This window comes from Electrona antarctica (genome assembly GCF_951216825.1).
Source record: "Electrona antarctica genome assembly, chromosome: 11".
Lineage (NCBI taxonomy): Eukaryota > Metazoa > Chordata > Actinopteri > Myctophiformes > Myctophidae > Electrona > Electrona antarctica.
In genome coordinates, this window is record NC_136792.1 from 559,527 (window position 1) to 703,705 (window position 144,179).

Sequence of the window (144,179 nt, forward strand, 5' to 3'; positions counted from 1 at the left end):
GGGTTGTTTCCATGGTCTTGCTGTGTTCCTGTCATGTTCTGGGTTGTTTCCATGGTCTTGCTGTGTTCATGTCATGTTCTGGGTTGTTTTCATGGTCTTGCTGTGTTCCTGTCATGTTCTGGGTTGTTTTCATGGTCTTGCTGTGTTCCTGTCATGTTCTGGGTTGTTTTCATGGTCTTGCTGTGTTCCTGTCATGTTCTGGGTTGTTTTCATGGTCTTGGTGTGTTCCTGTCATGTTCTGGGTTGTTTTCATGGTCTTGCTGTGTTCCTGTCATGTTCTGGGTTGTTTTCATGGTCTTGCTGTGTTCATGTCATGTTCTGGGTTGTTTCCATGGTCTTGCTGTGTTCCTGTCATGTTCTGGGTTGTTTTCATGGTCTTGCTGTGTTCCTGTCGTGTTCTGGGTTGTTTTCATGGTCTTGCTGTGTTCATGTCATGTTCTGGGTTGTTTTCATGGTCTTGCTGTGTTCATGTCATGTTCTGGGTTGTTTTCATGGTCTTGCTGTGTTCCTGTCATGTTCTGGGTTGTTTCCATGGTCTTGCTGGGTTCCTGTCATGTTCTGGGTTGTTTTCATGGTCTTGCAGTGTTCATCTCATGTCCTGGGTTGTTTCCATGGTCTTGCTGTGTTCCTGTCATGTTCTGGGTTGTTTCCATGGTCTTGCTGTGTTCCTGTCATGTTCTGGGTTGTTTCCATGGTCTTGCTGTGTTCCTGTCATGTTCTGGGTTGTTGTCATGGTCTTGCTGTGTTCATGTCATGTTCTGGGTTGTTTTCATGGTCTTGCTGTGTTCATGTCATGTTCTGGGTTGTTTTCATGGTCTTGCTGTGTTCCTGTCATGTTCTGGGTTGTTTTCATGGTCTTGCTGTGTTCCTGTCATGTTCTGGGTTGTATGCACGCTTCACCTCCCAATGTATGAATGAATGAACCATTGTAAAGCGCTTTGAGCACTTGGAAAAGCGCTATAAAAATGCAATTCATTATTATTGAGTGGTGTAAACCACTCCTACGACTGGCTTTGTTAGTTTACGTGTCTGTCTGTCTGTCTTTCTGTCTGTTCGTACCAAAAAATGAGCATGGTTGCTACGGTCACCCAGTTCACCCGGGTGTGATTTCATTACGTCAGACATTACGTCAGACCACAGCTGATCAGGCTATATAAGACCTTACACCACTCAGTTCACACGTGTGTGATTATTATTATAGTTGTGGCGTTTACCGTCCCCGATGTATGTCGTCTCTCTCCTGCCTCCTCTTCAACAGATGTCGCCCAAATCAAACCTGATTTAGCTGAGCTGACTTATAAAACTATTTGTTTTAATTTGTAAGCAGTAATTGTAAAGTGTGACTGAATGTCACTGGAAACTGAAAAAGTAGGAAAAGTTTGTTTCCAAAAATGTAATTTAGAGGTATGTTATTATTTGTACCAGTCCATGAGACTGCAGTGATATATATGGCTTATTCATTTCAGTAGTGGCCTATTGGCATCTTGGTCTACCTCTGACACAGAACTAGCCTGGCTAATAAGACAGACCGAATCAGCCGTTGGCAAAAAAAAATTACCGTAATACCACACGCCTGTCTGGCTTATTAGCCAGGCTAACACAGAACTCCATATATAGGTGGAACAGGGTTACAGACAGACAGACAGACAGACAGACAGACAGACAGACAGACAGACAGACAGACAGACAGACAGACAGACAGGCAGACAGGGGTAGAAAGGGTGGGGCATACATGTCCAACTTGTATCGTTTCCGAGTCTGTCTGTCTGTCTGTCTGTCTGTCTGTCTGTCTGTCTGTCTGTCTGTCTGTCTGTCTGTCTGTCTGTCTGTCTGTCTGTCTGTCAGCATCACATTTCTGCACACCGCCAGAACGACCGAATTCACAAATATGGAGCCGTGTTGAACTCCATATATGGGTGTAACAGGGTTACAGAAAGACAGACAGATCGTGTTGAAGTCCATATATGGGTGTAACAGGGTTACAGACAGACAGACCGTGTTGAACTCCATATTTGGATGTGAGAATTACGTCACCGTTACACAGTGTTGGGATAGTTCACTTTTTTTATGAACTAGTTCAGTTCAAAGTTCAAAATTTTAAAAAGGAACTAGTTCCGTTCATAGTTCATAATTCAACATTTTGAACTAAAGTTCATGGTTCCAAAAAGTGAACTATTAGTTCTTTTTTTAGTTCTTTTTTTTTTCTCCAATACATTGCTGCAAGCTATTTGTCAAAAATATTGCCACAGCCCATACAGAACCACAGACAGCAATTATTGTATCCGTTTTAACACTGAATGTCAGATTAATCTTCATATCCAATTTTTAGTCCTTATCCAAATAGGGTTTAAATTAGCATTGAGGGGACAGGCCTCAGAATACTGGTATTCAGTCCACACTAGTGGCAGCTGCAGCTTTCATTTCTAGAGTCTACAGTATATTTTCAAAAACATGAGGAAACACTTGTTGCTTGAATGAACTTTATTATGAAAACAAAAACAGGACTGTAGTCCCTAAGGTGCAAATGTTTTTCCATTTAAATTTCAATAAGAAATGAGACAATACTGCAATGTAGATATACCGGTACTCTGTTACAAGTAGAAGTCCTGTATTCAAAATGCACTTAAGTAAAAGTTCAAAAGTATCAGCATCAAAATGTACTTAAAGTACCAAAAGTAGCAGGCATACAAAAGCCCAGGCCCACACATACAAAGGAGACCATTCTAAACTGCAGTAACGTGCAGTTTAGGCCTACTCTTTACAACAAAGATATAGATCTGCTAACACAATCTGAGGTACGAACCATGCTGAGGTAGGAAACTACGCTTGTGCCTCAAAGTGCAATATTCAAAGTGCAAAACATTTAAACATCAGTCACACTATTATTTTTTCCCTGACTTGTTTGCCCTCCTAAAATAAAAAAAGAGTTCAAAAGTGTTCCGGTCAGTGGTACTTTCTGTCCAGTCTGAAAATGCCTTATCTGTATGAAGATCCTCCGTCACTGGTCGCAGTGGTCTCTCCCTGCCTGGTGGATCTGCTGTTTCTTGCTTCCTGTAAAAACAAGATATGCTCCGTTATTATTATGACCAATGCACACAAATATACTCATCTCTGTTATGGTTTCCGGCCTCAGCTGTCTGACTCAAACAACACATAGCTGCATAAGCATATTGATAACCATGACATGTCTACTACTGTATCAGAGGGACTGACTGTACGTACAATATGATATGAGATGCAAGAGTGTTCCAGCTCATTCTGTTCTTATCATGGTTTCCATAATCTAATAGGGATGTCATAGATCTACTGTATATTACTCTGTGTGTGTAATAAACTTCAGAATGCACATTGGTAACATATCAACTTTAAAATCATTACAATCTCCATTGGCAATACATTGCACTTCTATAGCTCAAAAAACAGGTCACAACAAAAATATACCTTTAAATCTTTTCGTTGCCCTTCAAGATGAGCTGCTTCTCAAAGTTGCTATCTCCCAGCCGGTTTCTCCTGGGCCTGAATGAGATGAAAGAAGAAGAAGAAAGAAGAAGAAGAAGAGAAGAAGTTTTAGAATGACAGTAATCTGTACTAAAGGAATTGTGTAGTGTGTATGGAGGCAATCACTGAAATAATTAGACATTTCTTTAATATATTGAAAATCACAATTACTATTTTGCTTCATACACATTAAAATAATATTACCAAGAAAGAACTATGATTGAGGCTGGATATTTACCAATGCATAGTAATTATGGAATATAATGACAGTTCATCTCTACCTGAATATTTGACCACCGATGCTGAAGAGCCTCTCGACCGGAGCGCTTGATGGCAGTGCAGTGTTGTGTTTTATGAACAGCCTTTTGAGTTTTGGAAACTGCATGTATTCATCAAATCCATCTTTGGTTGGGGCATCCAGTGTCCACTTCAGATTTCCGAGCTTGAGGCATTCTGTTAAATTTGAAGAATGAAGCTGCTGGATCTTTCTTGTTACTTTCATCACTGGTTTGACCCGAGTTTGCGTCAGAGTCAGAGATGGTTTGAAATTCTCTTTGCAGCATCAATCTGTACTGTACACGTTGTACACGTACACGTACAGTTACAAATTCTTTCAAATTATCATATTCTGGCTCTGAACGCGAGTCTAAGGAGCCGTCCTCCTCCGGCTCTTCTTCCATTGACTCCATGCTGCTGCTTGTTATTTGTTGTGATGACGCATTTGTTAGTGCGACTGTGCGAGTGCGACACGGGTGACAGGCAGTCGCTGTGCGGTTGCCAGGTTGGGTGGATTTTTAGCAGGGTTTTCGAATGGAAGGCTCTATGAAAATCTGGCACCCTCTTGAAGACTTGAACGGTGTTATGAACGTGACAAGCTGCGTTCACAAACACCCAGAATGAACGCGTTCACAACAACGTTCAAAATGCGGAAATGCAGTACGTTCCGTTCACGTTCGCCCATAAAACGAACGCGTTCGTGAACTTTCGTTCTTTGAACGCGTTCGGGTACATCACTGCCGTTACATCAGAGCATCAGCCCAATGTAGTATTTTTATAAAGACAGACCGGCAAGTCGTAGAGTGAGTGTGCTGGAGAATTCTGAACGTCATGGCTGTCGATCAACCTCATGGGATTTATCTAATCGACACCTATTACGGTCCTAGAGAAGGGGTTCCAGCCACAGGGCCGGCGGTTGATCAGTTCTACCATCAGCAAATTAAGAAATTCGTACATTACGATGTCAACGACACGGTGCAGCAACTGTTTGCCAAGCTCTTGCACCATTGCCCACCGGGAGATGGATCAGTTACTGTTGACGCCCAGAATGCTGTCAAAAGTAACCCTAGCCAGTTTTTCTACGGGACCCTAAGTGCACGAGATCAAGATATGACCAATAAAGCACGCACTAATAGTGTCTATTGTGACCTCGGATATCATCAGAATGCTGCGGCGGTGGGGCAGCCCCTCCCCCTCCCACTTTGTTCTACTCTGACTAAACCCAACGTTGAGGACAAGGAGTGGTGGTGTGTGGAACGCGTCTGGAGCCGAGCACCTGGAGATCCTTGACATGACGCCCATCACCTGGAGATCCTTGACATGACGCCCATCACCTGGAGATCCTTGACATGACGCCCATCACCTGGAGATCCTTGACATGACGCCCATCACCTGGAGATCCTTGACATGACGCCCATCACCTGGAGATCCTTGACATGGCGCCCATCACCTGGAGATCCTTGACATGACGCCCATCACCTGGAGATCCTTGACATGACGCCCATCACCTGGAGATCCTTGACATGACGCCCATCACCTGGAGATCCTTGACATGACGCCCATCACCTGGAGATCCTTGACATGGCGCCCATCACCTGGAGATCCTTGACATGACGCCCATCACCTGGAGATCCTTGGCATGACGCCCATCACCTGGAGATCCTTGACATGACGCCCATCACCTGGAGATCCTTGACATGACGCCCATCACCTGGAGATCCTTGACATGACGCCCATCACCTGGAGATCCTTGACATGACGCCCATCACCTGGAGATACTTGGCATGACGCCCATCACCTGGAGATCCTTGACATGACGCCCATTACCTGGAGATCCTTGACATGACGCCCATCACCTGGAGATCCTTGACATGACGCCCATCAACTGGAGATCCTTGACATGACGCCCATCACCTGGAGATCCTTGACATGACGCCCATCACCTGGAGATCCTTGACATGACGCCCATCACCTGGAGATCCTTGACATGACGCCCATCACCTGGAGATCCTTGACATGACGCCCATCACCTGGAGATCCTTGACATGACGCCCATCACCTGGAGATACTTGGCATGACGCCCATCACCTGGAGATCCTTGACATGACGCCCATTACCTGGAGATCCTTGACATGACGCCCATCACCTGGAGATCCTTGACATGACGCCCATCAACTGGAGATCCTTGACATGACATGACGCCCATCACCTGGAGATCCTTGACATGACGCCCATCACCTGGAGATCCTTGACATGACATGACGCCCATCACCTGGAGATCCTTGACATGACGCCCATCACCTGGAGATCATTGACATGACGCCCATCACCTGGAGATACTTGGCATGACGCCCATCACCTGGAGATCCTTGACATGACGCCCATTACCTGGAGATCCTTGACATGACGCCCATCACCTGGAGATCCTTGACATGACGCCCATCAACTGGAGATCCTTGACATGACATGACGCCCATCACCTGGAGATCCTTGACATGACGCCCATCACCTGGAGATCCTTGACATGACGCCCATCACCTGGAGATCCTTGACATGACGCCCATCACCTGGAGATCCTTGACATGACGCCCATCACCTGGAGATCCTTGACATGACGCCCATCACCTGGAGATCCTTGACATGACGCCCATCACCTGGAGATACTTGGCATGACGCCCATCACCTGGAGATCCTTGACATGACGCCCATCACCTGGAGATCCATGACATGACGCCCATCACCTGGAGATCCTTGACATGACGCCCATCACCTGGAGATCCTTGACATGACGCCCATCACCTGGAGATCCTTGACATGACGCCCATCACCTGGAGATCCTTGACATGACGCCCATCACCTGGAGATCCTTGACATGACGCCCATCACCTGGAGATCCTTGACATGACGCCCATCACCTGGAGATCCTTGACATGACGCCCATCACCTGGAGATCCTTGACATGACGCCCATCACCTGGAGATCCTTGACATGACGCCCATCACCTGGAGATCCTTGACATGACGCCCATCACCTGGAGATCCTTGACATGACACCCATCACCTGGAGATCCTTGACATGACGCCCATCACCTGGAGATCCTTGACATGACGCCCATCACCTGGAGATCCTTGACATGACGCCCATCACCTGGAGATACTTGGCATGACGCCCATCACCTGGAGATCCTTGACATGACGCCCATCACCTGGAGATCCATGACATGACGCCCATCACCTGGAGATCCTTGACATGACGCCCATCACCTGGAGATCCTTGACATGACGCCCATCACCTGGAGATCCTTGACATGACGCCCATCACCTGGAGATCCTTGACATGACGCCCATCACCTGGAGATCCTTGACATGACGCCCATCACCTGGAGATCCTTGACATGACGCCCATCACCTGGAGATCCTTGACATGACGCCCATCACCTGGAGATCCTTGACATGACGCCCATCACCTGGATATCCTTGACATGACGCCCATCACCTGGATATCCTTGACATGACGCCCATCACCTGGAGATCCTTGACATGACGCCCATCACCTGGAGATCCTTGACATGACGCCCATCACCTGGAGATCCTTGACATGACGCCCATCACCTGGAGATCCTTGACATGACGCCCATCACCTGGAGATCCTTGACATGACGCCCATCACCTGGATATCCTTGACATGACGCCCATCACCTGGAGATCCTTGACATGACATGACGCCCATCACCTGGAGATCCTTGACATGACGCCCATCACCTGGAGATCCTTGACATGACATGACGCCCATCACCTGGAGATCCTTGACATGACGCCCATCACCTGGAGATCCTTGACATGACGCCCATTACCTGGAGATCCTTGACATGACGCCCATTACCTGGAGATCCTTGACATGACGCCCATCACCTGGAGATCCTTGACATGACGCCCATCACCTGGAGATCCTTGACATGACGCCCATCACCTGGAGATCCTTGACATGGCGCCCATCACCTGGAGATCCTTGACATGACGCCCATCACCTGGAGATCCTTGACATGACGCCCATCACCTGGAGATCCTTGACATGACGCCCGTCTCTATGTGAAGATTGTCCCAGTCCCCTTTTTCAATAACCAGCATCACCTTTTCCCGCCACAAGCTGACCTGTGGTAACCAACCTGAGTGTGAAAATGGACCCCCACTTGACCCAGATGCCGGAAATACACAAATCCGTCGAGGCTTGAACACACTGCTGACACGCCCACCTGTCTGCCGACACGCCCACCTGTCTGCCGACACGCCCGCCTGTCTGCCTGTCACGCCCGCCTGTCTGCCGGTCACGCCCACCTGTATGCCGACACGCCCACATGTCTACCGACACGCCCACCTGTCTGCCGACACGCCCACCTGTCTGCCCAGAGCATCCAACCAACTTTGAAGCGCTCTGCCCTACTGGTAAAAGCTGGGACTGCAGGCGGGCCTGTGCGCAATGTTTGGTGTCAAAATCGAAAAAATCCGGAAGTGGAGCGTTCAAAACACCACTGAAGCAACGTCCATTGAAATGAAGAGAGGGGCTGTCGCTCCGGTCGTACATGGGCCTTTTGTTTTTTTGGGTGGTCAATAAGAACCTGGAATTGGCAGTGGGAGAAAAATTGGTTCGAAAAAAGTGTGGGATAAAAAAAAGAAGAATAAAAGAACAGAAAAAGAAAGGTGTACTAAAGGTCAGGCCTGAGCGGCTGCATGGCCTAGCGGTCCGGGCTAATATGGTTGGACGACCTTTGCTACGTTGTCATACCTACCTACATAAAGTGCTATCTAAGGGGGCTAGGCTAGGGCAAGTGCTACGGGCTTCATGTCTGATTTTTAGTGAAGGTACCTCCAGCTTCCCTGCATTGGCTGATCTGAGTGCGCGGGAGGGTTTGTATGGTACGATCATACTTGTGAGATATGGGGGAGCCATGCCTTTGGTTGCTTTGAATGCCAGCATCAGAGTTTTGTATTCTGTGCGGGCAGCGACCGGGAGCCAATAGAGGGAGCGGAGAAGGGGGGAGACGTGTGCGGAAGCTGCATCCGGCGACCACGACCGGAAGTGGTTCCTCGGAGGCCCCGCCCCCAGGTTTTGGAACCACACGGCGGTTCTGATAGAATAAACGTCTGGGGAGGCTGCGTGTCGTCGGTGGACTTCAACGAGGACCTCTACGCCTTCCGCGTCCACACCGGCCGCTGGCTCTGTCCCCGGGTCTCCGGGAGCGTCCCGCGGGGAAGGGACGAGCACTCGGCCTGCGCCGTCTCGGGGTCGAAGTTCATGTACGTCTGCGGCGGGTACGACGAGTCGTACGCGCACGTGTACGACTTCCACAAGCTAGACACGGCCGCCATGGTCTGGTCTCTGGTGTATGCCGGAGGCACCGCCGCGCCTCCGCCGCGGTCCTTGTGGCACTCGGCCACCCTCGTCGGGACCAGGATGTTCGTGTTGGAGGGCCAGACGATGGTCAGCGACGAGCAGCTGGTCAGAGTGTTCCACCTGGACACCGAGCGCTGGCTGAGCTGCAGCGAGTGGCCTTTTGACGACGACGAGTTTCACAGGGGATACTATTTCTCGTCCTTCTCCTACAACGGCGACGTGTACGTGTTCTGTCGCAAAGACAGGGATCGGGGCTTCGGTGAGCTGTTGAAACTGGACAAGCAGACCTTCTCATGGAAGAAGGTCCAGCTCCGAGGGGAAGACCCAGGCTGGAAGAAGGTCCATCTCCGAGGGGAAGAAGGTCCAGCTCCGAGGGGAAGACCCCGGCTGGAAGAAGGTCCAGCTCCGAGGGGAAGACGGTCCAGCTCCGAGGGGAAGAAGGTCCAGCTCCGAGGGGAAGAAGGTCCAGCTCCGAGGGGAAGACCCCGGCTGGTCGCGGCAGCCCTGCTGTTGCATTCTGGGAGATCGCGTCGTCCTCTTCGGGGGAAGCACCATGGCGAACGTTTCTGACGAGCTTTTCGTCCTAGACTTGAGTCCTAGTCTGAAGACGCTGTGCATTCAGTGCGGTCTGGAGCGCTCGGACTTACAGTACAGACTTACAGTACAGCACAGTACAGTACAGTATACTGTTCCTGCGCCTTGCCATGCTTGCTTTCATACGCAAATACACAAAACCAAACAGGGCCACTCAGCCAGCTTGGCAACTTTCCAAGCTAATGCATAAATTAAAACATCATGGGTTGCCATTGCCTTCTTCCCATTTGCGACGCATCGCATGGCGCTAGGATGAGCGGGCCGAAGGCCCGCGAAATTCTAGTAAATGACAACTGACAAGTGTAGATCGGAGATCCATCTGCATCGATGAGAAAAAGGGGGTAAAATAAGTGGTTAATCAACGAAAATAAAGTACTCGTATCGGTACTTGGTATCGGCGAGTACTAAAAATGAAGTACTTTTACTCTTACTCTGTCTGAAAAAAATGGTATCGGGACAACTCTATAAAAATCACACCCGTGTGAAGTGAGGGGCGCTCTTATAATCTTACAACATCAATTACAACATAGTTTGTTTAAGAAACGGGTGCTAATGTTTGTTTTAGTCCTCAACACAAACACAAAATGTCTCTTTATTGTCTATGGCGTTTTCTTAATCAAGCATCGTTGAAAAACAAACATTAAAGCTCTATATAGGAGGGGCTAGCGCCCCTCAAAAAATGTATGCAGTATTGCATAGATTGTAGTGTTTCTCAAAGTGAGGTTTAGGGACCCTCTGGGTTACTTGGCAGGGTTCCAAATGGACCGGTCTGTAACCGAGTGTACAAATGGAACCAAATGGACCCTTTGAACTAGACATGATTGCAAAATCACATCCTGATCCGCTCCCCGTTTATTTATTTTCACGGAAATGGCTTTAGGCTGGCTTGGCTTTTAACTCAGGAACACACAGTCCAAATGGAATATGGTTTTTCTCCTGTGAACACAGCACACAGCAGCGATATTGGTCCTTTGAGCTTAATTACACACGCATCCACGTGTAGACCAACAGCAGGTAGGCTAATGTCATGAATTACCTTTCAATGTTACAAGAAGGCGTGTTGAAGGCCCATTCCCGATGCAAATTTCTGAACGCATCCAGAGGCTCAACTTCTGCAGCTGCATTTGCCTGACATTTATAGACATTTTAAATGCCCAAACACCAAACGCCGCCGCCACCACTACCACTCCAGCCCAGCCCTGGCATGTTGAACCATGGCAGGGACAAGACCAATCCATCACCACCAGTGCCCTCTATTCCCCACCAGGCAAAGCACCAGAAGCTAACAGGAATCCATATTTCTCATTTCCATGCTGGCAGTGAAAGGGACCACCTGTTGCGGCGAGCAGTTGGAGGTACATTAAACATCTGCGACACGTTGCCTCCTTAATATGCGCCTGGCTTCTGTACAATCAAAAGTACATGCAGCCCAGAGAGCGGGGGACGCCAGGCACGGAGCCAGGACAGACAGCGAGAGAGCAGTGAGGTGCACTGCACACACAATGCATGCAGAATGTGTGTTCACGTGCCCATGAACACACACACACACACACACACACACACACACACACACACACACACACACACACACACACACACACACACACACACACACACACACACACACACACACAGACACACACAGAGAGAGACACGACATGATGAGCCCTCGATCGTCTTTAAACCTCTTTCTTGGACCACTCTGGAATCATATTGATCGTCATACATAGTACTAACCTTTTCATCTGATCGTCATACATAGTACTAACCTTTTCATCTGATCGTCATACATAGTACTAACCTTTTCATCTCAAATTGACCGGCCAAAATAAATCCACGAACGACTTTAGATGTGTTGCTCCGCTCGAAAGAAAGAAATAACTCACCATCAAAAACTATTGTAACAGAACAGTTAACAGTAGATCAATACAGCTTGGAGCTGGTGCTGCTTTTCAGAGTGACCCATTATACAGGATACGTGCAAGATCAGAATAAAGAGCAAGATCCCTTGTCAATAACATCAAGAGCATGACGGCACATCTAACGGTTTGTAAATGAAAACGAATCAAACTATAAATATTAGCTGTGCTGATCAGATGGAGTCTTGGCAGAGTATACTGTAGCAGCGTTGCCTCAGCACGTGCATACATTGGGAGGTGAAGCGTGGGAGGTGAAGCGGCGAACAGTCAACGCCAGCGTCCTCACTTCCCACATTCACACACCAATGGTGGCAAGCTTACACCGACCGACTCATTGGAGGCAACGTATGGTTCAGCGTCTTGCCCAAGGACACTGCGACATGTGGACAGGAGGAGCCGGGATTGGAACCGCTGACCCAGGGATCATTGGACGACCTGCTCTACCTCCTGAGCCGCCACAGCCGCCCGTACTATACATGACGAGAGAGAGAGAGAGGGAGGGAGGGAGGGGGAGAGAGAGAGAGAGAGGGAGGGAGCGGGAGAGAAAGAAAGAGTGAGAGAGGGATGGGGAGAGAAAGAAGGAGAGAGAGGGAGGAATGGAGAGAGACAGCGGGATAGATTTCTTACTTAATGTGACACTTGAGTCTGCATTTTTGCCACTCAGGTGGTCTGGCTCGTATAGAAAGTATATGCACATGCATGATTTTCCCATCAGGACACGCCCCCCTCATCTAGACTGAGTGGCAAAACATTGAGCAGCATGGAGTGTTGGAGTTTGGAAGCGCTCGTTGGAAATCACTCAACCGTCCTGCGTACCACCTGTTTCTAAATGTCACATACTGCAGGAGGCAGCAAAATGTTGTGTTATTGAAAACAAGCACTTCCAAACTCTGACACTTAGAAAAATAATCAAATGCAGGGCATTTCTTGACAGAAAGTAGCTCATAACGTTTCTATGGTGGATTTTTATGAAACAAAAACTTTGCAGATAGAAAGAGGATAATTCAGGCTTTTCGTACAGCTGCAATGTTGGTGAGTTTAACATTGTTTAATGCAATCAGACAGGACTTTTCTGTTTGGATGAATGGGCTGTCGAGGCCAGAAAGTAGGTTTTTGCCACTCAGTGGGCGTTCCCGCATAACTTCCAGGTACGATGATGTCACGCGCATACCCTCTCTATATGGAGGTTCTGCTGTGAGCAGACAGTCGTGCGCATGCTTGGTGCTTAGTGGTCACTGAGAGCGTTGTGCTGTTTTGACTTGATAATTCCCATTGTTCAGAAGGCATACCGGTAGTGATCCGAAACAAGATCAAACACATACCGGTAGTTAGTTTGGTCACACACATACCGGTATAGTTTGATCCGAAACAAGATCAAACACATACCGGTAGTTAGTTTGGTCACACACATACCGGTATAGTTTGATCCGAAACAAGATCAAACACATACCGGTAGTTAGTTTGGTCACACACATACCGGTATAGTTTGATCCGAAACAAGATCAAACACATACCGGTAGTTAGTTTGGTCACACACATACCGGTATAGTTTGATCCGAAACAAGATCAAACACATACCGGTAGTTAGTTTGGTCACACCAGTATAGTTTGATCCGAAACAAGCCAGGAGGATATATCTTCTCTGCACAAAGCACAAAACATGCTGTTTTCTGTCCACGCCCGTAACTTGTTTTGCATAAACTGTACGTTGGGTTGAAGTACAACAATGTGCAAACAGCAGCACGACGTGTGCTGTGACAGGAGAAGGGTCTCAAACAGCAGCACGACGTGTGCTGTGACAGGAGAAGGGTCTCAAACAGCAGCACGGTGTGTGCTGTGACAGGAGAAGGGTCTCAAACAGCAGCACGGTGTGTGCTGTGACAGGAGAAGGGTCTCAAACAGCAGCACGGTGTGTGCTGTGACAGGAGAAGGGTCTCAAACAGCAGCACGGTGTGTGCTGTGACAGGAGAAGGGTCTCAAACAGCAGCACGGTGTGTGCTGTGACAGGAGAAGGGTCTCAAACAGCAGCACGGTGTGTGCTGTGACAGGAGAAGGGTCTCAAACAGCAGCACGATGTGTGCTGTGACAGGAGAAGGGTCTCAAACAGCAGCACGGTGTGTGCTGTGGAATGGAATATCTCTGCTGTCGGAAAGAAACCACTTAAGATCCAAAATGTAAATTTTTCAGGAAATGAAAAATAAAAACAAAATCAGGAAACCTTATATTTTGAAAACAAAGCAATATTGCCTCATCAAAGTTGGTGGTGAGACTTTATATATTGTCAATTACTTCCATGAGAGGGAGAGAGGTGGTGGAGTTAGCTGCTTTAGCAGACAGTTTGAGGGTCCAATGGAGTTAACAATTTGAATGCTGGCCATTTTGAGCAGAGCTATTCCGCCTGTGCTAAAGGTGATGCATTGAACGAAGGACCTTGTCTGAGGCCCACAGTAAATGTTCTCTTATAGCGAGAATCACACAGCATACCTCAAAAGAAAGCGTAACTTGTCCACTCTAATTTCACCATCTTCCATTCTGGAGATATGCACCTTTATGTAACACCTGCTTTTGTAGTAGCCTACTCTTCTTGAACAGAAAGGCTAATTAGAAGCTGTTAGATGTCAGACGCTGTCTGACATAAAAACTGGGAAAGCCGTGCTCGCGCTGTGAGTTGCCTCCGATGTTTTTAGGCGGTTAGTATTACTGCCAAACACAACACATTTGCCATGTTCTATCTGACCGGCGTTGATCATCATGATCAGTGTTGTAACTAACGCCCTTACATCACGTTACGTTACCTAACGGCGCTACTTTTTGCAGTAACTTCTAACCTAACGCTTTACATTTCCCCATTGCATAACGGCCTTATAGTTATTGTGCGAGCGTTACCCGCGTTATAGCGTTATTATGTTATTATGTCAACTTATGTGATCCAAGTGAAAAGTCTCCCCATGCAGCGCCGAGTATCTGTCAAACAGGCTCTGTGCTGACTGCTGCTGGAGCGCACCTCTGTGCGCTGTCTTGTACTGTGTTGACAGTTTCGTTTGTGCTCTCATACTAGCCTGAGCCTCTGAGTCCACACCCTAACATGAACAAAGCATGTCGCAGAAGAGGTCATTGATTGGCTAACGTAGGGCCAGATTTCAGGGTAAGCCAATCAGAGACAGTCTGACAGAGTAGGGCGGGTCTTACTCGTGTATGGCTGTGGCAGAGCCATATGTAAACACACACACAAACCCTTCCTCTCTCACTCACACACGAAGTCAGAGAGAGGGCCACTGCACTGAGGGAGGAGGAAGGATTATAGGCTACTAACCTTGTAACCATAAAAAGCTTTGCTGTTTTCATCTTCAATTAACCAAAATAAAATCCACACGTGAGAGGGACAGAGTCACAGAGAGCAGTGGTAGAACTACGTTAGCCAATCTAGCTGCTCCCTGCTAACGTTGCAAACAAGTAACAACAGCTGTAACAAGTTGTCTATTGATTGCCTGTCGTGTGTGTGTGTGTGTGTGTGTGTGTGTGTGTGTGTGTGTGTGTGTGTGTGTGTGTGTGTGTGTGTGTGTGTGTGTGTGTGTGTGTGCGCGCGCCAGCCAACTGAAGGACAACCTTTTTCCCCCCATCTTGACCAGCCTAATATGATTATTGCATTTTGGCTATATATGCTTAATATATGTCTTAATTTCTAGTTCATATTAATTTAGTTGCCAATAATTTTACTGTTGGCCAGTGTTTTGAGACATATTGTCTTTTATTGCTATAAAATGAATGGTAAAAACTAATTCTACATGCATTAAAAAAGTGGCCAGTGATCTTGAAAGTGGCAAATTTCAGTGGTGGAGTAAAAACAACAAGGTCACATGGCTTTGGAGAGTTTGGGCAGCAGATCTACAAGCTCTCAACATGTCATGCTGCAATGCGCTGTGGGCTTGTAGATCACCAATTTTGATAAACTAGAACGGTGCCCATAGAGCCTCTACAGCCCATTGGGCACTGATCTACTTGGAACGATGCAAGTTGGAAATTAATGCCCCACCCAGATATTATGTCTGTCTCCCTTTTATGCCCATAAATGGAGTTCTTTGTAAGGCATGCCCAAATAGGGAGTATATGCAGCCAGCTTGTGGAGTTCTGTCTTCTGTGTCAGGCATGCCCAAATATGGAGTGCTGTGAGGTCAGAACAGGCCAGCTCCATATATGGATGCTGGGCATTTACGCGGTCAAGAGCCCGGGCAGAGGCCTTTTTGGGGCGGTTCTGGACAATTACACACACACACACACACACACACACACACACACACACACACACACACACACACACACACACACACACACACACACACACACACACACACACACACACACACACACACACACTTGGTGCATTCATAGATAGATAGATAGATAGATAGATAGATAGATAGATAGATAGATAGATAGATAGATAGATAGATAGATAGATAGATAGATAGATATTGAAAAAAGTATATATATGCTGCTACAGTACATGTTTGCACTTGCATAAAAAAAAGCTGCATTTGATGGAGGGGGGAAGTGTTACTGAAACGATGTTGGTGCTTCTTGCACTTCCTTTTTTTTAACTTAAATTCATATCGGCTCATAATATCGGCTATCGGCTTTTTGATTGTCCACTAATCGGTGATCGGATATATCGGCCAAAAACCATATCGGTCGATCACTACTCAAAATCTCTGTCTGAACATGTTTTATTGTTCCACTACATTTCATAATGTTAGGAGGGAGTTGTCTTTTCTCTTACTGTGCGACAGAACAAAAAACTTTTAAATCATTTTTTATATTATTATTTTTTAAAGTAAAGTAAAGTAACTTTAAAAGTTACTTTCATAAAGTAAAGTAAAGTAAAGTAACTATAACTATAACTATAACTCTTTACTTTTTAAAAGTAACTTGAACAACACTGATCATGATAAAGAAATAACCGCTCGCACAGGCGATACAATCCATGCGTTCTTTGTTTGAATATGAAGAAAAAAGGAGAGAAATCTGACGGAGAGACTGAAGTCACACTAGGATCAGATTACACACACAAGTTGACACAACCCCTCCATTGAAAGTCACATGAGGGGAGCCCTCCCCTCCCTGAAACAAAGAGAGCGACACGATTGGCTTGTTATGAAGCCATTTTTTTGCCCCGAGTTCCATGGGAGGCATACTATGGTCCGACGGAGCATTGGACAGCCTTTACTTGACAATACGGGGGCTCTATGAGGCTGGCTCTCCTGCTGTTTTCAGGAAGGGAGGGAGAGAGGCAGTTTTTTCTTTTTTTTTTGCGATCACGTGATCGGAGTGTTGTGCTATCATCCGATGCTAGTTGATAAAGTGCCCGGGTGTGTAGAAAGACGATTGAAAGTAATCAATAAAAATGTACTGTAAACGTAGAAATCCGCTTCCCGCACGTGACGTTTGAGATTTGAACCACGTAGAAATCCCTCTCCCGCATCCACTGTGTTAAGAGGTTTTGCCCAAAGCACTTTTTACTACTTTCCATTGGTTCAATATTTTCAAAACAGCACTGATTTATGCACAACAAAAATCAAAAACCTCAAAAATGGAGTTAGGAGGTTTCCTCCCGACAGCAACTAATTATACAACCACCATACACAACCAGGGAGTACAAATCATCAGTGGCGTGCACAGACATTTTGAGGGGCAGGGGTCAGGGGTTAGGTCACAGACATTTTGAGGGGCAGGTGCTCAAGTGTAAAAAGGGCACTTTGTGCTGCGCATGGAACCGCCTGCTCACTTACTTCCTGGACTGCATGTTGTCTCAGTAACAGCCCTCCCCCTATCCACAAGGAGGAGACAGTGCACCAAAGCAATTGTAGTCCAGGAAGTAAGTGAGCCCAGTGTCCATGACATCAAAGACAATGGGCTCACTGCTAACATCTAAAATATCTAAAACCACATATTACACACATAAAGACCCCCAGGAAAGTGTTCTAAATCTTCTAAACGTCATTAACATATAATTTTTCTTCAAAAAGGGTGAAGTTTCCCTTTAACAGTGTGTGAGATTTACAGATTTTGTGGCATAAATAATATATTAGCAGCATGTGCCACATACTGCAGTATTACCCGTATTGCTTCCAAGATCATGGGATTTCCCACACCCACACTTCCTGATATGAACAATAAGGCACGGTTAGCACTTTCAATATCAAATGACACTGATCTGTATTGCTTTATTAAACTCATGCCATCTGGACAAAGATACAGAACCTTTCCGTGGAAAAAGGGTCAGTTTTAGTAGATTGTGTCCCCTCAGACATCGCGTCATTAACAAACTGCCCCGCTGACTGCATACAGTGGGGACCTGGTGTTTCTGTATTGTCTTGGTGTTATGTGCTATGTTTTGTTTCGATGTGGGTGACCCGTGAAGACGAATATCCTTCAGGACAATAAAGATCATTATTTTGTATGAGTTGTTGGAGATTGTATTATAGGCCAAAAGATCTGGGCCATATCTGGAACAAAACGGTCCAAAAGGCACAACAGTGAAGACGGTGTCGGTTTCATATCACTTATGAGAACATCTTGGGTCAGTCCTCAAGGTTCACAGAAGAAAGAGAGAGAGAGAGAGAGAGAGAGAGAGAGAGAGAGGGAGAGAAATGAGCTCCATTTGACTAATGTCGCTCTCAGGCTTGTATCTCCATTATTTCAAGGTTTTCTCACTACAGTGTCACACACAAGTATAGAAAAAATCACACCCGTGTGAACTGAGTGGTGCAAGGTCTTATATAGCCTGATCAGCTGTGGTCTGACGTAATGTCAGTGACCATAGTAACCATGCTCATTCTTTTGGGCCCCACGTACAGGTACACACAAACACGGATACAGACAAAGCTGGTTGTTGGAGTGGTTTGCACCACTCAAAAATAGCAGATCTAAAAGCTCACATAGCATGCGTGTTTATAGCAAAAATAGCAAATACAAATATTCTATTTTTTTTTTTGCTATAAAAAATATTTTAGGTGAAAGTAAGAAAGTGTGTCTGTTTCCAATTTTTCTGAAAGAACGGACCCTTTAGGACAGTGCAGGTCTTCAACCCTTTAAAGAACGGACCCTTTAGGACAGTGCAGGTCTTCAACCCTTTAAAGAACGGACCCTTTAGGACAGTGCAGGTCTTCAACCCTTTAAAGAACGGACCCTTTAGGACAGTGCAGGTCTTCAACCCTTTAAAGAACGGACCCTTTAGGACAGTGCAGGTCTTCAACCCTTTAAAGAACGGACCCTTTAGGACAGTGCAGGTCTTCAACCCTTTAAAGAACGGACCCTTTAGGACAGTGCAGGTCTTCAACCCTTTAAAGAACGGACCCTTTAGGACAGTGCAGGTCTTCAACCCTTTAAAGAACGGACCCTTTAGGACAGTGCAGGTCTTCAACCCTTTAAAGAACGGACCCTTTAGGACAGTGCAGGTCTTCAACCCTTTTCCCTTTAGGACAGTGCAGGTCTTCAACCCTTTTCACGTCATGGCCCATTATTTATTCAGTATTTAAGCCACGGACCACCATCTGATGACATTTATTTAGCCTCTCAGGCCCAAAACTAAGGGATATTTTGTTATCGTTTTTCACAATATGAGAGACAACAGGTAAATATTGATCAAAATAACAATTATTGTGTAGACTTCTTGTAAATAAAGCATTGCAGATGTTATATAATAATTAATTAGTTTAATTTTACACTCTCAAGAGTTAACCCATTTAGGCCTGACGTCGAAATAAAAAAAACGTTCGCTCTGAAAGAATATATATTCAAAGATTTGTGCCGCATTTTCACGATTTTTCAAAAATAGCTGACCTAAAAGCTAGTAGATCTGCTATTTTTCAATAGCTAAAGTATAACATAATGCTTAGTTAAAACACCAAAAGGGGTTCCCGTCCAGAATGGGTTAAAGATGTATAAGGGTCCATTTGGTTACCAACTTTCCATCATTTAGCTGCATGGGGACCACCTGGAACCTCCTCAAGGAAAGGACCACTGGTGGTCCCCGGACCACCTGGAACCTCCTCAAGGACCACTGGTGGTCCCCGGACCACCTGGAACCTCCTCAAGGACCACTGGTGGTCCCCGGACCACGTACTGGTTGAAAACCACTGCTTAGGACATGCCAGGTTTCCGCCCGACAGTGACGATAATAAGCCCAAAATGCACAAAGGGAAGTCGGCGATTAAAGACGATTAAATGAACACCTGTTGATATGAGATATGAGTGCTGTTATTGACTGGTCCCCGTGGACAGTCCAAGGCCCTGTTCACATGAATATCATGTAAGATCGCCCTCCCTCTGTGTGTGTGTGTGTGTGTGTGTGTGTGTGTGTGTGTGTGTGTGTGTGTGTGTGTGTGTGTGTGTGTGTGTGTGTGTGTGTGTGCGCCTGCGTGCGTGCGTGCGTGCGTGCGTGCGTGCGTGCATGTTTGTGCTATATAACTCTCCATCTCCAGCCAACCTCGATCCAAACCCATCTGTGAGCAAAACCAAGGTAGGTACCGGTACCTTTACAGACTAGCTCTTGATTATGTACATTTGTTTATAGGTCTAGGTGATTTTTATTTTAATAATCTACATTTTATTTTGTTGTATTTCTGCTATTATAAGTCGTATTATAATGTAGTAATATTAGAGGTGGTATCACACACACACACACACACACACACACACACACACACACACACACACACACACACACACACACACACACACACACACACACACACACACACACATGACAATTTACAATTTAGGCATTTAGCAGACGCTCTTAATCCAGAGCGATTTACATTAAGCAAGAACAAAAAAGCACGGGAATACATCACATATATAAAAAAGCATTTATCAAGAAACATGCGTATACATATATACTATACTTTGCTATACATATGTACTATGAAGTGCTATGACTACATACAATGCAATTATAGTGCTGTCTACATGACATGCTATAAGTCTGTATCAAATGCTATCTAAGTACATGGCATAATGAACTGGTGTGTGTATTACAGAGTGACTATGGCTGCTGCTGCTGCTGCTGTTCTGGTTATCTGGACCGTGTGCTGTGTCCTCAGTGGAGCCGACTGTCACCCTGGAGGGCACGACATTCCTCCTCAAAGTAAACACACTGGAGGTACAGTAGGTCCAGCAGGTCAGCCCTCACAAAGCTCCGGGGGCCAGAATCGGGCTAAAAAGGGAATTCGGGTCCTGAAAGAATGTACCACCCAATTGGGTGACCAGTGTTGTTTTTGGCTGCAAATTTTGATTTTAGTTTTAGTCATAGTCTCTTGAATAGTTCACTTAGTTTTAGTCGCATTCTAGTCACCTGGAATGTTTTAGTGTTTAGTCTAGTATTAGTCGACTAAATGTCCTAAGATTTTAGTCGACTAAATCGACAGTTGATTTAGTCGACTAAAATGTATTTTGGCGGGCCTTGATGCCGTCGTAATGACTGTTTTTAGATGTAACTAATTGTAAAATGACTTATAGTGGATCTCTTGTCCACTAGTCCCTTCCTAACATTTGTTGACGAAATTGTCAGTAGCCTATATTTAGTCTTAGTTTTAGTCATCATAGCTTAGTTTTCATTTAGTTTCCATTTAGTTTTCGTCAGTGGAAAAAGGTAGTTGACGAACATTTTTCGTCTTAGTTTTAGTCGACGAAAACAACACTAATTGGGTCCCATATTTACCCAGCTATTCCAAATGTTTCCCAAGGTCAGCTTGGTCCCCGTGCATGCAGGCTTGGGGAAACAGCAAGGTCAGCTTGGTCCCCGTGCATGCAGGCTTGGGGAAACAGCAAGGTCAGCTTGGTCCCCGTGCATGCAGGCTTGGGGAAACAGCAACCGCATTGTCCCGGTGGCAGAAACTGCACGGGCAAAAGTGCCAAATGAGTTTAGACCAATTGCCCTCACGGCCTCTATTCATTCTGGGCGGGAACCCATTTTGGTGTTTTGTTTTAAGCATTATTTTTAAACTTTATCTATTGAAAAATAGCAGATCTACAAGCTCGTAGCGTGGCGCCGAGTGCCGCGATACGAGCTTGTAGGTCTGCTATTTTTGAAAAATCGTGAAAATGTGGCACAAATCTTTGAATATATATTCTTTCAAAGCGAAGGTTTTTAACTCAAAGCCTTGCTTCTGTGGGGTCCCTGGAACAACATATTTTCAGATGGGGGGGTCAGCGGTCAATATATTTTTGTGGGTCCTTGACATGAAAATGTTTGAGAACCATATAGGGGCTTATTGGCCCAAAGCCTATTAATAAAGTATTCAATCAATCAATAAATAGCATATACCCTTTTCCCAAGTGTTTTCACAACTGAATGACTACTGAATGAGATCAGTACACAAATTAAATGTAGATTTTATTATATTTTTTACTGGTGAAAACCGATTAAATAATCTGTACTATTTCGAGACTGTTTCGATACCGATATGACATTTTTATGGCCGATATGGCCAATTCCGATTATGCTACCGATTAATCGTGCATCCCTACAAAGGATGTATTTATTTCTGTGTTTTCTGTCCTATAAATAATGGCTCTGTAGCAACAGAGCCTCCGGTGTCCGATGAGCTGCTCCCGCCGGATGCTAACTTGATGGTGGTTTATCATGGGACGCTGCTCGGGCCCGTGGACCCCGTCATGTTCAACACGGTGATCTTTGACCCCTACCATGGATACAACAAGACCACAGGTACACAGTGGTGGAAGTACTCAATTGTATGTATGTATGTATGTATGTATGTATGTATGTATGTATGTATGTATGTATGTATGTATGTATGTATGTATGTATGCATGTATGCATGTATGCATGTATGTATGTATTTAAAAGGGGGGCATACAGGCTGCACATCATAACGACTGAACTAGCCACGCATACAGGCGGCACATCATAACGACTGAACTAGCCACGCATACAGGCGGCACATCATAACGACTGAACTAGCTACGCATACAGGCTGCACATCATAACGACTGAACTAGCTACGCATACAGGCTGCACATCATAACGACTGAACTAGCCACGCATACAGGCTGCACATCATAACGACTGAACTAGCTACGCATACAGGCTGCACATCATAACGACTGAACTAGCTACGCATACAGGCTGCACATCATAACGACTGAACTAGCTACGCATACAGGCGGCACATCATAACGTCTGAACTAGCTACGCATACAGGCGGCACATCATAACGACTGAACTAAAACTAAAGCCTTAAAAGAAAGCAAACGTGCTTTGAAAACTAATCAACACTAAACTGAATTTGAAAATGCAAAGTCAAAACCCCACAGAATAAGTGCATTCATTGGCAAACCCCACGCCGCAATTATTTCAAAGACAACGGTGATAAATATAGGCCTAGATATAAATGAGTTATTGTTATAGTTATAATGGTTTGATGCGAGCGGCACTTACTGAAATGAATGAATGAATGAATGAATGAATGAATGAATGAATACATTCTAAACTATAATGTCCTTGTTGTGATTCTATGACTGTGGTGCAGGCCTCTACACGGTTCCGTACAATGGCGAGTACAGCGTGATGGTGATGTGGCTACTGTGTTTTGGAAGCCCCAGCGCCGTGTTGGTCGTCATGGTGGACGGCAAGGCAGAGAGGAACTGTACCCTACCAGGCACCTGCACCTACGACTACCCGCTGGACAAGGGCCAGACGCTGTCGGTGGAGCTGCAGTCCGGCTGCGTCTCGGTGCTCACCTTGTCTGCCAACACTCTTTTCATAAAAATGTTAAATCGACCTCAGTCCATAATGGGTTAAGCAAACACACTGTGGTGAGACCAGAAGGAACCTTGGGGGCCTGATATGTGCACCTCCTTCTGGAACGCTGGTATAAACCAGGGGCTCCCAAACTTTTTTCATGTCAAGGACCCCCAAATTGACACGTATCAGCCCCGCGGACCTCCATTTGAAAACATATGCCAAGGACCCCCATAAGAGAAGATTTTTACGGCTCTAACAGTGATTCCGAAATGTCAAGGACCCCCAGTTTGACATGCATTAGTCTACGGACTCCCCATTTAATGGCATTTCTATCTCTGGGGGGACCCGCAACTTATATTGTAAAATCAATGTCAATTTAACTGTACAATGTTCCACTTATTTCAGACATGCTCTATTATGTGAAGAGTCTGCCTGAGCTATTAACTCATTTTGGATTAAAAAAAAAAGTTGTTCTCCTCTGGAATTACAGAAGATTACAATTTACAATTTACAATTTAGGCATTTAGCAGACGCTCTTAATCCAGAGCGACTTACATTAAGCAAGAACAAAAAGCATGGGAATACATCACATATGTAAAATGCATTTATCGCGAAACATGTGTAAGCTAAGAACGTGACTAGAACATATCTATATAATGACACTATACATATAAACTATAACTAGAACATATCTATATAATGACACTATACATATAAACTATACATATATGCTATACTATGCTGTACATATTTACTATGAAGTGCTATGACTACATACAATGCACTTATTGTGCTGTCTACATGACATGCTATAAGTCTGTTTCAAAGATGAGGGGCAACAGATAATGATCTTAACTTAGGCCTACAAATTACATGGAGTCTTTGTTGAAAACTTGAATGGATAGATGTAATAATGTTGATCAAACCTAAGTCTATTGTCCAGAGTTATTCCATATACCTATTTACCATATTTGTTTGTCACTTGTTTATTAGGCATCATAGTGTCATTGTTTTTTTTGTGTGACCAAGTTTTTATTAAGCATTTTTCATTTTCATTACAAATCCCCCATCGCCCCTCCCTCCCCAAGGTTCCACTTATCGTTGCAACAAGAAAGGACATTTCATCAGTTAGTTCCACATTTTACAATATATAGGCATATTGGCTGGTAGACTTAACAGGGGGGGGGGGGGGGGGGGGGGGGGGGGGGGGGGGCGCCGCGAAAAATCCTGCTTGGGGCGCCAGATTGCTCAGGACCGGCCCTGCATACATACATACATACATACATACATACATACATACATACATACATACATACATACATGTTTTTTTTGTTTGTCAAGACTCATGTCTATTAAAAAAAACCTAATAAAAAGTAATAAAAACATTAATATGTCATGTGACACAAACAATGAAGCTGTGCATTTCCAGACCAGTACAGAGGATGCAGTTTGGTCTTCTCACCAGTGGAGGGCAGCAGCAGCACAGAGCTGCTTAAACGCAATACTTTTGGTTGATGGCTATATGAACATGGCAGACAGGGCCGGTCCTGAGAAATCTGGCGCCCCAAGCAGGATTTTTCGTGGCGCCCCCCTCCCCCAAAACAAATATTTTTGGGGAGACACTGGGTTAGGCACTGGGGGACACACTGGGCACTGGGGAGTCACTAGGGAGGCCCTGGGCAGACATTGGGGAGGCACTGGGGAGGCACTGGGGGGACACTGGGCAGACAGAGTTGGGACAGAGTAAAAAAAAAATATATATATTTTGGCTCCCCCGCCCCCCCCCCCCCACCTCACACAGACTAGCCTTAACATGAAAGCCAGAGATTACTGTAAAAAAAGAGAAATTAAAACATGTCATCACTTTCATTGCCTGCTGATGTTTGCCAGTAAAGAAGGCACATTTTATATTCTTAATAGTGTGGTGTTGGCCAAAAAACTGATTTATTGCATGGTTGCGTGATCGATAAAACAATGCACAATAAAGCCAGTAGACTTAATTTCCCATTTTTAATAGCATATATGTGTGTGTATATATGGGGAAGCGGACAGATCCATGTTTGATCACATGACTATAGAGATAGTGTATACCGATTTGTGTGATGTATGGATAAAATGTGTAGGAGTAATCTACATAAATGGGTTTTGCAAAAGTAGGCCTCATGGTGGCGCTATAACAGGTCGTTGTGGAGAAATTGGGGCATAGATTCATCTTTGGCATCCAGGGAGTGTATGTGTACAGTTTGGCATCTGCTGGGCCAACGGTACCGGAGATTACGCTGGGGCTCCACCGGGCGCGTCAGCGTTGCGTCTCCGTCACCGTCAGGGAATGTTCCCTTTTTAATCAATGAAGGGTGGCTCCACTGCCTGCGATGCGATGCGTTGCGTTGCGGGACTGCTTTAAAATTGCCCGGTTTGTTTTTTGATGCACGCATGCACGCACGCGTCCAGTGGAGCCCCGGCGTTAGCTGTACACAGCGGACGGACACACGCACGGAGTGCAAAACATACTCTCTCCCCATGCCTTCGGCCTGGTGGAGACAATTAACACTCATCTTTTACTTTCTCTAATAACAACTTGGTTGAAAAAAAACGAAGTTGTCCTTTAAGTTAAATAAACTAAAAGCCAAGTTAACTTAACTAAAAATCCTTTGTACTATAACTAAGAATGTTAAGTTCATTACACTTCGGTCGGCAGGTTGATTTAAATTTTGTATAATTTATAAAGTTTTCAAATAATGATTCCAGTAACATCGTAAATAAAATGAGCAAATACACCACATTACTTTCTTTGTTTATTTCAACCATTGAACTTGGTTTAAAATGATCAACAACTTCCAGAATATGTTATCAATGGATGACGGTGCCAACCAGACCGATATAGCAATTTAAGGCCTATTCATAGTCTGGATTTCCGGTGGTGAGGTGACCACCACTCCGGTGGTGAGCTGATCACCGGAGCTGAAATAACGTTGAGCGGTGGTGAGTAAAAACAGAGAGAAGGGCTGGAGCCGTGGCGGTGGTTTGCTCTTCACCGCGGCTCGTGACGTCATGTTGTAGTTCGGTGGTCACCCCACCACCGAAAATCCAGACTATGTATGAGCCTTGAGGCTCTTGTGTTTAAGGTGGTTGGACTACAAGGCCATTGGAAGACCCATAGCCTACTACCTGACGGAGACCCTCACACCAGACCCATAGCCTACTACCTGACGGAGACCCTCACACCACAAGGCCATTGGAAGACCCATAGCCTACTACCTGAAGACCCATAGCCTACTACCTGACGGAGACCCATAGCCTACTACCTGACGGAGACCCATAGCCTACTACCTGACGGAGACCCATAGCCTACTACCTGACGGAGACCCATAGCCTACTACCTGACGGAGACCCATAGCCTACTACCTGACGGAGACCCATAGCCTACTACCTGACGGAGACCCTCACACCAGAGACACAGAAACTTCTTCCCGTGCATGCAATATAGAACAACTAGATGCACGAAACATCAACGTTGTCTGTGTCACCATGGATGGCATGCCTCCAACATCAGCATGTGCAACAAACTGGGGTGCGAACTGAAGGGGAACCCGCGTGAACCAGTAAAGACCTTCTTTCCACATCCTGTCAACAGTGCTGAGAGGGCTTTTGTGGTGATGGATGCTTGTCACATCATGCTCAAACTGTCACGTAACATGTTGCAGGCTTACAGTCCAATCATGAGCTCGACTGGTCAGGTGAACTGGAATTATATCCAGCGAGAAGTTGGACTGCATGCCACAAACAAAGTGACTGACAAGCATGTATTCTTCGATACCCAAAAGATGAAGGTGTCCCTGGCTGCACAAACGTTGAGTCAGTCAGTTGCAGTGGCTCTACGGACTCTAGGAGATCTTAGGTTATCAACAGTTTGCACACTGTGAAGCAACGGCGGAATTAATTGAGGTTAGTACTCAATGTTAGTACTGCATGCAAGCATGGTTCTGTAATATTGCATTTTTGGGAAGGATGCCACTCCCCTCATATTTACACGACCATCCTTCATTTTTAGATCATTGACAGGCCGTTCGATGTCATGACTAGCCGCAATCCCCGTGCCAAGGGATTCAAAGCTCCCCCGGGTGCTTTGAATTGGGCTGAGACCGCAGAGTTTTTAATGAGAGCCAGGCGATACATGATCTGTTTGCTTTTGAAGGATGGCAAACCCCTTCACCAATCAAAGAGGTTAAAAAACAAAGGTTTAGCTTCTGTTCACATGGTGACTATTAAATGGGCATGATATGATAAGAGGTTCGTCACATGGTCCTCTGTTCTCTTGTTCTTCATCAGGTTCAAATGGTGATGTCAGACCATTGTTACAGGCAAAGCAGCTTTGGTGGTCTCGTGGACAATTTGCTCTGGTTTACATCTCTGGGTTTGTGGTGAGAAAGATTCTGCGAAAGCTGTCCTGTGGTGTTTTATTGTTTATTGTTTATAAGGATCCCCTATAGCTTTTGCCTTGACAAAAGCTAGTCTTCCTGGGGTCCGACACAGACAAACATTTAACAAAGGCAATAGCCTACTTATGAATAGCCTACTGATTGAATACTTTTATTACCAGGGGGGCACAGAAAGTACAGTTCAATACAAGTGGCATTCAGTGCCCCCCCCCCTCTCGGACATGACGTAAAACACAGCTTCTTCTGTCCGCGGATGTCGGCTCAAGTGTGTCCATGCCCACGGAAACCAGAAGAAGCGGTTTGGTTTGGTTGGTTTTCAGGAAGAAAGGAAGAAAGGAGGAACTTGCACTGCAGACACACCTTATAACTCTAGACAAACTGCTTAACATCTGTTTTTTATAAACAATTAAACAAAAAAATCACACCTGTGTGAACTGAGTGGTGCAAATCCCTCTCTCTCTCTCTCTCTCTCTCTCTCTCTCTCTCTCTCCGTTTCTGGCACAACAGCGCCACTTTTGGTACTCATTGGTACTAGTCTCACACATAGTCACACACACACAAACACACAGTTGAACACGGACATTGGAGTGGTTGCACCACTCAAAAATAAAACTGATGATGCATATTTTGATAGCTTATGCCTCTCAACATATGTCATAACTGTACATTCATATTTGTAATAAGTCATGTTTTTCATTGGTTCAGTTAGGCCATGCAGTATAGTCTATTCTATTCTATTCTTCAAATAGTGTTGCATAGGGTGACAAGATGCTATCTGTGGAGTCACTAAATATGGCCTAGGGACACTTTTATAATAATGTAATATGTATTATGTATAATGTAATGTATTATGTATTATTGTGAAAGATATCCACCGAATATAAATTATTAATTTATTATTATTATTTTAATAATTATTATAAATGTGCATAACATTTCCTTAAAACTTTTTTTTTTTTTTAACATATTTCTTTGAGTGGTGCAAACCACTCCAACAACTGGCTTTGTTAGTACCCGTGTGTGTATGTCCACTCAAAAAAGGAGCATGGTTGCTATGGTTAGTGTGTGACGTCACTGTTGCACCACTCAGTTCACACGGGTGTGATTTTTAACATAATTATTAGTAGTACAAAGTAGTAGTAAGGTTGAAATCTCTTTTTTTGCAAGTAGAAATATACCCGGGTCTTACAGGGTTAAGGCTTACAGCTGTGAGTTCCTCCTGCTATATCACTCAAGAATGCTTTCGAAATATTCCACCTGTGGTAACTTGTTGACTGAGGCAATAAAGATGCAACTATGTATCCGCGTCTCTGCTCCTTCATGTTTTAGATTCATAATTTTTGTATCCAAAATGAGTTAATATCACAGGCAGACTCTTCACATACTAGAGCATGTCTGAAATAAGTGTCAGAGCTGAAACCGACATGTAAATATGAAATAAATGCTTAAACATGTAGCTATAGGTGTAATGTTAGAGACCACAGAAGCCATGTAAATATGAAATAAATGCTTAAACATGTAGCTAGGTGTAATGTTAGAGACCACAGAAGACATTTAAATATTAAATAAATGCTTAAACATGTAGCTAGGTGTAATGTTAGAGACCACAGAAGACATGTAAATATGAAATAAATGCTTAAACATGTTGCTAGGTGTAACTGTTCGGTTATTTGGCGATGTTGTGCTGGGGCTCCGACCAGCCCATGCAGTAGGCAGATAATAGTGACTAATACGCACATGGTGAACTAAATGTTCCAATAATAGCTTATATTTGATGAACTCAAACGTGCATTTTATAGGGTTTTATTAATTCATATTAATCATAAACACTTACAATCATACATTCACACGTTCTGTTCACACTTCCCCCAACACAAGATGAATTCAGTACCCTGGAGCTTGTCTGTCCTAATGGTCTGGTTCTATCCTGCTCTGTCGGTAGGAATTCTAGCTATCATTTGAACACTCTAAACCGTCCCAGAATCAGCCCCGTCTCGGTAACTATCAGATCTTGGTAAAGCTTAGCGTCCTTGATGACTTTCAGACTTAGTTCAATCACACATTAAGTGTTAAGTGTATCACTAATTATGTGGTTTTAAATCTACATTATCATTTAATTAATTGCCATTAATTGCCATTAATCAATCGGGAGACAAGAAACACAAATAACACTTGGTTACAATCTAAACATCATATCACATCAATTATGAATAATGCATAATTATATATAGCATTTAATACATACCGCTGGCGTCTGCCTGCTACATGTATCACGTTCGTTGGTATTGGTGAATCTAATCTAATATTGTGCTTGTCAGTATATTAAAGCAAGCTCTCTGCCTGATGTCACACCTCCATGCTAAACACTTTCAACCAATCAGAAGCCACTGACCATCCTTCCTGGTGGCCACAGCAGCCAGCTCCCATTACAGTCCCTGTAATGTGTGCCCAACTGCTACTTCTGCCTAGATTAAACTGTTTAGACTATTACAGGTATTTATCATTTAGGCTTTTTACCAACCCAACAAGGAAGTGGCCTGTCATCTATGACCTCCCAGGCTCTCCTTAACTCACAAATGAGCTGTAATTCTCTCTTCTTTGGAAATACACCTAGACCCCATAATCTATATATATTTTCTTCCCCAATTTCTGAGAATACATCTCGCACACCCATAAATAACACGACAGTAATGTTAGAGACCACAGAAGCCATGTAAATATGAAATAAATGCTTAAACATGTAACTAGGTGTAATGTTAGAGACCACAGAAGACATTTAAATATGAAATAAATGCTTAAACATGTAACTAGGTGTAATGTTAGAGTCCACAGAAGTGAACCTTTCAAGCCTGTTTTCTCAACTCGCTGTTTCTCTGCAAGACATTACTCTATAAGCCATATCTCCAAAACTGGTGGGTCAAACTGAACAACCAATATGTACATTTTAAGCTATGGTTCCCTGCTTTAATATGACATATAAAATAAAATAAACAAATCCAATGGAAGCCCCTCAGTTACATTTAGTTACATTTAACCTCCAGGTGGTTCCCAACTAAATGATGGAGAGTTGAAGAATGTAGAAGAATTGCTATTTTGATGGTTTGCCTGTTATACAGTATCTCCTATGGCGTACAACATCAAGAAGTCTACCCAATGAGAGAATGTAGAAGAATTGTTATTTTGATGGTTTGCCTGTTATACATTATATCCTATGGCGTACAACATCAAGAAGTCTACCCAATGAGAGAATGTAGAAGAATTGTTATTTTGATGGTTTGCCTGTTATACAGTATATCATATGGCGTACAACATCAAGAAGTCTACCCAATGAGAGAATGTAGAAGAATTGTTATTTTGATGGTTTGCCTGTTATACAGTATTTCCTATGGCGTACAACATCAAGAAGTCTACCCAATGAGAGAATGTAGAATAATTGTTATTTTGATGGTTTGCCTGTTATACAGTATCTCCTATGGCGTACAACATCAATACAGCATGGAATTGTGCAAAAATCGCATCCAAAGATAATATTATTTAGTTTTGGGTCTGAGGCTAAATGTCATCAAATGGTGGTCCGTGGCTCAAATGGGTCTGAGAGGCTAAATGTCATCAAATGGTGGTCCGTGGCTCAGATGGGTCTGAGAGGCTAAATGTCATCAAATGGTGGTCCGTGGCTCAGATGGGTCTGAGAGGCTAAATGTCATCAAATGGTGGTCCGTGGCTCAAATGGGTCTGAGAGGCTAAATGTCATCAAATGGTGGTCCGTGGCTCAGATGGGTCTGAGAGGCTAAATGTAATCAAATGGTGGTCCGTGGCTCAAATGGGTCTGAGAGGCTAAATGTCATCAGATGGTGGTCCGTGGCTCAAATGGGTCTGAGAGGCTAAATGTCATCAAACGGTGGTCCGTGGCTCAGATGGGTCTGAGAGGCTAAATGTCATCAAACGGTGGTTCCGTGGCTCAAATGGGTCTGAGAGGCTAAATGTAATCAAATGGTGGTCCGTGGCTCAGATGGGTCTGAGAGGCTAAATGTCATCAAATGGTGGTCCGTGGCTCAAATGGGTCTGAGAGACTCAATGTCTTCAAATGGTGGTCCGTGGCTCAGATGGGTCTGAGAGGCTAAATGTCATCAAATGGTGGTCCGTGGCTCAGATGGGTCTGAGAGGCTAAATGTCATCAAATGGTGGTCCGTGGCTCAAATGGGTCTGAGAGGCTAAATGTCATCAAATGGTGGTTCCGTGGCTCAAATGGGTCTGAGAGGCTAAATGTAATCAAATGGTGGTCCGCGGCTCAAATGGGTCTGAGAGGCTAAATGTCATCAAATGGTGGTCCGTTGCTCAAATGGGTCTGAGAGACTCAATGTCATCAAATGGTGGTCCGTGGCTCAAATGGGTCTGAGAGACTCAATGTCATCAAATGGTGGTCCGTGGCTCAAACGGGTCTGAGAGGCTAAATGTCATCAAATGGTGGTCCGTGGCTCAGATGGGTCTGAGAGGCTAAATGTCATCAAATGGTGGTCCGTGGCTCAAATGGGTCTGAGAGGCTAAATGTCATCAAATGGTGGTCCGTGGCTCAAATGGGTCTGAGAGGCTAAATGTCATCAAATGGTGGTTCCGTGGCTCAAATGCTAAATATGTAATGGACCTTGATATGAGAAAGGTTGAAAATCACTGACTTAACCCATTAAAACCAGGGTCTGCAGACATTTTAGATTTTAGCTGATAATCTTCTCGATCGGGTGGAAACCTCATTATGTTCAAAAGTGTGACTTTTCAGGATTCAAATTCATTCAATTCAAAGTTTGAAAAGTAGCAGATCTACAAGCTCACTCAGTAAAGGGTCAAAGAGATGTGCACGTGTAGAGCTGGCCTCGCTGTTGCAGTCCAGAAAAAATATAAAGATTATAGATTATATGTATATAGAAACCTTGTAGCTCCATATTTCAACTTTTTATTATATTTAGTTTAGTTTAGTATTTAGTTTATTTTATTTCGCACAATAAAAACAGTACGAAAAAGGAACATCAATAAAAGAGAAGTATGTGCAGGTGATAAAAGAAACCCATGGAGGGCTTATATGTGGTTCTCACCAAAGATAATATACAAATAGTAGCTCTGGTCCATAGCCTTCTACTGCTTCTACAATTCTGCCCTGCAGTGTAAGGCTATGGGACTTTCGGTTTTAAATCTCAAATCGAAATCAGACCAGTCTCTCCTCTTTAAATTAGCGTATTTTAAAAGAACGTTTTTGCTACTCACCAAAACAAAGGCGGGTTGTGTCATTAGAAAGCCTACTTTCCTTAGTGGACGCACTAAGGACGTATAAACGGTACTTTTTGGCCAGAAAGGGATTTTTTTTCACCGGAGGAAAAATATTCTCTATGAGGCAGTTCTCTGGGCAATATCGGTAGAGGGCGCATTGGAGTAACATCGGAACATCACTCCGGCTGCTGTCGTGCCGTCTCAACTTTCTCTCCTGCTCTCCAATTTTTGGTTAAGTCTCTGCAGTGTATTAAGGTATGAAAATATACGACATTAGCCTTGGCTACAAACCCTATGTACAATGCAACGGTTTCATGTTTTTACAACTTGATACATTGTTTTTTGTATTGTCCCTGTTAAATAAACGTATAAATAAAAATAAGGGAGGGTAATCAACTTCTCCTTTATCCCAGATAATAGATGTTTGTATCTCTGACTAGATGTAGTTTAATATGGTAGAAAACGGACTCTATTACTAAAAAGGTTATGGTAAATGGTGCATTTATATAGCACCTTTATCCAAGGCGCTTTACATAGATTGTGCATTACATTCACCCATTAACACACACATTGTGTGGGGGCGGCTGTGGCTCAGGGGGTAGAGCAGGTCGTCCAATGATCCGTGGGTCGGAGGTTCGAATCCCGGCTCCTCCTGTCCACACACGTCGAAGTGTCCTTGGGCAAGACACTGAACCCTACATCGCCTTCACTGAGTTGGTCGGTGTGAGCTCGCCATGAATGTGGGAAGTGAGGACGCTGGTGTCGACTGTTCGCCGCTTCACCTCCCAATGTATGAATGAATGAACCATTGTAAAGCGATTTGAGCACTTGGACAAGCGCTATAAAATGCAATTAATCAAAAAATGCAATTCATTCATGCACTGATTGCGGTGGAAGCCATGCAAGGTACCAACCAGCACATCAGGAGCAATTTGGGGTTCAGTGTCTTGCCCAAGGACACTTCGACATGTAGACAGGAGGAGCCGGGATTCGAACCGCCGACCCACGGATCATTGGACAACCTGCTCTACCTCCTGAGCCACAGCCGCCCCCAACAGTTATCAGCAATATCCAATACACTTATTGTAATAAAATACACAATGTGAATTAAAAAAAAATCTGCTTCTACGTCTTGGTGGCACCTCGACCCATGATGGACTTCTTAGTGTTTCTCTCAGGTTTCAAAAGGATTATATAACACTTTGGTCCAAACAGCGCCAGCAAAATGCCAAAACTAGATGCTAAAATAGCAAACACCTCCACTACATCTGCATATTTGCCAGGAGAGCTGATATATGCTGGTATGAAGGCTATCCACACAGCACAGAATATCAACATGCTGAAAGTGATTAACTTGGCTTCATTGAAGTTGTCTGGAAGATTCCTTGCCATGAATGCTAGGAGGAAACTGAGGAGTGCCAGTAAACCAATATAACCTAGTAACACCGCAAAACCAACTGTTGATCCCACATCACACTCATAGACTATCTTATCACTGTGGTATTGTGTGTTTTTATGAGGAGCTGGTGAGGCAGACGCAAGCCAGACTATGCAGATGATTCCCTGGATGGCAGTAAGAATCAGAACTGTTCCTCTCTGCTGTATAGCACCAAACCACTTCATGATGTCTGCACCACCAGGCTTGGAGGCCTTGAACACAGCCAGCACCACCATAGTCTTTACCAGGATGCAGGAGACACACAGCACAAAGCTGATCCCAAATACTGCATGCCTCAGCTGACAAGTCCAGAGTCTGGGACGGCCAATGAACAGGAGTGTGCACAAGAAACATAGTTTGAGTGAAAGCAATAGTTGGAAGCTGAGTTCTGAGTTGTTGGCGCGGACCATGGGCGTCTCTTTATGATAAACAAAGATCCCCAGGACAATAGCACAGACAAATGTTCCTAGCAGTGAGATGGTTGTTAATGAGATTCCCAGGGACTCATGGTAGGACAGGAACTCAATGCTCTTAGGTACACAGTGGTCACGCTGGGGACTGGACCAGAAGTCCTCTGGACAACTGGTGCAATCTGTAGAGTCTAACAAATAGGACAAGATTAAAGGGACACACGTATCTTCTTATAACCTTCTGTACATATACTGTAGCTACATTATGTAACCCTACCTGTCTCATTGCTGAACTCTCCCTCAGAACAAGCAATGCAGTCGTAGCAGCAGACAGGTTCTCCTTTCCTTCTGGCCACACGGGTTCCAGGAGAACAGCTCTCACTGCACACCGACCGAGGAGGCTGCAGAGGAAAGTACAAATGATCAGTTTAAATATAAATTTCATTCACATCATGAGCTCAATTAAAAATTTTAGAAAGCTGAAATTACTTTTGCGGATTGAAAGTCCCAGAAGATTCTGTCTTCATCGAGGGTGAATTCTTCATCTCCGGAGGCTGTCATCTTGACCACACCTACATTGTGAAACTTTGTGCTTCCATCAGGGAGCCACGCCCAGTTCAATATATCAAATATTGGTAAAGCATCCCCATTCTCATCAAAGTATACACGATCACCATCAGATGTGGTGAAGTTGACCTTTTCCAGGTAGTAGAGAAGCTAGAAATGGTGATGAGCAGAATCATGAAGAGCAAGAGACTTTAAAAACATACTTAAGGATCGTATTATGTGCCCAAGTCACGCTACACACTATTTGGGGATTTAAGCATTGTGCAAGGGGTGTTCCTGTTGCTGAGTTGCTATCTTCCACCACCTTTACATTATGCATTGCCTTTGAACAAAACCATATTCATAATGTCACCCACATTTGTTGAGAATTAGGAGTGAGGAAGACTTCTACATCTTGTGTGACTATTGCATAATGAAGAGAGGCATGACCGCATTGTTAGACAAGAAGACACAGCGGTAAACGTGTATTTTATTTAAAATACGACATTCAGAAGAACATGTGATTACCACCTGCCCCCTATACAGACCACCTTCAGAAGAACATGTGATTACCACCTGCCCCCTATACAGACCACCTTCAGAAGAACATGTGATTACCACCTAACCCCCTATACAGACCACCTTCAGAAGAACATGTGATTACCACCTGCCCCCTATACAGACAACCTTCAAAAGTCAGCCTCTTCAATGTAGGAGAGAGTGCGAGTGCATTTTCTGATAGCGGCATCTCCCGCGGAACACCAGCGGCAGTCGGTAGTGTTTCCCGGCGGCATCAGTCTGACACTCTACCCCAAACCCTTACCCTTAACCATAACCGCAAGCACCACGCAAGGCATGTCGGACCAAACGCACTGCCGCGGAAGCGAGCGGCAGTCGAGTGTCATAATCCCCCCAGTTTCCCTGGCAGCTGCCGCCGCCCCTTCTCCCGGCAGTTGTTACCGGCAGTTTACCGACAGTTGCTGCGAGAAGCGGCGGCCACGGATAAAGTCCTCCGCCCCGGCAGTGCCGTTGCCTGATTATGCACTCGCTGCTTCTGCAACGTAGGACCAGAGATGAGGACACAAAACTGAGCTGGCATCCGGTTTTGTCAACTGTTCTAGTTTTTCAATGGCATATTTACATTTCCCTTAATATTATTCTATGAGTTTTCCTTATTATTCTACATTTGAAAAAGATATACTGTGATCTCATCAAAGTCTTATTCAATACATCATTTTAACCTTAGAATCCATTTGATGATCAAATCTAGCAATTAAATGTCTTCCACTCTACACACTACACATACATTTTTTTCTACTAATATGTATTTTTTTTCTTTTTCATTTATACTGTGAATCTATGCATTATTGTTATATTACTAATGTTGCCAAATTATTCACGTTTGATTTTTATGATTTATTTGTATTTTTGTTGTTAAATAAGGTGAGATTAACCTTCTAAACCCCACAGGGTTTTCTAAGTCTCACACAACCCAATAATATGTGCAAATAAACAATAAATACAAATAATCCTACAGGTTAACTGAATTAATATCCCACCTGCCATGGCTTTATTGTCTGCAAAGTGGCACAGCTGTGCCCAGGGAAAGGCCCTCTTCCTGGCACACACTGCAACATGTCATGGATGGCGTGGGCCAGAGCATACACCGCCTTGTACACATTGTAGTCTGGCCTGAGTTCAGACACATTCAACAGATCAGTTTCTGCCAGGTCCTCTTGTCCAGTACACACCCTTCCACCAGCGTCCACCCACTCTGGTGGAAGGGGTGAAAATTTACACCGAAATGTGTGTTCCCAAAACTGCCTCACCTGAAAGAACACAATTAATTCACAAGAATACCTGTAAATACAATAATCAATGAATGTATTGATTATTCACTTCATTCACAGTTTGCAGATACTACAGTGGTACAATTATACAATGGTGCAAAAAGGATAACACAACATGTCCTAAGGGCTTGTGTCCATTGTGGTCCTTGATGGATAATTTTGAATTATTGTAGATCTGTTATTTTGTGGGATTTGGTTACATGTTCCCAATAACTTTGTATCTTCATGCCCTGTGTGCCACTGAGTTTACATCTCACTCTTCCCCAGCTGGCGGGTAGATAAAGAATTGTTTTGTTTCCCGATTGTCTGCCTCTCTGGTGAACAACATGTTTTTCGGCCTTGGTACAGTCCCGTAGCAGACAAATTGTCTCCTACTAACGTTTACTAGTTGTCAGTAACTTGGGCTGTGAACTACATTTACTTAAAGAACTACGATTCCCTTCGGTCACACTTCCGGGATTTTACCGGAAGTATAATTTGCCACGTATCCCAAGTGAACCTCCCGGCAATAGGTGTCGCCATTATTCACTTTTGGTTACCCTCTGAACTCCAAATGCATTACTTCCCCATGTCAAAAGGATGTTATGACTTATGTAGTATAAAATATGGTCACTGATGATGTGTCAGTGAGAGATCTTTTTAACGCTGTACGGACCTGCCATTTCTCTCCCGATGTAATTGGTAATATATATCAAATGGAAAATCCTTATAGCTCTGGCGTGTACTGGTTCTTCTGTGTCTGTGTCAAAATCCTTCTAAGGTATTCTGGTATACTCTGATACTTTTACTCTGCCTAATTCTCTCATTTTAGTATTGTATTTTTCCTCTAAAGTATTTATCCTTAAAAGGTATTAATATAGAATTACAGTTTAACATTCTAACATTATAGATAAAGTTAATATTCACTTGGTTTAAAAAGGTTTTACAGTCCTTCTGACTTGAGTACTTGTACTCTATTACATGCTTCCAATTCTCCTCAGTCTCCACACGGAGTCAAGACGATTTATTAGTTTATAATTCAAAGGTTATCTTAATAGTTTATGGCTCTTCATGCCGAAAGGGTCTCAGTGTGTCCACTTTAACCACTTAGTTCTTAAAGCAGCAATGTTGCTGCGTCATAAATCGGACACTATGGTATTGGCTATTAATGGTCATAATTAGTAAATAGGTAATTATGTAATCCCTTAAAAATACATAACAGTCCTGTGTATTTGTCGGGTTTATTCCGTGAGTGGGATCATTATAGTATTAAGTGCCGGCCCAGCTTATATTTGTAACTTCATGTTGTGTCATTTATGTATAGAATGTTGGTGCTATTATGAAGTTCACTGCCTATACAGTAAATACTCTGTGTTATATAAGAACAGAGATCCTCTTATCAACCAATTGCAGTATATCTCAGGGATGTAGATATTAATACAGCTAATTGGGGGGTAAATGTGTTACCAATGTGGTACTAATACTATATACCAGGAATGCGAGTTCATACTAGGACAGGACATGGTATGGCGATAGGAAGTGTCGGGTGACAGAGGAAAGGGCGAGCTATACCAGGGGGCACGATGTGTTCGTTCATTCCTACAGAAACAATGTAGCAAACGGGATGACGCGTTTAAGTAAGTCCTTTTAATGTGTTATATGTTCGTTAAATGCTCTAAATTCAGTCATAAATGATGCATCTATGCAGTCGCTATATCTGTGAATTAATAGTATGTATCTTGTGTTTCCCTTGTGTTCGCAGTTATTACCTAAACGCCACGGTCTCAGATTCCTTTGTTGTAATGATCATCATGCTATTGTATTAGATCTAACACGGGCCAGACAAGGCAAATAAGGCTTTATACTGTACACAAGTGTAGTAGAAGTATGTTTGTACGTGTGTGAGTGTGTTATGAGATAATAGTAATAAAATGGCCAAAATCAAGTGATTGTTTACGGGCATTATTGCAACGTCGAGGCTATGTGTGTTTGAGTAATATAAATGTTACCTTGGTGTGTGTTAAATCACAGTTACCAGACCTGTTTGTTATAACCCCTTTGCGGAGGGTCTGAATCAGTAATTAAGCAAAGCTATGAAACAGCAAAGTTTAGTTATATCCGTACAGTAATAATTAAATGCTCTGTAATTCACCAGAGTAATAATTAAATGTGGTGTAATTCACCATAGTAATAATTAACCGTGTGTAATCACCGGTGAGTAATAATTCATTGCGGTGTAACCCACCGACGTATTACTGAAGCAACGGTACTTAATTCACCGTAGCTATTCAAAGTAATACGAGCATTGTGTGATCCGCAATGCTAATGAAAGCCATTGGCCCGTGTTAGCTTAGCTGTTAGCTTAGCTACTACGTGATCAATGGTGGTTGTCTGCTGTTAGCGTGACGCTAGCTGTGAAGCAAGACAACGAGAGACGGCCATCCAGCGTTTGCGGAGCACCGCTGACCCGTCATCGATCGCCGTGTCCAAGGACCAGCGACCGAAACCCGTAGGCTGCCGGAGTAGCTGATATCTGCGGGAATCATCCGTGCCGTATTGAGGTGACAAGGATGCTAGTAGCGTGATCCTGCTGCTAAGGAGGTTGTGCCCTGGGTGCTAGGAAGCATCCGGTTTTGCCGACCTAAATAAAGAGTTTCAGTGCCCACATGAGTGCTTGTGCATTGGGGGGAATATCGCTGGAATTGTGTGTTGCAGAAAGGAACTGTGCATTGACTTTGGGGGGTATACCAGACCAAGCTAAATTGTAAACAAGCAAGGAGCTAGCCACCTTCCCATTGACATTGCATTGTGCCTAGCAACCAACTAGCATTAGGCTAACGGTGGCTAACTGGCTGACTGACGCTAATGCTAAGCTAAAGGAGGGCTGACTGACGCTAATGCTAAGCTAAGGGAGGTTAACTCCAGTTGGATGTTGTTGGGGCTAGCCTAGCCAATGCTAACGCTAATAGCATAGGGGTTGGAGCTACCGCATTGTGTATGTTTCACAGCACGACTGGCCGCCAGAGAGGAACGCCGACCGGCCATCTAAAAAGAGAGACAAGGTTGGTGGGGGGGGGCGAGCGAGTAGCCTCGTGTAACCATGGCAGCCTTAGATGCGTTAAAGAAAGCGCGCTCGGCGAGCCAAGGCGCGTTAACAAGGTTAACGACCAGAGCCAAAAGTACGGCTGCCCATAAGTCCGAAAGTGAACTTAAGGCTTTACTGAAAGACATGGATATAGGTTTTGATGAGCTTCTAACCTGTAGCACGGATTATAAAAGTGCAATGGAAGAGGCTGGTGAAAACGCTATGGACATAGCTACCGTTAGTACGAGACTCAATGCCGCAAAGATATCCTATCTTTTGGCTCGGACAGAATTGCAGGAAAACTTATGGAAGCGGTTCATAGATGAGTCTGTGCAGCGCGCCCTCAAGTGGGCGGCAGAGGCAGCAGGCAGAGCGCGTCCTGACCGTTACGAAGAACAGGATATTAACCTAAGTCTTATTTACGGGCTGGAGAGTGTAATTGAGCGATCATTAACAGACATGCAGACGTTACTAAACTCTTGGGAAGGTTGCATTTCTGACGAGAATTTGGCCAAGGTATTAGCTGAGATATATGCTTTGAAAGCACTTAAGAGTGCCAATCTCCAGGATTTAAAGCACAAAGGCGAAATAGTAATAGAAATGAAAGAGGAAATTAAACAAGAAAGTGTACCTCTCGCCGTTGACAATGGAGGAAAGAAGTCAGCCGGTAGCAAACTGGCTGCTCAGCCTATGAAATTACCCCAATTCAGTGGGGAACGCATGTCATACTTCAGATGGAAGAAACAGTGGCATAGGATTTATGCACTCTTTGACAATCCTGGATGGGGTGATGACATGCGTTACCAGCTACTGATTGATTCCATTGATAAAAGGATAAATGATGAATTAAGGCTTGATTATTGCCAGACTTCAGATGAGGTCTACCAGAAATTAGAACTCCACTACGGAAACGTAGGACAGATTGTCAAGGAGATTATAATGAAGTTGGAAAGTGTGCCCGCTGTAAGCAGTGGCCAGCCAAAGGAGACATTAAATCTTGTTAGATTAATAGAGCAATCGGTGCTGGATCTAGCGGATCTTAATGCTGGCGACGTCATTCAAAATCAGCTCGTCATTCACAATTTAGAGGCTAAATTGCCGCCAGAAATGCAAGAACGGTGGCTTGTGATGCGTTGTAATCCAAATAATAATATTGATAGCCAAAACAGGTTCCCGCATTTCATTGCCTTCTTACGCGAGCATACAAAAGTGCTCGTTGAACAAGAACAATTAAATGCAAAAGGCATAGGGACCAAACAAAGTGATCCGAGCCCACGTAGCCGTAATAATGACCGACAGAATGATAAGCCGGGGAACGGGGCGCGCGAGAAGCGTGCGTCGACAAGGGCTACGTTTAGCGGCGAGGAGGCGCGGGGTTCGTGCGTAATCTGCGGAGAGAGCGATCACTCAGGGGCATTGTTCCGTTGTAAAATATTCATGAAAGCTAACGTTGAAGGCCGACGTGCGTATGCGAAGAAACATAAAGCATGCTTTAAGTGTTTATATCTACATGACGGCCAATGCAGAGTGCGCAATGACAATTTCCTGTGTAGGTTAAGTGAGTGCAAAAGGGACGGCTCGTCGCCTCCTCATAATTTCAAGTTGTGCCCCAAGGCGCGTCCACGTAATGGGGATAGTAGCACTAGTAATAATAATAGTGACAGCGCGAGAGGGGGGGCTAGTAGCGTGGGGAGGGACTCACGTGGGCCTACACATGAAATTGAACTTAAGCTTGCTGAGGCCGAGTTGACGCCAAAGCAACTAGCTATAGTACGCAAAGCTTACACGAACAATACAGCCACGACAGGCTGCACTGAGGGCGGAGAGATGCCTGCTCTGATGATGACGTTGGAAGTAACCACGAAAAGTGGTGATTGGGTGGGGGCTTTGATTGACCTCGCCTCTGATACGAATTATATCACCCACAAAGCTGCAGACAGGCTCGGGCTGAAAGGAAGACCTGTCACTCTGAGCGTGCAGGGCGTTGGGGGGATGAAAAAGACATTCAAGACGAAAAAATACTCCATTAAGTTGAAGACAATGGGGGAGAAGGGCTCTTCTCCACTGGACCATGACATGACTTGTTATGGTCTGGATGAGATTGCAAAGATCAATTGTCCAGTTAATCCTAGGCGCATTGCAGATCTTTTTCCGGGCACCGATCCGGAGGAGTTGAGACGTCCACTGGAAGTGGAAATACTTATCAGTGCGCGTGAGGGTCGTTTAGCCCCACAGCGGTTGGCTAGATGTGGAGATTTGGTACTTTGGTCGGGGATTTTGGGTAAGACGGTTAGCGGATGTCATCCGTCTCTATTCGACGCGAGTGAAATGGTCACAGGACAGTGGGCGTCAACCCATTTTGCTCTTTCAATGAGAGGTGGAGCCGTTGAAATTAAGGCTGCCACTTGCCATACTGACACCAGCGCGGCACTGTCTTGGTGGCGTTGGGACAGTATTGGAGCGGCATGTGATCCCCTGTGTGGGGGTTGTCGTTGTGGAAAATGCGCCCCTGGTGGAAAAGAGATGTCTCTCGCTGACGAGAGAGAAATGGAGATTGTCAAGAGGGGCCTGACTTTTAAGACAAGCGACTCTCACAGCGATGAGTCGCATTGGGACGCGAGCTATCCTTGGAAAGAGGACCCGTCTACTTTACCAAATAATAGGGCGGCGGTTGAGGCCACGTTCTTAAAGTCTGAGAAACGTCTCAGGCGAGATCCCGTGTGGTACCAGGCCTATGCTAGCCAGGTGCATGAGATGCTCAAAAGAGGTGCTGCTGTCAAGCTGTCTAAAGCTGCCATGGACATGTGGGGCGGGGCTGTTTGGTGGATCAACCATCTTATGGCACCAAACCCACATTCAGTTTCCACGCCAGTTAGGATAGTCTGGGACAGTAGTCAAGAATTCCGGGGCGTGAGTTTGAACAGTATCCTGCTAAAGGGGCCCGATGTTTTGAACCCGATCCGAGCAGTGTTGCTGCGTTTCAGAGAAGGGGAATACGCCGCCATCGGCGACGTAAGCAAAATGTACCACTCCGTTTGGCTAGAAGAGCGGGAGGTACATTTGCACCGGTTCCTATGGAGGGACTCAGTTGACAGCAAGATTGAAGACTATGCAGTTGTACGGGTCAATATGGGAGACCGTCCAGCGGGTAGCATAGCTCAAATAGCGATGCGCGAGACAGCGTATCTACCTCAGTTCACCCACATGGTTGACGAGAGGGACGTAATCGTGGAGAACGCTTACGTAGATGACATTTTTCTATCTCACAACTGCCCCCAGAGGCTGGAGGAGGTACTGGCGGGGGTTAAAACCATTCTGGCTACCGGGGGGTTTCACCTAAAGCCCTGGGTACGGTCAGGCCAAAGTGGGAGGGAAGGAGATGGAGAAATGAAACCAGAGACTATGTTGTTTCCGAATCAGATGAGAGAGGAGGACAATAAGGCTCTGGGGGTTGGTTACCATGTGAAGGAGGACAGCCTCTTCATCATGGTTGCCATAAACTTTTCCGCCAGAAAAAAAAAAGTGCGGAGCGAGGAAAACCTTGCTCTGGAGGAGGTGGCGGAGAAGACGCCAGATCCTCTGACTCGGCGTATGTTGCTGAGTCAAGTAGCGGGGCTGTATGATCCCATTGGCCTTGTGACGCCTCTGAAACAGAAGGGCGTTATTCTAGTCAGGAGGGCGTTCCAAGAGGCGGGGTCATTGACCAAAGACACTTGGGATCAACCGTTGTCTAGCGATCTCCGCGTGAGAGCGGTTGAACTTTTTGAGGAATACGCAAAGCTGAGTGCGATCACGTTCCCCAGGTGTATCACTCCGCCCGGATGGGTGGGGAAACCCTGGGGCATCACCTTCTCCGACGGGAGCTCAGAGTCCTACGGAGCGGTGCTCTACCTGCGGTGGGAAACTGCTAGCGGGGTGGAGACTCGTCTGGTGGAGTCAAAAGCCAAGTTGGCTCCTCTAGACCAAAAGGGTGATGCAGTGAAAGCTGAAATCTGCGGTGCTGTCTTTGCCGCACGACTGAAAGGGTACGTGCTGAAGCATAGCAGGCTGACAATCGAGAAGTGGTATCACTTTGTCGACAGCCAGACAGTGCTGGGTGCCATTCAAAGGGACAGTTATGGGTTCCAAACGTTCTTCGCCAATAGGGTTGGGGAAATCCAGAAGGCGGGGCCTGTGACTGACTGGTGGTGGGTTCCCGGGGTGGAAAATGTAGCTGATCTAGTCACGAGGGGGGGTTCTCCTGAGCAATTAGACAGTGATTCCCTGTGGCAAAAGGGACCAGAGTTCCTAGCCAGACCAGTCGACCAATGGCCTATGAAGTCTGCTGCTGAGGTGGCTTCTTCATCGCGGGAAGTCGTGAGTACATTGCAGAGAAAAGTGTTCAAAATGAAAGCATTCTCTGCTGCTGTTACTAGATCCCAAACTAAGAACCAGGGGTCCGCGCCACTGCCAGACAGTGGCGGGTCCTCGCCAGTCAGTGGCAGATCTTCACCAGACAATGGGGGGTCTCCAGCGGTCAGCAGGGGTCCTTCACCAGTCAGTGATGGGGGTTCTGTGGCAGCATCTAATGACGAAACTGAACAGCTGTGGGGTTCAGGCCTTGTGAACCAAATGGACTTGGCTAGATGCAGCACACTGTCAAAACTCTGCGGGGCAGTTGGCTACGTCCGCAGAGTGTTGCACGGCCACGGAGGCTTATTCAAGTCCGGCAGTCGTGTACAGTGGGGGGCGGTGCTCTCTGTCGGAGAGCGGGACACAGCATTTAAGGAGCTGTGCCTTGCCGCCCAAGAGGGAATTTCTTTCCCGACAACGACACTAAACCGTCTTGTAGTTAGTAAGAACGACAAGACAGGTCTCCTGCTATGCCGAGGCCGGGTTCAGACCGTTGACCAAGAAAGCCAGGGCGTGCCCATCATTCCTTACGAGGCACGACTCAGCACACTACTGTGTGAGGAGGCCCATCGTGCAAACCACGAGGGCGTGGCTGGGACACTCCTGCGAGTCAGGAAGAAAGCCTGGGTGGTTCAGGGGCCAAGGGTCGCACGTAAGGTGATCGACTCTTGCCTGTTTTGTCGCAAACGGGGGGCTAAGCTATCCAGTCAAGTGATGGCTAATCTTCCTACAGTGCGCACAAGTCCAGCAGCTCCGTTCGAGTACACAACGCTGGATTTGTTCGGTCCTTACACTGTCAGGGGCACTGTGAAGCGACGCATTAAGAGAAAAGTCTGGGGCGTGGTCTTCAGTTGCATGGCCTCACGGGCTGTCCATGCAGACCTAGTTGAGGACTTGTCTACAGAAGGCTTTCTGCAGACCTACCAGCGATTCACTGCTCTGAGAGGCCATCCAAAAAAGTTGTGGTCTGATCAGGGTACGAACTTTGTTGGCGCGAGGCCAGCACTGGAGGATCTATACAAGTTCCTAGGGGACATTGACAAGGAGCAGATCCAGCAAAGAGCAGCAGTTGCAGGGACCGACTGGGCATGGGAGTTTAGCCCAGCGGACTCACCGCATCGGAACGGGGCGGCCGAAGCTGCCGTCCATGTTCTGAAAAGGGCGTTGAGCAGCGTCGGCGACACCGATGATCTGTCGGCGTTGGAGTTCCAGACTCTACTCTACCTTGCTGCTAACCTGGCCAACGAAAGACCCATCGGAGCCAGAACTCAGGTCGACGAGGATTCCGTGGACATCATCACTCCCAACTCTCTGCTGTTGGGGCGGGCAGGGCCCAGGGGAGACATCCTGGGCTTTGACTTCCCTAGCTACCCGTACAGTCGTCTTCGGGCGGTCCAGCGCGAGGTGGACAAGTTCTGGAAGCGGTGGAGCCAGCTGGCGGGCCCTCATCTCTTCATCCGAGAGAAATGGCACGTTCCAGCACGGAACGTGGCCGTCGGCGACCTGGTGTGGGTCGCGGACCAGAATGCTCTACGAGGTCGATTCCGGATGGGTCGTGTCGTGGAGGTGAATCCAGGTAACCAGGGTGTCGTCAGGGACGTAAAGGTGCGGACATGTCCAAGTCTGCCCATCAGTTGGTCGCAGGTGGTGAAAGACGTGGTGGCATGGCCATCCGTCATCCTCCATCGTGATGTGCGGCGGCTGGTTGTCCTAATCCCGGTTGAAGATCAGTGAATTAGACTAGAAAGTCCTCTTGAGAAATACCCTAACGAACTCTTCCATATGCATGCTGCGCGAGTAAGACTAGTCAGTGGGTGTTTACTTGAGGCAGCTGGGTGATGAGGCATACTTGTCACTCAGTAAGGAGCAAAGCGGTGGTGCCTACCTCCTACAGTCAGATTGAGATCAAAATTAATTCAGTGCATGAAAGTAAACTAGGTTTATTATTTCATAAGTTCAACTGGTGAGTGCCATCCGGAGGCGTTCATCGATTAGAAGCATGATTGATATACTTATTTTTTATTTTTGTTTGAATATTTTTGTTTGCAAATGATTGTGGGGAATCTATTTAGCCTACTGGGTTTATTTCAAACCGTAGCCTAAAAGTGGGAGGTGTCGGGTTTATTCCGTGAGTGGGATCATTATAGTATTAAGTGCCGGCCCAGCTTATATTTGTAACTTCATGTTGTGTCATTTATGTATAGAATGTTGGTGCTATTATGAAGTTCACTGCCTATACAGTAAATACTCTGTGTTATATAAGAACAGAGATCCTCTTATCAACCAATTGCAGTATATCTCAGGGATGTAGATATTAATACAGCTAATTGGGGGGTAAATGTGTTACCAATGTGGTACTAATACTATATACCAGGAATGCGAGTTCATACTAGGACAGGACATGGTATGGCGATAGGAAGTGTCGGGTGACAGAGGAAAGGGCGAGCTATACCAGGGGGCACGATGTGTTCGTTCATTCCTACAGAAACAATGTAGCAAACGGGATGACGCGTTTAAGTAAGTCCTTTTAATGTGTTATATGTTCGTTAAATGCTCTAAATTCAGTCATAAATGATGCATCTATGCAGTCGCTATATCTGTGAATTAATAGTATGTATCTTGTGTTTCCCTTGTGTTCGCAGTTATTACCTAAACGCCACGGTCTCAGATTCCTTTGTTGTAATGATCATCATGCTATTGTATTAGATCTAACACGGGCCAGACAAGGCAAATAAGGCTTTATACTGTACACAAGTGTAGTAGAAGTATGTTTGTACGTGTGTGAGTGTGTTATGAGATAATAGTAATAAAATGGCCAAAATCAAGTGATTGTTTACGGGCATTATTGCAACGTCGAGGCTATGTGTGTTTGAGTAATATAAATGTTACCTTGGTGTGTGTTAAATCACAGTTACCAGACCTGTTTGTTATAACCCCTTTGCGGAGGGTCTGAATCAGTAATTAAGCAAAGCTATGAAACAGCAAAGTTTAGTTATATCCGTACAGTATTCAATTCATTGAGACATTTAAAGACATACAATTAAATAAATATACAATCAAATTAAACAAAAATACTTACTATGTTATCCTCCTGGTCATTGTCAGGACGTATTTTTAACAAAAAGTCCTTGAGACCTGGTAGCTCTCCACGACGGATGGCAAAACCCAGGGTGCCTCTCAGGTACGGCAGGTAAGACTGGAGATAACCGTCTTCCCACCAACCTGCAGTGGCAGGTAAGATCCATTGCAGACCTGTCACATTCTGCTTAACCACCTGTTCATCGTTTCGAAATAAATGAAAGGCATGTCTTTCTTTCAATACATTCTCATTTTAGATTCTTCTAATTACGAATCCCTAAATTAACATCCTCCACAGATGTATCGTAACACAAACCTCATCCAAGACATTAAACATGTAGCTCGCATACGTGAATGCAATGACCACAAGAGCTGTGGACGTCTTCATCACAGAGACAATCCTCTGGAGTTTATCCAGGTCATTGTGGAAGGGCAGAGCCTCTGAATAAGCCACACAACCCAGACCAGACTGGTCCAGACCAGACTGGAACAATCGGGCGGCGTCACGGCCAGCATCATCATCACTGAACAGCAGTCCTACCCACGTCCACTTGAACCACCTCATAGTCTGGAGCATAGCTCGCACCTGAGTGGATGAAAAATGGACGGAAATGTACTTAGGTTAGATCATACAGTACATGGGCAAACGGCGGCCCAGGGGCCACATGCGGCCCCCGTGTTCACTTATGTGGCCTGCAGGTTAATATTGGAATACTGTTATATTATTGTTATATTTCAGCTGTTACAATTCCAAACACGCAAACATGACCCACTTTAATTATATCTATAATGGTCAATATTAGTAGCATAATTACAATTTCAATTGTCTTTTTATGTCCAATGTATTTGAATTTAAGTATGTTTAATTTAAGTTAACATAAGTATAAATAAATGCATTTGAAATTAAATAAAAATGTTAGGCCTACTTTTCAGGATTCCAATTAATCTATTAACGAACGTGTCGTTGAGCTAGAATGGAGATAAGATATTTCTACCCAACAGTATATGCAATGTGGCCCTCTGGGGTGAGTGTGTAAATATAGTGGCCCTCTGGAGTGAGTGTGGAAATATAGTGGCCCTCTGGAGTGAGTGTGGAAATATAGTGGCCCTCTGGAGTGAGTGTGGAAATACAGTGGCCCTCTGTAGTAAGTGTGGAAATATAGTGGCCCTCTGTAGTAAGTGTGGAAATATAGTGGCCCTCTGGAGTGAGTGTAGAAATATAGTGGCCCTCTCCTACATCAAAGTTGCCCACCCCATGGGTTCGAGTATTCCAGTTTGTGAAACATGAACTATTAGATACCAACACATCTATTGTTATAGAAGTTCACCTGGAAGACAAAACTTGGCATTGTTCTGAAGAAGGATGGGAACTGAGTCCGGTCGCTCAGACAGGAACAACCAGCATAGTAACTTATCTGGAAAAACAGAATAAAAACAAATACAAAATATCTATTCTGTAACGTACTAGATCATAGGTATTCAACAGTGCGTCTGGTACCCTCAGGGCAGTGCTACTCAACCCGGGGCCCCTGCTTAATGTATCTGCGGCCAACAATGAAAATATAATATTAGTTATTTGCACAAGTTTTGAACAAGATTTTGGTTATTGTATTGTAAAAGGTTGTATGGCCTGATGTCAACTTAGTATTAACCACTTACTTTATCACCTGTGATAATCTCTTCACATTTTCAACCAGCCAAAATTCTCACACGTCTCCCCCCTTCTCCGCTCACTATTGGCTCCCGGTCGCTGCCCGCACAGAGTATAACCAAAGGTATGGCACCCCCATATACCCCCAATAGCTGCTTTTAACCCTCCACTGTGTGGATTCAGAATGACCAGGTCATAAGCGTACATAAGGTGATTAATGATAGGTACCTATAAGACAGCCTGTATTGCACTTATTTAATTCACAATAGATCATCCATGTATATGCATAATGTGCTTAGATATGCCACAAGCAGCTTCTGAAACCGTTTGGTTTATCCTGTCAAAAGCTCAATAAGTTTCAATGTAGCATAGGAAGATAGTGGAAATAGCTACTGTAGCTGGCAATCATTTCCTTAATTGTAAAAATGCACAACACTGTGCCGGGTTTCTTTTTAAACTGGTTATCTGCAGTAAAGACAAACATTTCCAGATAAACATGATTCTTTCCAATACTGTGGAGAGGATGCTGGCCAGATTCGGATGTGCTGTTTGAGAACTTTACATGACCTGCCATTGGCAATTCAGTAGAATGCAGTGCATTTTCAGAAACAGAACAGTTCAGTAGAATGCAGTGCATTGTCAGAAACAGAACAGTTCAGTAAGGGGGCATTGTCAATGACAGGCTCTAAGGGCTCCATTTTTGTCTCATCTTTCTAAAGCCACTATTTGGGGATTTAGGAGTGGGGAAAGGGTGTTCCCCCACTAAAGTTGGTATTTTGGTTACCTGTCTAAATACCTTAAACACCTCCGTTACCCGTTATATTATGCATAGGTGTGGTTTGGGCGTTATATAATAATTAATCCAAATTTAACCAATCACCAGTCCACGTGCCATTGCCTTTACGAGATCCCTTATGCGTTGCCCGTTAGTGCTATATTGCTTCATAGCCTAAGCCCGTTGCTGCGTTGAGGCACCTTAACATTGAACGACATTATTTTGTATTTATGATGATAAATGATAAATGATAGATGATAAATATATGATAGCCTAGATACATCTTAACATTGAATCACCCAAAGAAAAGGCTGATTTCCCCCAACCCACCCAACTGGTTGGGGCGATTGGATCCAACTATCACCATTCGTATGGAATGGATGCTTGCTGATTGGAGCCCATACTATGGCTTGATTTCTTGGGGATCGGGTGGTTGAGGTCTCACTTGTGCTGCATGTGCTGCTATGGGGTGATGAACTGAATGAGCAAATGGAATCGTGCACGCCGCACCGTCCGCACGCCTGGCACAAATAACTTCTTTGACTATACAATTATAGAAACACAATGGTCACAAGGAAGTGGCAGGCACTCACTTCTGCTGATTATAGGAAAATTACAAAGAGATGCATAGGAGAATAAGGAGAGATGACGCAGCCTGCCCTGCACTACGCGGACATCTCCATTGAGGCGCGCCGCTCTTTACCAAACTAATTTGGCATACGGTTTACGGGTGCTTTTAAAATCGCTTTCCCAAATGTGTTTGACCAAAATAGCAATTTAGGAAAAAGCTGGAAAGCGTGCCAGCACGCCCATGACCACACCTCTAAGCGCAAATACCGGTGTCGGCAAAAAAGATAGCGGGTGATGCTGGACGAAAATACCATTTAAGGGACAGAGAAAGCTCCTATATTAGTAATTTTCGGGCAGCGGCTGAATTGCGGGCCGCGCTGCGGGTAAAGTCGGAGACGAAATTGGAGCCCTATTTGTACAGAGATGATTGACTCTGTACCAACAGACCTGTAAAACACAGGCCAAGGGCAGTTTCTTACCACTTTCACTTAAAACAAAGGGGAAACAAAGACAGAAGAAAGAAAAATAGCAGCCTACAAGCTCAGAACATGTCACACTGTGACCTTGTTGATCGGCTGTGTTTGATACTTTTGTCTAACACGCATAATGAAGAAATAGGGCATTAAAAAAGCAGTACAAGTTGAAATATGGAGACAAGGTTTCTTCTCGACAGCAACGATTATGTTCTATGTCTTTCAAACGGCAAAAACACCAAGCAAAGCAAAGCAAAATTAAATAAAATAGGCTATGGTGAAAGGGGATAGGAAACTTACCATGGGCACTCTGTATACACCTAATATTCTAGAGATGGCAATAGAACTTTTTGAGGTACTAGGACCCACAATTCCAAGTACTGGAGGAGACCCAACACAGCTCTGATCCAGTGTAAACTGCTCCTCTCTCCCACTGATCAGTGACAGCGCTGCAGAGACTGCAACCCCGGCCGTTAAACAGGTGTCATAGCAACGGTATCCCAGAGTCACATTGGGGAGCAGGCTGGGGTCTCTGTTGATCTCACTGATGGCAAAAGCCATGATCTGTGGCAATCTGAACGCCTTGACTATAAAACTAACACACACAATTACACTGTAGCCTTGAATATCATTGCTGTCGGGCAGAAACCTTGTATCTCCATATTTAAACGTTCTGTTTTTGTTTAATAAATTACTTACTTAATAAAACACATTTTTTGAAGAAAATATTTAAGTGAAAGTGCTACCCTAGATCCATCCAAACACAGAGAAGGTTTCCACCCGACAGCCTATATCTTTGTAGAAATATACACATCAACTAATCATGTTTCTATACATCAAAACAAGGTTGGTGTTGTCTTACTGGCTATTCGTGATACTCACCGACTGCAGGAGGGCTTCTGTTCCTTGGACTGTGTGAACGTCAGCTCAGGGAACACAGAGCCCAGGTGGAATGGAAACAAACCACCCAGAAGCACATCTCCAGCCTTGTACATTCTGCCAGGATTAAACGGTGCCTGTAACTCACAAGAAGAGGACGAGGATGAAGTCAAAGGAGAGAAGGAAGAGAACATCATCAAGTATGAAAACAGTGGTATGTCTAAAGAAGCCCTCATGACTGTCCTCCTCTGTCTAACAACCCCCCCACCTTCTCCATCCATTGTCCAGTTGTTAGGTTTTATACACAGTGCAGTGCCGTCCCCTGTGCCAGATGACGACATTACGTAATCTTTCACAACACCGATCTGGGCCTTTAGGCACACACAGAGGCAGGGCTTAACAAGTACTGTACGGTATTTGTATTTCACTTGAGCATTCTACTCCACTACATATCCAATCCCAATAATGTACTTGTACTCTTCTACATTTATTTGGAAACTTTAGTTACTTTGTAGATTTTGATTATTATTACAAAACATACATTAACCACTTCAGCCTTATATACATTTCGTCCATTTGAAAATAGCCGATTGCGACACATTGTGAGCTTGTAGATCAGCTATTTTCAAAAGATTATTTTTCATTTCATATTCTATATAATGAGTAGGCTACTTTAACTTTTGGTACATTATGTATATTTTGATGCCAATCAGATTCCGGTCAGTGGCAGGTTGGTGGTCAGTGGCAGGTTGTTGGTCAGTGTCAGGTTGGTGGTCAGTGGCAGGTTGCCGGTCAGTGGCAGGTTGGTGGTCAGTGGCAGGTTGGTGGTCAGTGGCAGATTGGTGGTCAGTGGCAGGTTGGTGGTCAGTGGCAGGTTGGTGGTCAGTGGCAGGTTGGTGGTCAGTGGCAGGTTGGTGGTCAGTGGCAGATTGGTGGTCAGTGGCAGGTTGGTGGTCAGTGGCAGGTTGCCGGTCAGTGGCAGGTTGGTGGTCAGTGGCAGATTGGTGGTCAGTGGCAGGTTGGTGGTCAGTGGCAGGTTGGTGGTCAGTGGCAGGTTGGTGGTCAGTGGCAGGTTGCCGGTCAGTGGCAGGTTGGTGGTCAGTGGCAGATTGGTGGTCAGTGGCAGGTTGGTGGTCAGTGGCAGGTTGGTGGTCAGTGGCAGGTTGGTGGTCAGTGGCAGGTTGCCGGTCAGTGGCAGATTGGTGGTCAGTGGCAGGTTGCCGGTCAGTGGCAGGTTGGTGGTCAGTGGCAGGTTGCCGGTCAGTGGCAGGTTGCCGGTCAGTGGCAGGTTGGCGGTCAGTGGCAGGTTGCCGGTCAGTGGCAGGTTGCCGGTCAGTGGCAGGTTGCCGGTCAGTGGCAGGTTGGTGGTCAGTGGCAGGTTGCCGGTCAGTGGCAGGTTGCCGGTCAGTGGCAGGTTGGTGGTCAGTGGCAGGTTGGTGGTCAGTGGCAGGTTGCCGGTCAGTGGCAGGTTGGTGGTCAGTGGCAGGTTGGTGGTCAGTGGCAGGTTGCCGGTCAGTGGCAGGTTGCCGGTCAGTGGCAGGTTGCCGGTCAGTGGCAGGTTGGTGGTCAGTGGCAGGTTGCCGGTCAGTGGCACCTGGAAAATTTGGGCACCATAAAAACTGTTCAGCTCTGAAGTTGTTAATCAGAGCAGTGGTCAGTCCTCCCCACTTCTCAGGTGGCCACTCCTGATTACCACTGAAGTGTCAGGGAAAACAAGAGTAAAGCCCAAGGCATCTTCAACTCACCAGCATGCACACACACACGCACCCACGCACGCACGCACACACACACACACACACACACACACACAATGATGTTATTTAATTAACCCAGGCCTTAGAGGCAATTTAAATAACACAAGGTTGAAACATTGCAATAACACCAATTAAATATCACATGGTTCAATGCCTTGGCAAGTTAGCTGATCTTATCGTTTATTGTTTATTTGACAAGACTGTCAATAGCGTAAGTTTAATGCCTTTAATCCTGATGTCCAGTTTCCCTGTCTACAATGATGTGATATGAAGAGTGTTTGTGTGGGTGTTTGTGTGGGTAGAGTGTGTGTTTGTGCAGTCACTAGGCTAGGTTTTGTGACCTGCAGTGTGTGCGTGCGTGCGTGCGTGCGCGCGTGCGTGCGTGCGCGCGTGCGTGCGTGCGTGCGTCCATACATTACATAAATTACACAGATGCATTAAAATACTATATAAAATGCATTCACATAAACACAGCAACAGTGATCATCAACAGTGGGGAAAAGGTGAACTATTTAAACATTTTCTTATTTAAAATGTCCACAGCAGTATTAGCACAAACAAAGTTTTGTAACCCTTCTTTTTAGCTAATTTTGCCCTAAGCCTCCTGCCCGATGGCAACAAGTCAAATTCAGAGCGAAGAGGGTGGGTAGAATCATTGTAAATCTGAATTAATTTTTTGGTTATGGAGCGGTTGTATATGTCCTGAAGTTGCAATGGTTTGTCTCAAATGATCTTACTTGCCTGGTTGACTACCTGGGTGAGCTTGTTTTTATCTCTAACTGAGATATTCCCAAACCAGGACACGATGTTAAAAGTGAGTGTCGTGTTATTTATGGGTGTGCGAGATTTGTACTCATAATGGGAAATTATATATTGGGTCAGATTGATTGGAGATATATGCAGCTCTCTAGAGTGGGAGAGCTTCAGGTCCCCACATTCCATTCTACATACAGACCGGTGGATTCGGGCGTTTTACGGCCTCTTCCTGTTGTGAGACAGGCCATTATGACTCCTTCTCAGAGGAGAGACTCACTAGGCTGGGCACATGTCAATGTGGAATAAGTAACTTTAATCTTTAATTCCTCTTCAATTGTTTAAATGTGTTCTAATAACCTATTATATATTGGGTTGGTAAAAAGCCTAAATGATAGATCTGTAATAGTCTAAACCGTTTTAATCTAGGCAGAAATAGCAGTTGGGCACACATTACAGGGACTGTAATGGGAGCTGACTGCTCTGCTACCAGAAAGGAAGTTCAGTGGCTTCTGATTGGTTGAAAGTGTTTAGCATGGAGGTGTGATTTCAGTCAGAGGGCTTGCATTAAGTATTCTGTATGCCTGGTATTAGACTAGATTCACCAATACCAACGAACGTGATACATGTAGCAGGCAGACGCCAGCGGTATGTATTAAATGCTATATATAATTGTGCATTATTCATAATTGATGTGATATGATGTTTAGATTGTAACCAAGTGTTCTTGTGTTTCTTGTGTCCCGATCATTTATTAATGAAGTTTAATTCATGATAATGTAGATTTAAAACCACTTAATGTGTGATTGAACTAAGTCTGAAAGTCATCAAGGAAGCTAAGCTTTACCAAGATCCGATAGTTCCGAGACGGAGCTGATCCTGGTACAGTTTAGAGTGTGAAATGATAGCTAAACTCTGCCGAGCAAAGTAGGAGACAGCAGCAAAGTGCAAAGCCATGCAGTGTTGTATTACTTACATATTGTAACGGGGGAGAGTGAACAGAACGTGTGTATGATTGATGTATGTGTTTGATTAATATGAATTAATAAAACCCTATAAAATGCACGTTTGAGTTCATCAAATATAAGCTATTATTGGAACATTTAGTTCACCCTGTGCGTATTAGTCTCTATAATCTGCCTACTGCAGGGCTGGTCGGAGCCCCGGCACAACTTCGCCAAATAACCGAACAGTGAGAACACTCTCAGTGAGTGATCTATAGACCATGGTCAGCGTGTGTTTACTAGCATTAAAACGTGTCCGTTTCCTGAGAAGATAAAGCCGATGCCTTGCATTTTTGTAGATGTTATCTGCATTGGTCTGAAAGGTGAGTTTATTGTCTATGGTCGTTCCCAGATATTTAAAGTCACTGACCTGCTCCACTTCCTCCCCACTCATAGTAACAGGCCTAAAGATGGACCCTGAACCCTCTGCTCCTGCCCCCCCTCCCAAACACAGCTCCTTGGTCTTAGTGACATTAAGGTCAAACCAGGTGGCAATACGGTCAAAGTGCTGGGAGTAGGAGGGACTGGAAACGTCCTGCAGGCAGGCAACCAAGGCCATGTCATCAGCGTACTTTATGAGAGAGAACTCTTTGTTGTTGTATTTCAACTCATTTGTGTATAGGGAAAATAACAGAGGGGATAAAACGCACCCCTGTGGAACGCCAGTGTTTAGGACAAGGCAGTCAGAACAGAGTGTTATTAATACAGACTCGTTGGGGTCTCTCTCTCAGAAAGTCCCTAATCCACAGAATTACATTACTACTGACGTTCAGGTCACACAGGCGTTTTAGGAGAAGACAGGGTTGGACCATATTCAAAGCAGAGGAGAAGTCCATAAAAAGGACACGGACATACTGTATGTTTTAGGCTTGTCTAAGTGACTATATGTATTTTATCCAATAAAGTCAGAGTGGCAACCACTCAAAAAGAAGATAGCCACTAGGTGGCACCACCGCACTTCATTCGGTTGCCTTTGACTCGCAATGTTTTCTCATGCTGCCAATAAAGCCCTGAATAGATTTGTATTGAGAACAGAACGGACAGAACAGGACAGGACAGGACAGGACAGAACAGGACAGGACAGGACAGAACAGGACAGGACAGGACAGGACAGGACAGGACAGGACAGGACAGGACAGGACAGGACAGGACAGGACGCTGAAATGGCAACTTCACATTGTAAATTGTTAATAGGCCTATACAGTACCAGTAAGACACCTGAGGGAGTACAGGTGTGTTAATAGGCCTATACAGTACCAGTAAGACACCTGAGGGAGTACAGGTGTGTTAATAGGCCTATACAGTACCAGTAAGACACCTGAGGGAGTACAGGTGTGTTAATAGGCCTATACAGTACCAGTAAGACACCTGAGGGAGTACACGTGTGTTAATAGGCCTATACAGTACCAGTAAGACACCTGAGGGAGTACAGGTGTGTTAATAGGCCTATACAGTACCAGTAAGACACCTGAGGGAGTACAGGTGTGTTAATAGGCCTATACAGTACCAGTAAGACACCTGAGGGCGTACAGGTGTGTACAGGGTACAGGGTTTGATGAGGTCAGATCAACATTATGGAATGTCAGAACAGGTCAGCTCCATATATGGAGATCTAATGGTGGCAGCGGGGGCAGTGTCTTGAGTGTACAGGGTTTGATGAGGGAGGGCCCAGTTAGGGCCGGGACTTAATTTCCGGGCCTGTTGAGAACTCTAGTTTTCGCTGGCTGCCGGCTGCACTAATTACTTTGGGGCAGGCCCTTCTAGAGTTTAAATGGACAGGTATCAGTCAAAAGGGAGACATCGAAGAGGAAGGACGGATGGGCAAGGATCAACATATTGAATGTTCTTGACATATATCCATATATTAATATTGATGACATCAGGGATCTCCATATATGGGCTTATTTGCGACAGCAGGTCAAATTTACTATATGATCCTGATTTACTATCATACCTGATGATGTCATAGTGATGTCACGAGACCTGGGCAGAATATAATGGGATTTCCCCATGTATGGGGATTTTGCGTACACTGACAGACAAAAAACGCACAATTCCATAGTTCACTTCGAACCATTGACATCATCGTTAGGCTGATTTTTTTTTAAACAATATTTTAGATTTGTATTATCGTGAGAACGATGGCTTCCATTTTCACATTGCAACTTTTCAGGACTAGAAAGCCTGCATTTTCTATTAGCTTGGATTCCCCATCGATGAAGTCACTGGTGGACGGGTTTCTGAACTGCCCACAGCCCTCTTATGAACACAGACATAGTAGAAAAACATGGTGCCATTTTATCATGATTATCAACAAGGATTACAGCTTGTATAAAATAGCCTACACTATCTGGGTACACATCTGTGAGAACTGTAGCACTTTGAGATTTTGACGAATATAAAGTGCGTTATAAATACAAACCATTATTATTATTATTATTAATGGCTAAGTTATAGAATATAGACTAAAAATGAAAGAGGCCGCACAGGCACATCTCGTAGTCACGATGCCATAAAAATGTATTTTTCCAACGTTTCGGCAACAAGTTGCCTTCTTCAGGGTATTCCCTAAGTAAGTTATAGAATATAAACACAATAAAAAGCAAGACAAGTACCTGTTCTATAGACTATGATTTATTAACTCATTATAGCTAAACGGCATCAGCATGTGAGTCATGTCAATTTCATTACAAAGCACGAATTACAAATTACAAAGCGGCTTATCCCAAATGTGGTGAGAACAGTAGGCCTATCGTCACCGAACTGAATATTACTGTTATATACATTTTGTTCAATGTTCAATCTTCACATGTATTAATTAAATAATCGCCTAATCGCAATTATTTAAGATAATCACAATATTTTTTGCATAATCATCAATTGTTTCCATGTTGAAAAATATCCAATATCTCTTGTATGTTTTGAAATATGTTTTTGACAATATTAATCAAAGCAGCTTTAACCCTTTGAAACCAGAGGCCTTCACAAAGTAATGCTGTTTGACACAAAGGCTATATTTGCCAATTTAAAACCGATACATAATTTGCCTCTTACTGTACATACTTAGTATTTTGACCCACAGATAATGGAGAGGTGCACATGGTTTATTGTCAATATGGCTCTAACATCAACAAACAGTCTCTAAGGGAGGGTAATCAACTTCTCCTTTATCCCAGATAATAGATGTTTGTATCTCTGACTAGATGTAGTTTAATATGGTAGAAAACGGACTCTATTACTAACAAGGTTATCAGCTATTTATTTCACATTACAAAATATATATATTCTTTTCCAGTTAATTATTTTAAACTCAATATTAGTAGTAGTAGTAGTAGTAGTAGTAGTAGTAGTAATTGAATCTTCTACTTAATCTACTATCAACTTCTACCATCAGAAATCCGATATATCCATATTGTTCAGATTTATAGCTATCCACGATTTAACTTGCTAAGTTGATAGCATCATGGTCCATAGCTACACCTACTGAAAGGCCACAACTGCACAAAGAGTATGTCTTTACTCAAACTGTCTAAATAATATAACTCAAGTGTCTTTTATACTTTTATTGTCGTTTAACAAACATACATTTAAACACATGAACTATTTATCTAGGATTGGTTTAAGGGTTAGTTTTAACCCAGTTTAGGTTAGACGTTTAGTTAGTTTTAACTAGTTAGTTAGTTAGGTTCGTTTAGGTTAGTTAGTTAGGTAAATAACCTGCATGAATGAGAGAGAAATACATACATTCGTCGATTACAGGCAGGTTTACACAACACATGGATAACACATTATTCATTGATTATTAATAGTTTGCATTATGTATCAATAATTACTATTGGTCTTATGTGAGCTGTGTTGTTCATCGTACGGTTGGCACGAGGTGTGGACTCTTCTGGATGTTACTAGAATCTGAGCTACTAGAGTCCTCGCAGGGTTTATAAAAACTCTGTTTAGTGGATCCCGCCTTGTGGGCCGGTCTTAAACCAGCTTGGCATCAATTGGCTGCTGAGCTCCTTCCTGTGGTTGGTTTATAGCCAACCTTACTATTGGTTTGAAACCAGGAAGTATTACCTGACATGTGCTTGCCATGAGGTCTGGCATATGGGAGAAGCAGTTTGCTGGTGGCCTCTCTCTTCCCTTGGGAGGGAGCCTTTTCACACCTCAACCCCTACCCCCATTGTTATCTTAGGGACTTCACAGGCGGGGGCCCTTTTTAGGTATGTCTGTGCTAGCAGTAGTCAACACTGGTATAGTACCTATTATTTATTAAACATTAACACATCCCAATATCCTGGATATTTCCACACCCCCCGCAAGAACCTATTCATAAACTTATTGAAGAGGTTCTTCAAACAATCATTTCGTTTATAAAGGGTTTGGTTTTCGACACATTGATTATCTGCCGAAGGGGGGGGGGTTTGATAAACACAAAATTATGATTAGCTTAACATGCCTTTGAACTGACTGGTTAAGGAATTATAATATTGTTCTTTGTTTTATCTTTTCAGAATTAGTTTCTCATTTTAAGGTTCCTGTTTGTTTCCTTACTTGTAATTCTGTTATAATTTGATTCCACTTTGTTCGAACAAATACATTGACTTGTGATATCTTCGTGGATCACTATTTTAATTTGTTACTTTCATCTAACATCCCATACTGTTAAATAAAGTCAACCTGTTAAGATTATTACTTTTTAGAAGCAGGTTGGTTCCTGCCATTTATTACCCCTCATAAACTTGCTTGGTCCTGAGCAGATTGGAGATAAGATTTCACAAGGGTTCTGGTTTACTTTACTGTCTTTTTCGTAAAAGCCCTTGGATTTTGTGTGTTTAGTAACTAATGTGTAATTTAGCATGGCACTTCGATTATTTTGGTCACCTTAAAGGTTTTTTAGGCAATGATTTCAAACTGGCCTGCAAACTTAACAAAGTCATCACATTTCAAACATTGATACATTTGCCCCTGTCATTGACATGGGCTGTTGTTCGTGTGCGTGGCAACTAGGTTGTGTTACAATTCACACCTTCCCATCCTGGCTTTTTCCTTGCTGGAAAGGAAGAGTTAACATTATTTTATACCACACATTAATTTACCATTTTACCCTAGTTATGAGTTACTTTATACTTTCTGGTTTGTACTCGTTAACCGGGGAATGTTTATGTATTCTGTAATGTTAACTTGTAATACAATTCACAATCACACAATACACTTTTTGTTAAAAACACACATGAAGTTGTCACTGTCCTTCTCTGCCTTGGTGACAGCCTGGAGGTCCCCCTCCCTGTGTGGGGGGGGGAAGCATGTGTGTGTGTGTGTGTGTGTGTGTGTGTGTGTGTGCGCGTGTGCGCGTGCGCTCGCGCTCCCCCGATTGTGCCAACATTCCTCCTGACGGTCATCCTTTTGGGCCCGCCGGTGTTGGGGGGGGTAGGCATGTGTGTGCATCCGTCATTCATTCATGACGTAATTGGCATTGACTGCATTTTTTCATTTTAACTTTCCCTCTGCCATCGGTGCCATCGGCAGGTTTTATTGTGACCTTACCGATGGCTGCAGGGCTTGTGATGGAGAGCGCTGCTTTGCAAAGCTTTCCCCAGCTTCCACGTGGTTTGGCTGTGGGCGGTCCCCCCAGCTCACCACCTTTACCCTCGTCGGACGGGAGGGGATACGTTGTGGTGGTCGCTGTTGTGGGGTGGACTACTGCAGTGGTTGCTGGCGTGGGTAGACATAGCAGGGCCAGCCTGGCAGATTCCGCCCTGGTGAAACTCAAGGGCTTATGCCTTGACAGGGTGGATTCTGTGGGGTCTGGTGTCAGGCCGCTGCTTGCACTGGTGGAGGACGGTTTCGTCTCACCTAGGTCTGCCGCTCTGATGTCATCTCGCCCTTCTGAGGCGAGGGATTGCTGTGGCGTGCGCCACTGTTCTGTGGCGGTCGACTTCCTGTTGTCTCCCGCGACGGACGCCGTGACAGCGTGCGCTGTGCTGGCCCCGGCAGCTCGCTGGGTGGTTTCTTCCTTTGGACTCACCCTGGCCTCCGGTGCTGTGTTGGGAGTCTGGTCGATGTGCACCGACGTAGTGGCGGTCGGCGTCCCATTTCCCACGTCGGACACTGGGCCTTGTGCCGTGTCCAGCTCCTTGGTGTCGTGCGTTGGACAGCAGGTCGCCTGCGGTTCTGGCGTCGCATTGGGGGGAGCCTGGTTGTCCTCCGCTGACGTAGTGGCAAGCCCCCCTGGGGCTCGCGAAGTGACGTCTGCTGTTGGGGTGAGAGGGCGGACCGGTTCCTGCCGCCCCCCTGCCGTTTCTTCCCCCATCGAGGTGACGTCATCTGTTGGGGTGAGAGGGCGGTCAGGCGTCTGTCGCCTCCCGTCCGTTTCTTCTCCAATCGAGGTGACGTCTGCTGGGTCTTCAACTTCCCCCGCCGGCTCGGCGGTGACCTGTGTTAGTAGTTGTATTGACCCAACCTGGGCTATTTCTGGTACGGCTTGCAGGTTAAGCCTGTCTCTCGCTAGAACGAGCTTTTTATAGCCAGAGAGCATTTGAATTGACCTTTTCGGACTTATTAAGGATTTGGTGTCCTGTAATATTAAATTCAAAACATTGAGAGCTTCCTCTAACTCTATTAATGCCATCGGTTCTCTTGTCTCTGAACTAATCAATTTGTTTATTGTGTCAGACAAGTTTGACCATTCTGGTTCCACTTGTGACCACACTGAATCCAGTAACAATTTTCTAATGTTATGGTATTTAGTCGTGCAGTCATGGAGTTCACTATCTACTTGCAAAGCATTTTGTGATAAATTAGCTTCTTTCAATTCTTCGAAATAATCGGTATAGCTATCCGCTAATTTCCCGTAAGCTATTTTGAGTCTACCAAATGTGTCCGCTTTTGCGGTTTTAGGAGTTTTTTGTGACATCAGGCTTATCTCACACTCAGTAGCTAATTTTTCGAATATTGAGAGTGCTTCCTCGCTTTTAACTTTTAACTCGTTGATTAATAAATTAGTCATCTTTGCCGCACCTATCAATTTTATTTGAATCTTTGGGATTTCAGCAAGTGCCATTATTATCACGGTTTTATAGTTGTTATAGCATTGACACAGGGGATTTAGCCAGTTTAGCGTTTACAGTATTCTTTGTTTCTGTTACGGTTCTGGTCTAATTTAAGCTAGGTATTATAGTTAAAAGTGGTTTCACATTTCATTGCTAATAAAACCTGCCTCCCTTATTTACTCAATTTTAGCCTGGTGGTTAGTGCTGTCCTAGCTCCATTTATTCACAAGCCTATTGCATGTGCCTCTTGTGGGGTCACAATTAGCATTTGGGCTTGTCTTTATGACTTCCCCCCACCCCTGCTGATAAGCAGAAGTTAGAGTGGTCACTATCTTGCTCTGCCTGTTTACTCTGCCCCTCCCCCGCTCATGTGGCTAGGTAGAAGTGTTTCAGGTTTCAGTAAGTTAGCTGGGGCAAGGTGGCCATTTTTAAGATGCCATTATGCCCTGTCTGCCTGTTTACTCTGCCCTTCCCCCGCTCATGGCTAGGTTTAGAAGTGTTTCAGAGTAGAATCTTTGGCAGACAATAGGCTAATGGTTTTTAGCACATTAGCTTTACACTGGCGGCCATTTCCACCTGGTTGAAAGCCAGGAGGAAAATGGGAACTATGAAATCCAGCTTCTAGCTTCCACAATCACCCCTGGATCAAATGACATTCAGCTTGCTTGGAATCAGAGGCTGGAATAGACATTGACTTTGGAGTAGTTATTAAAACCCAGAACTTGGATCACATTGTCGCCTGTTATTAGGTTAGCAACCTTTTAGCTTTACAGTAACGCTTTATATCCTACAGTCTGCTGGCTTCTTCCTAGAGCTCTGTGCTAAAACTGGATTTGTAGCTATGTACTGTTTTACGCTGGAGTTACTTTGTTTGTACATGTAGTACAAGGCCTGTGGTTACATCAGGCTTTTTACCATCTATGCTTGAGACTTTTGAGTCTGAAGCTGTGGCGTCTATTAACCGTGCTTTGAACTATTTAGTTACAAGGCTATTTTAGTTACAAGGCTACTGGTTTAATTGTTAGTAAAGTTACCGCGATTAAGTTGATAATTGCACACTAACCTTGCTCATTTGGAGCGTTTGTTTTAGTAAAGTTTACCGCGATTATGATAATAATCGCACCCCATGGTTTTTTACTCCGTTTGGAGTAAAAAGGAACCGTAATATAGTTTTATATTACACCGTATGGTTTTTTACTACGTTTGGAGTAAAAAGGAACCGTAATATAGTTTTATATTACACCGTATGGTTATTTACTACGTTTGGAGTAAAAAGGAACCGTAATATAGTTTTATATTACACCGTATGGTTTTTTACTACGTTTGGAGTAAAAAGGAACCGCAACTAAGTTGATAATTGCACCGTAATGGTTATTTACTACGTTTGGAGTAAAAAGGAACCGTAATATAGTTTTATATTACACCGTATGGTTATTTACTGTTCAGATTTATAGCTATCCACGATTTAACTTGCTAAGTTGATAGCATCATGGTCCATAGCTACACCTACTGAAAGGCCACAACTGCACAAAGAGTATGTCTTTACTCAAACTGTCTAAATAATATAACTCAAGTGTCTTTTATACTTTTATTGTCGTTTAACAAACATACATTTAAACACATGAACTATTTATCTAGGATTGGTTTAAGGGTTAGTTTTAACCCAGTTTAGGTTAGACGTTTAGTTAGTTTTAACTAGTTAGTTAGTTAGGTTCGTTTAGGTTAGTTAGTTAGGTAAATAACCTGCATGAATGAGAGAGAAATACATACATTCGTCGATTACAGGCAGGTTTACACAACACATGGATAACACATTATTCATTGATTATTCATAGTTTGCATTATGTATCAATAATTACCATTGGTCTTATGTGAGCTGTGTTGTTCATCGTACGGTTGGCACGAGGTGTGGACTCTTCTGGATGTTACTAGAATCTGAGCTACTAGAGTCCTCGCAGGGTTTATAAAAACTCTGTTTAGTGGATCCCGCCTTGTGGGCCGGTCTTAAACCAGCTTGGCATCAATTGGCTGCTGAGCTCCTTCCTGTGGTTGGTTTATAGCCAACCTTACTATTGGTTTGAAACCAGGAAGTATTACCTGACATGTGCTTGCCATGAGGTCTGGCATATGGGAGAAGCAGTTTGCTGGTGGCCTCTCTCTTCCCTTGGGAGGGAGCCTTTTCACACCTCAACCCCTACCCCCATTGTTATCTTAGGGACTTCACAGGCGGGGGCCCTTTTTAGGTATGTCTGTGCTAGCAGTAGTCAACACTGGTATAGTACCTATTATTTATTAAACATTAACACATCCCAATATCCTGGATATTTCCACACATATACATGTAAAATACACACAAATAATCTGTTTTGACATTTAATTTGTGATTCTACGTCTTGGTGGCACCTCGACCCATGATGGACTTCTTTGTGTTTTTCTCAGGTTTCAAAAGGATTATATAACACTTTGGTCCAAACAGCGCGAGCAAAATGCCCAAACTAGATGCTAAAATAGCAAACACCTCCACTACATCTGCATATTTGCCAGGAGAGCTGATATATGCTGGTATGAAGGCTATCCACACGGCACAGAATATCAACATGCTGAAAGTAATTAACTTGGCTTCATTGAAATTGTCTGGAAGATTCCTTACCATGAATGCTAGGAGGAAACTGAGGAGTGCTAGTAAGCCAATATAACCTAGTAACACCGCAAAACCAACTGTTGATCCAACATTGCACTCATAGACTATCTTTTCAGAATAGTATTGTGTGTTTTTATGAGGGGTTGGTGAGGCAGACACAAGCCAGACTATGCAGATTATTGCCTGGATTGAAGTAAGAATCAGAACTGTTCCTCTCTGCTGTATAGCACCAAACCACTTCATGATGTCTGCACCACCAGGCTTGGAGGCCTTGAACACAGCCAGCACCACCATAGTCTTTACCAGGATGCAGGAGACACACAGCACAAAGCTGATCCCAAATACTGCATGCCTCAGCTGACAAGTCCAGAGTCTGGGACGGCCAATGAACAGGAGTGTGCACAAGAAACATAGTTTGAGTGAAAGCAATAGTTGGAAGCTGAGTTCTGAGTTGTTGGCGCGGACCATGGGCGTCTCTTTATGATAAACAAAGATCCCCAGGACAATAGCACAGACAAATGTTCCTAGCAGTGAGATGGTTGTTAAGGAGATTCCCAGGTCCTCATGGTAGGACAGGAACTCAATGCTCTTAAGGACACAGTGGTCACGCTGGGGACTGGACCAGAAGTCCTCTGGACACACGGTGCAATCTGTAGAGTCTAACAAATAGGACAAGATTAAAGGGACACACGTATCTTCTTATAACCTTCTGTACATATACTGTAGCTACATTATGTAACCCTACCTGTCTCATTGCTGAACTCTCCCTCAGAACAAGCAATGCAGTCGTAGCAGCAGACAGGTTCTCCTTTCCTTCTGGCCACACGGGTTCCAGGAGAACAGCTCTCACTGCACACCGACCGAGGAGGCTGCAGAGGAAAGTACAAATGATCAGTTTAAATATAAATTTCATTCACATCATGAGCTCAATTAAAAAATTTAGAAAGCTGAAATTACTTTTGCGGATTGAAAGTCCCAGAAGATTCTGTCTTCATCGAGGGTGAATTCTTCATCTCCGGAGGCTGTCATCTTGACCACACCTACATTGTGAAACTTTGTGCTTCCATCAGGGAGCCACGCCCAGTTCAATATATCAAATATTGGTAAAGCATCCCCATTCTCATCAAAGTATACACGATCACCATCAGATGTGGTGAAGTTGACCTTTTCCAGGTAGTAGAGAAGCTAGAAATGGTGATGAGCAGAATCATGAAGAGCAAGAGACTTTAAAAACATACTTAAGGATCGTATTATGTGCCCAAGTCACGCTACACACTATTTGGGGATTTAAGCATTGTGCAAGGGGTGTTCCTGTTGCTGAGTTGCTATCTTCCACCACCAGCCTCATTACTAAATAATGTGCTCTACCCCTTACATTATGCATTGCCTTTGAACAAAACCATATTCATAATGTCACCCACATTTGTTGAGAATTAGGAGTGAGGAAGACTTCTGCATCTTGTGTGACTATTGCATAATGAAGAGAGGCATGACCGCATTGTTAGACAAGAAGACACAGCGGTAAACGTGCATTTTATTTAAAATACGACATTCAGAAGAACATGTAATTACCACCTAACCCCCTATACAGACCACCTTCAGAAGAACATGTGATTACCACCTGCCCCCTATACAGACCACCTTCAGAAGAACATGTGATTACCACCTGCCCCCTATACAGACCACCTTCAGAAGAACATGTGATTACCACCTGCCCCCTATAAAGACCACCTTCAAAAGTCAGCCTCTTCAATGTAGGAGAGAGTGCAAGTGCATTTTTCGGCAGCGGCATCTGCCGCGGAACACCAGCGGCAGTCGGTAGTGTTTCCCGGCGGCATCAGTCTGACACTCTACCCCAAACCCTTACCCTTAACCATAACCGCAAGCACCACGCAACGCATGTCGGACCAAACGCACTGCCGCAGAAGTGAATGGCAGTCGAGTGTCATAATCCCCCAGCACATGCTGCTCATCCACCCCCCCACGGCAGCGCCGCGGCTGTTACCGGCAGTTGCGGCGGCTGGACCGCGGCTGCCGAACGGACCGACAGAGCAGCGGAACGGAGCTGTCATAATCCATCCACCTACTCCGGCAGCTGCCGGTCTAACTTTATAAACCCCACATGGTTTTCTAAGTCTCACCTGCACAACCTAATAATGTGTTGTTCTTTCAAATGTGTTGTTTTTAAATGTGCAAATAAACAATAAATAAGAATAATCCTACAGGTTAACTGAATTAATATCCCACCTGCCATGGCTGTATTGTCTGCAAAGTGGCACAGCTGTGCCCAGGGAAAGGCCCTCTTCCTGGCACACACTGCAACATGTCATGGAGGGCGAGGGCCAGAGAATACACAGCCTTGTACACATTGTACTCTGGCCTGAGGTCAGACACATCCAACAGGGTAGTTTCTGCCAGGTCCTCTTGTCCAGTACACACCCTTCCACCAGCGTCCACCCACTCTGGTGGAAGGGGTGAAAATTTACACTGAAATGTGTGTTCCCAAAACTGCCTCACCTGAAAGAACACAATTCATTCATAAGAATACCTGTAAATACAATGAATCAATGAATGCATTGATTATTCACTTCATTCACAGTTTGCAGATACTACAGTGGTACAATTATACAATGGTGCAAAAAGGATAACACAACATGTCCTAAGGGCTTGTGTCCATTGTGGTCCTGTGTATTCAATTAATTGAGACATTTAAAGACATACCATTACATAAATATACAATCAAATTGAACAAAAATACTTACTATGTTATCCTCATGGTCATTGTCAGGACGTATTTTTAAGAGGAAGTCCTTGAAACCTGGTATCTCTCCACGACGGATGGCAAAACCCAGGGTGCCTCTCAGGTACGGCAGGTAGTGAGGAGCCTGGAGATAACTGTCTCGCCACCAACCTGCAGTGGCAGGTAAGATCCATTGCAGACCTGTCACATTCTGCTGAACCACCTGTTCATCGTTTCGAAAGAAATGAAAGGCATGTCTTTCTTTCAATACATTCTCATTTTAGATTCTTCTAATTACGAATCCCTGAATTAACATCCTCCACAGATGTATCATAACACAAACCTCATCCAAGACATTATACATATAGGTTCCGTATCCAAACATAATGACCACACGAGCTGTGGACGTCTTCATCACAGAGACAATCCTCTGGAGTTTATGCAGGTCATTGTGGAAGGGCAGAGCCTCTGAATAAGCCACACAACCCAGACCAGACTGGTCCAGGCCAGAGTGAAATAATCGGGCTGCGTCACGGCCACCATCATCATCACTGAACAACAGTCCTACCCACGTCCACACGAACCACCTCATAGTCTGGAGCATAGCTCGCACCTTAGTGGACGAACATTGGACGGAAATGTACTTAGGTTAGATCATACAGTACATGGGCAAACGGCGGCACAGGGGCCACATGTGGCCCCGTGTTCACTTATGTGGCCTGCAGGTTAATATTGGAATACTGTTATATTATTGATTTCAGCAGTTACAATTCCAAACATGCAAACATGACCCGCTTTAATTACATCTATAATGGTCAAGATTAGTAGCATAATTACAATTTCAATTGTCTTTTTATGTCCAATGCATTTGAATTTAAGTATACGTTTAATTTAAGTTAACATAAGTATAAATAAATGCATTTGAAATTAAATAAAAATGTTAGGCCTACTTTTCAGGATTCCAATTAATCTTAGCAAAAATAGCAAATAATAATTCAGGAGTCGAAAGAATAGCTAAAATAGAAGATCCCAAACTCAAAACGTGTCGCAGTGCAACGCGTGTTGAGCTAGAATGGAGATAAGATATTTCTACCCAACAGTATATGCAATGTGACCCTCTAGAGTGAGTGTGGAAATATAGTGGCCCTCTGGAGTGAGTGTGGAAATACAGTGGCCCTCTGGAGTGAGTGTGGAAATATAGTGGCCCTCTGGAGTGAGTGTGGAAATACAGTGGCCCTCTGGAGTCAGTTTGGAAATACAGTGGCCCTCTGGATTAAGTGTGGAAATACAGTGGCCCTCTGGCTTGTCAATGTGGAAATACAGTGGCCCTCTCTCTGGAGTGAGTGTGGAACTATAGTGGCTCTCTAGAGTGAGTGTGGAAATACAGTGGCCCTCTGGAGTCAGTGTGGAAATACAGTGGCCCTCTGGAGTGAGTGTGGAAATACAGTGGCCCTCTGGAGTGAGTGTGGAAATACAGTGGCCCTCTGGAGTCAGTTTGGAAATACAGTGGCCCTCTGGATTAAGTGTGGAAATACAGTGGCCATCTGGCTTGTCAGTGTGGAAATACAGTGGCCCTCTCTCTGGAGTGAGTGTGGAACTATAGTGGCCCTCTGGAGTGAGTGTGGAAATATAGTGGCCCTCTGGAGTGAGTGTGGAAATATAGTGCCCCTCTGGAGTGAGTGTAGAAATATAGTGGCCCTCTGGAGTGAGTGTGGAAATATAGTGGCCCTCTGGAGTGAGTGTGGAAATACAGTGGCCCTCTGGAGTGAGTGTGGAAATATAGTGGCCCTCTGGAGTGAGTGTGGAAATACAGTGGCCCTCTGGAGTGAGTGTGGAAATACAGTGGCCCTCTGGATTAAGTGTGGAAATACAGTGGCCCCCTGGCTTGTCAGTGTGGAAATACAGTGGCCCTCTCTCTGGAGTGAGTGTGGAACTATAGTGGCTCTCTGGAGTGAGTGTGGAAATACAGTGGCCCTCTGGAGTCAGTGTGGAAATACAGTGGCCCTCTGGAGTGAGTGTGGAAATACATTGGCCCTCTGGAGTGAGTGTGGAAATACAGTGGCCCTCTGGAGTCAGTTTGGAAATACAGTGGCCCTCTGGATTAAGTGTGGAAATACAGTGGCCATCTGGCTTGTCAGTGTGGAAATACAGTGGCCCTCTCTCTGGAGTGAGTGTGGAACTATAGTGGCCCTCTGGAGTGAGTGTGGAAATATAGTGGCCCTCTGGAGTGAGTGTGGAACTATAGTGGCCCTCTGGAGTGAGTGTGGAACTATAGTGGCCCTCTGGAGTGAGTGTGGAAATACAGTGGCCCTCTGGAGTGAGTGTGGAAATATAGTGCCCCTTTGGAGTGAGTGTAGAAATATAGTGGCCCTCTGGAGTGAGTGTGGAAATATAGTGGCCCTCTGGAGTGAGTGTGGAAATATAGTGCCCCTCTGGAGTGCGTGTAGAAATATTGTGGCCCTCTGGAGTGAGTGTGGAAATATAGTCTCCCTCTGGAGTGTGTGTGGAAATATAGTGGCCCTCTCCTACATCAAAGTTGCCCACCCCATGGGTTCGAGTATTCCAGTTTCTGAAACATGAACTATTAGATACCAACACATCTATTGTTATAGAAGTTCACCTGGAAGACAAAACTTGGCATTGTTCTGAAGAAGGATGGGAACTGAGTCCGGTCGCTCAGACAGGAACAACCAGCATAGTAACTTATCTGGAAAAACAGAATTAAAACAAATACAAAATATCTATTCTGTAACATACTAGATCATAGGTATTCAACAGTGCGTCTGGTACCCTCAGGGCAGTGCTACTCAACCTGCGGCCCCTGCTTAATGTATCTGCGGCCAACAATGAAAATATAATTAGTTCAGTCAGACAACTCACGGATAGATTTACCAATATTTATTACAGAATGAGTAATGAGTGTGCATATGATATTTGACATGGCGTACGGCTCTGCTGGATTTTCTCCCTGCTCGGCACGATTAAGCACCGACATAAAACATTAAGAGCAAGGAGATAGTTCAGTCAGGACAACTCAAGAATGGATGGAATATATATTTATTGAATAACATGAGCAATATATTTATTATGGTTTGGCGATGTATTGGATCTGCTTTTTAGGTACTCAGATCAAGCGCATCAGTCCCGACCATAGGGACTCTTAATCCCCCATACCTAAACAGTAGATCCAAAACGACAGGTGGTAGCTGGGGTGGAGGTGGGTGAGCAGCAGGTTTGTATACAGCAGCACGCTGATACAGCAGCAGGTTTGTATACAGCAGCACGCTGATACGGCAGCAGCAGCAAGCAAGCAAGAGGAGGAATGCAAACCTCCGGTTAAAGTAGCCGGTATGAAGATGGAGTGAGTGTGTGATTGGCTGAGTGAATCATGTGAATGAGAGCGTGATGCTGAGGCGGCCCAATTAACGGCCGGCAGCAACTGCACTGAGGTTCCCTGACTGAACTTGCTCTGCGCATGTCTACGACAGGCACAAATGCTCATATATACAATAAAAACCCCATGAGGGGCTTAAATAACAGAGCCCACCGGTGGTGGTGGGAAAAAACATCACATACAACCAGGAACCATATGCAGAGGAAGGCAGGAAGAGCATGCAGTCTAGTGAGCTTAAGTAGCCCGCCCAATTGGTCAGTTATTTTTTTTAGTTTTGAACAAGATTTTTGTTATTGTATTGTAAAAGGTTGTATGGCCTGATGTCAACTTAGTATTAACCACTTACTTTATCACCTGATAATCTGTTCATTTTATGTTCTCTTCACATTTTGTGAATGAAGCCTCATTTTGGTCTTCAACCAGCCAAAATGTTCATACGTCTCCCCCTTCTCCTCTCCATCTATTGGCTCCCGGTCGCTGCCCCTCCCCCTTATCCGCTCCCTCCATTGGCTCCCGGTCGCTGCCCCTCCCTCCCCCTTCTCTGCTCCCTCTATTGGCTCCCGGTCGCTGTAAGCGTACATAAGGTGATTAATGATAGTTACCTATAAGACAGCCTGTATTGCACTTATTTAATTAACGATAGATCATCCATGTATATGCATAATGTGCTTAGATGCCCAACAAGCAGCTTCTGAAACCGTTTGGTTTATCCTGTCAAAAGCTCAATACGTTTCAATGTAGCATAGGAAGATAGTGGAAATAGCCGACTGTAGCTGGCAATCATTTCCTTAATTGCAAAAATGCACAACACTGTGCCCAGGTTTCTTTTTTAATCTGAACTGGTTATCTGCAGTAAAGACAAACATTTCCAGATGTACAAACATGATTCTTTCCTATATGTGGTGGCGAAAATCCATATACACACTATGGTATTGATTAATTTAATGTAGCCGACTAGTAGATGATACTTAACACTCTAATTACCACCTGTTCTTCACTGACAAACTCATTAGAGACTGCCGACTCATGTAAACCTATTTCAAACTGTGTGAGTTAACTATAGAATAGAGTCCATTTAAGGAATGACCATCTCTTGTTACTCCTGAAACTCTGTATACTGCTGAATGTATAAAATATGTGTGGGACATGTGTGTGGGGAGTGCTGGGGGAAGCTCTGGAGGGAGACACTAGTCTCTCTACGGTGTGATGACATATACAATAAAATAATGGAGTTTGAATCCTGATGGTTGAGTCCTGCTTCTTCCTGATGTTGTTTACTTACTAATAGTAATATCAAAAGCTGCCAGAACAAATAATGTGGAGAGGATGCTGGCCAGAGAGATTCGGATGTGCTGTTTGAGAACTTTACATGTACTTCCATTGGCAATTCAGTAGAATGCAGTGCATTGTCAGAAACAGAACAGTTCAGTAAGGGGGCATTGTCAATGTGTTATATGTAAATGATCCTGAATAGATATTGTTCCTCTGATGGACACTTATTTTCAGTAGCAAAGCAGTAGCATTAACATTAGGCTAAACTAAACCTGCAGGGAAAACGTGCATTTTCAGATTATGTTCTATGTCTTTCAAACGGCAAAAATACCAAATTTAATATTTATCATATTATAGATTTGGAAATAGCCAAGTAAGCAAAATTAAAAAAAATAGGCTATGGTGAAAGGGGATAGGAAACTTACCATGGGCACTCTGTATACACCTAATATTCTAGAGAGGGTAATAGAACTTTTTGAGGTAGTAGGACCCACAATTCCAAGTACTGGAGGCGACCCAACACAGCTCTGATCCAGTGTAAACTGCTGCTCTCTCCCATTGATCAGCGACAACGCTGCAGGGACTGCGACTCCAAGCGTTAAACATGTGTCATAGCAACGGTATCCCAGAGTCACATTGGGGAGCAGGCTGGGGTCTCTGTTGATCTCACTGATGGCAAAAGCCATGATCTGTGGCCCTCTGAACCCTGGAATGTAAAAACTAACACACACAATTACACTGTTACAATTTACAATTTAGGCATTTAGCAGACGCTCTTAATCCAGAGCGATTTACATTAAGCAAGAACAAAAAAGCATGGGAATACATCACATATATAAAATGCATTTATCAAGAAACATGCGTAAGCTAAGAACGTAACTAGAACATATCTATATAATGACACTATACATATAAACTATAGATATACTATACTATGCTGTACATATATACTATTAAGTGCTATGACTACATACAATGCAATTATTGTGCTGTCTACATGACATGCTATAAGTCTGTTTCAAATATCTAAGTCTAAAGAGTCTAAAAAGTGCTGTCTAAGGGGGTAGGGTAAGTGCTATGGGCCATGATGGAGTCTGAAAAGGTGGGTTTTCAGACGGCGGAAGATCGGGAGTGATGCTGCAGTTCTGATTGCAACGGGAAGTGCATTCCACAGTTGCCTCGAATATCATTGCTGTCGGGCAGAAACCATGTATCTCCATATTTAAAACGTTCTGTTTAATAAAATGTAAAACTTTTTTGAAGAAAATATTGAAGTGAAAGTGCTTGTGACTAAATAATAACTACCCTAGATCCATCCAAACACATGTTCTGAGAAGGTTTCCACCCGACAGCCTATATCTTTGTAGAAATATACACATCAACTAATCATGTTTCTATACATCAAAACAAGGTTGGTGTTGTCTTGCTGGCTATTCGTGATACTCACCGACTGCAGGAGGGCTTCTGCTCCTTGGACTGTGTGAACGTCAGCTCAGGGAACACAGAGGAGAAGTGGAATGGAAACAAACCACCCAGAAGCACATCTCCAGCCTTATACATTCCTCCATGATTTAACAGTGCCTGTAACTCACAAGAAGAGGAAGAGGATGAAGACAAAGGAGAGAAGGAAGAGAACATCATAAAGTATGAAAACAGTTGCATGTCTAAAGAAGCCCTCATGACTGTCCTCCTCTGTCTAACAACCCCCCCACCTTCTCCATCCATTGTCCAGTTGTTTTATACACAGTGCAGTGCCGTCCCCTGTGCCTGATGACGACATTACGTAATCTTTCACAACACCGATCTGGGCCTTTAGGCACACACAGAGGCAGGGCTTAACATTTTTAATTTATTTTAATTTATTTTAATTTAATTTAATTTAATTGAAGTAACAATTCACTGAAGTACTGTACTTAAGTTCAATGTTGAGGTATTTGTATTTCACTTGAGCATTTGTCATTTCCAATGCTTTTACTTCTACTCCACTACATCTCCAATCCCAATATTGTACTTTTACTCCTCTACATTTATTTGGAAGCTTTAGTTACTTTGTAGATTTTGATTATTATTACAAAACATACATTAACCACTTCAGCCTTATATACATTTCGGCCATCTGAAAATAGTCAGTGGCAGGTTGCTGGTCAGAGGAAGGTTGCCGGTCAGAGGCAGGTTGCCGGTCAGAGGCAGGTTGCCGGTCAGAGGCAGGTTGCCGGTCAGTGGCAGGTTGCCGGTCAGTGGCAGGTTGCCGGTCAGAGGCAGGTTGCCGGTCAGTGGCAGATTGCCGGTCAGTGGCAGGTTGCCGGTCAGAGGCAGGTTGCCGTTCAGTGGCAGGTTGCCGGTCAGTGGCAGGTTGCTGGTCAGCGGCAGGTTGCCGGTCAGTGGCAGGTTGCCGGTCAGTGGCAGGTTGCCGGTCAGTGGCACCTGGAAAATGTGGGCACCATAAAAACTGTTCAGCTCTGAAGTTGTTAATCAGAGCAGTGGTCAGTCCTCCCCACTTCTCAGGTGGCCACTCCTGATTACCACTGAAGTGTGAGGGAAAACAAGAGTAAAGCCCAAGGCATCTTCAACTCACCAGTTGTGTCCCAAATGACAGTCCCTTAGTTGAGTGATGTCATGCATGCAGGCACGCACGCACGCACGCACACACACACACACACACACACACACACACACACACACACACACACACACACACACACACACACACAATGATGTTATTTAATTAACCCAGGCCTTAGAGGCAATTTAAATAACACACGGTTGAAACATTGCAATAACACCAATTAAATATCACATGGTTAGCTGATCTTATCGTTTATTGTTTATTTGACAAGACTGTCAATAGCGTAAGTTTAATGCCTTTAATCCTGATGTCCAGTTTCCCTGTCTACAATGATGTGACATGAAGAGTGTTTGTGTGTTTGTGCAGTCACTAGGCTAGGTTTTGTGACCTGCAATGTGTGTGTGTGTGTGTGCGCGTGCGTGCGTGAATGCATGCGTGCGTGCATACATTACATAAATTACACAGATACTGTGTAAAATACTATATAAAATGCATTCACATAAACACAGCAACAGTGATCATCAACAGTGGGTGTCGGGATATTTATGGATCTGCGAGATTTATTCTCAGACATTGGAGTAAAAAATATACTGGGTCAAATTGATTGATCAAGGTGTAGTTCTCTACTGGAACAACTGTAGAGTGCTGTGGGTCTCTGGGCCACATTCCAATGCATCCAATAGTATGTAACCGGTGAATGGGGGTTTGCGACCTCTTATCACCTTCCTGTCGTAAGAGAGGCCATTTATGACACCTCCCAGAGGAGTGTGAATAGTAGGACATGTCAATGCAGGAGGAAGTAACTATCTTTAATTCACCTCCCAGAGGAGTGTGAATAGTAGGACATGTCAATGCAGGATGAAGTAACTATCTTTAATTCCTTTCAATTGAGTAATGTGTTCTAATAACCCATCATATATTGGGTTGGTAAAAAGCCTAAATGATAAATATCTGTAATAATCTAACAGTTTAATCTAGCCTAAGGTCAGCAGTGCAGCACAGGAAGCTGGCTGCACTGGTAACCTCTCTCACAGAGAGGAAGGCAGAAAGAATGGTGGCTTTCCATTGGCTTAGACATGTGCAATGGGAGGGATCCTAGAGTTCTCTGGGTGTTTAATATACTGACAGAGACAATGATATCCCCAGATTCAATCACCATACCATCGTAACATGACGCAAGAAGCCAGCAGAGGCCAGCGGTAATTTAAATGCTATATATAATTGTGCATTATTAATAACTTGTATTGTTTAATCAGAAGGGTAATTTAACGTATATACTTTGTCCTTTTCTCCCTCTGTTTTATCCTCTTAACGTAGATTTAAAACCACTTAGTGATACACATATCACTGAACTAAGTCTGCATTACAACAAGGAAGCTAAGTTGTACCAAGATCTGATAGTCCTGAGACAGGGCCGATTATGGTCAGCTTAGAGTGTTTAATAGTAGCTATAATTCCTAACCATCAGAGCAGGGTAGAACCAGACCAATAGGACAAGCTCCAGGGTACTGAATTCATCTTGTGTTGGGGGAAGTGTGAACAGAACGTGTGAATGTATGTTATATGTGTTTGATTAATAATGAATTAATAAAAACCCTATAGATAGCACGTTTGAGTTCGTCAAAGATAAGCTATTATTGGGACATTTAGTTTACAACTGTGCGTATTAGTCTCTAACAATCTGCTTGTATCTTGGGCTGGTCGGAGCCAGGCTCACATCGCCAAATAACCGAACAGTGGGGACAAGGTGAACTATTTAAACATTTTCTTATTTAAAATGTCCACAGCAGTATTAGCACAAACAAAGTTTTGTAACCCTTCTTTTTAGCTAATTTTGCCCTAAGCCTCCTGCCCGATGGCAACAAGTCCATGTCCTACTCTCTCTCTCTCTCCTCTCCCCCCTCACAGCCCCTCCCTACCCACATGATTTCCTCACGTCACAATCTTCGCTCACTTTCCTCCACTGATCTTTCCTCTTCTGTTCTCTCTGCTCTCCCTGCCCCTGAATCCTTTGCTCTTCTATCCCCTGATACCGCCACAGATCTTCTTTTCTCTACTCTATCCTCTTCTCTCGACCATCTCTGTCCCCTCACCACCAGGCCTGCACGCCAAACTCCACCTGCCCCCTGGTTGTCGGACTCAGTGCGGACTGAGAGACGGAGCCTGAGAGCGGCTGAGCGCAAATGGAGAAATGGCAACCTCCTGGAGGACCTTCTCACCTTCCAATCTCTCATTTCTACTTTTTCCTCCTCTCTATCAGCTGCTAAAGCTGCTTTTTTCTGCACTAAAATTCAGGCTTCTGCTTCCAACCCTAAAAAACTCTTTGAAACTTTCTCCTCTCTCCTACAACCACCACCCCCTCCTCCCTCCTCGTCCCTCCTCCCTGACGATTTCGCCAACTTCTTTGACAAGAAGGTGAACGATATCCGATCCTCCTTCCCTCCTCCCCCGGCTGGTGCCCTGCGCACTACCCACACCCGTCTGCCTGCCAACCCCCCCTCTCTACCTTCATCTACTCCTCTTCCCCCCCCCCATCCCCTCTCTATCCCACTTCTCTCCCCTCTCCCCTAACGAGGTCCTTCTCCTTGTTACCTCTAGTCGCCCCACCTCATGCTCTCTGGACCCGGTCCCATCCACTCTGTTGCAGTCTATTGCACCTGAACTTCTTCCCTTCTTAACCCACCTTATTAACACCTCTCTGACATCTGGCTACTTTCCCTCTACTTTCAAGACTGCCAGAGTCACCCCCCTCCTGAAGAAACCGACACTTGACCCCTCTGAGATCAAGAACTACAGACCGGTTTCCCTTCTATCCTTCCTATCTAAAACTCTCGAACGTGCTGTCTTTAAACAACTGTCCTCCTATCTCCACCAGAACAACCTCCTGGACTCCAACCAGTCTGGGTTCAAAGTGGGTCACTCGACAGAGACTGCCCTGCTGGCAGTGACGGAGTCGCTCCATGCCGCTAGAGCGAACTCTCTCTCCTCCGTCCTGATACTCCTGGACCTGTCTGCAGCGTTCGACACGGTGAACCATCAGATCCTCCTCTCCACCCTCGAGGGGATGGGTGTCTCAGGCTCTGCACTCTCCCTGTTTGCATCCTACCTGACAGGTCGCTCCTACCAGGTGATGCTGAGAGGGTCTGTGTAGAACCACACAGGCTCACAACTGGGGTTCCCCAAGGCTCGGTTCTGGGTCCTCTTCTTTTCTCTCTCTACACTACATCTCTGGGTGCTGTCATCCACTCCCATGGCTTTTCCTACCACTGCTATGCCGATGACACCCAGCTGATCCTCTCATTCCCTCCCTCTGATACCCAAGTGGAGGCACGCATTGCTGCTTGTCTGGCTGACATCTCGGAGTGGATGTCGACAAACCACCTGAAGCTCAACCTGGACAAGACCGAGCTGATGTTCCTCCCGGGGAAGGGCTGTCCGCACCGAGACATGGCCATCACCATTGATAATGCTGTGGTGACCTCAACTCGGACTGCGAAGAATCTGGGTGTGACCCTGGACGATCAACTGACGTTCTCGGCAAACATCGCATCAGTGACAAGGTCCTGCAGATTCCTCCTCTACAACATCAGGAGGATTCGCCCCTTCCTCACGGAGAAGGCAGCCCAGGTGCTCATCCAGGCTCTCGTCATCTCCCGCCTGGACTACTGCAACTCCCTCCTTGCTGGTGCTCCGGCATCTGCCATCAGACCTCTGGAGCTTGTTCAGAAAGCTGCGGCTCGTCTGGTGTTCAACCGCCCCAAGTTCTCCCACACAACCATCCTTCTCCGTTCTCTACACTGGCTCCCCGTAGCGGCTCGCATCCAGTTCAAAACCCTGGTGTTAGCCTATAGGGCAGTGAAAGGAACAGCTCCTTCCTACCTCCGGGCTATCAAATCAAATCAAATCAAAGTTTATTTGTATAGCACATTTACATTGACCGAAGACAAACCAAAGTGCTGAACAGGAGCATGTAAAACAAGAACAGAGCAACAACAAGAGCATGTAAAGAAAAGAAAAACAAAACAAAACAAAAACAAAGCAACAAGTGAGACCGGAAGTATAAACAGACATGGTATAAGAAGGGTACGAGTTTTCAGGCAACATTAAAAGCCAGGGAGAAAAAGTGGGTCTTTAGGAGAGATTTAAAAACACCCAGGGACTGGGCAGAACGAATGGGAAGGGGCAGGGCATTCCACAGTGTGGGACCGGCCACAGAGAAGGCTCGGTCACCTCTAGTGACACATGAGGTTCCAGGCACAATCAAACGCAGTTGGTCAGCTGACCTCAAGGGTCTGGCTGGGACGTATGTTTTAATGAGCTCGCAGAGGTAAGGGGGGGCATGCCCATTTTGGGCTTTGAAGACAAACAATAATAATTTAAAATCTATTCTAAAGCGAACTGGGAGCCAGTGTAGGGAAGCAAGGACAGGTGTAATATGATCACGCTTTTTCTTTCCGGTAAGGAGGCGGGCAGCAGCATTTTGGACGAGTTGTAGGCGTCTGATAGCAGATTGATCGATTCCAAAGTACAGGGCATTGCAGTAGTCAATCCGCGAGGAAATGAAGGCATGGACAACTTTCTCTAGGTCTGAGGGAGGTAGATAGGCCTTGATCTTGGCCAGCAGCCTTAGTTGGAAAAAGCTAGCTTTGACAACGGCACTAATCTGTTTATCAAATTTAAATTTGTTGTCAAAGAGCACTCCTAGATTTTTAACAAAGGGGCGAGTGTTGATGCTGAGTGGGCCAAGGTCAGCGTTGGGATAGCTTGGGGCATGATCGAAAACCAGCACCTCAGTCTTTCCCTCGTTTAGTGTTAAAAAATTTGAGGCCATCCAAGCCTTAATATCTGAGAGACAGTCCAACAATGGTTTAGTTGAATCACTGGTTTTTGTGTTTAAGGGTAAATAAAGCTGTACATCGTCGGCATAGCAATGGAAAGTCATATTATGTTTTTTAATGATTGTCCCTAATGGCAGAATATACAATAAAAACAGAAGAGGGCCGAGAATGGAGCCCTGGGGGACGCCACAGTTAAGGGGGGCAGGACTAGAGGAAAGTTCACCAAGCTTGACTGTAAAGCTCCTGTCGGTGAGGTAGGACTTGAACCACTGCAGAGCAATGTCAGTGATGCCGATGTAATGTTCTAGTCTGGATAGCAGGGTTGGGTGGTCAACAGTGTCAAATGCCGCTGTCAGGTCCAGGAGCACCAAGGCAGCGGGGGAACCAGTGTCAGCAGTTAAAAGTAAATCATTGAAAACTCTGAGGAGGGCTGTTTCAGTGCTGTGGCCTGTCCTAAAGCCTGACTGAAAGGTTTCATGGATGCCGTGGGTAGTTAGAAATGATTGCAACTGGGTATAAACTAACTTTTCGAGAACCTTGGATAGAAATGGGAGTTGTGAAATGGGTCTAAAATTTGAAAGAACGGAAGGGTCAAGATTCTTTTTTTTTAAAAGAGGCTGAACCTCTGCATGTTTAAAAGCAGCAGGGACATGACCAGAACTGAGACTGGCATTCATACATATTAATACACTGTTACCAACAGAGTCAAAAACATCTTTGAGAAGATGAGACGGGATGACATCAGAGGCACATTTAGTAGGACGCAACTGCATTACAATGTCTGTAAGCAGGGTAAGAGAAACAGGCTCGAAATTACTAAAGGTGGCACTTAAGGTTGATGAGATGGGGACAACAGCAGCGGGTGAGTGAGCTGCCCTGAGGGCAGTTATCTTATCAGTAAAAAATGTTAAGAAATCTTGGCATAGGGTGAGGGAAGGTACGATGGGGGAGACATCTCTAGGATTAATAATTGAATTGAGGATACTGAAAAGAACCTGGGGTTTCTTGCTGTTTTTGGAGACCAGGTCTGATATAAATCTGGTTTTAGCAGCTTTGACCGCTTCCTGGTATTCTGACAGGCACCCGCGAAGGATATCAAGAGAGACATGGAGTCCATCTTTTTTCCATTTCCGCTCAGCGCGTCTGCAGACGCATCTGAGGGCACGTGTAGAGCTGTTTAGCCAGGGCTCTGAGAGTGCCTTGGCGCTTTTTGTTTGCAGTCTAAAGGGGGCCACTGAGTTCAGGATCATGGTGCATGTGGAGTTAAACATATCAAAAAGTTCATCAGCACTGGAGGTGCAGTGATCAATTGGGGAATTTAAAATGGAGTTGTTGAACTGAAGTGAAAACCGGGAAGCAGTCTCAGGCGTGAGTGAGCGCTGGCGACGAGCAGGGGCCTGGGGTTTGACAGATGAGCAGGGAATTGAAACATTGAACAGAACAGGGAAATGGTCGGAGATGCGGAAAGATGAGCGGATCTCACTAACAGAGACAGAAAGACCATGTGATAAAATTAAATCTAAGGTGTGCCCCTTTTCGTGTGTCGGGCCACTTACCGATTGGACTAAATTAAAAGAATCGAGAAGATTACTAAAGCTCTTGACTAATGGGCGGGACTCACAACAAAGATGGACGTTAAAATCACCCGTAATCAGACAGTGATCATATTTAACCATTATGCCTGATAAAAAATCACCAAAGTCATGGATGAAGCTAGCATTATATTTGGGCGGACGATAAACTATTGCACAAAACACAGGAGATGACAAATTCAACTGAAATTGCTGAAGCTCAAAGCTAGGATAGCTGACCTCACATTGGGTCAGTTGACACTGTAGGTTGGACCGGAACACAGAGGCTAGGCCACCTCCAGTGCTGGTCGTTCGGGGGGAGCTAAAAAACGAACAGTCAGGGGGGAGGAGGTCGGAGAACGGTGTACAATCACCAACCTGCAACCAGGTCTCAGTCAGGAACATAATGTCCAAATTATTGGATTTAAAAAAGTCATTAAGAATAAAGCCTTTATGCACTAAGGACCTGACATTTAATAAAGCCATAGAAAGAACAATTGGCATGGGTAAAGATGCAAGAGGCATGGGGCATGGAGGGATTGATGTTAGATGTGATGGTACTGCAGGACCCTTGAGATAATTACTGTTTAACCTGGGAGTAATTCTAACAGGGATAGAATGTGCGTGTAAATATAAATTAATTGGGCTCATAACTGGAATATGAAAGGTACGAGGGCCAGTTGAACAGCAGGGGGGCTAGCGGTACATGATGTGGGGAGTGAGAGGGCTGTAGAAGAAGACAGTGGCTGACCGGAAGTGACGTATGTTGTTGTTGTGGGCTTACAGCCATGTGGATCGACAGGTGAAGAAGAAGTAGAAGGTCCGTGCCCAGTGGAAGAAGGGCTAGGAAAACGAAACTGAGTGGAACTAATATGCTGGGACTGGGGGCCAGGACCGGGGGGATGTCAATAACTGACGGACGAGGTGTCTGACAGATGCGCAACGTGATGTCGAATGTGATGATCTATGTTGGCCGCTAGTGCTTGGCAGCCCCATGTATTTGGATGGAGCCCGTCACGACTGAAAAAGGAGGAGCGCTGCCAGAACAAATTAAAGTTATCGATGAAATTAAAATCGTGAGTGTGACACAGGCGCTTAAGCCATGTGTTAAAGCTGTCGATCCTGCTAAAGCGCTCGTAGCCACCGCTATGGTCGATGCCTACACCCCTGCCTGACCACTTCGGTCTGCCACCTCGGGGCGACTGATTGCCTCGTCACTCAAGGGTCCTTCTGGCCGATCCACACGGTCACGACTCTTTTCTGTTCTGGCCCCACAGTGGTGGAATGAACTTCCCACTGATGTTAGGACAGCAGAGTCACTGCCCATATTTCGCCGCAGGTTGAAAACCCACCTCTTCAGGAAACACTACCCTTCCTCTCTGCCTGACCTACTTGTTGTTAACTAGTTGTACGAACGCTTGTTTTCTATTGTTGTATTGTTTATTGGATCTTGTTTAGTCGATACACTTAATTGTTTTAGCTCATGCTCATTTGATTTAGCTATTTTGTCTCATCTGTTTAAGGAAATAGGTAGCTGATATATTGCACTTTTACCTTAGCGCTAGGTATACTCTTGGTTGCTTGTTTTTGCAGAAAATGCACTAAAGACTTCTGGTGATTAGTAGTTTTTGTTCCCTACCTATGTTGAATACACTTATTGTAAGTCGCTTTGGATAAAAGCGTCTGCTAAATGACTGTAATGTAATGTAATGTCAAATTCAGAGCGAAGAGGGTGGGTAGAATCATTGTAAATCTGAATTGCTTTTTTGGTTATGGAGTGGTTGTATATGTCCTGAAGTTGCAATGGTTTGTCTCCAATGATCTTACTTGCCTGGTTGACTACCTGGGTGAGCTTGTTTTTATCTCTAACTGAGAGATTCCCAAACCAGGACACGATGTTAAAAGTGAGAACACTCAGTGAGTGATCTATAGACCATGGTCAGCGTGTATTTACTAGCAGTAAAACGTATCAGTTTCCTGAGAAGATAAAGCCGCTGCCTTGCCTTTTTGTAGATGTTATCAGCATTGGTCTGAAAGGTGAGTTTATTGTCTATGGTCGTTCCCAGATATTTAAAGTCACTGACCTGCTCCACTTCCTCCCCACTCATAGTAGCAGGCCTAAAGATGGACCCTGAACCCTCTGCTCCTGCCCCCCCTCCCAAACACAGCTCCTTGGTCTTAGTGACATTAAGGTCAAACCAGGTGGCAATACGGTCAATGTGCTGGGAGTAGGAGGGACGGGAAACGTCCTGCAGGCAGGCAACCAAGGCCATGTCATCAGCGTACTTTATGAGAGAGAACTCTTTGTTGTTGTATTTCAACTCATTTGTGTATAGGGAAAATAACAGAGGGGATAAAACGCACCCCTGTGGAACGCCAGTGTTTAGGACAAGGCAGTCAGACAGAGTGTTATTAATACAGACTCGTTGGGGTCTCTCTCTCAGAAACTCCCTAATACACAGAATTACATTACTACTGACGTTCAGGTCACACAGGCGTTTTAGGAGAAGATGGGGTTGGACCGTATTCAAAGCAGAGGAGAAGTCCATAAAACGGACACAGACGTGTTAGGCTTGTCTAAGTGACTATGTATTTTATGATCCAATAAAGTTAGAGTGGCAACCACTCAAAAAGAAGATATCCACTAGGTGGCGCCACCGCACTTAATTCGGTTGCCTTTTGACTCGCAATGTTTTCTCATGCTGCCAATAAAGCCCTGAATTGATTTGTATTGAGAACAGAACGGACAGGACAGGACAGGACAGGACAGGACAGGACAGGACAGGACAGGACAGGACAGAACGCTGAAATGACAACTTCACATTGTAAATTGTTAATAGGCCTATACAGTACCAGTAAGACACCTGAGGGAGTACAGGTGTGTTATTAGGCCTATACAGTACCAGTAAGACACCTGAGGGAGTACAGGTGTGTTAATAGGCCTATACAGTACCAGTAAGACACCTGAGGGAGTACAGGTGTGTTAATAGGCCTATACAGTACCAGTAAGACACCTGAGGGAGTACAGGTGTGTTAATAGGCCTATACAGTACCAGTAAGACACCTGAGGGAGTACAGGTGTGTTAATAGGCCTATACAGTACCAGTAAGACACCTGAGGGAGTACAGGTGTGTTAATAGGCCTATACAGTACCAGTAAGACACCTGAGGGAGTACAGGTGTGTTAATAGGCCTATACAGTACCAGTAAGACACCTGAGGGAGTACAGGTGTGTTAATAGGCCTATACAGTACCAGTAAGACACCTGAGGGCGTACAGGTGTGTACAGGGTACAGGGTTTGATGAGGTCAGATCAACACATGGAATGTCAGAACAGGTCAGCTCCATATATGGAGATCTAAGGGTGGCAGTGGGGGCACAGGGTTTGATGAGGGAGGGCCCAGTTAGGGCCGGGACTTAATTTTCGGGCCTGTTAACAACTCTAGTTTTCGCCGGCTGCACTAATTACTTTGGGGCAGGCCCTTCTAGAGTTTAAATGGACAGGTATCAGTCAAAAGGGAGACATCGAAGAGGAAGGACGGATGGGCAAGGATCAACATATTGAATGTCAGAACAGGTTCTGACATATATCCATATATTAATATTGATGACATCAGGGATCTCCATATATGGGCTTATTTGTGACAGCAGGTCACATTTACTATATGATCCTGATTTACTATCATACCTGATGATGTCATAGTGATGTCACGAGACCTGGGCAGAATATAATGGGATTTCCCCATGTATGGGGATTTTGAGTACACTGACAGACAAAAAAACGCACAATTCCATAGTTCACTTCGAACCATTGACATCATCGTTTTTTTTTTAAACAATATTTTAGATTTGTATTATCGTGAGAACGATGGCTTCCATTTTCACATTGCAACTTTTCAGGACTAGAAAACCTGCATTTTCTATTAGCTTGGATTCCCCATCGATGAAGTCACTGGTGGACGGGTTTCTGAACTGCCCACAGCCCTCTTATGAACACAGACATAGTAGAAAAACATGGTGCCATTTTATCATGATTATCAGCAAGGATTACAGCTTGTATAAAATAGCCTCCACTATCTGGGTACACATCTGTGAGAACTGTAGCACTTTGAGATTTTGACGAATATAAAGTGCGTTATAAATACAAACCATTATTATTATTATTAATGGCTAAGTTATAGAATATAGACTAAAAAGGAAAGAGGCTGCACAGCTCGTAGTCACGATGCCATAAAATGTATTTTTCCAACGTTTCGGCAACAAGTTGCCTTCTTCAGGGTATCCCCTAAGTAAGTTATAGAATATAAACACAATCAAAAGCAAGACAAGTACCTGTTCTATAGACTATGATTTATTAACTCATTATAGCTAAACGGCATCAGCATGTGAGTCATGCCAATTTCATTACAATGCACAAATTACAAATTACAAAGCGGCTTATCCCAAATGTGGTGAGAACAGTAGGCCTATCGTCACCGAACTGAATATTACTGTTATATACATTTTGTTCAATGTTCAATCTTCACATGTATTAATTAAATAATCGCCTAATCGCAATTATTTAAGATAATCACAATATTTTTTGCATAATCATCAATTGTTTCCATGTTGAAAAATATCCAATATCTCTTGTATGTTTTGAAATATGTTTTTGACAATATTAATCAAAGCAGCTTTAATCCATTGAAACCAGAGGCCTTCACAAAGTAATGCTGTTTGACACAAAGGCTATATTTGCCAATTTAAAACCGATACATAATTTGCCTCTTACTGTACATACTTAGCCCATTTACCGCTACCATTAATCCATCTCTTGATCGCGTACTGCCAGGGTTTTATCGCGCGTGACACTTACTTTGAATATCCAAATATCCGTAATTCTGTGTTCCTGTGACAAACTGATGTGTGTGGTGTCTTCACCGGTTGTTGTTCTCTCGGTCGATGGTGGTATCACAGCGCCTGCTACAGGCTGTTGAAAACGCTTGTCTGGCCCAGATTCTGTCCCCGCAATGTCGTTTTTGAGATACAGTGGTTTTAATGCAGGGCTTAGAATGGAAGTGGATGCGCGCGCATCTTCAAAATGGCCGGTTGTGTGTTGTGTTGTTGTCCCAGAATATCGTTAGCGGTAGCAAGATCAGCTACCGATCGAAACAGATCAAAAAGCGATTAAACAATTATTCAAACCAGAGAAAGCTGTGTTTAGCGTAGAGGTTCTAAAGAATAGGTTCTCGTGTTCCATGTGAATGGCGCTAAATCGGTTAGTATTTTGACCCACATATAATGGAGAGGTGCACATGGTTTATTGTCAATATAGCTCTAACATCAACAAACAGTCTCTAAGGGAGGGTAATCAACTTCTCCTTTATCCCAGATAATAGATGTTTGTATCTCTGACTAGATGTAGTTTAATATGGTAGAAAACGGACTCTATTACTAACAAGGTTATCAGCTATATATTTCACATTACAAAATATATATATTCTTTTCCAGTTCATTATTTTTTTACATCTTTCTAGCATTCTGTGGTTGTCACACTTTACTATAGGTAGAAGACACCTAATTTGAGAACTCGGAAGAGCAGTAGCTAATATTCACGCCAATCATACTTTAGGACTACAGAGTGTATTTATAACTTTTATTATCAATTCATTGGTTTCAACAAACATTTAGTTAACACATCTATAAATGGCTTATCTGCACAGACTGCCTGGTTTTAGATAAGTATGGTAACAGATTAATTGAGCTATTAAAGACAGTGAAAAGTGTCTATCATAACCAATTATAGTAGTCTTAATTGACAGATGTTAGTGTCAGATATGGCTTAGTGGCATAGATTATATGCTGGTGGCATAGGCATAGTTATATGCTGGTGGCATAGATTTTAAACCTGAAATAGATATAGAAACACAAGAATATACATTGTTACATTCCCATAATACGTTCTAATCATTTGTATTTAACAGAGATAGTAGGCAGAGTATAAACAGTAATTACCAGATCCCCATCCGAGTCTCTCTTCTCCGTTCCTGGAGAGGTATGGATTCATTCCTTGGTTGCTGAATCTAACTTACTGAAACTGGCGCAAGGCCTTTTAAAACCTCTGTTTCCTTAGAGCTGCCCTGTGGGCAGGTTCACATCAGCTAACATTCAATTGGCTGCTGAGCACTGTGGCAACAGTCCTTAACCTTACTATTGGTTGAGAGATCAGGAAGTACATTTCCCACTGACATGTGCTAGCCATGAGGTCTGGCAAGGGAGAAGCATGCTGGAGGGAGAAGTGGTTGAGGAACTCTTGTTTACACAACTGCTAGCTGTTCACCCCTTATCAGCACCCCCACTGTGTCTGAGGCATTTTGTAGAGAGGAAGCCTGGTGCTTGCTCCGTTTTATGGCAAGCACTATCCCATTTCACTTCTCTTACCTTAGTGGTAACTGAACACTATTGGCAAGTTGTACAGTGCACATTTATTAATAGAAACCAAACGCTGATTACCATATCCAGCGGAACACCTCCCGCCAAAACTAATCTATAACTTATAGAGTGGTTTTCTGATATCCGTTATGCCGGTTTGGTTCAACACATAATTGACTATATGTGCCGGGAGAGGGTTCGATAAACACAAAATTATAATTATTTACAACATGCCTTGAACTGACTGTCACGAAGAATTATAAGATTGTTCTTTGTTTTATCTTTTGGTGTTCTTCAGAATTATATTAAGGTTTCTGTTTTGTTTCCTTGTAATTGTAATTCTGTTTTAATTTGATTCCACTTCGAACAAATTCACTTCGAACAAATTCATTGATTTGTGATATCTTCGTGGATCACTATTTAATTTGTTACATTATCTAACATCCCATACTGTTAAATAAAGTCAACCTGTTAAGATTATTACTTTTTAGAGAAGCAGGTTTTCCTGCCATTTATTGCAACCTAACAGGATGATAAGAGCAAGCTCTCTCCTGTTTGAGCAGATTGGAGATAAGATAAGATCACAAGGCGTTCTGGTTAACTTTTACAGCATTATCAAATACCTTTAATTTCGTGAGTTTAGTAACTCATGTGTAATTTTAGCATGGCACTTCTATTTGGTCACCTTAAAGGTTTTTTAGGCAACGATTTCAAACTGGCCTGCAAACTTAACTTGATTTGCTCTTGGTTTAGGCAAATGTTTTTCAAATTGTTCTCTTCCCACCGTAACTGTATTGGGATAAAGAGGATTTTGACCCTTAATCAATTTGAACAATTTTTAAATGTTAATTGTAACACAAAAGGTCATCACATTTCAGAAACTGATACCAAACACTTTATGACCCTGTCAATGACAGGATGTTGTCAGTTTGTGTGTGTGGCAACTAGGTGTCACAATTTACACCTTCCATCCAGGCTTTTCCCTTGCTGGAAAGGAAGAGGTTAACATGGTATAACCAAACATAATTTACCCCAGGACTTATGAGTTACTTTGTACACTTTTTGGCTTGTACTCGTCAACCGGGGAATTTTCTTGGTACCTGTTAATTTTGTTAAACAAATCACACAACTGTTTAAAACACAACACAGATTTTCCCATTGTCTCTTACTGACATTTTGCAATGGGTCCCACTTCGTTTTGCTGGACAAGTCACTTTGTCAGCCTGGTGGCCTGGCCCCCCTCCATGTGTTAGGGGGGGGGTGTGTGTGTGTGTGTGTGTGTGTGTGTGCATTCGGAGGACTTCCTGCCTTGCGCTTCTTCCATTTGCTGGAGGGGGGGTTGTTGTGTGTGCGCGTGTGCGCGCGTTCGCATTCGGACTTCCTGCCTTGCGTTTGGAGGGGGGGGGGGGGGGGGGGTTTGCTCTGTGTGTGCGCGCTCCCCCAATCCTTGTGGTGGCCAACTCCCCTTCGTTGGGGGGAGCTGGTGTGTGTCCTGGCCCCCCTCCCTGTGTTAGGGGGGGGGGGGGGGGGGGGGGGAGGCATGTGTGTGTGTGCGTTCGTCATTCATGACGTAATTTGCAGACATTGCACAATTTCATCTTAACCCTTTTCCTGCTCTCTTCAATGTCCAGGCTTCTTGATGCCGTCGGACTTGTGATAGCGAGCGCTGCTCTGCAAAGCTTTCCCCAGCTTCCACGTGGTTTGGCTGTGGGCGGTCCCCCCAGCTCACCATCTTTACCCTCGCCGGACGGGAGGGGGTACGTTGTGGTGGTCGCTGTTGTGGGGTGGACTACTGCAGTGGTTGCTGGCATGGGTAGGCATAGCAGGGCGATCGTCGCAGACTCCGCCCTGGTGAAACTCAAGGGCTTATGCCTTGACAGGGTGGATTCTGTGGGGTCTGGTGTCAGGCCGCTGCTTGCACTGGTGGAGGACGGTTTCGTCTCACCTAGGTCTGCCGCTCTGATGTCATCTCGCCCTTCCGAGGCGAGGGATTGCTGTGGCGTGCGCCACTGTTCTGTGGCGGTCGACTTCCTGTTGTCTCCCGCGACGGACGCCGTGACAGCGTGCGCTGTGCTGGCCCCGGCAGCTCGCTGGGTGGTTTCTTCCTTTGGACTCACCCTGGCTTCCGGTGCTGTGTTGGGAGTCTGGTCGATGTGCACCGACGTAGTGGCTGTCGGCGTCTCATTTCCCACGTCGGACACTGGGCCTGTCGCTTGCACGGCTGTTGAGGGCGCCCGGCCGATGTCCACTGTGTGGCCACCGCAGGCTTCATGCTCCTCCGGTGCTGCTGACCTGGCATAGTCTTCTGGTAGGACACAGCAGGTTCCCTGCTGTTCTGGTGTCGCGTTGGGAGCCTGGTTGTCCTCCGCTGACGTAGTGGCAAGCCCCCCTGGGGCTCGCTGGGTGACCTCATCTGTTGGGGTGAGAGGGCGGTCAGGCGTCTGTCGCCTCCCGTCCGTTTCTTCCCCCATCGAGGTGACGTCATCTGTTGGGGTGAGAGGGCGGTCAGGCGTCTGTCGCCTCCCGTCCGTTTCTTCCTTGACCCCGCTGACCTGGATCCTTTGTGTTAGTAGGTCTACTTTTATTAGCCCTATCTGGCCTATTTCTGGTGCGGCTTGCAGGTTAAGCCTGTCTCTCGCTAGAACAAGCTTTTTATAGTCAGAGAGCATTTGAATTGACCTTTTCGGACTTATTAAGGATTTGGTGTCCTGTAATATTAAATTCAAAACGTTGAGAGCTTTCTCTAACTCTGTTGATGCCATTGGTCCGGAACAAAGCAATACATACGCTCTGTCAATTAACTGGGCCCATTCTGGCTTTAGTTTTACCCAGACGGCAGTTACCAATAACTGTCTCATGTCATGGTATTTCTTTACACAGACCTGAAGGTCATCTTCCATTTGCAAAGAATATTCTGTTAAACCAGTTTCTTTTAACATTTCGGAATAATCTGTAGAAGTGTCCACTACATTCTCGAAAGCCGTTTTAAGATTAACAAATGCATTTGCTTTTCTGATGACGGCAGTATTTTGTGACAGACACCCTTCACATTCAGTTGCTAAATAATCAAATATTGAGAGTGCTTTCTCGCCTTTAACTTTTAACTTGTTGATTAATAAATCAGCCATCTTTGCCTCACCAATTTAGCAAGTGCTATTATTATCACGGTTTTATAGTTTTATAGCATTGACACCGGGGATTTTAGCCAGTTTAGCGTTCACAGTATTTTTGTTTCTGTTACGGTTCTGGTCTAAGCTAGGTATTATAGTTAAAAGTGGTTTCACATTTCATTGCTAATAAAACCTGCCTCCCTTATTACTCAATGTTTTAGCCTTAGTGGTCTGTGTCATTCCCTGACTGCATGCATGTCCTTGGTAGCTGCAATTAGCATTTGGGTTGTTTTACGACCTTCCCCCACCCCTGCTGATAAGCAGAAGTTGGAGTGGTGGTCACTGTTGTTTACCAAACTCTACCCTTCCCCCGCATTTATGGCTAGGATGGAGTCTTCTAGAGAGTGAGGCAACAGTTTTATTTGAGCCTTGTTGCTCTGCCTGTTTACTCTGCCCTTCCCCCGCTCATGTGGCTAGGTAGAAGTGTTTCAGGTTTCAGTAAGTTAGCTGGGGCGTGGTGGCCATTTTTAAGATGCCATTATGCCCTGTCTGCCTGTTTACTCTGCCCTTCCCCCGCTCATGGCTAGGTTAGAAGTATTTCAGAGTAGAATCTTTGGCAGACAATAGGCTAACGGTTTTTAGCACATTAGCTTTACCCTGGCGGCCATTTTTATCCTTGGTGAAAAGCAAGGAAATAAAATGGGAACCATGAAATCCAGTATCTAGTTCCTATAATCACCCCTGGATCAAATGACATTCAGCTTGCTTGGAATCAGAGGCTGGAAAGACATTGACTCTGGAGTAGTTATTAAAACCCAGAACTTGGATCACATTGTCGCCTGTTATTAGGTTAGCAACCTTTTAGCTTTACAGTAACGCTTTATATCCTATGGTTTGCTGGCTTCTTCAGAGCTCTGTGCTAAACCGGATTTTTAGCTATGTACTGTTTTACGCCGCAGTTTAGCTTTATTTGTACATTTGTTAGCAACTCTTTAGCTTTACAGTAACGCTTTATATCCTAAAGTCTGCTGGCTTCTTCCTCGAGCTCTGTGCTAAACCTGGATTTGTAGCTATGTACTGTTTTACGCTGGAGTTACTTTGATTGTACATTTTACAAGGCCTGTGGTTAGTACATCAGGCTATTTACCATCTATGCTTGAGACTTTGCGTCTGAGCTGTGGCGTCTATTAACCGTGCTTTGAACTTTCCGTTACAAGGCTACTGGTTTAAAATTGTACATCTTTCTAGCATTCTGTGGTTGTCACACTTTACTATAGGTAGAAGACACCTAATTTGAGAACTCGGAAGAGCAGTAGCTAATATTCACGCCAATCATACTTTAGGACTACAGAGTGTATTTATAACTTTTATTATCAATTCATTGGTTTCAACAAACATTTAGTTAACACATCTATAAATGGCTTATCTTATGGCTTAAGTATGGTAACAGATTAATTGAGCTATTAAAGACAGTGAAAAGTGTCTATCATAACCAATTATAGTAGTCTTAATTGACAGATGTTAGTGTCAGATATGGCTTAGTGGCATAGATTATATGCTGGTGGCATAGGCATAGTTATATGCTGGTGGCATAGATTTTAAACCTGAAATAGATATAGAAACACAAGAATATACATTGTTACATTCCCATAATACGTTCTAATCATTTGTATTTAACAGAGATAGTAGGCAGAGTATAAACAGTAATTACCAGATCCCCATCCGAGTCTCTCTTCTCCGTTCCTGGAGAGGTATGGATTCATTCCTTGGTTGCTGAATCTAACTTACTGAAACTGGCGCAAGGCCTTTTAAAACCTCTGTTTCCTTAGAGCTGCCCTGTGGGCAGGTTCACATCAGCTAACATTCAATTGGCTGCTGAGCACTGTGGCAACAGTCCTTAACCTCACTATTGGTTGAGAGATCAGGAAGTACATTTCCCACTGACATGTGCTAGCCATGAGGTCTGGCAAGGGAGAAGCATGCTGGAGGGAGAAGTGGTTGAGGAACTCTTGTTTACACAACTGCTAGCTGTTCACCCCTTATCAGCACCCCCACTGTGTCTGAGGCATTTTGTAGAGAGGAAGCCTGGTGCTTGCTCCGTTTTATGGCAAGCACTATCCCATTTCACTTCTCTTACCTTAGTGGTAACTGAACACTATTGGCAAGTTGTACAGTGCACATTTATTAATAGAAACCAAACGCTGATTACCATATCAAGCGGAACAATTTTAAACTAAATAGTAGTAGTAGTAGTAATTGAATCTTCTACTTAATCTACTATCAACTTCTACCATCAGAAATCCGATATATCCATATACATGTAAAATACACACAAATAATCTGTTTTGACATTTAGATTGTGATTCTACGTCTTGGTGGCACCTCGACCCAGGATGGACTTCTTTGTGTTTTTCTCAGGTTTCAAAAGGATTATATAACACTTTGGTCCAAACAGCGCGAGCAAAATGCCCAAACTAGATGCTAAAATAGCAAACACCTCCACTACATCTGCATATTTGCCAGGAGAGCTGATATATGCTGGTATGAAGGCTATCCACACGGCACAGAATATCAACATGCTGAAAGTAATTAACTTGGCTTCATTGAAGTTGTCTGGAAGATTCCTTACCATGAATGCTAGGAGGAAACTGAGGAGTGCTAGTAAGCCAATATAACCTAGTAGCACTGCAAAACCAACTGTTGATCCAACATTGCACTCATAGACTATCTTTTCAGAATAGTATTGTGTGTTTTTATGAGGAGTTGGTGAGGCAGACACAAGCCAGACTATGCAGATTATTGCCTGGATTGAAGTAAGAATCAGAACTGTTCCTCTCTGCTGTATAGCACCAAACCACTTCATGATGTCTGCACCACCAGGCTTGGAGGCCTTGAACACAGCCAGCACCACCATAGTCTTTACCAGGATGCAGGAGACACACAGCACAAAGCTGATCCCAAATACTGCATGCCTCAGCTGACAAGTCCAGAGTCTGGGACGGCCAATGAACAGGAGTGTGCACAAGAAACATAGTTTGAGTGAAAGCAATAGTTGGAAGCTGAGTTCTGAGTTGTTGGCGCGGACCATGGGCGTCTCTTTATGATAAACAAAGATCCCCAGGACAATAGCACAGACAAATGTTCCTAGCAGTGAGATGGTTGTTAAGGAGATTCCCAGGTCCTCATGGTAGGACAGGAACTCAATGCTCTTAGGGACACAGTGGTCACGCTGGGGACTGGACCAGAAGTCCTCTGGACACACGGTGCACTCTGTAGAGTCTAACAAATAGGACAAGATTAAAGGGACACACGTATCTTCTTATAACCTTCTGTACATATACTGTAGCTACATTATGTAACCCTACCTGTCTCATTGCTGAACTCTCCCTCAGAACAAGCAATGCAGTCGTAGCAGCAGACAGGTTCTCCTTTCCTTCTGAACACACGGGTTCCAGGAGAACAGCTCTCACTACACACCGACCGAGGAGGCTGCAGAGGAGAGTAAAAATTATCAGTTTAAATATAAATTTCATTCACATCATGAGATCAATTAAACATTTTAGAAAGCTGAAATTACTTTTGCAGATTGAAAGTTCCAGAAGATTCTGTCTTCATCGAGGGTGAATTCTTCATCTCCGGAGGCTGTCTTCTTGACCACACCTACATTGTGAATCTTTGTGCTTCCATCAGGGAGCCACGCCCAGTTCAATATATCGAAGATTGGTAAAGCATCACCATTCTCATCAAAGTATACACGATCACCACCAGATGTGGTGAAGTTGACCTTTTCCAGGTAATAGAGCAGCTAGAAATGGTGATGATCAGAATCATGAAGCGCAAGAGACTTTAAAAACATACTTAAGGGTCCTATTATGTGCCCAAGTCACGCTACACACTATTTGGGGATTTAAGCATTGTGCAAGGGGTGTTCCTGTTGCTGAGTTGCTATCTTCCACCACCAGCCTCATTACTAAATCATGTGCTCTACCCCTTACATTATGCATTGCCTTTGAACAAAACCATATTCATAATGTCACCCACATTTGTTGAGAATTAGGAGTGAGGAAGACTTCTGCATCTTGTGTGATTATTGCATAATGAAGAGAGAAGAATAAGACAAGACAAGAAGACACAGCGGTAAACGTGTATTTTATTTAAAATACCACCTTCAGAAGAACATGTGATTACCACCTGCCCCCTATACAGACCACCTTCAGAAGAACATGTGATTACCACCTGCCCCCTATACAGACCACCTCCAGAAGAACATGTGATTACCACCTAACCCCCTATACAGACCACCTTCAGAAGAACATGTAATTACCACCTAACCCCCTATACAGACCACCTTCAGAAGAACATGTGATTACCACCTGCCCCCTATACAGACCACATTCAGAAGAACATGTGATTACCACCTAACCCCCTATAGAGCGTCGCAGTCCCGCCCCCTGCCATGGACCAGGAAATGAATCCCAATGCATTTTTCCCATAGACATTTCAAAAAGTATTTATTTAAAGACGGTTACGCCGCGGACAAAGCCAACTGGAGTCGTGACAACTCATGACCACACAAACAATATTTTGGACCAAACAAATAATTACAAAGAAGAAAAACAACAAAGTGTAACCTGCCGTTTTTTTCTTCTTTCTAATTATTTGTTCGGCCCAAAAAATTGTGTTTGTTGTCATGATTTGTCACGACTCGAGTTGGCTTTGTCCGCGGCGTAAACGTCTTTAAATAAATACTTTCTGAAATGTCTATGAGGAAAATGAACGGAGAATCATTTCCTGGTCCCTGGTAGGGGGCGGGACTGCGACGCTCTATAAAGACCACCTTCAAAAGTCAGCCTCATCAATGTAGGAGAGAGTGCGAGTGCATTTTCTGGCAGCGGCATCTGCCGCGGAACACCAGCGGCAGTCGGTAGTGTTTCCCGGCGGCATCAGTCTGACACTCTACCCCAAACCCTTACCCTTAACCATAACAGCAAGCACCACGCAACGCATGTCGGACCAAACGCACTCCCGCGGAAGCGAATGGCAGTCGAGTGTCATAATCCCCCCAGTTTCCCTGGCAGCTGCCGCCCCTTCTCCCGGCAGTTGTTACCGGCAGTTTACCGGCAGTTGCTGCAAGAAGCGGCGGCCACGGGATGGAGCGGCAGTGGAGTGACATAATCCCCCAGCACATGCTGCCCCCCCCCCCCGGCAGCGCCACGGCTGTTACCGGCAGTTGAGGCGGCAGGACCGCGGCTGCCGAACGGACCGACAGAGCAGCGGAACAGAGCTGTCATAATCCATCCACCTGCAGGTCTAACTTCATAAACCCCACAGGGTTTTCTAAGTCTCACCTGCACAACCCAATAATATGTTGTTTTTTTCAAATGTGTTGTTTTTAAATGTGCAAATAAACAATAAATGAAAATAATCCTACAGGTTAACTCAATTAATATCCCACCTGCCATGGTTGTACTGTCTGCAAAGTGGCACAGCTGTGCCCAGGGAAAGGCCCTCTTCCTGGCACACACTGCAACATGTCATGGAGGGCGAGGGCCAGAGAATACACAGCCTTGTACACATTGTACTCTGGCCTGAGGTCAGACACATCCAACAGGGTAGTTTCTGCCAGGTCCTCTTGTCCAGTACACACCCTTCCACCAGCGTCCACCCACTCTGGTGGAAGGGGTGAAAATTTACACTGAAATGTGTGTTCCCAAAACTGCCTCACCTGAAAGAACACAATTAATTCATAAGAATACCTGTAAATACAATTAATCAATGAATGTATTGATTATTCACTTCATTCACAGTTTGCAGATACTTATATTATAATTATACAATGGTGCAAAAAGGATAACACAACATGTCCTAAGGGCTTGTGTCCATTGTGGTCCTGTGTATTCAATTCATTGAGACATTTAAAGACATACAATTACATAAATATACAATCAAATTAAACAAAAATACTTACTATGTTATCCTCATGGTCATTGTCAGGACGTATTTTTAAGAGGAAGTCCTTGAAACCTGGTATCTCTCCACGACGGATGGCAAAACCCAGGGTGCCTCTCAGGTACGGCAGGTAGTGAGGAGCCTGGAGATGACCGTCTCCCCAACCTGAACTGGCAGGTAAGATCCATTGCAGACCTGTCACATTCTGCTTAACCACCTGTTCATCGTTTCGAAATAAATGAAAGGCATGTCTTTCTTTCAATACATTCTCATTTTAGATTCTTCTAATTACGAATCCCTAAATTAACATCCTCCACAGATCGTAACACAAACCTCATCCAAGACATTAAACATGTAGCTCGCATACGTGAATGCAATGACCACACGAGCTGTGGACGTCTTCATCACAGAGACAATCCTCTGGAGTTTATCCAGGTCATTGTGGAAGGGCAGAGCCTCTGAATAAGCCACACAACCCAGACCAGACTGGTCCAGGCCAGACTGGAACAATTGGGCGGCGTCACGGCCAGCATCATCATCACTGAACAGCAGTCCTACCCACGTCCACTCGAACCACCTCATAGTCTGGAGCATAGCTCGCACCTGAGTGGATGAAGAATGGACGGAAATGTACTTAGGTTAGATCATACAGTACATGGGCAAACGGCGGCTCAGGGGCCACATGCGGCCCCGTGTTCACTTATGTGGCCTGCAGGTTAATATTGGAATACTGTTATATTATTGTTATATTTCAGCTGTTCAATTCCAACAATTCCAAACATGCAAACATGACCCACTTTAATTATATCTATAATGGTCAATATTAGTAGCATAATTACAATTTCAATTGTCTTTTTATGTCCAATGTATTTGAATTTAAGTATGTTTAATTTAAGTTAACATAATAAGTATAAATAAATGCATTTGAAATTAAATAAAAATGTTAGGCCTATTTTTTAGGATTCCAATTAATCTTAGCAAAAATAGCAAATAATAATTCAGGAGTCTTTTAATAATTAGCTAAAATAGAAGATCCCAAACTCAAAATGTGTCGCAGTGCAACACGTGTTGAGCTAGAATGGAGATAAGATATTTCTACCCAACAGTATATGCAATGTGGCCCTCTGGAGTGAGTGTGGAAATACAGTGGCCCTCTGGAGTAAGTGTGGAAATACAGTGGCCCTCTGGAGTGAGTGTGGAAATACAGTGGCCCTCTGGAGTGAGTGTGGAAATATAGTGGCCCTCTGGAGTGAGTGTAGAAATATAGTGGCCCTCTGGAGTGAGTGTGGAAATACAGTGGCCCTCTGGAGTAAGTGTGGAAATACAGTGGCCCTCTGGAGTGAGTGTGGAAATACAGTGGCCCTCTGGAGTGAGTGTAGAAATATAGTGGCCCTCTCCTACATCAAAGTTCCCCACCCCATGGGTTAGAGTATTCCAGTTTGTGAAACATGAACTATTAGATACCAACACATCTATTGTTATAGAAGTTCACCTGGAAGACAAAACTTGGCATTGTTCTGAAGAAGGATGGGAACTGAGTCCGGTCGCTCAGACAGGAACAACCAGCATAGTAACTTATCTGGAAAAACATAATTAAACAAATACAAAATATCTATTCTGTAACGTACTAGATCATAGGTATTCAACAGTGCGTCTGTTACCCTCAGGGCAGTGCTACTCAACCCGCGGCCCCTGCTTAATGTATCTGCGGCCAACAATGAAAATATAATATTTGAAGTTTTGAACAAGATTTTGGTTATTGTATTGTAAAAGGTTGTATGGCCTGATGTCAACTTAGTATTAACCACTTACTTTATCACCTGATAATCTGTTCATTACATGTTCTCTTCACATTTTTTGAATGAAGCCTCAGCCAAAATTCTCACACGTCTCCCCCCTTCTCCGCTCCCTCTATTGGCTCCCGGTCGCTGCCCCTCCCCCTTCTCCGCTCCCTCCATTGGCTCCCGGCCGCTGCCCCTCCCCCTTCTCTGCTCCCTCCATTGGCTCCCGGTCGCTGCCCGCACAGAGTACAAAACTCTGATGCTGGCATTCAAAGCAACCAAAGGTATGGCACCCCCATATACCCCCAATAGCTGCTTTTAACCCTCCACTGTGGGGATTTAGAATGACCAGGTCATAAGCGTACATAAGGGTCCTCATTCACAACGGCGTTTACGCTCATAAAGTGACGTTACGTGAGCGGAGCGTGAGCGGACAGGCATTTACGTGGATTCCCACATTACGTGGGAATTCATTAACTTGAATGTGAACTTGACGGTGACGTGGGTTGGTCGGAAATTCCGCTGAAAGCTGCGCCACCTCTCATGGTCGTGTACGGCTTGCGTAGATTTATTAAGAAGGCTTTAGTCTTCATGCTGAATCAATTAAAAGTCCCCAAATCTCAGATAAAATATGTAGGCATGTGTTCCCAACATTGGTCAGCACATAAAAAAATTATAGCCTATATAAAAGCCAAGTATCACTTGTATGCCTAAATGCATGCATTCTAGAGGCAGGTTAGCCTAGAGTGCCATACAGAAACTGCCCCTGCAAGCCCGACACCTTTTTTATTTATTAGGATATTTCTAGCATGCGCGATTGCGCTGCTCACTTGACAGCTTTCTACTCGCAGTGCAACGCGTTGTGAGCTTGTAGATCGGCTCTCGCAGTCTCGCGGACTCGCGCTGCATGTTAAAAAACAAACTCACAATTATAATAAGAACATACACTTATCTGCATTCTGCACTGTACGAATCCAACGTTGTTTAGTGTAGTAATGTCTGCAGTATAGGCCTATTTAACGTTATGGAGCTCCTTTGAGTCAGTCTGACTGTCGGTGCGTGTGTGTGTGTGTGTGGGTGGGGGGGGGGGGGATTAGCCCTATATAAAAAAATAGAAGACCACATTAGCCTATTTGAATGAATGGCATCAGCGTGTTTGAAAGTCGGCCAGTCATATCATAGTTTTAAGCCAGCTCACCTCCACTCGCGCTTGTTCACAAACATGACGGACAGACAAGACTGACAAGAAAGGCTGTTGATGATGATTATTATTACCACTGTAACTCGCTGATCAGCATGTTGACAGAGACTCAGCCAATTAAAGTTTCACGTAGGCCTAAATGCCTTTGCTGCAAGCACCTATCTGCCTCCATTTGCGTCGTGGTATTAATTTATAATATGTATATTGATCACATGCGGACGCCACACAGAATAGCCAACTCTTACCTGCAGCTGAGGAAACATACAACGTAGTTGGATCGGATGAAATATAGCCTTAAGTCCAAATCCCACAAGAAAAAAAAGAAAGAAAATATGTCCTGTGTCCATGCATGTCCATATATTTGCTTTCCAAATCCAGTGCAGGGCAGGGAATCAATCACCGCAGTAGTAGACTAATCAATAGGGCCTTTTATCATTGCCGAGTTTTAATATAGCATTTGGTTGTGTGGTGAACAGTACAAATTAACTTCTTTCTCATTATGTGAAAGTAGCCTAACTGTAACATCAGTTAACTTATTAACGTCCTGACATTTAACAAGGAGTGAAGCAATGCGTGCCAAGTTGGCAAGTTTCGTTTATAATTATATACAAAACTTGCGCTGTTTGCAGAGACCCGCCTGTCAAAATTAACTGCTCTACAAGCTCATTGCGGCTGTTGTATATAATTTAAAGCCCGGTGCAGGCTATGATGACGTATTTCGATATTTCCTGTTGCCTTATATGGTGTGGGATGGGCGTTCTAACCAGGCGACACCAGGCGAATCGCTTGGGAAAAATGCGGAAAGGCTACACTCTGCGATCCGCACAAATTAAGTGATTACACCAGCTTCCCTGAATAAGACGGGAGCAAATCGCAGCGTGATCGGACAGAGAAATACGATGATATTTAGTATCTGTATACGCTTCCGTTACACTCTGGCGTAAACGCCGTTGTGAATGAGGACCAAGGTGATTAATGATAGTTACCTATAAGACAGCCTATATTGCACTTATTTAATTCACAATAGATCATCCATGTATATGCATAATGTGCTTAGATATGCCACAAGCAGCTTCTGAAACCGTTTGTTTTATCCTGTCAAAAGCTCAATACGTTTCAATGTAGCATAGGAAGATAGTGGAAATAGCCGACTGTAGCTGGCAATCATTTCCTTAATTGTAAAAATGCACAACACTGTGCCGGGTTTCTTTTTAAATCTGAACTGGTTATCTGCAGTAAAGACAAACATTTCCAGATAAACATGATTCTTTCCAATACTGTGGAGAGGATGCTGGCCAGATTCGGATGTGCTGTTTGAGAACTTTACATGTCCTGCCATTGGCAATTCAGTAGAATGCAGTGCATTGTCAGAAACAGAACAGTTCAGTAGAATGCAGTGCATTGTCAGAAACAGAACAGTTCAATAATGGGGCATTGTCAATGACAGGCTCTAAGGGCTCCATTTTTGTCTCATCTTTCTAAAGCCACTATTTGGGGATTTAGGAGTGGGGAAAGGGTGTTCCCCCACTAAAGTTGGTATTTTGGTTACCTGTCTAAATACCTTAAACACCTCCGTTACCCGTTATATTATGCATAGGTGTGGTTTGGGCGTTACAATAATTAATCCAAATTTAACCAATCACCAGTCCACGTGCCATTGCCTTTAATAGATCCCTTATGCGTTGCCCGTTAGTGCTATATTGCTTCATAGCCTAAGCCCGTTGCTGCGTTGAGGTCTCACTTGTGCTGCATGTGCTGCTATGGGGTGATGAACTGAATGAGCAAATGGAATCGTGCACGCCACACCGTCCGCACGCCTGGCACAAATAACTTCTTTGACTATACAATTATATAAACACAATGGACACAAGGAAGTGGCAGGCACTCACTTCTGCTGATTATAGGAAAATTTAAAAGAGATGCATAGGAGAATAAGGAGAGATGGCGCAGCCTGCCCTGCACTACGCGGACATCTCCATTGAGGCGCGCCGCTCTTTACCAAACTAATTTGGCATACGGTTTACAGGTGCTTTTAAAATCGCTTTCCCAAATGTGTTTGACCAAAATAGCAATTTAGGGGAAAGCGTGCCAGCACGCCCATGACCACACCTCTAGGCGCAAATACCGGTCTCGGCAAAAAAGATTAAGGGACAGAGAAAGCTCCTATATTCGTAATTTTCGGGCAGCGGCTGAATTGCGGGCCGCGCTGCGGGTAAAGTCGGAGACGAAATTGGAACCCTATTTGTACAGAGATGATTGACTCTGTACCATATGAACCAACAGACCTGTAAAACACAGGCCAAGGGCAGTTTCTTACCACTTTCACTTAAAACAAAGGGGGAAAAAATACAGAACAAGAAAGAAAAATAGCAGACTACAAGCTCAGAACATGTCACACTGTGACCTTGTTGATCGGCTGTGTTTGATACTTTTGTCTAACACGCATAATGAAGAAATAGGGCATTAAAAAACGCAGTACAAGTTGAAATATGGAGACAAGGTTTCTTCTCGACAGCAACGATTATGTTCTATGTCTTTCAAACGGCAAAAACACCAAGCAAAGCAAAGCAAAATTAAATAAAATAGGCTATGGTGAAAGGGGATAGGAAACTTACCATGGGCACTCTGTATACACCTAATATTCTAGAGATGGCAATAGAACTTTTTGAGGTACTAGGACCCACAATTCCAAGTACTGGAGGAGACCCAACACAGCTCTGATCCAGTGTAAACTGCTCCTCTCTCCCACTGATCAGTGACAGCGCCGCAGAGACTGCAACTCCGGCCGTTAAACAGGTGTCATAGCAACGGTATCCCAGAGTCACATTGGGGAGCAGGCTGGGGTCTCTGTTGATCTCACTGATGGCAAAAGCCATGATCTGTGGCAATCTGAACGCCTTGATTATAAAACTAACACACACAATCACACTGTAGCCTTCAATATCATTGCTGTCGGGCAGAAACCTTGTATCTCCATATTTAAACGTTCTGTTTTTGTTTAATAAATTACTTTGTGCCATTTTTGAAGAAAATATTTAAGTGAAAGTGCTACCCTAGATCCATCCAAACACAGAGAAGGTTTCCACCCGACAGCCTATATCTTTGTAGAAATATACACATCAACTAATCATGTTTCTATACATCAAAACAAGGTTGGTGTTGTCTTGCTGGCTATTCGTGATACTCACCGACTGCAGGAGGGCTTCTGCTCCTTGGACTGTGTGAACGTCAGCTCAGGGAACACAGAGGCCAGGTGGAATGGAAACAAACCACCCAGAAGCACATCTCCAGCCTTGTACATTCTGCCAGGATTAAACGGTGCCTGTAACTCACAAGAAGAGGACGAGGATGAAGACAAAGGAGAGAAGGAAGAGAACATCATCAAGTATGAAAACAGTGGTATGTCTAAAGAAGCCCTCATGACTGTCCTCCTCTGTCTAACAACCCCCCCACCTTCACCATCCATTGTCCAGTTGTTAGGTTTTATACACAGTGCAGTGCCGTCCCCTGTGCCAGATGACGACATTACGTAATCTTTCACAACACCGATCTGGGCCTTTAGGCACACACAGAGGCATTCACTGAAGTACTGTACTTAAGTTCAATTTTGAGGTATTTGTATTTCACTTGAGCATTTGTCATTTCCAATGCTTTTACTTCTACTCCACTACATCTCCAATTCCAATATTGTACTTTTACTCTTCTACATTTATTTGGAAACTTTAGTTACTTTGTTGATTTTGATTATTATTACAAAACATACAATAACCACTTCAGCCTTATATACATTTCGGCCATTTGAAAATAGCCGATTGTGACGCATTGTGAGCTTGTAGATCAGCTATTTTCAAAAGATTTTTTTTCATTTCATATTCTATATAATGAGTAGGCTACTTTTACTTTTGGTACATTATGTATATTTTGATGCCAATCAGATGCCGGTCAGTGGCAGGTTGGTGGTCAGTGGCAGGTTGGTGGTCAGTGGCAGGTTGGTGGTCAGGGGCAGGTTGGTGGTCAGTGGCAGGTTGCCGGTCAGTGGCAGGTTGGTGGTCAGGGGCAGGTTGGTGGTCAGTGGCAGGTTGGTGGTCCGTGGCAGGTTGCCGGTCAGTGGCAGGTTGGTGGTCAGGGGCAGGTTGGTGGTCAGTGGCAGGTTGCCGGTCAGTGGCAGGTTGCCGGTCAGTGGCAGGTTGCCGGTCAGTGGAAGGTTGCCGGTCAGTGGCAGGTTGGTGGTCAGTGGCAGGTTGGTGGTCAGTGGAAGGTTGGTGGTCAGGGGCAGGTTGGTGGTCAGTGGCAGGTTGCTGGTCAGTGGCAGGTTGGTGGTCAGTGGCAGGTTGGTGGTCAGTGGCAGGTTGGTGGTCCGTGGCAGGTTGCCGGTCAGTGGCAGGTTGCCGGTCAGTGGCAGGTTGGTGGTCAGTGGCAGGTTGGTGGTCAGGTTGGTGGTCAGTGGCAGGTTGGTGGTCAGTGGCAGGTTGCCGGTCAGTGGCAGGTTGGTGGTCAGTGGCAGGTTGCCGGTCAGTGGCAGGTTGCCGGTCAGTGGCAGGTTGCCGGTCAGTGGCAGGTTGGTGGTCAGTGGCAGGTTGGTGGTCAGTGGCAGGTTGCCGGTCAGTGGCAGGTTGCCGGTCAGTGGCAGGTTGGCGGTCAGTGGCAGGTTGGCGGTCAGTGGCAGGTTGGTGGTCAGTGGCAGGTTGCCGGTCAGTGGCAGGTTGGCGGTCAGTGGCAGGTTGGTGGTCAGTGGCAGGTTGGTCGTCAGTGGCAGGTTGCCGGTCAGTGGCAGGTTGCCGGTCAGTGGCAGGTTGCCGGTCAGTGGCAGGTTGCCGGTCAGTGGCAGGTTGCCGGTCAGTGGCAGGTTGGTGGTCAGTGGCAGGTTGCCGGTCAGTGGCAGGTTGGTGGTCAGTGGCAGATTGGTGGTCAGTGGCAGGTTGGTGGTCAGTGGCAGGTTGGTGGTCAGTGGCAGGTTGGTGGTCAGTGGCAGGTTGGTGGTCAGTGGCAGGTTGCCGGTCAGTGGCAGGTTGGTGGTCAGTGGCAGGTTGGTGGTCAGTGGCAGATTGGTGGTCAGTGGCAGGTTGGTGGTCAGTGGCAGGTTGGTGGTCAGTGGCAGGTTGGTGGTCAGTGGCAGGTTGCCGGTCGGTGGCAGATTGGTGGTCAGTGGCAGGTTGCCGGTCAGTGGCAGGTTGGTGGTCAGTGGCAGGTTGGTGGTCAGTGGCAGGTTGGTGGTCAGTGGCAGGTTGGTGGTCAGTGGCAGGTTGGTGGTCAGTGGCAGGTTGCCGGTCGGTGGCAGATTGGTGGTCAGTGGCAGGTTGCCGGTCAGTGGCAGGTTGCCGGTCAGTGTTCAGTGTCAGTGTTCTTGTGTTTCTTGTGTCCCGATCATTTATTAATGACGTTTAATTCATGATAATGTAGATTTAAAACCACTTAATGTGTGATTGAACTAAGTCTGAAAGTCATCAAGGAAGCTAAGCTTTACCAAGATCCGATAGTTCCGAGACGGAGCTGATCCTGGGACAGTTTAGAGTGTGAAATGATAGCTAAACTCTGCCGAGCAAAGTAGGAGACAGCAATTAGCAAAGTGCAAAGCCATGCAGTGTTGTATTACTTACATATTGTAACGGGGGAGAGTGAACAGAACGTGTGTATGATTGATGTATGTGTTTGATTAATATGAATTAATAAAACCCTATAAAATGCACGTTTGAGTTCATAAAATATAAGCTATTATTGGAACATTTAGTTCACCCTGTGCGTATTAGTCTCTATAATCTGCCTACTGCAGGGCTGGTCGGAGCCCCGGCACAACTTCGCCAAATAACCGAACAGTGAGAACACTCTCAGTGAGTGATCTATAGACCATGGTCAGCGTGTGTTTACTAGCATTAAAACGTATCCGTTTCCTGAGAAGATAAAGCCGATGCCTTGCATTTTTGTAGATGTTATCTGCATTGGTCTGAAAGGTGAATTCATTGTCTATGGTCATTCCCAGATATTTAAAGTCACTGACCTGCTCCACTTCCTCCCCACTCATAGTAGCAGGCCTAAAGATGGACCCTGAACCCTCTGCTCCTGCCCCCCCTCCCAAACACAGCTCCTTGGTCTTAGTGACATTAAGGTCAAACCAGGTGGCAATACGGTCAATGTGCTGGGAGTAGGAGGGACGGGGAACGTCCTGCAGGCAGGCAACCAAGGCCATGTCATCAGCGTACTTTATGAGAGAGAACTCTTTGTTGTTGTATTTCAACTCATTTGTGTATAGGGAAAATAACAGAGGGGATAAAACGCACCCCTGTGGAACGCCAGTGTTTAGGACAAGGCAGTCAGACAGAGTGTTATTAATACAGACTCGTTGGGGTCTCTCTCTCAGAAACTCCCTAATCCACAGAATGACATTACTACTGAAGTCCACGTCACACAGGCGTTTTAGGAGAAGACGGGGTTGGACCGTATTCAAAGCAGAGGAGAAGTCCATAAAAAGGACACGGACATACTGTATGTTTTAGGCTTGTCTAAGTGACTATATGTATTTTATCCAATAAAGTCAGAGTGGCAACCACTCAAAAAGAAGATAGCCACTAGGTGGCACCACCGCACTTCATTCGGTTGCCTTTTGACTCGCAATGTTTTCTCATGCTGCCAATAAAGCCCTGAATAGATTTGTATTGAGAACAGAACGGACAGAACAGGACAGGACAGGACAGGACAGGACAGGACAGGACAGGACAGGACGCTGAAATGGCAACTTCACATTGTAAATTGTTAATAGGCCTGACACAGTACCAGTAAGACACCTGAGGGAGTACAGGTGTGTTAATAGGCCTATACAGTACCAGTAAGACACCTGAGGGAGTACAGGTGTGTTAATAGGCCTATACAGTACCAGTAAGACACCTGAGGGAGTACAGGTGTGTTATTAGGCCTATACAGTACCAGTAAGACACCTGAGGGAGTACAGGTGTGTTAATAGGCCTATACAGTACCAGTAAGACACCTGAGGGAGTACAGGTGTGTTAATAGGCCTATACAGTACCAGTAAGACACCTGAGGGAGTACAGGTGTGTTATTAGGCCTTTACAGTACCAGTAAGACACCTGAGGGAGTACAGGTGTGTACAGGGTACAGGGTTTGATGAGGTCAGATCAACACATGGAATGTCAGAACAGGTCAGCTCCATATATGGAGATCTAAGGGTGGCAGTGGGGGCACAGGGTTTGATGAGGGAGGGCCCAGTTAGGGCCGGGACTTAATTTTCGGGCCTGTTAACAACTCTAGTTTTCGCCGGCTGCACTAATTATTTTGGGGCAGCAGGCCCTTCTAGAGTTTAAATGGACAGGTATCAGTCAAAAGGGAGACATCGAGGAAGGACGGATGGGCAAGGATCAACATATTGAATGTCAGAACAGGTTCTGACATATATCCATATATTAATATTGATGATCAGGCATCTCCATATATGGGCTTATTTGCGACAGCAAGTCACATTTAATATATGATCCAGATTTACTATCATACCTGATGATGTCATAGTGATGTCACGAGACCTGGGCAGAATATATGGGGATTTTGAGTACACTGACAGACAAAAAACGCACAATTCCATAGTTAACTTCGAACCATTGACATCATCGTTAGGCTGATTTTCTTTTTAAACAATATTTTAGATTTTTATTATCGTGAGAACGATGGCTTCCATTTTCACATTGCAACTTTTCAGGACTAAAAAGCCTGCATTTTCTATTAGCTTGGATTCCCCATCGATGAAGTCACTGGTGGACGGGTTTCTGAACTGACACAGACATAGTAGAAAAACATGGTGCCATTTTATCATGATTATCAACAAGGATAAGTGGCAGGTTGGTGGTCAGTGGCAGGTTGGTGGTCAGTGGCAGGTTGCCGGTCAGTGGCAGGTTGCCGTTGAGTGGCAGGTTGCCGGTCAGTGGCAGGTTGGTGGTCAGTGGCAGGTTGCCGGTCAGTGGCACCTGGAAAATTTGGGCACCATAAAAACTGTTCAGCTCTGAAGTTGTTAATCAGAGCAGTGGTCAGTCCTCCCCACTTCTCAGGTGGCCACTCCTGATTACCACTGAAGTGTCAGGGAAAACAAGAGTAATGCCCAAGGCATCTTCAACTCACCAGCATGCACACACACACGCACGCACGCACGCACGCACGCACGCGCACACACACACACAAACAATGATGTTATTTAATTAACCCAGGCCTTAGAGGCAATTTAAATAACACAAGGTTGAAACATTGCAATAACACCAATTAAATATCACATGGTTCAATGCCGTGGCAAGTTAGCTGATCTTATCGTTTATTGTTTATTTGACAAGACTGTCAATAGCGTAAGTTTAATGCCTTTAATCCTGATGTCCAGTTTCCCTGTCTACAATGATGTGATATGAAGAGTGTTTGTGTGGGTGTTTGTGTGGGTACCCTTCTTTTTAGCTAATTTTGCCCTAAGCCTCCTGCCCGATGGCAACAAGTCAAATTCAGAGCGAAGAGGGTGGGTAGAATCATTGTAAATCTGAATTTATTTTTTGGTTATGGAGCGGTTGTATATGTCCTGAAGTTGCAATGGTTTGTCTCAAATGATCTTACTTGCCTGGTTGACTACCTGGGTGAGCTTGTTTTTATCTCTAACTGAGATATTCCCAAACCAGGACACGATGTTAAAAGTGAGTGTCGTGTTATTTATGGGTGTGCGAGATTTGTACTCATAATGGGAAATTATATATTGAGTCAGATTGATTGGAGATATATGCAGCTCTCTAGAGTGGGAGAGCTTCAGGTCCCCACATTCCATTCTACATACAGACCGGTGGATTCGGGGGTTTTACGGCCTCTTCCTGTTGTGAGACAGGCCATTATGACTCCTTCTCAGAGGAGAGACTCACTAGGCTGGGCACATGTCAATGTGGAATAAGTAACTTTAATCTTTAATTCCTCTTCAATTGTTTAAATGTGTTCTAATAACCTATTATATATTGGGTTGGTAAAAAGCCTAAATGATAGATCTGTAATAGTCTAAACAGTTTTAATCTAGGCAGAAATAGCAGTTGGGCACACATTACAGGGACTGTAATGGGAGCTGACTGCTCTGCTACCAGAAAGTAAGTTCAGTGGCTTCTGATTGGTTGAAAGTGTTTAGCATGGAGGTGTGATTTCAGTCAGAGGGCTTGCATTAAGTATTCTGTATGCCTGGTATTAGACTAGATTCACCAATACCAACGAACGTGATAGATGTAGCAGGCAGACGCCAGCGGTATGTATTAAATGCTATATATAATTGTGCATTATTCATAATTGATGTGATATGATGTTTAGATTGTAACCAAGTGTTCTTGTGTTTCTTGTGTCCCGATCATTTATTAATGACGTTTAATTCATGATAATGTAGATTTAAAACCACTTAATGTGTGATTGAACTAAGTCTGAAAGTCATCAAGGAAGCTAAGCTTTACCAAGATCCGATAGTTCCGAGACGGAGCTGATCCTGGGACAGTTTAGAGTGTGAAATGATAGCTAAACTCTGCCGAGCAAAGTAGGAGACAGCAATTAGCAAAGTGCAAAGCCATGCAGTGTTGTATTACTTACATATTGTAACGGGGGAGAGTGAACAGAACGTGTGTATGATTGATGTATGTGTTTGATTAATATGAATTAATAAAACCCTATAAAATGCACGTTTGAGTTCATAAAATATAAGCTATTATTGGAACATTTAGTTCACCCTGTGCGTATTAGTCTCTATAATCTGCCTACTGCAGGGCTGGTCGGAGCCCCGGCACAACTTCGCCAAATAACCGAACAGTGAGAACACTCTCAGTGAGTGATCTATAGACCATGGTCAGCGTGTGTTTACTAGCATTAAAACGTATCCGTTTCCTGAGAAGATAAAGCCGATGCCTTGCATTTTTGTAGATGTTATCTGCATTGGTCTGAAAGGTGAATTCATTGTCTATGGTCATTCCCAGATATTTAAAGTTACTGACCTGCTCCACTTCCTCCCCACAGTCCTAAAGATGGACCCTGAGCCCTCTGCTCCTGCCCCCCCTCCCAAACACAGCTCCTTGGTCTTAGTGACATTAAGGTCAAACCAGGTGGCAATACGGTCAATGTGCTGGGAGTAGGAGGGACTGGGAACGTCCTGCAGGCAGGCAACCAAGGCCATGTCATCAGCGTACTTTATGAGAGAGAACTCTTTGTTGTTGTATTTCAACTCATTTGTGTAAAATAACAGAGGGGATAAAACGCACCCCTGTGGAACGCCAGTGTTTAGGACAAGGCAGTCAGACAGAGTGTTATTAATACAGACTCGTTGGGGTCTCTCTCTCAGAAACTCCCTAATCCACAGAATGACATTACTACTGAAGTCCACGTCACACAGGCGTTTTAGGAGAAGACGGGGTTGGACCGTATTCAAAGCAGAGGAGAAGTCCATAAAAAGGACACGGACATACTGTATGTTTTAGGCTTGTCTAAGTGACTATATGTATTTTATCCAATAAAGTCAGAGTGGCAACCACTCAAAAAGAAGATAGCCACTAGGTGGCACCACCGCACTTCATTCGGTTGCCTTTTGACTCGCAATGTTTTCTCATGCTGCCAATAAAGCCCTGAATAGATTTGTATTGAGAACAGAACGGACAGAACAGGACAGGACAGGACAGGACAGGACAGGACAGGACGCTGAAATGGCAACTTCACATTGTAAATTGTTAATAGGCCTGACACAGTACCAGTAAGACACCTGAGGGAGTACAGGTGTGTTAATAGGCCTATACAGTACCAGTAAGACACCTGAGGGAGTACAGGTGTGTTAATAGGCCTATACAGTACCAGTAAGACACCTGAGGGAGTACAGGTGTGTTATTAGGCCTATACAGTACCAGTAAGACACCTGAGGGAGTACAGGTGTGTTAATAGGCCTATACAGTACCAGTAAGACACCTGAGGGAGTACAGGTGTGTTAATAGGCCTATACAGTACCAGTAAGACACCTGAGGGAGTACAGGTGTGTTATTAGGCCTTTACAGTACCAGTAAGACACCTGAGGGAGTACAGGTGTGTACAGGGTACAGGGTTTGATGAGGTCAGATCAACACATGGAATGTCAGAACAGGTCAGCTCCATATATGGAGATCTAAGGGTGGCAGTGGGGGCACAGGGTTTGATGAGGGAGGGCCCAGTTAGGGCCGGGACTTAATTTTCGGGCCTGTTAACAACTCTAGTTTTCGCCGGCTGCACTAATTATTTTGGGGCAGCAGGCCCTTCTAGAGTTTAAATGGACAGGTATCAGTCAAAAGGGAGACATCGAGGAAGGACGGATGGGCAAGGATCAACATATTGAATGTCAGAACAGGTTCTGACATATATCCATATATTAATATTGATGATCAGGCATCTCCATATATGGGCTTATTTGCGACAGCAGGTCACATTTAATATATGATCCAGATTTACTATCATACCTGATGATGTCATAGTGATGTCACGAGACCTGGGCAGAATATATGGGGATTTTGAGTACACTGACAGACAAAAAACGCACAATTCCATAGTTAACTTCGAACCATTGACATCATCGTTAGGCTGATTTTCTTTTTAAACAATATTTTAGATTTTTATTATCGTGAGAACGATGGCTTCCATTTTCACATTGCAACTTTTCAGGACTAAAAAGCCTGCATTTTCTATTAGCTTGGATTCCCCATCGATGAAGTCACTGGTGGACGGGTTTCTGAACTGACACAGACATAGTAGAAAAACATGGTGCCATTTTATCATGATTATCAACAAGGATTACAGCTTGTATAAAATAGCCTACACTATCTGGGTACACATCTGTGAGAACTGTAGCACTTTGAGATTTTGACGAATATAAAGTGCGTTATAAATAAAATCCATTATTATTATTATTATGAATGGCTAAGTTATAGAATATAGACTAAAAATGAAAGAGGCCGCACAGGCACAGCTCGTAGTCACGATGCCATACAAATATATTTTTCCAATGTTTCGGCAACAAGTTGCCTTCTTCAGGGTATCCCCTAAGTAAGTTATAGGATATAAACACAAGACAAAGCAAGACAAGTACCTGTTCCGCTGAGTATGGTACTCAGCGTTTGGTTTCTATTAATGATTGTGCACTGCATAAGTTGCCAATAATTCTCAGTACTAAACATGGGAGTGAGGGCCTTTCACTGGGCCTTTCACCCCAAAGCAAGCCCTGACATTGCTGAAGTTAACAGGGAGGTGTGAAATGTGACACCTCTCCATCTCAATCTTAAGGAAAGAGAACATGCAGATGTGTGCATCAATGATTGTCTACTAAAACTCCTCAAGTTATCAATGATCCATTGAATGTCTAATTATTGTAATGTCAGCAGTAATGTCATGGGTTGAACTAATCTATAATCTTGGAGTGGAGTCAGACAAAGGACTGAGGGGGGTTGAAATTCCTTCCTCACAAACTGCCATAGATGGGGAGATAACACCCATGCTTCTCCACTGTCCACATGCACAGCCCAACACTTCCTGGTCTCTCAACCAATAGTTAAGGTTGGCACAGGGAGGGCTGTTGCCAGCAGCCAATGATGTTAAGCTGGTTTAGACCTGCCCACAGGGCGGTCCACTAGAAACAGAGGTTTTAAAAGGCCTTGCGCCGGTTTCAGTAAGTTAAGAGTCAGATTCAGCAACCAAGGAATGAGTCCACGCCTCTCCAGAAACCTGGAGAAGATGAGACCTCGGATGGGGAACTGGTAATTGTTTATACTCTGCCTGCTACCTCTGTTAAATACAAATGATTAGAACGTATTATGGGAATGTAACAATGTATATTCTTTTGTTCCTATCTATTTCAGGTTTAAAATCTATGCCACTATGCCTACGCATATACCACTATGCCTATACCTGACACTAACATCTGTCCATAAGACTACTCATAATTGGTTATAATGGACACTTTTCACTGTCTGTAAATAGCTCAATTAATCTGTTACCGTGGCTATCCAAAACCAGGGCTAACCAAAGGCCAATTCTGTGCAGATAAGCCATCACAGATGTGTTTACTAAATGTTGTTTGTTGTATCCGATGAATTAATAATAAAGTTATAAAATACACTCTGTAGTACTTACGTATTTTGGCGTGAATATTAACTACGCTCTTCTGAGATCTCAAACGGGCTTCTTCTCCCTTAAGTAAAGTGTGATAACCACAGAATGCTAAAAAGATGTACAGTACCTGTTCTATAGACTATGATTTATTAACTCATTATAGCTAAACGGCATCAGCATGTGAGTCATGCCAATGTCATTACAAAGCACGAATTACAAATTACAAAGCGGCTTATCCCAAATGTGGTGAGAAATGTAGGCCTATCGTCACTGAACTGAATATTACTGTTATATAAAAAAATTCAATGTTCAATCTTCACATGTATTAATTAAATAATCGCCTAATCACAATTATTTAAGATAATCACAATAATTTGTGCATAATCTTCAATTGTTTCCATGTTGAAAAATGTCCAATATCTCTTGTAGGCCTATGTTTTGAAATATGTTTTTGAAAATATTAATCAAAGCAGCTTTAACCCATTGAAACCAGAGGCCTTCACAAAGTAATGCTGTTTGACACAAAGGCTATATTTGCCAATTTAAAACCGATACATAATTTGCCTCTTACTGTACATACTTGTAGTATTTTGACCCACAGATAATGGAGAGGTGCACATGGTTTATTGTCAAAATAGCTCTAACATCAACAAACAGTCTCTAAGGGAGGGTAATCAACTTCTCCTTTATCCCAGATAATAGATGTTTGTGTCTCTGACTAGATGTAGTTTAATATGGTAGAAAACGGACTCTATTACTAAAAAGGTCATCAGCAATATATATATATATATATATATATATATATATATATATATAAATTTGACAGGCAATTTATTTCACATTACAAAATATATATATTCTTTCCCAGTTCATTATTTTAAACTAAATATTAGTAGTAGTAGTAGTAGTAGTAGTAGTAGTAGTAGTAGTAGTAATTGAATCTTCTACTTAATCTACTATCAACTTCTACCATCAGAAATCCGATATATCCATATACACAAATAATCTGTTTTGACATTTAATTTGTGATTCTACGTCTTGGTGGCACCTCGACCCATGATGGACTTCTTTGTGTTTTTCTCAGGTTTCAAAATGATTATATAACACTTTGGTCCAAACAGCGCCAGCAAAATGCCCAAACTAGATGCTAAAATAGCAAACACCTCCACTACATCTGCATATTTGCCTGGAGAACTGATATATGCTGGTATGAAGGCTATCCACACGGCACAGAATATCAACATGCTGAAAGTGATTAACTTGGCTTCATTGAAGTTGTCTGGAAGATTCCTTACCATGAATGCTAGGAGGAAACTGAGGAGTGCTAGTAAGCCAATATAACCTAGTAACACCACAAACCCAACTGTTGATCCAACATTGCACTCATAGACTATCTTTTCAGAATAGTATTGTGTGTTTTTATGAGGAGTTGGTGAGGCAGACACAAGCCAGACTATGCAGATTATTGCCTGGATTGAAGTAAGAATCAGAACTGTTCCTCTCTGCTGTATAGGACCAAACCACTTCATGATGTCTGCACCACCAGGCTTGGAGGCCTTGAACACAGCCAGCACCACCATAGTCTTTACCAGGATGCAGGAGACACACAGCACAAAGCTTATCCCAAATACTGCATGCCTCAGCTGACAAGTCCAGAGTCTGGGCTGACCAATGAACAGGAGTGAGCACAAGAAACATAGTTTGAGTGAAAGCAAGAGTTGGAAGCTGAGTTCTGAGTTGTTGGCGCGGACCATGGGCGTCTCTTTATGATAAACAAAGATCCCCAGGACAATAGCACAGACAAATGTTCCTAGCAGTGAGATGGTTGTTAAGGAGATCCCCAGGGACTCATGGTAAGACAGGAACTCAATGCTCTTAGGGACACAGTGGTCACGCTGGGGACTGGACCAGAAGTCCTCTGGACAACTGGTGCACTCTGTAGAGTCTAACAAATAGGACAAGATTAAAGGGACAGACACGTATCTTATTATAACCTTCTGTACATATACTGTAGCTACATTATGTAACCCTACCTGTCTCATTGCTGAACTCTCCCTCAGAACAAGCAATGCAGTCGTAGCAGCAGACAGGTTCTCCTTTCCTTCTGGCCACACGGGTTCCAGGAGAACAGCTCTCACTGCACACCGACCGAGGAGGCTACAGAGGAAAGTAAAAATGTTCAGTTTAAATATAAATTTCATTCACATCATGAGCTCAATTAAAAAAATTAGAAAGCTGAAATTACTTTTGCAGATTGAAAGTTCCAGAAGATTCTGTCTTCCTCGAGGGTGAATTCTTCATCTCCGGAGGCTGTCATCTTGACCACACCTACGTTGTGAATCCTTGTGCTTCCATCAGGGAGCCACGCCCAGTTCAATATATCGAAGATTGGTGAAGCATCACCATTCTCATCAAAGTATACACGATCACCACCAGATAAGGTGAAGTTGACCTTTTCCAGGTAATAAAGAAGCTAGAAATGGTGATGAGCAGAATCATGAAAAGCATTGCCTTTGAACAAAACCATATTCATAATGTCACCCACATTTGTTGAGAATTAGGAGTGAGGAAGACTTCTGCATCTTGTGTGATTATTGCATAATGAAGAGAGGCATGACTGTATTTCTAGACAAGAAGACACAGCGGTAAACGTGCATTTTATTTAAAATACCACCTTCAGAAGAACATGTAATTACCACCTGCCCCCTATACAGACCACCTTCAGAAGAACATGTGATTACCACCTGCCCCCTATACAGACCACCTTCAGAAGAACATGTGATTACCACCTAACCCCCTATACAGACCACCTTCAGAAGAACATGTGATTACCACCTAACCCACTATACAGACCACCTTCAGAAGAACATGTGATTACCACCTAACCCCCTATACAGACCACCTTCAGAAGAACATGTGATTACCACCTGCCCCCCTATACAGACCACCTTCAGAAGAACATGTAATTACCACCTAACCCCCTATACAGACCACCTTCAGAAGAACATGTGATTACCACCTAACCCCCTATACAGACCACCTTCAGAAGAACATGTGATTACCACCTGCCCCCTATACAGACCACCTTCAGAAGAACATGTGATTACCACCTGCCCCCCTATACAGACCACCTTCAGAAGAACATGTAATTACCACCTAACCCCCTATACAGACCACCTTCAGAAGAACATGTGATTACCACCTAACCCCCTATACAGACCACCTTCAGAAGAACATGTGATTACCACCTGCCCCCTATACAGACCACCTTCAGAAGAACATGTGATTACCACCTGCCCCCTATACAGACTAGGGTTGGGATTCGTTAGGATTTTAACGGATCCGGATCCTTCCCGGATCCCTCTTAACGGTTCCGGTTCCTAACGGTTCCCTTAACGGATCCTAATATTATTTTTTCTGACATAGATTATGCTTATATTATAACTAACCTAACCAAGTACATAATAAACACACATTCATTAATTCAATTATTGAAAATACACTTTACAATTATGAGGTGGCAGTGTGGCACTATTATTTAAACTTCACCACCACCACCACCAGCTAGACACCACAACAATATCATTGTTGCAATTTGTACTGTATATTGCAATTTGTACTGTATATTAAATATAGCCTACAGTACACATTGCAATAATGATATTGTTGTGGTGACAAATGTTGTCTTTAATGTTCAGATTAATTTAATATTAAGGACCCCTTACCCTAATGGAAACAAGCCATAGTGCTTTCTTGGATTATAAAATCATTTTAGCAGACCTTGTATTGAACTGTAGGCTACGTTCCTGTGATTTTTTTCTGCAAACTGTTCATAAAGTAATCAATCTATGGAGGTATGCACCTAAACGCTGGGCTCTCAACAGCCACTTAATTTAGAACCAAATCAAAAGCAGTTGAGTTGCTTATAAGTGCAGACAAATTGATTTGGCTCTATACTATAGTTTTTTTTTATAAAGTATATTTATTGATGGCTCTATACTATAGTTAACGTGATTCATAAAATATCAGACAGAAAGACGTCGAGTCATTGGCGTTCTAAATTAACACCATTAACAACAGTTGTACAATACGCCGCGGCCTAATGAAAAGCTCTGTAGACGACAGTAGTTTTTATTTTCTATTACGTTACTAGCCTGGGGAAAGTGAACGAGCCTTGCATCATCCTCGTCCCCCGCCGGCTAGCTGTGGTGGAGTTGCGGGGAGAGCGGGCACGGCTTTCCGCATGGCTCACTGACGCGATGTGCCTAGATTATTCTCGTGAGTTGTGGACTCGTGTGATTTTGAGATGTTTCCTCAATGTGGACGTGGTGCAAAACTGCAACTGGTACAAGTTGCAACAACCTTTGCAGCCAGGGAACTATAGCGTCGCATTTATTGCACTTGCGTGCTCAGCCTCAGAGTAATTTCCCTCTCTGTTAACCACACTTTGGAGATCTCTTCAACATACTGTCCCAGTCGCTCCGCGGCGGTCGCTGAATGCACAGAATAGTGGGCGTATCCTCCCCGACCCCACTAACTCACTCATGTAGGTTGGGTGACGTCACCCCAGTAACTTGGCTCTGCTTGCATGCATGCACAGACACAGCGGAGCTAAATGACGACTGATGAGATCCGTTTGGGGAACCGTTAATAAAAAAACGATGGAACCGGCTCCGGATCCGCAATGTCGGAACCGGGTCTGAAATGGACCCGGTTCCGAATCCCAGCCCTAATACAGACCACCTTCAAAAGTCAGCCTCTTCAATGTAGGAGAGAGTGCAAGTGCATTTTTCGGCAGCGGCATCTGCCGCGGAACACCAGCGGCAGTCGGTAGTGTTTCCCGGCGGCATCAGTCTGACACTCTACCCCAAACCCTTACCCTTAACCATAACCGCAAGCACCACGCAACGCATGTCGGACCAAACGCACTGCCGCAGAAGTGAATGGCAGTCGAGTGTCATAATCCCCCAGCACATGCTGCTCCTCCACCCCCCCACGGCAGCGCCGCGGCTGTTACCGGCAGTTGCGGCGGCTGGACCACGGCTGCCGAACGGACCGACAGAGCAGCGGAACGGAGCTGTCATAATCCATCCACCTACTCCGGCAGCTGCCGGTCTAACTTTATAAACCCCACATGGTTTTCTAAGTCTCACCTGCACAACCTAATAATGTGTTGTTCTTTCAAATGTGGTGTTTTTAAATGTGCAAATAAACAATAAATAAAAAGAATCCTACAGGTTAACTGAATTAATATCCCACCTGCCATGGCTGTATTGTCTGCAAAGTGGCACAGCTGTGCCCAGGGAAAGGCCCTCTTCCTGGCACACACTGCAACATGTCATGGAGGGCGAGGGCCAGAGAATACACAGCCTTGTACACATTGTACTCTGGCCTGAGGTCAGACACATCCAACAGGGTAGTTTCTGCCAGGTCCTCTTGTCCAGTACACACCCTTCCACCAGCGTCCACCCACTCTGGTGGAAGGGGTGAAAATGTACACTGAAATGTGTGTTCCCAAAACTGCCTCACCTGAAAGAACACAATTAATTCATAAGAATACCTGTAAATACAATGAATTGATTGATGAATGTATTGATTATTCACTTCATTCACAGTTTGCAGATACTACAGTGGTACAATTATACAATGGTGCAAAAAGGATAACACAACATGTCCTAAGGGCTTGTGTCCATTGTGGTCCTGTGTATTAAATTCATTGAGACATTTAAAGACATACAATTAAATAAATATACAATTAAATTAAACAAAAATACTTACTACGTTATCCTCATGGTCATTGTCAGGACGTATTTTTAACAGGAAGTCCTTGAAACCTGGTATCTCTCCACGACGGATGGCAAAACCCAGGGTGCCTCTCAGGTACGGCAGGTAGTGAGGAGATTCAAGATAACCGTCTTCCCACCAACCTGAAGTGGCAGGTAAGATCCATTGCAGACCTGTCACATTCTGCTGAACCACCTGTTCATCGTTTCGAAAGAAATGAAAGGCATGTCTTTCTTTCAATACATTCTCATTTTAGATTCTTCTAATTACGAATCCCTGAATTAACATCCTCCACAGATGTATCGTAACACAAACCTCATCCAAGACATTATACATATAGGGCCCGTATCCAAACACAAGGACCACACGAGCTGTGGACGTCTTCATCACAGAGACAATCCTCTGGAGTTTATCTAGGTCATTGTGGAAGGGCAGAGCCTCTGAATAAGCCACACAACCCAGACCAGACTGGTCCAGGCCAGACTGGAACAATCGGGCTGCGTCACGGCCAGCATCATCATCACTGAACAACAGTCCTACCCACGTCCACTCGAACCACCTCATAGTCTGGAGCATAGCTCGCACCTGAGTGGATGAAGAATGGACGGAAATGTACTTAGGTTAGATCATACAGTACATGGGCAAACGGCGGCTCAGGGGCCACATGCGGCCCCCATGTTCACTTATGTGGCCTGCAGGTTATTTTTGGTTATATTTCAGCTGTTACAATTCCAAACATGAAAACATGACCCGCTTTAATTACATCTATAATGGTCAAGATTAGTAGCATAATTACAATTTCAATTGTCTTTTTATGTTCAATGTATTTGAATTTAAGTATACGTTTAATTTAAGTTAACATAAGTATAAATAAATGCATTTGAAATTAAATAAAAATGTTAGGCCTACTTTTCAGGATTCCAATTAATCTTAGCAAAAATAGCAAATAATAATTCAGGAGTCTGTTAAAAAATAGCTAAAATAGAAGATCCCAAACTCAAAACGTGTCGCAGTGCAACACGTGTTGAGCTAGAATGGAGATAAGATATTTCTACCCAACAGTATATGCAATGTGACCCTCTAGAGTGAGTGTAGAAATATAGTGGCCCTCTGGAGTCAGTGTGGAAATACAGTGGCCCTCTGGAGTGAGTGTGGAAATATAGTGGCCCTCTGGAGTCAGTGTGGAAATACAGTGGCCCTCTGGAGTGAGTGTGGAAATATAGTGGCCCTCTGGAGTGAGTGTGGAAATACAGTGGCCCACTGTAGTAAGTGTGGAAATACAGTCGCCCTCTGGAGTCAGTGTGGAAATAGTGGCCCTCTGGAGTGAGTGTGGAAATACAGTGGCCCTCTGGAGTCAGTTTGGAAATACAGTGGCCCTCTGGAGTCAGTGTGGAAATACAGTGGCCCTCTGGAGTGAGTGTGAAAATACAGTGGCCCTCTGGAGTCAGTGTGGAAATACAGTGGCCCTCTGCGGTCAGTGTGGAAATACAGTGGCCCTCTGGAGTGAGTGTGGAACTATAGTGGCCCTCTGGAGTGAGTGTGGAAATATAGTGGCCCTCTGGAGTGAGTGTGGAAATATAGTGCCCCTCTGGAGTGAGTTTAGAAATATAGTGGCCCTCTGGAGTGAGTGTGGAAATATAGTGACCCTCTGGAGTGAGTGTGGAAATATAGTGGCCCTCTGGAGTGAGTGTATAAATATAGTGGCCCTCTCCTACATCAAAGTTGCCCACCCCATGGGTTTGAGTATTCCAGTTTCTGAAACATGAACTATTAGATACCAACACATCTATTGTTATAGAAGTTCACCTGGAAGACAAAACTTGGCATTGTTCTGAAGAAGGATGGGAACTGAGTCCGGTCGCTCAGACAGGAACAACCAGCATAGTAACTTATCTGGAAAAACAGAATTAAAACAAATACAAAATATCTATTCTGTAACGTACTAGATCATAGGTATTCAACAGTGCGTCTGGTACCCTCAGGGCAGTGCTACTCAACCTGCGGCCCCTGCTTAATGTATCTGCGGCCAACAATGAAAATATAATTAGTTCAGTCAGACAACTCACGGATAGATTTACCAATATTTATTACAGAATGAGTAATGAGTGTGCATATGATATTTGACATGGCGTACGGCTCTGCTGGATTTTCTCCCTGCTCGGCACGATTAAGCACCGACATAAAACATTAAGAGCAAGGAGATAGTTCAGTCAGGACAACTCAAGAATGGATGGAATATATATTTATTGAATATAACATGAGCAATATATTTATTATGGTTTGGCGATGTATTGGATCTGCTTTTTAGGTACTCAGATCAAGCGCATCAGTACCGACCATAGGGACTCTTAATCCCCCATACCTAAACAGTAGATCCAAAACGACAGGTGGTAGCTGGGGTGGAGGTGGGTGAGCAGCAGGTTTGTATACAGCAGCACGCTGATACAGCAGCAGGTTTGTGCAGCAGCACGCTGATACGGCAGCAGCAGCAAGCAATCAAGAGGAGGAATGCAAACCTCCGGTTAAAGTAGCCGGTATGAAGATGGAGTGAAATTAAATGATTACTATATTTACCCAGGGTATCTGGCTAAGCTCAATAACTTGTTTCCAGCCAGGCCCTGCTCATAGAATATTTCATCGTAGTGGTTCAATGCCTTGTTCAAGGGCACATCAGGGGTGGTAATTTTAACGTGTCGGACCGCTGATTCGAACTGGCGACCTTCCGGTATCAAGACCGCTCCGCAATCCGTTCGGCCACCGCTGCCGCTGAAGTGTGATTGTGTGATTGGCTGAGTGAATCATGTGAATGAGAGCGTGATGCTGAGGCGGCCCAATTAACGGCCGGCAGCAACTGCACTGAGGTTCCCTGACTGAACTTGCTCTGCGCATGTCTACAACAGGCACAAATGCTCATATATACAATAAAACCCCCATGAGGAGCTTAAATAACAGAGCCCACCGGTGGTGGTGGGAAAAAACATCACATACAACCAGGAACCATATGCAGAGGAAGGCAGGAAGAGCATGCAGTCTAGTGAGCTTAAGTAGCCCGCCCAATTGGTCAGTTATTTTCCAACAATGAAAATATAATATTTGAAGTTTTGAACAAGATTTTACTTATTGTATTGTAAAAGGTTGTATGGCCTGATGTCAACTTAGTATTAACCACTTACTTTATCACCTGATAATCTGTTCATTTTATGTTCTCTTCACATTTTGTGACTGAAGCCTCATTTTGGTCTTCAACCAGCCAAAATTCTCACACGTCTCCCCCTTCTCCTCTCCATCTATTGGTTCCCGGTCGCTGCCCCTCCCCCTTCTCCTCTCCATCTATTGGCTCCCGGTCGCTGCCCCTCCCCCTTCTCCGCTCCCTCCATTGGCTCCCGGTCGCTGCCCCTCCCCCTTCTCCGCTCCCTCTATTGGCTCCCGGTCGCTGTAAGCGTACATAAGGTGATTAATGATAGTTACCTATAAGAAAGCCTGTATTAAACTTAATTAATTCACAATAGATCATCCATGTATATGCACAATGTGCTTAGATGCCACAAGCAGCTTCTGAAACCGTTTGGTTTATCCTATCAAAAGCTCAATAAGTTTCAATGTAGCATAGGAAGATAGTGGAAATAGCCTACTGTAGCTGGCAATCATTTCCTTAATTGCAAAAATGCACAACACTGTGCCCAGGTTTCTTTTTTAATCTGAACTGGTTATCTGCAGTAAAGACAAACATTTCCAGATGTACAAACATGATTATTTCCAATATGTGGTGGCGAAAATGCATATACACACTATGGTATTGATTAATTTAATGTAGCCGACTAGTAGATGATACTTACCACTCTAATTACCACCTGTTCTTCACTGACAAACTCATTAGAGACTGCCGACTCATGTAAACCTATTTCAAACTGTGTGAGTTAACTATAGAATAGAGTCCATTTAAGGAATGACCATCTCTTGTTACTCCTGAAACTCTGTACACTGCTGAAAGTATAAAATATGTGTGGGACATGTGTGTGGGGAGTGCTGGGGGAAGCTCTGGAGGGAGACACTAGTCTCTCTCCGGTGTGATGAAATATACAATAAAAGAATGGAGTTCGAATCCTGATGGTTGAGTCCTGCTTCTTCCTGATGTTGTTTACTTACTAATAGTAATATCAAAAGCCGCCAGAACAAATAATGTGGAGAGGATGCTGGCCAGAGAGATTCGGATGTGCTGTTTGAGAACTTTACATGTCCTGCCATTGGCAATTCAGTAGAATGCAGTGCATTTTCAGAAACAGAACAGTTCAGTAGATTGTCAGTGCATTGTCAGAACAGTTCAGTAAGGGGTCATTGTCAATGTGTTATATGTAAATGATCCTGAATAGATATTGTTCCTCTGCTGGACACTTATTTTCAGTAGCCAAGCAGTAGCATTAACATTAGGCTAATCAGTGAATTAAACCTGCAGGGAAAACACGCATTTTCAGATTATGTTGATTATGTCTTTCAAACGGCAAAAAATACCAAATTTAATATTTATCATATTATAGATTTGGAAATAGCCAAGTAAGCAAAATTAAATAAAATAGGCTATGGTGAAAGGGGATAGGAAACTTACCATGGGCACTCTGTATACACCTAATATTCTAGAGACGGTAATAGAACTTTTTGAGGTACTAGGACCCACAATTCCAAGTACTGGAGGCGACCCAACACAGCTCTGATCCAGTGTAAACTGCTGCTCTCTCCCACTGATCAGCGACAACGCTGCAGGGACTGCAACTCCAAGCGTTAAACATGTGTCATAGCAACGGTATCCCAGAGTCACATTGGGGAGCAGGCTGGGGTCTCTGTTGATCTCACTGATGGCAAAAGCCATGACCTGTGCCACTCTGAACGCTGGAATGTAAAAACTAACACACACAATTACACTGTTACAATTTACAATTTAGGCATTTAGCAGACGCTCTTAATCCAGAGCGACTTACATTAAGCAAGAACAAAAAAGCATGGGAATACATCACATATATAAAATGCATTTATCAAGAAACATGCGTAAGCTAAGAACTTAACTAGAACATATCTATATATGACACTATACAAGTATACATATAAACTATACATATATACTATACTATGCTGTACATATATACTATGAAGTGCTATGACTACATAGAATGCAATAATTGTGCTGTCTACATGACATGCTATAAGTCTGTTTCAAATGCTATCGAAGTCTAAAACGTCTAAAAAGTGCTGTCTAAGGGGGTAGGGTAAGTGCTATGGGCCATGATGGAGTCTGAAAAGGTGGGTTTTCTGACTACGGCGGAAGATCGGGAGTGACGCTGCAGTTCTGATTGCAACGGGAAGTGCATTCCACAGTTGCCTCGAATATCATTGCTGTCGGGCAGAAACCATGTATCTCCATATTTAAAACGTTCTGTTTAACAAATAATGTAAAACTTTTATGAAGAAAATATTTAAGTGAAAGTGCTTGTGACTAAATAATAACTACCCTAGATCCATCCAAACACATATTCTGAGAAGGTTTACACCCGACAGCCTATATCTTTGTGGAAATATACACATCAACTAATCATGTTTCTATACAAAAACAAGGTTGGTGTTGTCTTGCTGGCTATTCGTGATACTCACCGACTGCAGGAGGGCTTCTGCTCCTTGGACTGTGTGAACGTCAGCTCAGGGAACACAGAGGAGAAGTGGAATGGAAACAAACCACCCAGAAGCACATCTCCAGCCTTGTACATTCCTCCATGAAACGGTGCCTGTAACTCACAAGAAGAGGAAGAGGATGAAGACAAAGGAGAGAAGGAAGAGAACATCATCAAGTATGAAAACAGTGGTATGTCTAAAGAAGCCCTCATGACTGTCCTCCTCTGTCTAACAACCCCCCCACCTTCACCATCCATTGTCCAGTTGTTAGGTTTTATACACAGTGCAGTGCCGTCCCCTGTGCCAGATGACGACATTACGTCATCTTTCACAACACCGATCTGGGCCTTTAGGCACACACAGAGGCAGGGCTTAACATACATAGGTATCAGTGGTGGAAGGTAACAAAGTAGATTCACTGTACTATACTGTACTTAAGTTACATTTTGAGGTATTTGTATTTTACTGGAGCATTTGTCATTTCCAATGTTTTTACTTCTACTCCACTACATCTCCAATCCCAATATTGTACTTTTGCTCTTTTACATTTATTTGGAAATGTAGTTACTTTGTAGATTGTGATTATTATTACACAACATACATTACCCAGCAAGCCAAATAACATCATGATAACGTTATGATGACGTCCTCCAGTGACTCCGGTGACGTTCAGTACTAGGCAAGATCACAGCCCATATGGGGATGATCTTTACGTTCAGGACTAGGCCAGATCACAGCCCATAAGGGGATGATCTTTACGTTCAGGACTAGGCCAGATCACAGCCCATATGGGGATGATCTTTAGTTCAGGACTAGGCCAGATCACAGCCCATATGGGGATGATCTTTACGTTCAGGACTAGGCCAGATCACAGCCCATAAGGGGATGATCTTTACGTTCAGGACTAGGCCAGATCACAGCCCATATGGGGATGATCTTTACGTTCAGGACTAGGCCAGATCACAGCCCATATGGGGATGATTTTTAGTTCAGGACTAGGCCAGATCACAGCCCATATGGGGATGATCTTTACGTTCAGGACTAGGCCAGATCACAGCCCATATGGGGATGATCTTTACGTTCAGGGCTAGGCCAGATCACAGCCCATATGGGGATGATCTTTACGTTCAGGACTAGGTCAGATCACAGCCCATATGGGGATGATCTTTACGTTCAGGGCTAGGCCAGATCACAGCCCATATGGGGATGATCTTTACGTTCAGGACTAGGCCAGATCACAGCCCATATGGGGATGATCTTTAGTTCAGGACTAGGCCAGATCACAGCCCATATGGGGATGATCTTTCCGTTCAGGACTAGGTCAGATCACAGCCCATATGGGAATAATCTTTACGTTCAGGAATAGGCCAGATCACAGCCCATATGGGGATGATCTTTACGTTCAGGACTAGGCCAGATCACAGCCCATGGGGATGATCTTTACGTCATTTCCAGGACGTCTTCACCAGTTTAAATTTACAATTTACAATTTACAATTTAGGCATTTAGCAGACGCTCTTAATCCAGAGCGACTTACATTAAGCAAGAACAAAAAGCATGGGAATACATCACATATGTAAAATGCATTTATCGCGAAACATGCGTAAGCTAAGAACGTGACTAGAACATATCTATATAATGACACTATACATATAAACTATAACTAGAACATATCTATATAATGACACTATACATATAAACTATACATATATGCTATACTATGGTGTACATATATACTATGAAGTGCTATGACTACATACAATGCACTTATTGTGCTACATGACATGCTATAAGTCTGTTTCAAATGCTATATGAGTCTAAGAAGTGCTGTCTAAGGGGGGTAGGGTAAGTGCTATGGGCCATGATGGAGTCTGAAAAGGTGGCTTTTCAGTCTACGGCGGAAGATCGGGAGTGATGCTGCAGTTCTGATTGCAACGGGAAGTGCATTCCACAGTTTGGGGGCCAGAAGAGAGAAGAGTTTGGGACGTGTGGAGCGTTGTCCCGGCGTTTTTACAATAACAGACCAAATAATAAAATAATAAAAATAATAAAATAAATAATAAAATAAAATAAATAATATAGCTTATTCTGGGCCAGATCTGACTAGTTATTATATGACTTAAATTGGTTGAAATCAGGTGATATTCTGGGCCAGATGTGACTAGTCTTGGTTTGACTTGATCTGGCCACAATCGATACGTCACTAATTCGTCCAGGTCCTGACCGTGCTTGCTGGGTAACCACTTCAGCCTTATATACATTTCGGCCATTTGAAAATAGCCGATTGCGACGCATTGTGAGCTCTAGACGGGTGCTACACCAGAATGCTGCGTGCAATACTTAACATCAGTAAGAGCACACATGTCACCAACGAGAATATGTATGATGGAATGCCAAGGGTGAGCCAGAAAATAGCAGCCAGGAGAATGAGACTATAGCAGGACACTGCCAAAGACACCAGGAGAATGAGCCTATAGCAGGACACTGCCAAAGACACCAGGAGAATGAGCCTATAGCAGGACACTGCCAAAGACACCAGGAGAATGAGCCTATAGCAGGACATTGCCAAAGACACCAGGAGAATGAGAGTATAGCAGGACACTGCCAAAGACACCAGGAGAATGAGCCTATAGCAGGACATTGCCAAAGACACCAGGAGAATGAGCCTATAGCAGGACACTGCCAAAGACACCAGGAGAATGAGCCTATAGCAGGACACTGCCAAAGACACCAGGAGAATGAGACTATAGCAGGACACTGCCAAAGACACCAGGAGAATGAGACTATAGCAGGACACTGCCAAAGACACCAGGAGAATGAGACTATAGCAGGACACTGCCAAAGACACCAGGAGAATGAGCCTATAGCAGGACACTGCCAAAGACACCAGGAGAATGAGCCTATAGCAGGACACTGCCAAAGGCATCAAGAGCTGCCAGCCAGTAAACTAGTGCTGTGGGAACCAACACACAGGCACCGGTCACGACGACGTCCCACATTAACATGTGGATGTACTCAAGAACGACGCAGGAGCGCAAAGCAACAACGAGCTGGCCAGATGTATGGAGAACCGGAATGACTGGAAGCAACGATGGAGGGCTTGTCTGAGGACGACCTAGAGAGAGAGGCAGGTTGCCGGTCAGTGGCAGGTTGCCAGGCAGAGGCAGGTTGCCGGTCAGTGGCAGGTTGCCGGTCAGAGGCAGGTTGCCGGTCAGTGGCAGGTTGCCGGTCAGTGGCAGGTTGCCGGTCGGAGGCAGGTTGCCGGTCAGTGACAGGTTGCCGGTCAGTGGCAGGTTGCCGGTCAGAGGCAGGTTGCCGGTCAGTGGCAGGTTGCCGGTCAGTGGCAGGTTGCCGGTCAGAGGCAGGTTGCCGGTCAGTGGCAGGTTGCCGGTCAGTGGCAGGTTGCCGGTCAGAGGCAGGTTGCCGGTCAGTGGCAGGTTGCCGGTCAGAGGCAGGTTGCCGGTCAGTGGCCGGTTGCCGGTCAGTGGCAGGTTGCCGGTCAGTGGCAGGTTGCCGGTCAGTGGCAACTGGAAAATTTGGGCACCATAAAAACTGTTCAGCTCTGAAGTTGTTAATCAGAGCAGTGGTCAGTCCTCCCCACTTCTCAGGTGGCCACTCCTGATTACCACTGAAGTGTGAGGGAAAACAAGAGTAAAGCCCAAGGCATCTTCAACTCACCAGTTGTGTCCCAAATGTACCTTAGTTGAGTGATGTCATGCATGCATGCACGCACGCACGCACGCACGCACGCACACACACACACACACACACACACACACACACACACACACACACACACACACACACACACACACAAACAATGATGTTATTTAATTAACCCAGGCCTTAGAGGCAATTTAAATAACACAAGGTTGAAACATTGCAATAACACCAATTAAATATCACATGGTTCAATGCCTTGGCAAGTTAGCTGATCTTATAGATTATTGTTTATTTGACAAGACTGTCAATAGCGTAAGTTTAATGCCTTTAATCCTGATGTCCAGTTTCCCTGTCTACAATGATGTGATATGAAGAGTGTTTGTGTGGGTAGATAAATTACACAGATGCATTCAAATACTATATAAAATGCATTCACATAAACACAGCAACAGTGATATCAACAGTGGGGAAAAGGTGAACTATTTAAACATGTTCTTATTTAAAATGTCCACAGCAGTATTAGCACAAACGAAGTTTTGTAACCCTTCTTTCTAGCTAATTTTGCCCTAAGCCTCCTGCCCGATGGCAACAAGTCAAATTCAGAGCGAAGAGGGTGGGTAGAATCATTGTAAATCTGAATTGCTTTTTTGGTTATGGAGCGGTTGTATTATGTCCTGAAGTTGCAATGGTTTGTCTCCAATGATCTTACTTGCCTGGTTGAATACCTGGGTAGGCCTCAGTGTTGAGGACCAAGAGGCTGTTTGTATGTAACCCAATTAGGGCCAAAACTGCACTTCTCTGGAGGTATGTTCTTGTGCAGGAGCTTGTAGATCGGCCATTTTCAAAATAATGTTTGTATATGACTTTATATTGTGTTTTTTCTTTTTCATTTTAGTACTCATTCGGGTTGTTCATTTTGTACTTGCAGTATAGGCTGGTGTACCAGGCTCTTGGTGTAGGCCTACAGCTACATGCTCCTCCTATAGTCCCTGCCATGTCTTCCCTGAGCCTCCTGCCATGTCTTCTATAGTCACTGCCATGTACCAGACCTTAATTGCTGAGGTAAAACAATATGCATTTTAATCATGTTTTGATGTATGATTATGGTACATGGTGGGAGCTAACTAATGTTTTGTTTTGTTTTATAGGCTTAGTCCTTGCTGTGCTTGCCCCTTTTCCTAGATTAGTATTCGTCTTTTTTTTTTGTATTTTACTTTGTGATAACCCAACTGCAACTTATTAACTGAACTGCCAATTACCTGTTAATTGATACTAATTGTTGTTTCCTGTGTTCTTCAGAGTTACAGAGGCAACATCGTACTGTGGGGGAGATCTATCGGAGGGCTTTTCCCCCTCCTCCTCACTGCATGCGTTTGTGTGTGTTAGAGTGCACCTAACCCACCAGTGTTTGTAAGTGATTTTGTAGTGTATTTGCTGTGGATTGAAGTAGTCAGAACCCTCACCCCACTAACTTCTTCCTCTTCTTCCTCTTCTCCCCCTAGTCGATTGTTGACCCCTGCTTACCCTTTTAATATTAAATTGTACTGTATAACTTGATTGATCGAATTAAACTAAACTAATACTTTTGTTACAATACATGGAAAGTGATTATCTTGAGAAGCACGTCTCTGCTCCTATGATTACACCGAACCTGTGTTGCACTTTATACTGTTGCACTTTAATTTATGTCCTTGGGTTAAATTCCCAAGGTGGCGTAGTCGAAGAATATATATATGTGTATTTCTGCCAAGGTTACATTTGGCGTAGTCGGCAGGACTGTAAAGCAAAGACGTGTTTCTTAAGTTTTTGAGCAGTTGGTTTATCTTTGCTTTTCAATTGTTTTATCGTTTCTCATTAAGTTTGAAATATTCACTGAACTTGTTAGTACTTTTGAAAAGGGGCAAGGCAGCAGCTGGATGGACAGTGGAGCTGACGTCAGAACCCAACAAGCAAGACCTGTTAAACTTCCTTCTCCTCTAACCCTCTTGGACAGACTTTCTAGTGATGGAGGTGGAATTGCAGGATCTACGGGATTTGATTGTACAGCTTAGGGCGGACAATGAACGTCTCACACGAGAGCGCACAGAGGCAGCGACCTCGACTCCCACAACTTCAGGTTCCACTAGCGTTGCTCCTAGGTCTTCTACTCCCTCCAGTATGGCTCCAGAGCGTCTTCTGTATGTGCCTAGAGAAAGAAAGTGCCCCATGTTCCGTGGTAATATTGGTCTAGGGGTACTGGATTGGGTGGAAGAGGTCAGAGCTAGTATCCGGGCCAGACACCTAGCCCCAATTGACCAAGCCTATTTAATTTATGACCACTTGGAAGGGGAGGCTAAAGATGAAATCAAATATAGGCCTAAAGAGGAGAGAGACGATCCAGAAAAAGTGTTAACTATCCTGCAGGAATTATATGCCTGTTCTCAATTCTATGTTTCATTCCAGGAGTTATTCTTTTCTAGGAAGCAGCTGGAAGGAGAGTCTTTGCAGGAATATTCTCATGCCTTGTTCAGCCTGATGGAAAGGGTTGTCAGGAGTGCCCCTAATGGTGTTCCTAATTCCGCTATCTTGTTGAGAGATCAGTTTGTAGAGAAGGTTCAGGATCCAAATGTACGCAGGACATTGAAGCAGGTGGTCCTTACGAATCCCAACGCCACACTGCTGAGTGTTAGGAGTGAGGCCCTCAGGTGGGAGCAGGAAGGGAGACCAACTGAAGGTAGGCCACGGAGCTACTCAGTTCCCTCCATTTGTGCCATTCAAACTTCTGCGGCGCCCCAAGTAGCAAACACCTCCAGTCACCCCTTTGAATTGGCTGAGCTAAAAGAGTTATTTAAGAAGCAACAATAACAACTAAATGAGATTACTGAGGCAATCTTAGTATTGAAAAACTCCCCTAGGCGGACTCAGCCTAACAATGGCCCAGTAATTTGTAGGCGGTGCCAGCAACCGGGCCACTATGCCACCGTGTGTGATAACGAAAGAGTGGTTTCTCAGGTTCCAATCCCACGCGTCGAGCAGCCTCCAACAGCCAGCAGGGGGGAAACTGACGCCCTCTGTGCTGCCGAGCTACAGTTCAGAGGGGGCAATCAACGGCTCAAGCCAACAGGGTCAAGTGAGTACTGAGACTGTCTCACAATTGATAGGGGAATTCCCACATGTTGTGGTACAGATGGGGGGTGTAGATGTGAAATGACTTGTAGATACTGGGTCAATGGTGTCAACTGTTACTGAAACATTATTTTACCAGAACCTCAGAGGGGCTACAAATGCTTGTCAGTGGTTAAAGCTTACGGCCGCTAATGGTCTTGATATCCCATACCTTGGGTATATAGAGCTTGACGTCCAGGTGTTGGGTAGAGTAATATCCAAACGAGGGATTCTGATTGTGAAAGACCAGCCCAATTATTTGCCTACCACACACGTGCCAGGCATATTGGGTATGAATGTCCTTCGGGAATGCTACTACGAGTTATTTGAGTATGGCCCTGCACTTTTTAATCTCTCTCAGGTGACACAGGCCCCAAAAGTGTTGCAACAAGCTCTCCAGTATTGCCAACAAGTCCAGGAACCGCCAGCAGAACGCAGCACTGGGACAGTCAAGGTTAGGGGCAGACATCCAGTTCATATTTTGGGGGGTACTGTTAAGTTGGTGGCTACTACCTGTGCCCAGAAATTGTTTACTGCACCTACTACTGCACTCTTTGAACCTATTATGGACTTTGATTCCCTCCCAGCCGGCCTTCTAGTTTCACCAGCAATGGTTAAAGTAGTTAGAGGTACAACATACATCCCTGTGGTGAATGTAGGAACCACTAGCATCAAACTCCCCCGGCGTTGCCCTATCGGCAAGTTGAGCCAGGCTCAGATTGTAAGCTTCCCTGCAGGTGTCACAGAGGTCCGTCAAGAGCTAGAGGGCGAAAGGGTGGTAGCCACTATGAACGCTCAGACAAGTCAGGTAAGCCATGTACGAAGCCTTATTGACTCAGTGGATTTAAGTGCAGTTCCAGAGTCAGAACAGCCTAAAATCAGAGCTCACCTACAGCAATATGAATCTGTGTTTTCAACCCATGAGGGTGATTTAGGCTGCACTAATCTAATCTCCCATGACATCCCGCTCTTAGATGACGTGCCTGTGCGGCAGAGATATAGGCGTATACCTCCCGCTGATTACGATGCAGTTAAAGCACATATCAATCAGCTGTTGCAAGCCAAGGTAATCCGAGAGAGTTGCAGCTCCTACGCCTCTCCGATAGTAATCGTCAAGAAAAAGGATGGCAGCATTCGCATGTGCGTAGACTATCGGCAGCTCAACGCCAAGACGCGACGAGACGCTTTCCCTCTTCCTCGGATTGAGGAGTCCTTGGACGCCCTATCGGGGGCAAAATGGTTCTCCACCATGGATTTAGCAAGTGGCTACAACCAGGTACCAATGTCGGAGAAGGACATACAGAAAACTGCTTTCTGTACTCCCTTTGGTCTTTTTGAGTTTAATCAAATGCCATTCGGGTTGTGTAATGCACCAAGCACCTTTCAGAGGTTGATGGAGAGAATATTTGGTGCTCAACATTTCCAGACATTGTTACTATATTTGGATGACGTGGTAGTGTTTTCATCCTCTATAGAGCGTCGCAGTCCCGCCTCCTACCCTGGACCAGGAAATGAAACCCAATGCATTTTCCTCATAGACATTTCTTAAAGTATTTATTTAAAGACGGTTACGCCGCGGACAAAGCCAACTCGAGTCGTGACAACTCATGACAACACAAACAATATTTTGGACCAAACAAATAATTAGAAAGAAGAAAAATACGGCAGGTTACAACACTTTTGTTGATGTTTTTCTTCTTTGTAATTATTTGTTTGGTCCAAAATATTGTTTGTGTTGTCATGAGTTGTCACGACTCGAGTTGGCTTTGTCCGCGGCGTAACCGTCTTTAAATAAATACTTTAAGAAATGTCTATGGGAAAAATGCATTGGGTTTCATTTCCTGGTCCAGTGTAGGAGGCGGGACTGCGACGCTCTATAGACGAGCACCTGCAACGCCTTGATGCTGTCCTGTCCCGCCTGCGAGACGAAGGCCTGAAAGCCAAACTGGAGAAATGCTGCTTTTTCCGCACTGAGGTGAAGTATCTGGGTCATATCATTTCAAAGGAGGGAGTCGCTACGGATCCTGAAAAGCTCTCAGCAGTCTCACGGTGGGCCCACCCTAAGGATGCGTCAGAATTAAGGTCCTTTTTAGGTTTCGCAAGCTACTACAGGCGTTATGTGGAGGGTTTTTCCAAGCTTGCCGGCCCCTTGCATCGCTTAGTTAATGAGCTCTCTGGCCCACAGACTAGGAGAGGAGCTAGGAGGCCGATAGGGGACAACTGGACCACTGACTGCGAAGAAAGTTTCAACCACATCAAGGCACGGTTGGTCAATGCACCTGTATTGGCATACGCTGATTTCTCCCTCCCTTTCATCTTAGAGATAGATGCCAGTCATAGTGGCCTTGGAGCAGTGCTTTCACAGGAGCAAGGGGGTAAGGTGAGGCCAATAGCTTATGCTAGTAGAGCGTTGAACCATTCAGAGAGGAACATGTCCAATTATATCTCTATGAAACTTGAATTTCTGACACTAAAATGGGCTATGACAGAGACATTTAGAGAGTACTTGCTGGGACACAAATGCATAGTTTGGACTGACAACAACCCCCTCAGCCACCTCAATAGTGCCAAGTTGGGGGCTGTCGAGCAACGATGGGCTGCAGAATTATCAGCTTTTGATTTTACCATCAAGTTTCGCTCTGGTCGCACTAATGTAAATGCTGACTCTCTCTCCAGGCAGTATCGGCCCCCCAGCGGGTCTCCGGTTTTGGAGGCAGCCCTACCCAGAACGTCCATCCCTGAACTCCTGAGACAGACGGCAGCAGAGCGGCCATGGCAAGTAGTCCAAAGGAGCATCTCGGCTTTCCCCTCCTACTCCCCCAACCACTTGCTTAAGCTGCAGAGAGAGGACCCATCGATTGGCATCTTCTACCAGTATTGGCGTCGTAATCGAGGCCCTGATCGTGCAGAGCGGCAAGTACTGTCAAAACCAGTGTTGGAGCTCCTGCGTCAGTGGGACCGACTGACTGAAGTGGACGGGCTCTTGTATTGTCGCATTCACAGGCCTGATGGAGAGGAAGGAGTGCATCAATTGCTCCTGCCAGAGGCCTTGAGAAAGGACATTTTGCACCAGCTGCATCAGGGACATGGCCATCAAGGAGTTGAGAGGACGACAGAGCTCGTAAGGGAAAGGTGCTACTGGCCAGGGATGTACGAAGATATCAAGAAGTGGTGCCATAACTGTGAGCGGTGTGCCTTGTCCAAGCCCACCATGCCCCCTGTCAAGACATCTCTGGGTCATTTGCTGGCAGGTAGACCTGAATTGATTTGTATTGAGAACAGAACAGAACGGACAGAACAGAACAGAACAGAACAGGACAGAACAGAACAGAACAGAACAGAACAGAACAGAACAGAACAGAACAGAACAGAACAGAACAGAACGCTGAAATGGCAACTTCACATTGTAAATTGTTAATAGGCCTGTACAGTACGTACCAGTAAGACACCTGAGGGAGTACAGGTGTGTTAATAGGCCTATACAGTACCAGTAAGACACCTGAGGGAGTACAGGTGTGTTAATAGGCCTATACAGTACCAGTAAGACACCTGAGGGCGTACAGGTGTGTACAGGGTACAGGGTTTGATGAGGTCAGATCAACATATGGAATGTCAGAACAGGTCAGCAGCTCCATATATGGAGATCTAAGGATGGCATCGGGGGCAGTGTCTTGAGTGTACAGGGTTTCATGAGGGAGGGCCCAGTTAGGGCCGGGACTTAATTTGCGGGCCTGTTGAGAACTCTAGTTTTCGCCGGCTGCCGGGCGCGGCTGCACTAATAACTTTGGGGCGGGCCCGTCTAGAGTTTAAATTGACGGGTATCAGTCAAAAGGGAGACATTGAAGAGGAAGGATGGATGGGGAAGGATCAACATATGGAATGTCAGAATCCATATACTAATATTAATGACATCTGGAATCTCCATATATGGGCTTATTTGCGACAGCAGGTCGCATTTATGATCCCTGAATTACTATCATACATGATGATGTCATAGTGATGTCATAGTGATGAAATTCCATTTAAGGTCTTAACGACGACTTGCCATTGTTATAATGTTATTATAAATGTTACATTCCAACTAATTTGTGGCAAAGTAAACAATATGTAGGCCTACTTACATTACACATTTACTCTCAACATTTTGACTAAATGTGGGTACCCACACTTTTTGGATCCCATTGCTGAGATGTGTTTAAAAATGTACCTGAGGGGGTTTTGGTAAATGGTAAATGGTAAATGGTGCATTTATATAGCGCCTTTATCCAAGGCGCTTTACATAGATTGTGCATTACATTCACCCATTCACACACACATTCATACACCGATTGCTGCGGAAGCCATGCAAGGTACCAACCAGCACATCAGGAGCAATTTGGGGTTCAGTGTCTTGCCCAAGGACACTTCGACATGTAGACAGGAGGAGCCGGGATTCGAACCGCCGACCCATGGATCATTGGACGACCTGCTCTACCTCTTGAGCCACAGTCGCCCCACGTGGCTAGTTTTAGACTAGCGGCGCTGGCGGTACAGTAAGTCATAAGACAAACACACTTGGAATGGGAAATAGAGAGAAAATGGTTTTAGGGTTTTTTCTTTTGTACATAACTTTGTAATGCTAGTGACGTTTGTGCACAACAATCTTGAAAACAAGGTAATACATTGTGGGTTTGAGCTGACAGGCCCTTCTAAATGTCAATCAATAAAGTCACCTTAGTTCAAGTGGCAGATGCCAAAAAGTTGATCTACCGCCATGTCATGTGATCTAAAGTTGATCTACCGCCATGTCATGTGATCTAAAGTTGATCTACCGCCATGTCATGTGATCTAAAGTTGATCTACCGTGCCATGTCATGTGATCTAAAGTTGATCTACCATGATCTACCATGTCATGTCATGTGATCTAAAGTTGATCTACCATGTCATGTCATGTGATCTAAAGTTGATCTACCATGTCATGTCATGTGATCTAAAGTTGATCTACCGCCATGTCATGTGATCTAAAAACATCTGAGAATCTTAATAAAAGACCTAAGTCCGCCATCCAGCATTGCTTTGTTTACATTAAGCAGAAACAGTGAAGTGAATGACCTTTGACCTATTATTATTATTATAACTGTCCATGTAGTCATTATGACCTGGTGACCTATTATTATTATTATAACTGTCCATGTAGTCATTATGACCTGGTGACCTATTATTATTATTATAACTGTCCATGTAGTCATTATGACCTGGTGACCTATTATTATTATTATAACTGTCCATGTAGTCATTATGACCTGGTGACCTATTATTATTATTATAACTGTCCATGTAGTCATTATGACCTGGTGACCTATTATTATTATTATAACTGTCCATGTAGTCATTATGACCTGGTGACCTATTATTATTATTATAACTGTCCATGTAGTCATTATGACCTGGTGACCTTTTGACCTATTATTATTATTATAACTGTAGTCATTATGACCTGGTGAACTATTATTATAACTGTCCATGTAGTCATTATGACCTGGTGACCTATTATTATTATTATAACTGTCCATGTAGTCATTATGACCTGGTGACCTATTATTATTATTATAACTGTCCATGTAGTCATTATGACCTGGTGACCTATTATTATTATTATAACTGTCCATGTAGTCATTATGACCTGGTGACCTATTATTATTATTATAACTGTCCATGTAGTCATTATGACCTGGTGACCTATTATTATTATTATAACTGTCCATGTTGTCATTATGACCTGGTGACCTATTATTATTATTATAACTGTCCATGTTGTCATTTACTGACAAGTTGCAGTTCAAGACATTTAACCAAAAAAGTGAGTTTGAATCTCAAGAGGGGGAAGTGCACCGGATTGTCTGGTTGAGTCATTATTATTAGGAAAGTATTACGCACACACGCACGTACGCACGCACACACACACACACACACACACACACACACACACACATACACTTTTTCTGTTTAATTTTTTGAACTCCAACTTGTCAGTAAATGCCTCCATTGACGGTTATCATAGGTCACCAGGTCATTCAGTCCACTGTTTCTCAACTCGGGGAAAGATATATATATATATTTTATATCTCTCCCTCTCCTATATTCTCTCTCTCTCTCTGTTGCCTCATGAGAGTGGTTCCTGACCATTCTCTATGTTGCCCGTCAATGTGTTGCTTATTTGATCAAGTATGCACAGCTGCCTCTAATGATATCCTGATTTCCCGGACCCCGCTGCACGTCAACTTTATTTAAATGTCCCATGCACTGTTAACTGTCCCAACACAGGCAGTATTGGGAAAGTTCACTTTCTACATAAACTACAGTTCAAAGTTCACTTTCTACATAAACTACAGTTCAAAGTTCAGTTCACAAATAAATACAAATAATGTGTAGCATCGTGATATTTGGCCATAACTCCCTCCTCTGAGGGAGCTACCTTTGGGGAAGGGGGTTGTTGCCCAGACAGGGGCCAGGTTCAATAGTGGGTGAAATGTTACAATGGTAATATGTTGTAAAACAATGAGGGTAACAGGTACGGTCACCCCTGTTCCATCTCGCCCCACCTAGCTGTAAATAACAAACATAATTCATGTTGGTGATTATATAAAAGGTATTATCATATTAATTTATCATTGTTAAGTTCACTCTGTATATCCACGGGCATAATAGCATGATGATGCCAATACAAAACATGGGCTACATGGAAGAAATGTGTTTAATAAAACAAAATTAACTGCTAGAAGGTCATAAATTAACTTAATTAAGCAGTCTGTCTCTGTGTCATGTTATTATTTCTTAATTTTACAGTATAGAGATCGACTACTATACAATCAAATAATTCTGTATACAAGATCATTTCAGATTTCAGAGAGGGAGGGAAATACTAAATGAACTGTTAACTACATTAAAACATTTCGCTGGGGCGAGTTGGTAAAGGGGCGAGTCGTTTGGTATTCACAATGAGTAATGGTAATATTTAGTAACGTTTTCACCTTTACACATTTTTTAAATTAATTTATAATATAATATAATAATTCTCTTTACCACTTGCACCACAGCAAACCTATTCTGGGGGAACATTCACCAAAAGTAGCTGATCTGCAAGCTCACAAGCTGTCATGATGAGGTTGTGCAGCCTATATATTTTGGTTCTTTGATTTTGTATATAGTGCTTAAATTAGTCCTTTAATGCAGGCCGATTAAAACAAGGCAACATAAACCCATAATAATTGAATAAGTGTGGAAAAAAATCATTGGTTTGTGATCAGATTGACTGCTTAATGAACAGTAAAGACATCAGGATTAGGTTAAACCTGGCTGTTAGCCTGGTCCGGAGCAGGCTACGTCCACAGCATTAGTTTCCATGGTAACTAGTGTGGCATTGCTTTCATGAAACTGAATCAAGCCTCATCATATCCAGGTTAACTGGCAAACTTAATCTGGCAAGATTAACCAGCTTTCATGAAACCGGTTAATCGCTGATCCAGGATATATTAAACCAGGATATCTGTTAAATCCCGGTTTAATCTCTAATCCAAGTTTCGTGGAACGGGCCCCAGGACATGTCCAAGACGCATGATGTGTGTGATGAAAGCTGATCGCTGATCAATGAATGTCTCAATCTATTCTGCTGGATTACGTTTAAATATATTGTCTTGTGATGAGGCCATCACTTGATGAACTTTTTTTTAACTGTTTTGATGAGGCTATAGAGCCTGAGTCTGGTGTAATTTACACATCCATACCTGGCTTGTTTGTTGTCCTGCCATTCTGAATTTCCATAAACGTTTTTTTTTTTTTATTGAGTCAAATGAGAACTGTGTACCAAAAATAAACAAATGATCCCGGCGGTTTCAATATGAAGGCTCATAAAACCTTAATTTTTAAACTTAAAAACAAAAGCCCAACATTTTCATTAGATATTGGTCCAAAGTTTGTGGGTAGAACTTTTCATGAATTTGAGTAGACTAGACTAGACCGTCGGCTACCGGCCTACTTGAGAACGATGCAACTTAACCTAATAATACCCGTTGTCAACTATACTCTCTGCATCTGCCTGTGTGTGAAGAGGGCAAACTGACTGACTGTGAAAAGTGGACTCAGTTTGCCCTCTTCAGACACAGGCAGATATAGTCCTGTGACGAACAGTCAAAAAGTGCTTTAGTTTTTGAGATACCCCTACCGGGCTTAGGACCAAACACAACATAGTTTTTCCTCATCTATAAGGCCTCCCATACATGAAATGGATTCTTGTATAAAAATATTTTACTGCAAAAGTGGTGAAATTGATATTTAAAGTTATACACCCCAAAGTAAAAATACAGCCTGTCCGTCTGGGGATTAAGGCATATAAACTCATGTAGAGTCACAATGGAAGCTCTGAGAGGTTTACAACTTGGCATACTTGAAGCCAGGACATCCCTCTACATTCTACAAAAAGAATAATGTCAATATGTGAATGTAAATATGAGATATAGACATTTGAACACATACCTACAATAGGCGGAAATGTAAATCTATGTAGAGTATCTTCTTTACTTTGTAGTGACTCTGACATGGATTGTCATAGCAACACATATGAGGGCTTGTATGGAAGGTGTGGTTCTGCTGAATCCAGCAATACCAATTGTGTAACTGTAGCTTGAATATACATGGAGTTATGGCACTAAACGTATATGGTTTCCCAAATGGGAGGAAATAAAGCAGTCCTAAATGAAATCTACAGTATCAAACAGATTAGTTTTATTTTGACTTCACTTATGCAAGGGTGGGGAAATTATAACAAATTCACTTGAGTAGAAGTCCCTAAAACATATGAACAAATGCGAAATTGTGAAAGTATGCAGCTTCAACAATAGTAGGCTACAGAGAGAAATGCAGCCATACAATAGAACTACCTAACTATTATTTAGCACACCTGGATGAGTGAAACCAAGCTCAATGCTCAATGTTATCCTCATACCAGCAAGTTCATTCATGTAGAGTTGATATAATCATTTAACATGTTTGTTTAAGGTAAAGTTGTATTTAGCTCCACCGCATCTGCATTGTATTGCCTATGGCTTTCTTCATAAACGGACAGGTAAATCATTGCAAATATTTTGGAATATGAAAAGATTGGAATAATGGCAAATCAAGTAGCTATCTGACCTAGCTTTAAGTTCCATTTAGTGTAACAGAGCATGTCCAGTAGCCATTGACAATAGTAGAGCCCTGACACTGTAGGGTGTCGTGTAGCACGCATCGGCCTGGGTGACAGCAGACTGCTGGGCATGGGGAGTCAGATCAACATATGGAATTAATTCTGTACTGGCCATATATGGAGCGTGTCTTGAGTATACAGGGATTAATGAGGTCAGATCAACATACAATATGCAATGTCAGAACAGGTCAGCTCCATTTATGGAGATCTAAGGGTTTGAGGTTTGAGGTCAGATGTAGAGTTGCTGGCCAATATTGATGACATCAGGGATCTTCATATATGGGCATTCCCATATATGGGCTTAATATTGATGAGGTATCTCCATCCCTGATGATGTCACGTGATGTCACAAGGTGACTATAACTAACTGACTGACAGGACATTTATGTTTTCATAGTAAATGTGACGTGTGGTCTGTAACATGGTTAAAAAAACATCCAAATACAAATAGAAAAAGGAAAGTGACACGGTCCATAATGTCAAAACCTCTGCAGTAGAAGATCTTCAACACTAAATGTTGCTCAACAGAGAAATTATGATGATGTTCATAAAACCCTGGCTCCATATACCAACACTATGCTCTCGTAACCTGATCGTATGAAGATAAATATACAATATATAACCTCTGACTGGGAGTTATAATGATATACTGAAGACTCTGAGGAAGATGTGATGTGATGATGGTCTAAATACAGATCCTGGAAACTGAAGGAAAATCTCATACATTACAATTTGAATTGTAGATTGAGCTGAAAGGTCTGATGTGGTATGCTCTGAAAGTGTGCCCATGGAATATGCACTGGAAGCTGCACGTCCAAGAAAAAACACACCCGTGTGAACTGAGTGGTGCAAGGTCTTATATAGCCTGATCAGCTGTGGTCTGACGTAATGTCAGTGACCATAGTAACCATGCTAATTTTTTTGGGTCCCACGTACAGGTACACACACACGTACAGGTACACGGGTACATACACGGGTACAGACAAAGCTGGTTGTTGGAGTGGTTTGCACCACTCAAAAAACAGAGCTGTAGAGCTTCAGATTTATTGATGAAGAATATCATGGACCAGTGTCTTCAGTATGTCATCATAACGCTTAGTTTAGTGTCATCACTTTCATTTAATTAATTAAAATAGGTGAACATTTGGTCTGCTGTTCTGATTCTTTGTTTTGTCTGGCAGCTGCTTTAATTCCTTTAGAAGTTTAAGGTAGCTTTTATGATGTTTATATAATACAAGAGCAGCCGACGATACAACTTCCTCAACCTTCCTCATACTACATGAAGGACCTTGTCTCTGTTACTATTATCAACCTTATTCAGTCTTCTTGATGAGACTGGTGCAGGCATACTCTCACTCTCAACATTTGCAACTTGTTCTGACTGGTGTAGTTTGCTCAGCAACATGATACATGATAAGATATCTTTAATTTGAAGGAAAGTATACTTTCTGTATTTGGAGCCAGGGTTTTAATTATCATCATCATCATCATCATCACTCTGTTGAGCACCATTTAGTATGTGTTGAAGGTCTTCTGCTTTAGGGTTTGTGACATTATGGATCTTGCTTTTTACTTTTTCTAAATGTTTACCACAGATGATACAAATATTTGGATCCAATGTTTGTACATCACACTCCATTCTGGTAAAAAAAAAAAAGAAAGAAAAATACTTCAGGTTCAGAATTCATCAATCAACTATGTTTTGTCCGACCGTACACTATGGTTAGGCACTATGCACAGTAACCATGCTGTTACAAGTGATACTAATTAACCATTCTGGTGAAACACAGTCTGGGCTTTGCTATTAGGCTACTGGACAGGACTGTTACACAAAATGGATCTTTAAATGTTTTTTTTTTGTGGCTTTCGCCTTTATTTTATATTTTTTTATGGAGGGACAGACAGTAGGCTGACAGGAGATGGGGGGAAGACATGCAGTAAAGGCCGTCGGGATCGGGAGTCGAACCCGTGGCACACTGCCAGACTGGATTGCCAGCCAAGGTGCCTGGACCACTGAGCCATGGCCCAGGCCGAGCCCCTACTATTAAAGCTAGATCACTCTCCAGCTAAATAGCTACTAGACTTGACAAGGTTCTTCTCATCTTTTCACATTCCAAAATATATGCTGTGTCAGTTTATGAAGAAACCCAAATAGGCAACAAGATGCAGAAAGAGCAGATGGAGCCAAATACTGTAAAAACTTGACTGTAACCAAATTATTATGTAAAATGATATCAACTCCTACAGAAATGAATTACTTTAATTGCATTGTTCCATAAGTATTGTCTTATTAATACTGGTAGAACTTAAGAGGGACACAGGGAAAATATGAGAATTGATTGTTTGTTTTGTATAAGGGATGTGAAAAGTTACTGTACATTGCTTTTCTAAATAAAGTAAAGTTTGCTAGACTCTCGTAGTAACTAATGACTTGCAGTTATGAGGATAACATTGATAATTGAGCACCCTCATCCAGGTCTGCTATATAATAGTAGTTCTATTGTAGGCCTGCATTTCTCTGCAGTATTGTTGCAGCTGCATATATTCTTTTCACAATTTCTTGTTTGGGATTTGGGATTTCATACATTTCTTCTACTCAAGTCAATTTGTTATAATTATTCCACCATTGATAAGTGAATAAAACTAGTAAGTGTGGTTGCACTGACGTGAGTCACAAAGAATATAAGGTCCTGGGAATTGTTACCGTTTGTATTCTATATTGTGATGACAACAGTGTGTGAAGCATATGACAAATAGCTTCACTTTTCTGTTGTGCAAAAGTTAACAAATCACACCTGTGTGACTATGAAGTGAGGGGCGCTAATATATTAGAGTTATTAAGTCTAACTCATGTTGATTAGGTGATGTAATGGTAATGTAAAACAAACGGTGCCAACACATTAAATGCCATTAACAATAAAGAGACAAGACGTAATGATGGACAATATGATGCAAATGTTCCCTTCATTGGCAATGGCGTTTTTAAAACAAACATTGAACTAATAAAAACATTAAACCTCCCTCAAAAAGCACTTTGCTGGCAAAGAAATATCGGACAGAGAACAATAGTGGGTTGCCTAGAGCAACCACACTAACTAATGCTGTCGATTTCATTAGAACTGTTATTCCCCCCATTTGGGACACAATTTACGTTTAGTGCCATAACTCCACGAGTATGCAAGCTACAGTTACACAATTGGTATTGCTGGATACAGTAGAACCACACCATTCCTACAAGCCCTCATATGTGTTGCTATGACACTCCATGTCAGAGTCACTGCAAAGTAAAGAAGACACTATATAG

General features: G+C 44.1%; 3 protein-coding genes across 3 annotated transcripts; all 3 read right to left on the minus strand.

The window, feature by feature from the left end:
- Nucleotides 1-34,265: 34,265 nt before the first annotated feature.
- On the minus strand, nucleotides 34,266-62,084 carry LOC306932964 (extracellular calcium-sensing receptor-like; the record flags this gene model as incomplete). The annotated part of the gene is made up of 7 exons (XM_079514935.1): nucleotides 34,266-35,179; nucleotides 35,266-35,389; nucleotides 35,478-35,705; nucleotides 37,094-37,363; nucleotides 48,235-48,504; nucleotides 49,247-49,333; nucleotides 61,800-62,084. The coding sequence occupies 7 exons, from the start codon at nucleotides 62,082-62,084 to the stop codon at nucleotides 34,266-34,268; spliced, it is 2,178 nt and encodes a 725-aa protein (XP_079371061.1).
- A 3,125-nt stretch (nucleotides 62,085-65,209) lies between these two features.
- LOC306932965 (extracellular calcium-sensing receptor-like) lies at nucleotides 65,210-68,808 on the minus strand (the record flags this gene model as incomplete). The annotated part of the gene is made up of 6 exons (XM_079514936.1): nucleotides 65,210-66,123; nucleotides 66,210-66,333; nucleotides 66,422-66,649; nucleotides 67,712-67,981; nucleotides 68,227-68,375; nucleotides 68,601-68,808. The coding sequence occupies 6 exons, from the start codon at nucleotides 68,806-68,808 to the stop codon at nucleotides 65,210-65,212; spliced, it is 1,893 nt and encodes a 630-aa protein (XP_079371062.1).
- A 24,922-nt stretch (nucleotides 68,809-93,730) lies between these two features.
- LOC306932966 (extracellular calcium-sensing receptor-like) lies at nucleotides 93,731-103,597 on the minus strand (the record flags this gene model as incomplete). The annotated part of the gene is made up of 8 exons (XM_079514937.1): nucleotides 93,731-94,644; nucleotides 94,731-94,854; nucleotides 94,943-95,170; nucleotides 96,821-97,090; nucleotides 97,334-97,484; nucleotides 97,682-97,917; nucleotides 103,008-103,185; nucleotides 103,485-103,597. The coding sequence occupies 8 exons, from the start codon at nucleotides 103,595-103,597 to the stop codon at nucleotides 93,731-93,733; spliced, it is 2,214 nt and encodes a 737-aa protein (XP_079371063.1).
- Nucleotides 103,598-144,179: the final 40,582 nt, after the last annotated feature.